Source organism: Eptesicus fuscus, chromosome 16, assembly GCF_027574615.1.
Source record: "Eptesicus fuscus isolate TK198812 chromosome 16, DD_ASM_mEF_20220401, whole genome shotgun sequence".
In the NCBI taxonomy this organism is placed as follows: Eukaryota; Metazoa; Chordata; class Mammalia; order Chiroptera; family Vespertilionidae; genus Eptesicus; species Eptesicus fuscus.
Genome location: NC_072488.1, coordinates 67,876,882 through 68,020,288, shown reverse-complemented (window position 1 = coordinate 68,020,288; position 143,407 = coordinate 67,876,882). Strand labels below are relative to the sequence as shown.

At 49.6% G+C, this 143,407-nt stretch overlaps 3 protein-coding genes, 1 non-coding gene and 1 pseudogene across 6 annotated transcripts in view; 2 read left to right on the top strand and 3 right to left on the bottom strand.

The window, feature by feature from the left end:
• TBC1D8 (TBC1 domain family member 8) overlaps positions 1 to 2,897 on the bottom strand; it is a 155,652-nt gene extending 152,755 nt beyond the window's left edge. Inside the window, exon 1 of the mRNA XM_054728001.1 lies at positions 2,696 to 2,897. Within this exon, the coding sequence (XP_054583976.1) occupies positions 2,696 to 2,822 (127 nt within the window). The 5' untranslated portion in view covers positions 2,823 to 2,897. The remainder of the gene's footprint in view (positions 1 to 2,695) is intronic.
• Positions 2,898 to 85,486: 82,589 nt separating this feature from the next.
• CNOT11 (CCR4-NOT transcription complex subunit 11) lies at positions 85,487 to 100,590 on the top strand. The gene is made up of 7 exons (XM_054727896.1): positions 85,487 to 85,994; positions 88,278 to 88,442; positions 92,730 to 92,882; positions 94,616 to 94,818; positions 96,491 to 96,693; positions 99,346 to 99,442; positions 99,524 to 100,590. The coding sequence occupies exons 1-7, from the start codon at positions 85,487 to 85,489 to the stop codon at positions 99,719 to 99,721; spliced, it is 1,527 nt and encodes a 508-aa protein (XP_054583871.1). The 3' UTR covers positions 99,722 to 100,590.
• LOC114227045 (U6 spliceosomal RNA) lies at positions 98,048 to 98,148 on the top strand (annotated as a pseudogene).
• A 2,100-nt stretch (positions 100,591 to 102,690) lies between the features above and the next one.
• Positions 102,691 to 142,822, bottom strand: RNF149 (ring finger protein 149). Of its 3 annotated transcripts, XM_054727827.1 has the most exons (9): positions 142,218 to 142,822; positions 127,384 to 127,634; positions 123,624 to 123,692; positions 119,451 to 119,533; positions 116,547 to 116,643; positions 113,744 to 113,921; positions 103,853 to 103,901; positions 102,980 to 103,080; positions 102,691 to 102,832 (listed from the first exon to the last, which is right to left on the bottom strand). In XM_054727827.1, exons 1-9 carry the CDS (start codon positions 142,675 to 142,677, stop codon positions 102,816 to 102,818), a joined length of 1,305 nt encoding a protein of 434 aa, XP_054583802.1. In that variant the 5' UTR covers positions 142,678 to 142,822; the 3' UTR covers positions 102,691 to 102,815. The 3 variants fall into 3 exon arrangements, with proteins under 3 accessions (XP_054583802.1, XP_054583804.1, XP_054583805.1); XM_054727829.1 differs by lacking the exon at positions 103,853 to 103,901 and having other exon boundaries at positions 142,218 to 142,821; XM_054727830.1 differs by lacking the exons at positions 102,691 to 102,832; positions 102,980 to 103,080; positions 103,853 to 103,901 and adding an exon at positions 105,344 to 106,281 and having other exon boundaries at positions 142,218 to 142,821.
• On the bottom strand, positions 103,704 to 103,810 carry LOC114227047 (small nucleolar RNA SNORD89). The gene has a single exon (XR_003613133.2). It is a non-coding gene; the product is annotated as a small nucleolar RNA SNORD89 (small nucleolar RNA).
• Positions 142,823 to 143,407: the final 585 nt, after the last annotated feature.

Below are 143,407 nucleotides of genomic sequence, written 5' to 3'. Positions count from 1 at the left end.
TTTTAAACCTTTAAAATGAATAGCTGAAAACGTGCCAAATTAGGATTCTGACATTTCAGAAAACGGCCACCAACATGGAGCTGCCCTCTGGGCCGTCAGCTCTGATTTACAGCCGTCGGCCCGCGCTGAGCCCGCGCAGGTGTGCCCGCCGCCTGCTGCCCGCAGCGGCTCCCTCACAGCCCAGGAGGTCCGAACCGAGCCCGGGGGCACCCTCACAGCCCAGGAGGTCCGAACCGAGCCCGGGGGCACCCTCACAGCCCAGGAGGTCCGAACCGAGCCCGGAGCGGCACCCTCACAGCCCAGGAGGTCCAAACCGAGCCCGGGGGCTCCCTCACAGCCCAGGAGGTCCAAACCGAGCCCGGGGGCTCCCTCACAGCCCAGGAGGTCCAAACCGAGCCCGGGGGGACCCTCACAGCCCAGGAGGTCCGAACCGAGCCCGGGGGCACCCTCACAGCCCAGGAGGTCCGAACCGAGCCCGGGGGCACCCTCACGGCCCAGGAGGTCCAAACCGAGCCCGGGGGCACCCTCACGGCCCAGGAGGTCCGAACCGAGCCCGGAGCGGCTCCCTCACGGCCCAGGAGGTCCGAACCGAGCCCGGAGCGGCTCCCTCACAGCCCAGGAGGTCCGAACCGAGCCCGGAGCGGCACCCTCACAGCCCAGGAGGTCCAAACCGAGCCCGGGGGCACCCTCACAGCCCAGGAGGTCCGAACCGAGCCCGGGGGCACCCTCACAGCCCAGGAGGTCCGAACCGAGCCCGGGGGCACTCTCACAGCCCAGGAGGTCCAAACCGAGCCCGGGGGCACCCTCACAGCCCAGGAGGTCCGAACCGAGCCCGGAGCGGCTCCCTCACAGCCCAGGAGGTCCGAACCGAGCCCGGAGCGGCTCCCTCACAGCCCAGGAGGTCCGAACCGAGCCCGGGGGGACCCTCACAGCCCAGGAGGTCCGAACCGAGCCCGGGGGGCTCCCTCACAGCCCAGGAGGTCCGAACGGAGCCCGGGGGCACCCTCACAGCCCAGGAGGTCCGAACCGAGCCCGGGGGCTCCCTCACAGCCCAGGAGGTCCGAACCGAGCCCGGGGGCACCCTCACAGCCCAGGAGGTCCGAACCGAGCCCGGGGGCACCCTCACAGCCCAGGAGGTCCGAACCGAGCCCGGGGGCTCCCTCACAGCCCAGGAGGTCCGAACCGAGCCCGGGGGCACCCTCACAGCCCAGGAGGTCCGAACCGAGCCCGGGGGCTCCCTCACAGCCCAGGAGGTCCGAACCGAGCCCGGGGGACGGGCGCGAGGCCTGCTGGGCTGTGGGGTGGCAAGAGCCAGGCTCTCCCGGGAGGCCGGCCTGACCTCTGGGGCACCTGACCTGAGGCTGTGCCCCGTCTGGACCTGCCTCTCCTGCTGGAGGAACCACCCGAAGCCCCCAAAGCAGCCCCAGCAGCACCCACAGTCATGTGCAGCGACCCCTCCATCTCAGACCCCAAGCCCGTCCCGCCCTCTGCGGACGGACACCCGGACAGGCCAGGCGCCAAACTAAGATGCGCCCTCGGGAGGGGGCGGAGGACGAAGCGATCCCCCTCGGCTGCCCCAGCCCCAGGGACCGCGGTGGAGGGCCAACAGGCCGCCGGCTCCGCCTCCTCCTGCAGCGCCCTCCCTCAGGGCCTGACCCGGCCCCGCAGCCCGCCCGCTCCCGGACAACAGGTCCGCACGAACCCTCCATCAGTCCTCACCTGCCCGCCGGGCTCCGGGGTCCGCCCTCCTCCCCGGCCCCCTGCCGCCCCCTGAGGGCCGGGGGGGCTGCCCTGGTTCTGCCCGGCAGCGCCTGCAGGCGGACGGGACCCCATTTCCCAGACTCCTCAGCGGGAGGGTGGCCCCGAATAAGCACGGGAGTCGACGAGGCGCCCAGGCCCCGCCGGCCCGCCCTCCCCGCACGCTCCGCCCCTCGGCACGGAAGGTGTGAAGGGAAGGCGGTCTGGGCTTCAGATTCCAAACCTGCACATCCCACTGCGGACACAACCGGAAAGGCCGATCCACGTTCCTCCGCCGGCCCCCCCGCCCCCCGAAAGGACAACGGGGGGTCGCCAGCGGGGAGGGGCGGAGCGGGGCGACTGGGAGGCTTGGCTGCGGGTGAACACGCACCGCGATGAAGCGCAGAGCGGTCCCCCGGAGGCAGCGTCACTGACCACGTCCCCCGGCGCGCTCAGTGGGTCTGTGAACTCGTGTTTCCACGAGTCTGGGTAAGTCTGGGGGACGCTTTGTTTGCATCAAGTTCTCATTCCTTGGGAAACTTACGGGGGGCGGACGCCGGCCTGCTCCGCGGGGGCACCGAGACCGGGAGCCTGGGATTGGCAACGCCTCGGACCCCCCTCCGGCGGAGCGGCCCGGCCCGCCCCGCGCCCCGCGGGTCCCCGGCCGCCACGCCACCTGCAGCCTCGGGCGCGCTCCGGTGGCGGGCGGGGCAGGTTCCCGGGGCGGCCCTGGCGCCTCCGGTCTCACCCAGCGGCGTTTTCCCGCGGTTCCCACGCCACGTCTGCCTCCAGGAGGTCTCGGGGCGGGCGGCGAAGGCACCTGCCTCGCCCGCAAGCCCCTTCGCCACAACCCGGTGTGTCCGGAATGGCAGCCCTCACACTGGCGGCTCGCAGGGAAAACGCGAGGAAGGAAAACAAGCCCACCGGTCCCGGCCCAGCGTTTCCCGAGAAGCCTTACCGGTGAGGCGGCCGCCCCCCTCGCCGTGCCCGCGGCGCCGCTGCAGGACGAAGTGGCAGCTGCTCCTCTGGGTCACCCACAGCCGCAGCGCGTTCTTCAGCGGCACCTCCTCGGGCCGGAGCCACATCGCAGCGCTCCGGCCGCCCGGCCCGGCTCACACCGCCCCGCGGCCGGCCGGCCCAGCTGCGGAGGAGGCTGCGCAACGCCAGCCGGGCCGCCCCGAGCGTCCGGGAGCGCGGCGGGCGCAGGTCGCCCCGCGCAGGCTCGGCCAGCCCCGCCCCGCGCCCGCCCACGGCCGCCCCACCCGCGCCTGCCCCGGGTGCTGAGTCCGGGCGCCTCCCGCGCACAGCTCCGGGGCGGAGGGAGGACAGGCACCCCACGGCCAGGCCCGCCCCTCCCCGCCCCTCCCCGCCCCTCCTAACTCCGCCCCCTCCCGGCAAACTCCGCCCCGCCCCTCCTAACTCCGCCCCCTTTCCGCCCCTCCTAACTCCGCCCCCTCCCGGCAAACTCCGCCCCGCCCCTCCTAACTCCGCCCCCTCCCGGCAAACTCCGCCCCGCCCCGCGCCAGCTGGGAAGCCGCGGGGATGCCCCGCTTCCTAAACCCGGGAGGAGGGAGGGAAAAGGCCTCTAGTACCCGCAGCTGCAGGCAGCCAGACCGAGGATGCGAGCCAGAACACCCAGGTGTGTTCGGAAAAACACAGCACTTACACAACAAGAAACATTTTTACAAATAGCCCAGAGGAGCATAAAATTTTACAAACAAATTTCCGATTTTTTAAATGCTTAGCTCACGTGGATGCTCTGGCAAAGGATCTGTGGGGGCTGCTGGAGGGGCAGTGATGAAGCAGGGCCCCAGGCAAGGATCCACCCAACTCAGCTCTGGACGCCCCTCCTGGACGCAGACCACACGATGGGTCTGAGGGGACAAATGTGAAACAGTCATGTCTGTACTGGGACTTGGAAAGCTGGCTGGGCAGCTCAGCTGGTTAGAGCAACCGTCCCAATACCACGGTGGTGGGCTTGATCCCTGTAAGGTAAACAGGAGCACAAATAGAATACTGGGCACTAATATAATTGTAAGAAATATTAATCATGCTCTGTTAACCGTGATGGTTTTGTTTTAATTAAAGAAGGCACATTCTAGCCAAAACCGGTTTGGCTCAATGGATAGAGCGTCGGTCTGCGGACTGAAAGGTCCCAGGTTCGATTCCGGTCAAGGGCATGTACCTTGGCTGCGGGCACATCCCTGGTGGGGGGTGTGCAGGAGGCAGCTGGTCGATGATTCTCTCATCGATGTTTCTAGCTCTCTATCCCTCTCCCTTCCTCTCTGTAAAAAATCAATAAAATATATAAAAAAATAATATAATAAAAAAATAAAGAAGGCACATTCTAACCTAGTTGGGAGTTACACCAAGACCTGGGAGCTCACCTAGAAATGCAGGCCGCCCTCCGGATCAGGGAGCTGCCTATTATCGTGGGCTGCCAGCCCTTTGAAGACCCCAGCCTTTGCCTGCCCCTGGGCCTTTACGAATCTCCAGACCTGTAAACTGCCCATCTGGCATACCTAGGGTCTACTTCCCCATGTAATCTTTGTCCTTCTACCACTATCAGCAGCTGGCTTACGGGGTGCAGAGCAGATCTGACCTGCTGCTCTCCCACGCTGCGGCAGAACTGGAATAACCCTCATAGGATCCACCCTGTCTCTGCTGAATTGGCTCAGGTAGTGACAGGCAGCTCCTGTTACAAGGGCACATACCAGAATCAACCGATGAATGCATAAACAAATCAATAAATAAAATTTTAAACATAATAAAGAAAAGCTGGAAAATGTGGGGTAGGTGATAGTAAGGAAAACACATATGGAATTTGGAATTAGAGTTTTAAAACTGAGTATTTCCTTAAAACTGGTATGAAAATAGACACAAGTAAGCTGCCCTTGAACTGGCTGGGGGAAGTGGGGAGACTCCAGGCCATCTCTTCGGGAGGCAGTTAATATAACGCCTGAGCAAAAGAGATGAGGCCAGCTAGTGTGCCAGGGCGAGTGAAATAGGGAAACTGAGACAGTTAAACAGCCAAGCAGTTGACAGCCATCTAACAAATCAGAAAACCTATCTTCCCCAACCAAGGATACATAAGAGTGAATGGTTTACAGTTATCCTCCCCAACCAGAGGATAAATAGCTTAAATCACCCTATTCAGGGACATAGATAAACACCATTGGTGGGAATGCAGACTGGTACAGCCACTGTGAAAAACACTATAAAGTTTTCTCAGAAAATTAAATAGGCCCTGGCCAGTGTGGCTCAGTGGATAGAGCGTCAGCCTGCAGACTGAAGGCTCCCGGGTTCGATTCCCGGTCAGGGCACAGGCCCGGGTTGTGGGCTCCATCCCCAGTGTGAAGCATGCAGGAGGCAGCCAATCAATGATTCTCTCTCATCATGGATGTTTCTATCTCTCTCTCCCTCTCCTTTCCTCTCTGAAATCAATAAAAATATATTTTTTCTTTTTTTAATAAAAATATATTTTTTAAAAATTAAATATGGCCGAAACCGGTTTGGCTCAGTGGATAGAGCGTCGGCCTGCGGACTCAAGGGTCCCAGGTTCGATTCCGGTCAAGGGCATATGCCTTGGTTGCGGGCACATCCCCAGTTAGGGGGTGTGCAAGAGGCAGCTGAATCGATGTTTCTCTCTCATCAATGTTTCTGACTCTCTATCCCTCTCTCTTCCTCTCTGTAAAAAATCAATAAAATATATTTAAAAAAAATTAAATATGGAACTGCCATTTGTCCCAGTGATCTCAGTTCTAGGAATATATCCTAAGAATCTGAAACACCAATCAGAAAGAATGTATGTACCCCTGTGTTCATAGCAGCGTTTTTTACAATAGCTAAGATATGGAAACTGCCCAAGTGCCCATCAGTAGATGAGTGGATAAAAAAGCTGTGGGACATTTACACCACGGAATACTGTGCAGCTGTAAAGAAGAGGGATCTCTTACCCTTTGAGACAGCATGGAGGGGCCTGGAGAGCATCATGCTAAGTGACATAAGCCAGTCAGAGAAAGATATATATTGCATGATCTCACTAATATGTGGAATCTAATGAACAAAATAAAGTGACTAACAAAATGGATCCAGAGACATAGAAGCATGCAAAAGACTGATGAATCTGAATCTCAGTGGGAAGGGGCGGGGGGAGAAGACATTAACCAAAGGATTTATATGCATAACCATGGGCACAGACAATAGTGAGGTGAAGGCCTCGGGAGGGGACCAGTGCGGGTGGAGTGGTCCATGGGAGTGGGGCGAGGGGGCATCGGTAATACTTTCAACAATAAAGACAATGTTTTAATAAGCCAATCAGTGGGGAGGGAGGTAGAGAGGGCAATGTGGGGGGGAGGGACATATATAATATGTTCAACAATAAAGATTTATTTCTTAAAAATCCAATCGATGCCATTTGTGCCAACCACACCTAAGGATGGATGAAGTCCGGGGAATAAGTCTCATTTTGTTTTTGTTTTTTGTTTTTTAATTTAATAAATCTTTATTGTTCAGATTATTACAATTGTTCCTCTTCCCATCCCCCTCCCCATAGCTCCCCTCCACCTGGTTCCCATCCCACCCTCTTCCCTTACCTCCCCCGCACTGTCCTCATCCATAGATGTACGATTTTTGTCCAGTCTCTTCCCGCACCCCACACACCCCTTTACCCCTGAGAATTGTCAGTCCACTCCCTTTCTATGCCCCTGATTCTATTATATTCACCAGTTTATTCTGTTTCTCAGATTTTTAATTCACTTGGTTTTCAGATTCACTTGTTGATAGATATGTATTTGTTGTTCATAATTTTTACCTTTACCTTTTTCATCTTCTTCCTCTTCTTGGAGAATACCTTTCAGCATTTCATATGATACTGGTTTGGTGTTGATGAACTCCTTTAGCTTTTTCTTATCTGTGAAGCTCTTTAGCTGACCTTCAATTCTGAAGGTCAGCTTGGCTGGATAGAGTACCCTTGGTTGTAGGTTCTTGCTATTCATTACTTTGAATATTTCTTGCCACTCCCATCTGGCCTGCATAGTTTCTGTTGAGAAATCAGCTGACAATCGTATGGGTGTTCCCTTGTAGGTAATTAACTGTTTTTCTCTTGCTGCTTTTAATATTCTCTCTTTGTCTTTTGCCCTTGGCATTTTAATTATGATGTGTCTTGGTGTGGTCCTCTTTGGATTCCTTTTGTTTGGGGTTCTGTGCGCTTCCTGGACTTGTAAGTCTATTTCTTTCACCAGGTGGGGGAAGTTTTCAGTCATTATTTCTTCAAATAGGTTTTCGGTATCTTGCTCACTCTCTTCTTCTGGTACCCCCATAATTCTGATGTTGGTTCGCTTGAAGTTGTCCCAGAGGCTTCTTACACTATCTTCAAATTTTTGCATTCTTTTTTTTTTTTTTTTTTTTTTTTTTTTTAGCTTTTCCAGTTGAGTGATTTTTGCTTCTTTGTATCTCAAATCTTTGACTTGAGTCTTTCAGTCCTCTAGTCTGCTGTTAGGTCTCTGTATAACATTTTTTATTTCAGTCAGTGTATGTTTAATTTCTAGTTGGTCCTTTTCCATATCCTCGAGGGTCTCTCTCGTATCCTCAAAGGTCTTGCTAAATTTATCGGCCATTTCTAGGAAATTCTTGAAAAACCTATAACTGTGGTTTTGAACTCTATCTCCAGTCATTTGTTTTCCTCCATTTCTTTGGTTTTTGATCTGTTTCTTTGTCTCCCCATTTTGGCTGCTTCCCTGAGTTGGTAGGGTGGCTTTGTGTGCTAGGTGTCCTATATGGGCCAGTGGCTCAGCCTCCCCAGTTACCTGAGGTGGACACTCTTGGTGCACCCCTTTGTGGGCTGTGTGCACAGCCTTGTTGTAGTTAAGTCTTGATTGTTGTTGGTATCAGTGGGAGGAGTTGACCTCCAGGGCAATTGGCTGTGAGGATCAGCTGTGTCTATGCCGGGAGACAGCCTTATTTGACTAAACTTGCAAAATGGTAAAATCCTCTGTGCTCAGCTTGGATGGGGCGGAGTTTCAGGGTGGAGCCTACAGCCTTGGCTTCCCGTCAGCCCCGCCCTGTGAGGTTCCTGGGTCTCAGTGTCCCTCGGTACTAGCTGCAAGCACCTCTGAGAGAAAGGCGCCCTGGAGTTTCGCCCACTGCCAAATAGTCTAGTCTCTCCCCCAATGAATCTGGATTCCCAGATTCTCGCCCGGACCTGGGGTTCAGTGCAGTTGGAACTGGGGTTCAGCGCAGTCTGGAGCTTTTATCTCCTTCCCGCTAGCGAATGCCAGCCAGGCACTCAGCCGCCCCGTCTTCTCCGGCTCTGTCCTCTCCGCATGCCCGCGCCCGTGTCTCCATACCTCAGGCTTTTACGGCTCCTCTGATTTTCCTTGTGGTTTTCTCTTTCCTTCTAGTTGTAGGATTTCCAGTCAGCCCGCTTTCCTGTGGTTCTGGATGATGTCCGTTTTGTCTTTTAGTTGTATTTTTGGGATTGTTGTGCGAGGCTGCAGTTTAGGTGTTTACCTATGTCGCCATCTTGGTTTCTCAAGTCCCATTTTGTTGCATCAGCATAAAGCTGATTGAACCTGCAACCCTCTCTCTCTCTCTCCTCCACCCCCGTGCGCCCTGGGCCTTTTCCCTCTCCCTTCCTTCCTCTCCCCCTTCCTTCCCCTCCTGCTTCCTTCCCCCAGACACCTGCCTTTGCCTCTCCTAAGCTCCAAGTCCCCACTTTTGCTTCCGTGACCTGTTTCCTGCACCTATGCAGCCCGCTGGCTCACCTCTGCCTGAAACTTTCTCTTATAATTTGCGTTCTGGGCTCTGAATTCTTTCTTTGCCGAACTCAAGAACCAAGGTCCAATTCCACCGCCAACACTGCCCGTAACCAGAGGAAGAGAACACCGGAGCTCCCTTGGCGGGACAAAGGGCTCCCTGACAGCGCGGCTCTGAGTGAGGACGGGACGAGGAGTGGACGGCAGGTCAGCCCCCGTCCCTCCCCCTCGGGCACCGGGAACCCAGGGAACCTCTTTGCTGGCCGCCCAGGGGGCTCGGACAGGCTCAGCCTAGAAACCAGATCTGACCCGGTGCGTGGGCAACCCCTGGGAGCCCCACGGGCAGCGGCTGGTCCGGGCCAGCGGGCACTGGCCACGCCTCCGGGTGACCCCGCGGAGGGAGCCGGCTCTCAGCAGGAGGACTGGGGTGCAGCAGTGCGGCCACCCACAGCGGGCAAGAGCACACGCCTGCGGGGACAGTGATGGCACACCCTCTCGGACACACTGCCCGCCCTGGGGTTGCAGGGGTGAAGGGGAGGTAGCCCTGCCCTGAACACCCAGGGCGGAACCACAGGCCCCAGTGTAGGGGCGTCGAGGTGGGGCCTGTGGGACGCATGGAATGGGCGTGCCCAGGAGGCCACGAGAGTCCCGGAGCAGCGGCTCCTCACTGGCTTTCAGAGGAATGCTCACCCAGGTGAGGAGGGAGGGCATGGGTGAGGGGCAGCGGCCAGGACATGGCGCTTTAGGGCACGCCCCTGGGGACAGAGAGCCCTACATCAAATCCTTCCTGCCGCTAGTGAGCTGTGCAACCTTGACCTTGGGCAAGATGGGCATCTCCAACCCGGGGCAAGCATAGCACCTTCCTGACAGGTGCCACCCAGCATTTGATGTGTTTGGGTGTAGCACTTGCTCACAGCACACGGTAAACGTCAGTCATTATCACTAAACTAGAGGCCCAGTGCACAAAATTAGTGCATGGGGGGGGGGGGGGGTTCCCCTCAGCCCAGCCTGCACCCTCTCCAATCTGGGACCCCTAGAGGGAAGTCCAACTGCCCGTTTAGGCCCAATCCAAGACTGCTGTCTCCCAACTGCTCAACTGATTCTGCCTGATTGCTCCTAACCGCTTCTGCCTGCCAGCCTGATCACCCCCAAACCACTCCCCTGCCAGCCTGATTGACGCCTAACTGCTCCCCGGCCAGCCTGTTAGCCCCTAACTGCCCTCCCCTGCAGGCCTGGTCACCTCCAACTGCCCTCCCCTGCTGGCCTGGTCACCCTTAACTGCCCTCCACTGCTGGCCTGGCCCCCCCAACTGCCCTCCCCTGCAGGCCTGGTCACCCCCAACTGCCCTCCCCTGCTGGCCCGGTCACCCTTAACTGTCCTTCTCTGCTGGCCTGCCCCCCCACAACTGCCCTCCCCTGCTGGCCCAGTCACCCTTAACTGTCCTCCTCTGCTGGCCTGGCCCCCCCCCCCAACTGTCCTCCCCTGCAGGCTTGGTCCCCGCCCCCCCAACTGCCCTCCCCTGCTGGCCTGGTCACCCCTAACTGCCCACAACTGCCCTCCTCTTCAGGCCATCTTGTGTCCACATGGGGCAGCCATCTTTGACCACATGGGGGCAGCCATCTTGTGTCTTGGAGTGATGGTCAATTTGCATATTACTCTTTTATTAGATAGGATGGACACAGGTTCCTGGAAGTGAAACAATCCACACACACATGTATTCAATGTTTTATGTTTTTGATCATCACCAGAGGATATGTTTCTTATTAATCTTTAGAGGAAGGGGTGGCAGTGGGAGAGAGAGAAACACCCATGTGAGAGAGAAACATTGATCAGTTGCTTCCCATACGTGAATATGCGCGCTGACTGGGCTGAACCCGCAACCTGGGCATATGCCCAACCCAACCAAACCCACCACCTTGGGACATGAGATGACACTCCGACCACCTGAGTCCCCGGCAGATTATTTAAAACAGTAATCTCTGGTGTTGGCCCGGGAACATCTTTCAAATGCCAATTGTTACAATTTCCTCTAGGATTACCCAAGCCTAGCTCTGGGCACACCTGTGCCGTCTCTTCTCTGCAGGCAATTCTGATGGACAGCAGGTACAGAATCCACATGCTGTTTCAATCACAACCTCAGGGAAAGGGCTTTTGAGCCGTTGAAAGAACCTTCATGAACTATAATTCCTGCAAGATGCAGGTTACACTACTCTTTCTCAGAGCCCAGGATTTGACCTAAAAATGTTTTCTGTGCACATTCAGCCACCATTGAACCAATAAAATAGGGTACCCTTCTCATTTGGTGCACAGTAATTGTTACTAACTAGAATAGATGGAGAGCCTTTCCCTTCCACTTCTTCACACCTATACTTTTTTTTTCCTGGTATTTTTTAAAATATATTTTATTGATTTTTTACAGAGAGGAAGAGAGAGGGATAGAGAGTTAGAAACATTGATGAGAGAGAATCATCGATCAGCTGCCTCCTGCACACCCCCTACTGGGGATATGCCCGCAACCAAGGTACATGCCCTTGACCGGAATCGAACCTGGGACCGTTCAGGCCGCAGGCCGACACTCTATCCACTGAGCCAAACCGGTTTCGGCCACACCTATACTTTTTAAATATATATATATTTTTTATTTCAGAGAGGAAGGGAGAGAGAGAGAGAAACATCAATCCACTGAGCCAAACCGGTTTCGGCCACACCTATACTTTTAAATATATATATTTTTTATTTCAGAGAGGAAGGGAGAGAGAGAATCATTGATCCACTGCCTCCTGCACACCCCGACTGGAGATCAAGCCCACAACTCGGGCATGTGCCCTGACTGGGAATCGGACTGTGACCTCCTAGTTCAAAAATTGATGCTCAACCACTGAGCCACGCCGGCCGGGCTAATCCACACTTGTTGATGTTAACAAGGACCCACCATAAATTTGGATAAAGTTAAGGCCCCAATTTGAAGAGTTTAACCTGACAAACAAAGGCAAATTCTGAGGCACGTCCTTATACTACTTCACAGCACCCAGGATGAAAAGAAAATCCTAAAGCCTCCCAAAGAGAAGAAACAGACCACAAAGTAAAGATTAGAAATCAGAGCAATAACTTCTCAACAGCAACACTACAAGCTGGAAGGCAGTGGGGCAGAACCGCCCAGCGTCTGACAGAGAACGGCTTTAGGCTAGGCAGTCTATACCCAGCCCAGCTAACCAGCACAGTTTGTTCATCACAGGAAGGTCTTCAGGTATTTAAATAATGCACGTGCCAAATACACGTCCTCAGGAAATAATGAAGAATGTGGAAAGGGAGTAAATTTAAAAAGTGGAGAAGTAGAAGACTCAACACGGGAGACTCAGCAGGAGCTCCAGCAAGGGCCCGGCAGTCCGGTGCAAGACGGACGTCTGAGGAAACAGGAGAGTTATGAGCCTGAGAGGCTGTCTGATTGGAAGAACCAGCAGAGACTGAGAAAGTTTGCACCAAATACATAGAAACAGCAAATTTTAAAGATGAGGAAACGTTTAACACAATGGAGACTAAGTTTTCCAAGGGGAGAAATGTAATCATATACAAATATGGCTTGGCTGTGAACATATTAGTTTAATCAAAATAACAACCACTGAATGTTTGTTTTAACTAAATATTGTATTATGACTACAGTGAGGGTAGTGTATGGTTTTGGGGAAGGGAAAGAGTAGAAAACCTGAATTCTCATGTTTCATAAGAGGAAGTCAATTGATAATTTGTTAAAAATCAAGAAATAGTGGTTGAGGATGTTATTTAGAAATAGGGAAGTAAATAGCAGAAGGAAGGGCAAAAGGGTTGAAAGAGGCTGTTTGTAAAGAGAGCAAAGAGGGGATGGGAAAGGGAGCTGTTGTTATAAATCTAAAAACAATATGTCTCCTAAAATTACGTACTTTGATATGTATGTATGTATATGTAAATATGTGTGTGTGTGTGTGTGTGTGTGTGTGTGTGTGTGTGTGTGTATATATATATATATATATATATATTTTTTTTTTTAAATCCTCACCCAAGGATATGTTTGTGTTGATTTTAGAGAAAGAGGACTTCAACGTACGAGTTGGGGTGGGAGGATGAGACACAAGTTCAGCTGTAGCATGTGGTAAAAACTCAAACTACAAATGATACCTGTTGAAAAAGACATGTTCCACCCACCCACCTCCAGTCCCAGGTCCCACATGCACAGCGTCACCCACATTTTACACCCTCCAGAGGCTGCAACCACGGGGTCACCCCTGCAAAGGGGAGCTGGACACCATGGTCAGGACCCAGGGGGAGGGAGGGGAACACAAGACACACAGACCAGCCTGACCTTTGCCCTAACCCGCCCGCCTCAGGAGGCATGGGGAAGAGAGGGGGACCCTGCTGCTTGCTGAGAGCAGAGCATGCCTTCTGGACACAACTCTAGACAAAGGAGAAAAATGGGGAGGAACCAGCATCCTACAGCACCCATACAAGGAAGGGGAAGAAAGAAACCCCCAAACAAACAAAAACCAAATGAAGTGGCCTGGAGATTTTAACCTAGTGGACAAAACAATATGTAGGCTACTATACGCACATTTTGAAAATTCCTTTAATTTGTATATCTGCATAAATATGTTTTAGTTTCTTAAATAACAGCTTTATAAGATACTAGAGGCCCAGTGCACCAATTCATGCACGGGTGGGGTCTGGCCGGCCCAGCCCCAATTGTTGCGGATTGGGGCTGGGACTGTAGGGAGAAGGAGATGGTGGGAGGTTGGCCAGCTGGCCCGCCCTGATTGGGGCCCGATCAGGGCTAGGCCAGCTGGGGGAAGGGATGTGGGCAATTGGCCGGCCAGCACCACTCCCAAATGGTGTGGTGGGTGCTGATCGGGGGGCCAGCGGCCTGGGGGAGGAGACATGGGTGGTTGGCTGGCCCGCCCTGCCCCTGATTGGCTGGTTCACTGGCCACAGTAGGCGTCATAGTGACTGGCCGTTATGGCCGTTATGGCCACTGGCTTCTTATATATATAGACTAGAGGCCCGTTGCAGGAAGATTCCTGCAAGAACAGGGCTTCTGGCGGGCTTCCCTCCCGCCACCGCCACCTCTCACGCCCCCCGCCCCCGCGCTTTCCCTGCCACCTCTGCCCCCCCACCCTGCGCTTTCCCTCCCACCACCACCGCTGCCCCACACTTTCCCTCCCGCTGCCACCTGGTGCTTTCCCTTCCCTCCCGCCGTCTCTGCCCCCCACCACACGATTTTCCTCCTGCCACCGCTGCCCCGTGCTTTCCCTTCCGCTGCTGCCCCGCACTTTCTGCCGCCCGCCACCCGCCCCGCCTGCGCTTTCCCTCCCACAGCCGCCTTGCTTTCTGCTTTCCCTCCCTCTTCCTTCTATGCTGTCTTTAGTCTTCACTCCTCCCTCCCTCCGCGTATGCAAATTAACCACCATCTTTGTTGGGTTAATTTGCATACTCGCTCTGATTGGCTGTGGGCGTAGCGAAGGTACGGTCAATTAGCATTTTTCTCTTTTATTAGTGTAGATACGTAACACATTATAAAATTCACTATTCTAAAGAATAGAACCCAGCCCTAACCAGGTGGCTCAGTTGGTTGAAGCGTTGTCCTGTACACCAAAAGATTCCCATCAGGGCACACACCTAGGTTGTGGGTTTGATCCCCAGTTGAGTCATGTATGGGAGGCAACCAATTGATCTCTCTCTCTCTCTCTCTCTCTCTCTCTCTCTCCTTTCTTTCTCTCTACAATAAATTCAAAAAATATCCTCAGGTGAGAATTAAAAAACAGAAAAGGATACAATCCCGTGGTTTTTAGCATATTTGCAGGTTGTACATCCTTTGCTACCATCTAAGTCCAGGACATTTTTGTCACATATTCCAAAAGAAACCTAGGACCCATAAGAGTCACTCCCAGCACCTGGCAGCCACCAATCTGCTGTCTGTAGATTTGTCTATTCTGGACATTTCATATAAATGGAATTACACAATATGTTGCCTTTAGTATCTGCTTCCTTTCACTTAGCATACCATTTTCAAGACTCATCCAAGTTGCAGCATGTATCAGTACTGAACTTCTTTTCATGGCTGAATAAAATTCCGTCCACGCACATGCCACATTCTGTGTGCCCACTTACCAGTTGATAGACATTTGGCTTGTTTCCAATTTTTAGCAATTATGAATAATGCTGCTGTGAACAGTCATTACACGTTTTTTCATGGACACATTTTCAGTTCTCTTGAATATAGACCTGGGTGTGAAGTTGCTGGGTCACATGAAAACTGTTTAACTTTTTGAGGAACTGCCAAACTGCTTTCCACGGCAGCTACCGGCAGTGTGCGAAGGCTCGATTTCTCCACGTCTTGCAGACATTTGCTATTGTCAGTGTGATTATAGCCATCCTAGCTGATGAGAGTGGTATCTCATTATGGTTTTCATTTTCATTTTCCTGGTGGCTAATGATGTCTAGCATCATTCCATTTGTATATCTTTTAAAGAAAACTGATTATTTAGACCATTGCTCATTTTTATTTATTTTTTTTTCTTTTTATACATTGCTCATTTTTAAATTGGCCTGTCTTTTTTATTTTTTAGTTGTAATAGTTCTTTGTATATTCTAGATACACATCTGCATTAATCTACTCGGGCTGCCGTGATAAAATACCACAGAACCGGGGCTTAAACAGCATGGACTTGTTTCCTCACAGCTCTGGGGTCTGGTAGGTCACGGCCAAGGTTCCGGCAGGCCTGGTTTCTGGTGAGGACTCTCTCCGTGACCTGTAGGCAGCGTTTTCACATGGTCTTTTCTCTGTGTCCACATCCCTGGTGCCTCTTCCCTCTACGTATAAGGACACCGATCATATTGGAGTATGGCCCACTCTAATGATCTCATTCAACCTTAATTATCTCGTTAACAGCCTTGCTTCAAATACAATCACACTGGGGGCTAGGGCTTCAAAATATGAATATTGGGACACACAGTTCAGTCCTTAACAAAGTCCCTTAGTGGATGTACGATTTGCAGCCATTGTCTCCACTGTGAATGTCTTTTCACATCTTGATGGTGTCCTTTGAAGCACAAAAGCTTTTTATTTTTATGAAGTCTAGCTTATTGTTATTTTTGCTTATACTTTTGGTGTCATATATAAGAACCATTGCCTAATCTAAACTCACAAAGATTTACCCCATCTATGCTTCTGTTAACAAAAAAAAAACCATTGAAACCTGTAAAGAATTTTGTGAGTTTATTTGAGCCAAATTGTCGACATATGCCGGGAAGCAGAACCTCAATGAATTGAGATAATGCTCCGGAGAATGCAGGGTTACATCTATATTTATACCTTGAAATCAAAGAAAAGGGACGTAGGTGAGTTACATGAAATCCATTGGTGACAGATTAGGGAGGTGGGACAAAGCAAAGCGGGGAAACCTCTGGGATTGGGTGAAAAGTGAAATGATGGACATGTGCTTCTCTTACAGAGATGGATACAGGATACTTTAACGTAATTAACAGTTGACAATTAACTTGATAACAATAACAATGAAGGAATGTCCCGGTGCCATTTGTTGTGCCCTGAGGGGTCCGGGCTGAAAAAGGAAGTTACAAGTTACCCAGACATCTCACAGACATCTCACAGATATGTTATCTTAGAGGCAAAAAGGCAAATGGGCTCAGGAAAGAAGATCTAAGTTGATCTTTGTCAGGGAAGATATCGGACTAGGACATGACTACCCACTATAACCTGTTTGTAGTTAAATATTTAATTTTCAAACCATCCTTTGTGGTTATTTCAGGTCTCTGAGTTTGCAAGACGGCCACGCAGGCCTCCCCTGAGCTTGTCAGGTTAGCATGTGGCTCCTTTCTTTCACACTTCTAAGAGTTTTATACTTTTAACTCTTAAAGTTGTGTCTTTGACCCATGCTGGAGGCAAAGACCAACAGTAGTTAGTTTATTAATGGGAAAAGTCCCACTAGAAGGCTAATGGACTTCGATATTCAGCAGGGCTGAAAATCAGCATAATATTGCCCTGTTGTTGGCCAAATGGCTCTAGGCAATCCCTTAATCTGATAACCCTTTTACTGTTTATCAAACTTTACTGTTTACCAAACTTTATCTTTAGGAATGCCTGTTTGCATTCCTAAAGGGAAAATGTGTATTCAAGTGAATAAAAAGTTGGCAGGTTCAGGGTTTCCCGTAGCTTCTCTGTTAGAGGAAAGTTTCCACCTAAATTCATATTTCTTGTCTAGTGTTTTCATTTGTGCATCAGCCCCTTCTTCAGATCCTGAACCCTAGCCATGTTGGTTGCGGCTTCACAGACCCATTTTGATTTAATTTTTGATAAGATGTGAGGTGGAGGTCCAACTTCATTCTTGTACACACACACACACATATATCCAGTTTTCCCAGCATCATTTGTTGAAAAGACTGTTCTTTCCCCCTTTAATTTTTTGCACACTTGATGAAAATCAATTGACCATAAAGGTCAGTGTATTTTTGAACTTTCAATTCTGTTTTATTGATTTTTGTGTTTATGCTATCCCAGTACTTCAGTCTTAATTGCTGCAACTCTGTAGTTAGTGTTGAAATCAGGAAATGTGAGTGCCCTAACTTTGTTCTTTTTCAAGATTGATTTTACTACTCTGGTCTCTGGCATTTCCACAGGAGTTTGAGATACGCTTGTCAATTTTGCCAAAACAAAGCAGCCAGCCGAGGTTGTGACGGGACTGCATTGAGTCAGGTCGTCACTCATCTTAACACGAAACCTTCCAATCCTTGAACATGCTCTTCCACTTACTTCAGTCTTTTTCAATCTTTGACAATATCTTAGTTTTCAGTGTACAAATCCTGCACTTCTTTCATTAAACCCATTGCTAAGTATTTTGTTGTCTATCCTAATGGAATTTGCATAAACATTTTTTTCTGGATAAACATGTTTTAATTCTTTATTGTTGAAAATATTACATATGTCTCCTTTCCCCCATTGACCTCTCCCAGCCCTCTCCCACCCCAGCACATGCCCTCACACCCCCCACTGTCTGTGTCCATTGGTTATGCTTATATGCATGCATACAGGTCCTTTGGTTGATCTCTTACCCCCCCTACCCCCCCCCCCCCCCTGCGCCTTTCTCTAGGTTTGACGGTCTGTTTGATACTTCTCTGTCTCTGGCTCTACCTTTTTTTTCTTAATTTCTTTATTGATTAAGGTGTCACATATTTGTCCTCATCCCCCCATTCCCATCCCACACCCCTCCCCACGGATGCCCCACCCCCCTGTGTCCTTAACCATTGGTTAGGCTCGTATGCATGCACACAAGTCCCTTGGTTGATCTCTCCCCCCTCCCCTCACCCTCCCCTATCCTCCCTCTGAGGCCCGATAGTCCAATCGATGCCTCCTTGTTTCTGGTTCTGTTCTTGTTCATCAGTCTATGTTGTTCATCATTTCCCCTAGATGAGCGAGATCATGTGTCCCTAGAGATCTTACCTTATAATAGAGAAACATGCAAATTGACCGCACCTCCGCTATGCCCATGATTGGGCCTGCCAGAGGCTGGGGGCGGGACTCCGGGTGGCCCATCCGGCCGTTGGGAAGACCAAGATGGCTACGCGCAATCCTGTAAGTTCTGGGGGTCTGCAGGGCGATGGCCACCAGGGGGGGCGTGTCCGGGCTGAGCCCGGCGCTCCCCGGGTGTCCGCGTAGTGATCGCCACCCGGGGGGGCGTGTCCGGGCCGAGCCGGCGCTCCCCGGGTGTCCGCATGGTGATCGCCACGGGGGGGGGGGGGGGGGGGGGGGGGGCGTGTCCGGGCCGAGCCCGGCGCTCCGCGGGTGTCCCAGGGGCGATTGCCACCCGGGGGGCGTGTCCAGGCCGAGCCCGGCGCTCCGCGGGTGTCCGCATGGCGATCGCCACCCGGGGGGGCGTGTCCGGGCCGAGCCCGGCGCTCCGCGGGTGTCCGCATGGCGATCGCCACCCGGGGGGGCGTGTCCGGGCCGAGCCCGGCGCTCCGCGGGTGTCCACGTTGACAAAAGCTTTCCACATCTCTGTTTATTCTTTTGAATCCATAAAACGACCTTAAAAAAAGCATCCGGGCCACCTAAGAAAGAATGCACTTTCTGGCCAGAGCACGCAGGATTCTTTTGCCCAACAGGTTAAAGGGAGCAGAGCTGGCACAGTGGGAATGGCCCTGGTGCCCTATGAGGAGACCGGGGGAATGGGGTTGCCGAAATTCCATAAGCCTCTTGCCACCTTCTCCTTTGCAAACCACACCATCCAGATCCACCAGGACTGGAGGCAACTGGGAATCACAGCCGTGATTTGGGACATGGTGAGCAAATCTTGAGGGGCCTCTGAAAACATCTGCAACTGATTATAAGACTGGTCTTTATTTAAAAAGAAATAAAAGAACAGCTTTGTTGAGATATAACCCATATACTGTACATGTCACCTAAAGTGTACAATGAACTGGTTTTTTAAAGTAAATTCAGAGTGGTACAACCATCACCATGCTCAATTTTTAAATATCTTCATGACCCATCCCCTCCAAAAAAAACTTCTACCCACTGGAATCACTTTCCTGATCATCTTCCCCAAAATAGATTGCACTTTAAAGGTGGGTAAAGGAAAGTTGAGGGAAGTTAAAACACTGCACAAAGGATATTGTAAGATGACAAAGCCCAAAGTGAAGATCATGTGTTTTCTTTAAAATATATATATATTTTTAAAATTTCAGAAAGGGAGAGGGAGAGAGAGATAGAAACATCAATGATAAGAATCACTGATCAGCCGAAACCGGTTTGGCTCAGTGGATAAAGCGTCGGTCTGTGGACTGGAAGGTCCCAGGTTTGATTCCGGTTAAGGGCATGTACATTGGTTGCTGGCACATACCCCGGTGGGGGGTGTGCAGGAAGCAGCTGGTCGATGTTTCTCTCTCATCGATGTTTCTAGCTCTCTATCCCTCTCCCTTCCTCTCTGTGAAAAATCAATAAAATATATTAAAAAAAAAAAAAAAAGAATCACTGATCAGCTGCCGCCCACAGGCCCCTTACTGGGGATTGAGCCCAAAACCCAGGCATGTGTGCCCCTGATCAGAATCAAACCTGGACTCTTCAGTCCACAGGCCGATGCTCTCTCCATTAAGCCAAACTGACCAGGGCCATGTGTTTTCTTCAAGTTCTGCGTGGTTGTAATGGTCCCCAAATCTATACTAATAAAAGGGTAATATGCTAATTAGAGTGGTTGTCTTCCGGACATCTTTCCAGACAAAGCCGCAGTGGCTACAAAGGCCAAGGCTCAGGCAGCCATAACCAGCTGCAGTGGCAGCAGCATTGGGGTTATGGGGGTGGTGCCTCCAGAGAGAGGCCAGACGGGGGGCCAAGGCACAGGCAGTTTGGGGTGATCAGGCTGATAGGGGAGGGCAAGGTAGGGGCAATCAGGCTGGCAGGAGATCAAGGTAGGGGCGAGCAGGCAGGCAGGCAGTGGGGTTAGGGACAATCAGGCAGGCAGGCAGGTGAGTGGTTAGGAGCCAGCGGTTCCGGATTGTGAGAGGGATGTTCGACTGCTGGAAGTTGGACATCCCCTGAGGGGTCCCAGATTGAAGAGGGTGCAGATAGGGCTGAGGGGCACACCCCCCCTACCCCCTCCTCCCACCAGTGCACGAATTTCGTGCACCGGGCCCCTAGTATACTTATAAGAACTGAATATGAGACGAGCAATAATAGTTATGCTGACAGGCAAATGAATCAGTCTGTAGTGAGTTTCTTTCTGGACCAACAGTTCTTTTGAGACCCAATTTCAATGTCCACCAGTTCCTTATGTGTACATGTCGGCACTGACTTTTCATCTCTGGATGGTGGACAAATGGTGGTAATGCAGGTCCGACTCCCTCTGGTTTGGTCTCGGCCGGACCCAGGGGCACGGCCTCACCCGGACTCAGGGGCGCGTGGCCTCACCCGGACCCGGGACCCAGCATCACCCAGACCCGGGATCCAGCCTCACCCAGACCCAGGGGCACATGGCCTCACCCGAACCCAGGGCGCGCGGCCTCACCTGGACCCGGGGACACATGGCCTCACCCGGACCCGGGGGCGTGCGGCCTCACCCGGGCCCAGGACCCAGCCTCACCCGGACCCAGGGGCACATGGCCTCTCCCGGACCCAGGGGTGCACGGCCTCACCCAGACCCTGGACCCAGCCTCACCCAGACCCAGGGGCGTGCAGCCTCACCTGGATCCGGGGGCATGCGGCCTCACCTGGATCCAGCCTCACCCGGACCCAGGGGCATGCGGCCTCACCCAGATCCAGGGGTGCATGGCCTCGCCTGGACCCAGGGGTGCACGGCCTCACCCGGACCCGGGACCCAGCGGGGCTTCGTCTTCTTGATCCCAATTCCCGTCGGTCAATTCCTTCTCAGCAATTCCTCCGGCCATTTTCTCAAAGCTCCGGGGCGGCTGCCGCGGAACTCGCTGGGCGGCGGGCTCGGCGAAGCTCCGGTGCTCCCAGTGCATGGTGGCGGGCTGGTCCGAGGTCGCCGCGACGGCGCTCGGGTCTGCAGCGGCGGCCAGTCACCAGGCGTGCGCACCTGGCCGCTTCCGGGGTGCAGAGATTCTTGAAGGACTCGGAGGTCAGCAAGCGCAGAGTCTCCCACCCCATGTCCCCAAGGGGCTCGTCTGTCCGTGCTCGGCAGCGAGCGGAGCCGTCCCCTCAGCCGGAGACCACCGGGGGAACTGCGCCGAGCACGTTCCAGGCTGCCATTGTGTCGCCTGAGCCGTAGTTCTTAAAGTGTGATCTTTGGCTCACCGGCATCAGCATCATCCCGCGTCCCCCTCTCTTTTATTCTAGTTGTAGAGCATCTGCTCAGCCAGCCCTCCAGTGGTTCTGGATGGTGTCTGCTCTGTTTTCCAGTTGTAGTTTCAAAATTGTTGTGGTAGGCAACGATCAGGCTTCCGCCCTATGCCGCCATCTTGGTCCTCTCCTCTACTTTTGATCATCAGTTTATTTGGTTCATTAGATTCCACAAATGAGTGAGATCATGTGATACTTATCTTTCTCTGACTTGCTTATTTCACTTAGCATAATGCTCTCCAGGTCCATCCATGCTGTTTCAAATGATAAAAGTTCCTTCTTAGCTATTGTAAATTGTGCTGCTATGAACATAGGGGTGCATATCTCCTTTCTGACTGGTGTTTCTGATTTCTTGGGATATATTCCTAGGAGTGGGATTACTGGGTCAAATGGGAGTTCCACTTTTTAATTTTTTGAGGAAGCTCCATACTGTTCTCCACAGTGGCTGCACCAGTCTGCATTCCCACCAGCAGTGCACGAGGGTTCCTTTTTCTCCGCATCCTTGCCAGCACTTGCCATTTGTTGATTTGTTGATGATAACCATTCTGACAGCTGTGAGATGGTACCTCATTATCGTTTTGATTTGGATAAACATTTTTTAAATGGAGTTGTACTGCTGAAGGTTTGTGGGAAATAGTTTTTTTGCTTGTTTGTGTGGTATTTTGGTGTTTTTTTTTTGTTTGTTTTTTAGAGAAAAGGAAAGGGAAAAGAAGGGAAAGAGAGAGAGAAGAGAAAAGAGAGAGAGAGAGAGAGAGAGAGAGAGAGAGAGAGAGAGGCAGAGAAACATTGATGTGAGAGTGAAACATTGATCTGCCTCCTGCACACCCCACACAGGGGATCAAGCTTACAACCCGGGCATGTGCTCTGACTGGGAATCAAGCCAGCAACCCTTTGGAGCATGAGATGATGCCCAACCAACTGAGCCACACTGGCCAACAGTTTTAAAGAAAAAACAGTTTCCTTATATTGGTGATCATTAAAACTTCTCTACAAAATCTCCTCTTAGCTTTTCATCATTTAGCTCTCACTTTCCTTTCCTTTCCGCCCATTTCATGGCCTGAATATGCTCACCTAGACATGGGGGGACATGCTCACTGGGACACGGGTGGACATGCTCACTCAGACACGGGTGGACCTGCTCACTGGGACATGGGTGGACATGCTCACTTAGACACGGGTGGACATGCTCACTGGGACACGGGTGGACATGCTCACTGGGACATGGGTGGACATGCTCACTTAGACACGGGTGGACATGCTCACTGGGACACAGATGGACATGCTCACTGGGACACGGGTGGACATGCTCACTGGGACACGGGTGGACATGCTCACTGGGACACGGGTGGACATGCTCACTGGGACATGGGTGGACATGCTCACTTAGACACGGGTGGACATGCTCACTGGGACACAGATGGACATGCTCACTGGGACACAGATGGACATGCTCACTGGGACACGGGTGGACATGCTCACTGGGACACGGGTGGACCTGCTCACTGGGACATGGGTGGACATGCTCACTGGGACACGGGTGGACATGCTCACTGGGACACGGGTGGACATGCTCACTGGGACATGGGTGCACAGCCCTGCCAGCCTCTCTAAGGGGAACTGAAGAAAGGGAAGCAGGTGCAGAAGCAAGCGGACTGACCGTTTCTTTCCTCTAACGGCCGGCACCGAGGCCTTTCCCCTCAGCACTTGCACACAAACCACCTCTGATGCTCATGCTTCTCCTTGGAAAGAAACAAATCGTCAGAGAACAGGTGCCTGAATGGAGAGATGCTCGCAGAGGGGGGGCTGTCGGGCCCGCATCGCACGGGTCTCCTGGTGGCGGCTCGCCCAGGCCGGGCTGCCTCAGGCACCGGAGAGAAGCCCTGGGAGGGGCCAGTCATGGCTTCACCTCCCAGGTCGGTGCCTCAGACCGTGTCCCGACAGCTCGCTCCATGCCGTCCCCGCTTCTGGAGCTCGAATGGATTTCCTGGGCTCGAGGGGTGGGGGCCGAAGAGCAGTCTCCCGGGGGTTGGCTGCTGAGGAAGCCTGAGGGTCTCCTCCTGAGCACGATGCCCTCCAGGTCAGGTCTCCGGAGCACTGCCTGACACAGAAAGGGAGGACTCCCCGACAGGCGCCCGCCCCTGTGCCTGAGACGGCCCTGAGCCTGGTTTCCCCTCGCGTGTCCGATCACGCTGGGGCGCAGAAGACGGGCGATGGCTGATTTAAGTCCTCAGGTCCAGCCGCCTCGTCCTCATAGTTCACCGCATCAGCCAACGCCGAGTGCACCATCTCCTTCCTGAGCCCGCCCCCCGCTGGTCACAGAGCCACAGGGGCCTCCCAAGAGGAAAGGCGAGAACAGTTAGATGCCCACACCCGGCCGGCGGTTCCCAGGGCGGGCTGGCCGCTGGGAAGCGCGTGGCTGTGTGAGGCCTTTGTCATGGGGTCCAGGTGTGTGGTGCTGTCAACGCAGCCCCTTCTTGCTTACACTCTAACCCAGAGGCCGCAGCCGCCTAAAGAGCGTGCAGTTTGGAAATGACATCTGGTGGACCCCATGCCTGCCCAACGGTGTCACTGTCCCGCTCAGAATGCGCCCGCAGCGGCCGAGACAGCTCCGGGAAGCGGCCAGCGGGCTGATGGGCGCGGGGACACGGGGCCCTGACCCCTCGGATGCGATGCTGCAAGGTCCTCCCCGCAGCGCGGCCGGCCGTGCGCACCAGCCAAAGCTCCCTGTCGGCGTGTTCGTTGTTCTCCTCACCCCGAGGCCGGGCTTTGCCTCTGACAATCGTGAGAGCTTTTCCGCGTCGTTGAGGGGAGAGCTATTTCCCGAGTGTCCTTGGCTTCAGTGGCCACCAGCGCAGTGACCCCAGGACCCTCACAGGAATGGCGGGTTGACAGCACAGCCACAGCTTCCTGCTTCACCCATTGGGACCAACTTCCTGTGGCCACAGCCTCCTGGCTCACTGCTCTCCGTTCCTGGGAGGCGCAGGAGGGGCAGTCCTGGGGTGAAAGGGAGTTCTGAGGGTCCTGGACATTGGGGGGCGAGGGGAGAAGCTGAACTCTGGGACCTCGTGTTTAGTGTTTCCTTTAAATGTCCTGTTTTGATTGAAGCCATCATTATACCCACCAGGGCAGAGGCTGCTGACTGTCCGTCAAACCCAGTCCTCCCTTCCTCGGAGCCCGCGGCCGGAGCACAGCTCTCCGCTCCCTTCTAGCCGGGAGCAGGAGCGGGAGGGAGACCAAGTGGCCCCGTGGAAGCGAGAAGGATGGGGCACCTCGGGCCTGGGGTGAGGCCTCCGTGCTCTCTTCTTCCCGCCCTTCCCCTCCTTCTTGCCGGGAGCGGGAGGGAGACAGGGCAGGACTGTCCCAGCCCAGCATGGGGACCAGAGCCCGCAGGACCTGCCCGCCTGCCGGAGCCCGCGTCGCCGCAGCTCAGCCCGTTCTGTACCCAAGTCACTGGCATCCTCCTGGGCACTGTATTTCCCTTCCTTCCTCTCTCTCTCTCTCTCTCTCTCTCTCTCTCTCTCTGAGTTTCTTTTCCTGAGTTCAATCCTTTCTCTCCCCAGTGCCGCCCCCCCCCCCCCCCCACAGCTACCCCTGCAGGTGTGACCATCCGTTACTGAGGGACCATCTCCAAGCTCCCGGGCGCCTGGCTCCCTCTGCCTGCCACCCCCCCCCCCCGCCCCAGCTGCCTGCCCCTGCCCTCGGAGCTCCGACCCCGGGTCCTCCTCACTCCATCACACAGCCGGGGCCACGGACACATGTGAGGGATGCCTCCGTGCAGCGGGAAGTACCCCCTCAGGCCACCTCACTCCCCCCACCCCCACCCCCACCCCCGTCAGTTCCCTTGGTCCCTCACAGGCCCTGAGGACCAGAGGAAGGCACCTGCTTCACGCCGCCCGGCTGAAGCCTGGGTGTCCTGGGGGGTCCCCTGCCGGTCCCCCGCCCCGTTCAGTCCCCCCCGCTAAGCAGGCAGAGCCTGGGTGCAGATGGGTCTTCACCTCTGCCTCCAGCTGTGCAGTCAAAGCCCCGAGCTCAGGGGGCCTGCCAGGGGGCCTCGGTCCCTCTCTCCTCACAGCCAGGCAGCCCTGCCCCCCCCCGCCTCCCCCTGCAGGACCCCCACCTGGAGCAGGGCCCCCCCCACCTCCCCCTGCAGGACCCCCACCTGGAGCAGGGCCCCCCCGCCTCCCCCTGCAGGACCCCCACCTGGAGCAGGGCCCCCCCACCTCCCCCTGCAGGACCCCCACTGGAGCAGGGCCCCCCCCCACCTCCCCCTGCAGGACCCCCAGCTGTCTTTCTGCTACAGCAGATGGTCCCTCTTCCCTCCCTTGCTCAGCGCCTGTCCCTCTGCTACCCAGGGACTCAGAGGCTCAGCTTCCCCCTGAAAGAGGAGACAGAGGGCCGGAGACCCGGACACAGGCTTTATTAGAGGAGAAGGACCCTGCCCGGCTGCCTCCCAAAGGAAGAGAGCACATGTGCCAGGGGGAAGGCGCCTTTTGAGGGGAGGAAAGGGAAGGGACGGGGCTTAGGGCACTCAGCACGCGCCGATTGGTGGTTTCATGTCAGGCACATGATTAGGCACCTAGGGACTTAGGAATCGGGGGCTTAGGGTATTTGGCAGGTGCTGATTGGTGGCTCAATGTACAGTCCATATAAGGTGCCTGGTTAGGTGCCCAGGAATGTCCAGGCCACAGGTGCAGATTACGTCATACTCTGTCCATCAGTTGGGGGAAGGGAGGATCTATCACCCCCCACAGCCCTGCCAACGGAGGCCACGGGCCAGGCTGTGGCGACCACCCCTCTGCTCTGACACTGGAACAGTGTGAGACGGGCCTGGAGCCACACCCCGTGTCCGTGTCCGTGGAGGGGACATCCCCACAGTTTCCACGATGAATCACGTGTCTCTGAGCCCTGGCTTTCCAGCTGCACCCGGGCTTCTTAGAGGAAGCACACAACCTGCACACTTGGTGCCCGAGACAAAAATCAGGTCCCCTTTGGGAGGGTCACAGGGAAATGGGTGAGCGTTCAGCTGGGCAGCTCTTATTCCTGAGCCCCCATAGGTCTGGGGTGAGGGGGGGAGAACCAGGACAAACCTGGGCACTGGAGGCTCCAACTCCGGGGAAGCTGGGAAAGAGGCCGCCTGAACAGACGGAGAGCGGGGAAGCAGCGTGCTGCTGATCTGCAGCCTCAGAGGGTCTGCGTTTTACTGGCCACCCATGCGTTATAATGGCTCTAAGCACACGGACATCCGTGTGGCGGTCAGAGGCAAAGGGAAGTTAGAAATAAGATGTAGCGATAACAAAAGTCTGGTATCAGTCAGAAAACTAGTTCATATCCAGAGGCTGGGGAAGCAGATGCCTGCCTGGGAGCGCGCTCGGCCGGAGGAGCACGGGCCGGGGCTTGCGAGCATGGAGAGGCTTGGCTTTAAACAACACCCCTGCTCTGTCCCAGCGGGGTGAGTGCTCAGTCATCTGAGCTGGTCCCGGCAGACTCTGCTGTGGGTACCCTCGGCTGGGGCATAGTTTGGCGTCCTTTCAAACTGTCATCCTTTAAATATTTTTCAACATTTTCCTAGTGGTGGCAGAAAGAACAGATTGTCTACTGATAAAGACTATACCTTTATACACACACACACACACACACACACACACACACACACACACACACACACACTGAGTGGCCAGGTTTTATGATCTCTGAACGCATAATAATCTAACCACTCAGTGAATATCCTATATAATAAAAAGCTTATATGCAAATTGTCCCCTCGACCAGGAGTTCGACCAGCAGGCAGGCTGGCCAACCACCCATGTACCCTCCCCCTGACCAGGCTGTCCGGACCATGCATGAATTCATGCACTGGGCCTCTCTTATATATATATATATATATATATATATATATATATATATATATATATATATATATATATATATATTTAAAGTCTAGTGCTGAGTCATATCTAAACCCCGGTCGCCATTTTCTCCTGAGAGATAGCTCCTCCCTCCAGTCTCCAGGCAACCACCCAGACCACACCTTGAGTAATACAAGGAATCTGAATACTCCTTGAGGACATAGGACAGGCTTAAAGAGTAATCTTTAGCCCCAGCAACCGGAAACTGACAAACATAACAGTACAGACAAATGTAATCATAAGCCAACCAAAGGAAGACAATCCACTTTTTTTCACTTTTATTTTCATTATCTATTTTTTCTTTCTTTCTTTTTCTTTCTTCTTTCTTTCTTTCTTTCTTTCTTTCTTTCTTTCTTCTTTTCTTCTTTGTTTTCCTGTTTTGGTTTGTTGCTTTCTTAAATTTCTGTTCACATTATTTTTCATCACTATTTTTTATTTGCTATTTTTAATTGTTTATACCATTTTTGAAATCAATTTTTTGTAAATTTATTATTTTTTCTTCTCATTCTCTTTTGTCTCATCCACTTATTCCATTTTTACTTCCTCAATACTAAATTGAGGTCCTCCCCATATCCATCCAATTCTTAAATCTTATTTTCACTATATAAGCTCAGCCTCTACAGATTCTGCCACAATCCTCTTATTCCTTTGTCTTTTATCCCATATATTTTTCACTCTCCACCATAGCATTTGTGCTCTCTTTTCTCTGCCCTATCTCTCTTTTCTCAGGGGGTCACTTACATTGAGGTTATTGGTGTCGTGAGTACGTTTGTGCTTAGTTCCCTCGGTGTTGTGTCTTGTTGAGGTGAATTTTATCTGGTCAGGCCAAGGGGCTTGAGAGCAGCCACATAACCAGACACCTGGAGAGAAACTCCATCCACGAAAGGCTCAACAACACCCCAGACCCAATTACAGAGGCAGGAAGAACACGGCAGTAAGAGAAAGAGCATGAGTGAGTGAGGGAGTGAAAGAGGAGCGTGTGGTCAGGAGGGGTATCTGTGTGTGAGTGAGTGAGTGAGGCACAGTTAGATCCCACAGGACCTTCAGGGGCAGGCTAATAAGGCTCTCCTAACTAGGCAGCTTCTGCTACCATTGCAAACAGTACCGTAAGGCCAGCTTGTCCTAAGGGGCCTAGCCTTTTTGAAGGTGAGAGCTGCTGTAACCGGGTTCCCAACCTCAACTCCAACCAGAGTGCCCTCAGATAACACCTGGGCCTCTACAGCCACCCCTGCCAGGGACACACTACCTAGGCTGTGATCCCACAGTCAACGAGGCTCCAGCTGCCCAGGGCGCAGGCTCCTGTGAGTTCGGAAGCAGGTTCCCCTCTGACCGGCCCAACGCTTTAGCTCAGGGCACTGCAACCATGTGAACAGCAGACACGTGAGCAGCCTGCTCCTGTCCAAGGAGCAGCAGACCCATGAGCAACCCATCACAGGCCTAATAGCAGCAGTTTCACATGGCCTGCCCCTGTCCAAGGAGCAGCAGCTGTGGAAGCAGCCAGTTCCACAGCAACCTCATAATTAGCCCACTCCCATCCAAGGTACAGCAGCTATATGAGCAGCCTCCACCACCAGCCAGAGGAGGCACCACTGCTGTGAACAGCACCCACCAGAGGAACTGCTGCCAACTGAGAAGCAGCTGCTATCATAACCGCCCAAGAAGCAACTGCAGCCAGAGAAGCTACTGCCACCCAAGGAGTAGCCCCTGCACAGCTCGACATCTAGATCAGTTGGGGAGACCAAAAATGGGTAAACAAAGATACCCCCAAAGGAAAGAAAAGGAGGAAATGCCAGAAAAGCATCTAAGTGAAACAGAGACATGCAATATGTCAGAAAAAGAATTCAGAATAAGGGTCATAGAGTTCATAAATGGGATGGAAGAAAAAATTAACACCTTATGCAAGAGTCAAGAAGAAATGGATGAAAAAAAATCAACAACTTATGTAAGAATCAAGAAGAAATGAAGAGTGATATAGCTGCAATAAAAAACACCATGGAAAGTATCAACAGTAGACTAGGAGAAGCAGAGGACCGAATTAGTGAACTAGAGGACAGGGAAGCAAAACACAGCCAAACTGAATTGCAATTGGAGAAAAAAATTAAAAGACAGGAGGAGAGCCTAAGGGAGCTATGGGACAACATAAAACGAAGCAACATACGAATGATAGGGGTGCCAGAACAACAGGAAGAAGAACAAGAGTTAGAAGAACTATTTGAAGAAATAATGTCAGAAAACTTCCCTGATGTGGCAAAGAAAAAAGTCACACAAGCTCAGAGAGTCGCAAAAAGGATGAACACAAAAAGTCCCACACCAAGACACATCATAATTACGATGGCAAATATTCAGGACAAAGAGAGAATCTTAAAGGCTGCAAGAGAGAGACAGAAAGTTACAAACAAGGGAACTCCCATTATATTATCAACAGAAACACATCAGGCCAGAAAAGATGGAAGGAAATTTACAAAGTGATGCAAACCAAGGGTCTGAATCCAAGAATACTCTATCCAGCAAGGTTATCATTCAAAATTGAAGGGAAAATAAGGAACTTCACAGACAAACAATGCTAAGGGAGTTTATCACTACCAAGCCAGCAATGCAAGAAATGCTAAAGGGACTGGTGTAAAAAGAAGAGATAAAAAGGTAAGAAGGAACACAGTCTCAAAAAATAAAAATGGCTACAAAGAAGTACCTTTCAATAATAACTTTAAATGTAAACAGACTAAATGCTCCAATCAAAAGATATCGAGTGACTGAATGGGTAAAAAAAAACCACGACGCATATATATACTGTCTACAAGAGACCCACCTCAGAAAAAAGGACTCATATAGATTGAAAGTGAAGGGATGGAAAAACATCTTTCAGGCAAATGGACATGAAAAAAAAGCTGGGGTAGCAATACTTATTTCTGACAAAATAGACTTCAAAGTAAAGTCTATAACAAAAGATAAGGAAGGCCACTTTATAATAATAAAGGGAGTGATACAACAAGAGGATATAACCCTGGTAAACATATATACACCCAATTCAGGAGCACCCAGATACATACAAAACACTCCTGGAAGATATCAAGGGAGAGATCGACAAAAATACAATCATAGTAGGAGACTTTAATACACCACTGACATCATTGGATAAATCCTCTAGACAAAAAATCAGCAAAGAAACAGCAATTCTAAATGACTCACTAGATCAGATGGACCTAATTGACATCTTCAGAGCATTTCACCCCAAAGCCAAGGAATATACATTCTTCTCAAGTGCACATGGGAAATTTTCAAAAATAGACCACATATTGGGTCACAAGCAAAGTCTCTCCAAATTCAAAAAGATTGAAATCATATCAAGCACTTTATCAGACCACAATGGCATAATATTAGAAATAAACTACAATAAAAACATTCCAAATAATTCAAACACTTGGAAGCTGAAGAGCATGCTATTAAACAATGATTGGGTTACCAATGAGATCAAAGAAGAAATTTAAAACATCCTGGAGACTAATGACAATAAAAACACAACAATGCAAATACTATGGGACACAATGAAAGCAGTCCTGAGAGGAAAATTTATAGCTCTACAGGCCTACCTCAAAAAACAAGAAAAAATGTTAATAAATCATCTAACTCAAGAACTCAAAGAATTAGAAAGAGAGCAACAAGAAAAGCCCACAGTGAGCAGAAGGAAGGAAATAATAAAAATCAAAGCAGAAATGAATGACATAGAGAAAAAAAAATACAAAAGATCAATAAAACCAAGACCTGGTTCTTTGAAAGGATAAACAAGATTGATGAACCTCTAGCCAGGCTCACCAAGAAGCAAAGAGAGAGGACCCAAATAAACAAAATCACAAATTAAAGAGGTGAAATAACAACGGACCCCACAGATACAAAGGATTGTTAAAAAATACTATGAATAACTCTATTCCAACAAACTAGACGACCTGGAGGAAATGGACACATTCCTAGAAAAATACAACCTTCCAAAACTCAATCAGGAAAAATCTAAAAATCTCAATAGGCTGATTAACTATGGAAGAAATTGAAGCAGTCATCAAAAAGCTTCCGGCAAACAAAAGCCCGGGACCAAATGGCTTCACAGAGGAGTTCTACCAAACATTCAAGGAAGAACTAAAACCTATCTCCTCAGACTATTCCAGAAAATTCAAGAGGAAAGAACACTTCCAAGCTCCTTCTATGAAGCCAGCATCACCCTAATACCAAAACCAGATAAAGACAACACAATGAAAGAGAATTACAGGCCAATATCCCTCATGAACATAGATGCCAAAATCCTCAACAAAATCTTAGCAAATCGGATCCCGCAGTACATCAGAAAGATCATACACCATGACCAAGTAGGATTTATCCCGGGGATGCAAGGATGGTACAATATTCGCAAATCAATAAACGTGATACATCATATAAACAAATTGGGAGATAAAAAACACAGAGTCATATCAATTGATGCAGAAAAAGCATTTGACAAAATCCAACACCCTTTCTTGATAAAAACTCTCAGCAAGGTGCGAATAGAAGGATGATACCTCAACATCATAAAAGCCATATATGACAAACCCACAGCCAACATCACACTCAATGGGCAAAAACTAAAACCATTTCCCCTAAGAACAGGCATAAGTCAGGGATGCCCACTCTCACCATGCCTGTTCAACATAGTGCTGGAAATAGTAGCCATTGCAATCAGACAAGAAGAAGAAATAAAAGGCATCCAAACCTTAAAAGAAGAAGTAAAACTCTCCTTATTCACAGATGACATAATACTATACATAGAAAACCCTAAAGACTCCATAAAAAAACTACTAGACTTAATAAATGAATTCGGCGATGTTGCAGGATACAAAATTAATGCCAAGAAATCTATGACATTTCTATACACCAATAGTGAACTTACAGAAAGAGAGACTAAAAAAGCAATCCCATTTACCATCGCACCAAAAAAATTAAGATACCTAGGAATAAACTTAACTAAGGAGGTAAAAGATCTGTACTCGGAAAACTACAGGACACTGAAAAAAGAGATAGAGGAAGACATAAACAGATGGAAGAGCATACCGTGTTCATGGACTGGTAGAATCAACATCATCAAAATGTCCATACTACCCAAAGCAATCTATAGGTTCAATGCACTCCCCATTAAAATACCAACGGCATATTTCACAGACCTAGAACGGATTCTCCAAAAATTCAGCTGGAATTAAAAAAAGACCCCGAATAGCTGAGCTATCCTGAGAAAAAAGAACAAAGCAGGTGGGATCTCAATACCAGATTTCAAGCTGTATTACAAAGCCACTGTTCTCAAAACTGCCTGGTACTGGCACAAGAACAGACATATAGATCAATGGAATAGAATAGAGAACCCAGATATCGACCTAAACCACTATGCTCAATTAATATTTGACAAAGGAGGCAAGAACATACAATGGATTCAAGACAGTCCCTTCAAAAACAAAACAAAACAAAAAAACAAACAAACAAACAAAAACAAGACAGTCTCTTCAATAAATGGTGTTGGGAAAATTGGACAGATACATGCAAAAAAATGAAACTAGACCACCAACTTACACCATACACAAAAATAAACTCAAAATGGATCATGGACTTAACCTTTTGCGCTCAGATGTCGAGTGTGACTCGACACGGTTAGCATTAGAATAAAGGAATTGAGAAAAAAGCAAGTGAGTGCAAAGGGTTAAACATAAGACGGGAAACCATAAAAATACTAGAGGAATCTATAGGCAGAAAAATCTCAGACATATGCCGAAAGAGCTTCTTCACTCATACTGCTCCTAGGGCACTGGAAACTGAAGAGAAAATAAACAAATGGGACTACATCAAAATAAAAAGCTTTTGTACAGCAAAGGTAACCATCAATGAAACAACAAGAAAGCCCACTGCATGGGAGAACATATTTGCCAATGATATCAACAATAAGGGTTTAATCTCCAACATTTACAGGGAACTCTTGCAGCTTAAAAAAAAGAAGATAAAAGGAGGAGAACCAAGATGGCGGAAAGTTAAACAAATAAAATGCGCCGCGCACAACAATTTCAAAAATACAACTAAAAGACAAAGCGTCTACCACCCAGAACCACAGGAGAGCTGGCTGAATGGTAGATTTACAACTAAGAAGGAAAGAGAAAGAACAAACGCAGAAGGGCTGAGGTACGAAGGCAAGTGAATCGGGCTGGTGGAGGGTGAAGGGACGTGCGGCTTTTTTTCCAACCCTAAGGGAGATAAGCTCCCCATCACTCTGAAATCCAGTTTCTGGGGACGCACGGGAGACCCAGACACCTACGGGAGAAGCTGCACTCTCGGCCATTGTGTCGGAAAGTGAGAGTGACTCTCTTGCAGAGGTGCGCCCAGCAATCAGTGTTTACTGCGCTGGAGCACAGGACGCAGGGACTTGGAAACGCGGAAAGGCAGAAAAGGCAGAAAAACAGACTTGCAGCCATTGCAGTTTGCCACACCCTAGCCTAGTGACGCAGTGAGACCCCGCCCCGCCCTGAGACCTGCCCAGCCCTGAGACTTGCCCCGCACATTCTACAAACCCGCCCAGGCTCCAAATAGCAGCTTTTGCATATAAATGGCCTGCCCTGTGGCAGCTTAACCAAATAAACTGCAGTTCCAGTCAGACTGCTCCAAAACCACTCAAGCAAGAGGAGAAAACTGCAGTTTTTGCTGTAACTCTTGCTGAGTGGCCTCAGACAGTAGCTGACCTGCACCCCATTGGAGACCCAGAAACGAGGGCATGTGGAGACCCAGTGGTCGGTGTGAGACGACACCAGATTTCAACCACTCGCATAAGGGACACATTCAAGAGGCAGACTCAGTGAGCGCCAAAGCCCTACTGGAACAAGTCCCGGCCCATAAACGTGTCTCCTGCACAGCAACTCTTCCTTTGTGGATACAGCGGGTCCTCACAGCCAATTGGCCTGGAGGAAGATTCCTCCCAGTGAAACCAACAACAATCAAGACTTAACTACACAAAGGAGGACCAAGATGGAGGCATAGGGCCTGATTGTTGCCTACCACAACAATTTTGAAACTACAACAGGAAAACAGAGCAGACGCCATCCAGAACCACCAGAGGGCTGGCTGAACAGATGCTCTACAACTAGAATAAAAGAGAGGGGGATGCAGGATGATGCTGATGCCGGTGAGCCAAAGATCACACTTTAAGAACTATGGCTCCTGCGACACAATGGCGGCCTGGAATGTGCTCGGCGCAGTTCCCCCGGCGGTCTCCGGCTGAGGGGACGGCTCCGCTCGCTGCCGAGCACGGACAGACGAGCCCCTGGAGGACATGGGGTGGGAAACTCTGCGCTTGCTGACCTCCGAATCCTTTGAGAATCTCAGTGCCCCGGAAGCGGCCAGGTGCGCATGCCCGGCGACCGGCCACCGCTGCAGACCCGAGCGTCAACGCAGCGACCTGGGACCAGCCCGCCGCTGCGCACCGGGCACACCGGAGCTTTGCCGAGCCCACCGCCCAGCGAGTTCCACTGCAGCCGCCCCGGAGCTTTGAGAAAATGGCCGGAGGAATTGCTGAGAAGGAATTGACCGATGAGAGTTGGGATCAGGAAGATGAGGCCCCGCTGGGTCCTGGATCCAGGAGCGCTTGCCCGGCGACCAGTCACCGCTGCAGACCCAAGTGCTGCTGCAACGACCTCGGACCAGCCTGCCGCCGCGCACCGGGCGCACTGGAGCTTCACCGAGCCCACCACCCAGCGAGTTCCGCGGCAGCCGCCCCGGCGCTTTGAGAAAATGGCCAAAGGAATTGGTGAGAGGGAATTGACCGACAGGAATTGGGTTCAAGAAGCCGAAGCCCCGCTGGGTCCCGGGTCGGGGTGAGGCCGCGCGCCCCTGGGTCTGGGCGAAGCTGGGACCTGGTTCAGGGTGAGGCTGAGTCCAGGGTCCGGGTGAGTCTGCGCACCCCTGGGTCCGGGCGAGGCCACGCACCCCTGGATCCGGGTGAGGCCGCAACCCCCTGGGTCCGGGTGAGGCCGCAACCCCCTGGGTCCGGGTGAGGCTGGGTCCCGGTTCCAGGTGAGGCTGCACACCCCTGGGTCTGGGTGAGGCTGGGTCCCAGGTCCGGGTGAGGCCGTGCGCCCTGGATCCGGGTGAGGCTGGGTCCCGGGTCCGGGTGAGGCCACGCCCCTGGGTCCGGGTGAGGCTGCGCACCCCTGGGTCTGGGGGAGGCCGCGTGCCCCTGGGTCAGGGTGAGTCTGGAGCCCGGGTCCGGGTGAGGCCGCGCGCCCATGGGTCCGGGTGAGGCCACGCGCCCCGGGGCCTGGGTGATGCTGGGTCCCAGGTCCAGTTGAGGCCGCGTGCCCCTGAGTCCAGGCGAGACCAAACCAGAGGGAGTCAGACCTGCATTACCACCATTTGTCCACCATCCAGAGCTGAGGGGTCAGTGCTGACATGTACACATAAGGAACTGTTTGACATTGAAATTGGGACTCAAATGAACTGTTGGTCCAGAAAGAAACTCACTACAGACTGATTCATTTGCCTGTCAGCATAACTATTATTGCTCGTCTCACATTCGGTTCTTATAAGTATATTTCTAGTAACACATGATCTCACTCATATAGGGGAAATGATGAACAACATAGACTGATGAACAAGAACAGACCCAGAAACAAGGAGGCATCGATCGGACTGTCGGGCCTCAGAGGGAGGGTAGGGGAAGGTGGGGATAGGGGGGAGAGAGCAACCAAGGGACTTGTGTGCATGCATATGAGCCTAACCAGTGGTTAAGGACAACAAGGGGTTGGGGCATCCGTGGGGAGGGGTGTGGGATGGGAATGGGGGGATGAGGACAAATATGTGACACCTTAATCAATAAAGAAATTTAAAAAAAAGAAGATAAACAACCCAATCAAAAAATGGGCAACTGATCTAAATAGACACTTTTCGAAAGGAGACAGAAGGAAGGCCAAGAGACATATGCAAACCTGCTTAAAGTCACTAATCATCTGAGAGATGCAAATCAAAATGACAATGCAGTACCATCTCACACCTGTTAGAATGGCTATTATCAACAAGTCAACAAATGACAAGTGTTGGCGAGGGTGTGGAGAAAAAGGAACCCTCGTGCACTGCTGGTGGGACTGCAGACTGGTGCAGCCACTGTGGAGAACAGTATGGAGTTTCCTAAACTAAAAATGGAACTCCCATTTGACCCAGTGATCCCACTTCTTGGAATATATCCCAAGAAACTAGAAACATCAGTCAGAAAGGATATATGCACTCATATGCTCATAGCAGCACAATTCACCATAGCTAAGATTTGGAAACAGCCTAAATGCCCATCAGCAGATGAGTGGAATAAAAACTGTGATACATCTACACAATGGAATACTACACTGCAGTAAAATAGGAGCTCTTACCATTTGCAGCAACATCGATGGAGATGGAGAACATTATGCTTAGTGAAATAAGCCAGGCAGAGAAAGATAAATATCACATGATCTCACTCATTTGTGGAATATAATGAACAACATAAACTGATGGGGGGAAAAGTAGATCCAGAGACAGAGAAACATCAATCAGAACATCAAACCTCAGAGAAGAAATTGTGAGGTAACCAGAAACCCAAGAATGCCTGAGAACGCCTTTCTAGCCATGCTAGCAATCATCAGATGTACAGTAAGATTGCCTGGGGCAAATGGGGAAGTATTTTGGACTCATGCTCCTGACCCTTCATGTGTAAGACCCCTTACGTGGGCTGATCCCCCACCTAATATAGTTACCAATAATACTAAACACCTTGGTCATCCAGGAGGACCATAGGTGGGGCAAGAAAGTACAATTACACAGGGGTCTCCACCCAGCTTCCCTTTTGTATGACACAAAATCAAAACACTGCCCATTTGTGTGTAAAATTAAAGAGGTTTCTGGCTTGTGTGGACATGAAAGAAAGGGTGTCACTATTATCACTCCTTGCCCCTGGGAGAGGTGCAGAAAATGTATCTAAGACCTTGTCTGTACAAAAAGAAATGAACAGCCAGTTTGAAATGGAATTGCCATGGCCTAGAGCAAAGAATATCCTTACATGATATTATTCTACAATGTCATTACAATTTTTCCCAGATTTGTGTTACCCCCATTACTTATAATAGTACCTCGCACCCTTGGGGATCAATAAAAAATCATCTTTTTGGTGCTTGGAGACAAAGGTAACACATCTCTTGATATTTTAGAATTACAACAGCATTATACACAATTATCCCAAACAAACTTACAAACTAATTCTTTGAATGTCTGGCAGCAATTTAAAAAGGACATGAAAGGATTTAATCCCTTCCACTGTGTAGAGGGCCCCCTGGGAAGGCACCTGAGCATTCTATATTGGTCCCTCTTGCCCTTTTGGCCAAGAGGGACCCTCTTCTCACAATCCAATTGCCCACAGCAGTTGCCTGAGCTTTCTGTTCATGTTGAGGTTGAAGCCTCGTGATGACTGGTACCATGGATCTGTCTCTCGCCCAATGGGGCGAGCTGGGCCCTCCCTGGAGAAGAAACCCGGTTCCCCAAGATATGTGATCAGTGCTGGGGCCCCGCCAGCATGCAAGGTGATCCCAAGGCAGGTGCTGGGCGTGGAGGCCACGGGGGCATAAGGTACCAAGGAGACAGAACTGAACCTCACATCACCCTGCTTGGCCCCGGAGGATGGCTGGTTAGCCAGAGATGGGTAAGATTCCTCAGGGAAGGAACAACCTAAGATAGGCACAGTCTCAGTGGGGCCATCAGGAGAGAACTTGGGGGTCAACAGAGGTGGGGCACAGACCCTCACCCCCCCAACTTTGCAGGGGCCTGAACCCTCACCCCTTCTGAGGGAAGTCTCCTGCCCCCATGGCTGCTTAACTTTCCATGCCCAGCTGAAATTTCAACCCGGGTAACAGACAGAGACTTGGCCTACAGCAGCTGCCCTCTCATTGCAACAAGACTTGTTTGAGATGTCTTGTACCCATGGTGTGGGGAAGTGGGTTTTTTTTTTTTTTCATTTTTTTTAAAATATATTTTATTGATTTTTCACAGAGAGGAAGAGAGAGGGACAGAGAGCCAGAAACATCGATGAGAGAGAGACATCGATCAGCTGCCTCCTGCACACCCCCCACTGGGGACGCGCCCGCAACCAAGGTACATGCCCTCGACCGGAATCGAACCCGGGACCCTTGAGTCCGAAGGCCGACGCTCTATCCACTGAGCCAAACCGGCCTCGGCGGAAGTGGGTTTTTGATATCTAAACCCAGCCTAGCACCAGGAATGCTCAGGGTCTACTCAAGAAGGCAAATAATCCTTTCCACTAATATTTACAGGGTAAAATAAGATTGTTGTTAGAGTAATAAATTTGACAGTAAAATAGTAATCAAGTTTTCAGGCTAATTTAAATTGGCTAATTGAAATAAGTGAATATTCTAGAAAAATTAATTGTACTGGACAAAAAGCAGTTCCTAAAGTGTTAACTAAAATTTTTATTGGTAGTTCATCTCATGATAAAATTATGTAACATGTAATTAACCTAAAGCAGTCATATTATAGTGCAAAAAATTAAAATTTAAAAGCTATCAAGACTACATTATAAAATTTTCCAAAGCCTCCTAATATTTAAATCTAAAAAGGGGGGATAGTAGAAGAATATCATGTAAGGAAAAATATCCTGTAAGTAAATTACATCTAGAAAATTTGTACTTTAGAAAATTAATTGTAATGCTAACAGCAAGACACCCATGAAAAACACACATGGTGTCAATACAAGCCAGAGGAAAATCATTTGGGCAAAAAATGAAAAAGGATCCCAAGTCAAATTTATAGAAATACTAGAGACCCGGTGCACAAAATTCATGCACGGGAGGGGGGGGGTGTCCCTCAGCCCAACCTGCACCCTCTCCAATCTGGGACCCCTTGGGAGATGTCCGACTGCCTGTTTGGGCCCGATCCAACAAACAGGCAGTCGGACATCCCTTTCACAATCTAGGACTGCTGGCTCCCAACTACTCGCCTGCCTGCCTTCCTGATTGCCCCTAACCGCTTCTGCCTGACAGCCTGATCACCCCCTAACCACTCCCCTGCCAGCCTGATCGATGCCTAACTGCTCCCCTGCCAGCCCGATTGTCCCCAACTGCCCTCCCCTGACACCCCGGTCACCCCCAAATGCCCTCCCTTGCATATTCCCTCTTTATTAGATAGGGTTTTTTCTTTAGCATATTGGACAGTCCTAACTGGTTTGGCTCAGTGGATGGAGCATTGGCCTGAAGACTCAGGGTCCCAGATTCGATTCCGGTCAAGGGCATGTACCTTGGTTGGGGGCACATACCCAGCGGGGAGTGTGCAGGAGGCAGCTGATAGATGTTTCTCTCTCATTGATGTTTCTAACTCTCTATCCCTTTCCCTTCCTCTCTGTAAAAAAATCAATAAAATATATATTATAAAAAAAGAAACATTTAAGATTCCTCCATATCTGCCTGGCTGGTGTGACTCAATGGTTGAGACCCCAGGCTGCCACCACTGGAAGGGGTTTGGACCCTGGCCAGGCTGAGACCCTAGCCCAGGCTGCCGCCTCTGGCCGGGTGATCGCACAGTGGGGATGCCCGGCTCTGCTGGCATGAGGCCCCAGCCCAGGCGGCCTCCAGGGACAGGGGATCACATGGCTTTGGTGCGAGGCCCTGCAAGTGTGAGACCCCAGCCCAAGCTGCCGCCACTGGCCAGGATCGTGCTGGGCACTGGCACCTCCCAGCCGGATACCCCGGGCTGCCGCCACTGGAAAGGGATCGCTGCGTGGGGGGCAGGCGCCTCCCAGCTAGACACCCTGGACTGCCGCTGCTGGGCGGACTTGGGGACTCCGGCAGGGCTAAGAGGACTGGGCGCCGCCATCTTGTGGCTATGGGCACTGCCATTTTGTTGCGGAGTGATGGTTAATTTGCATAATACTTTTTTATTAGATAGGATTCCTTTATTAACTTTTGATCGAGAATATATTTGTATATTTTCAGAAAACAACTCTGAGACCACGTGGATTTCTGCAACAGAGAGGAATTGACAGGAATGCTCCAGCCATGAAGACAGAAGAGAAGCAGTCCTGAGATGGAAGATGCTGACCATGCCTTGCCATACTAGCAGTCAGCAGATATGCATCACTGCAGGTTGCCCAGGAGCAAACCAGAGAGGGTCGGACCTGCATTACCACCATTTGTCCACCATCCAGAACTGAAATATCATTGCTGACATGTACACATAAGCAACTGTTTGACATTGAAATTGGGACTCAAAAGAACTGTTGGCCCAGAAAGAAACTCACTACAGACTGATTCATTTGCCTCTCAGCATAACCATTATTGCTTGTCTCATTTTCAGTTCTTATAAGTGTATTTCTAATAGCACATGATCTCACTCATCTAGGGGAAATGATGATCAACATAGACTGATGAACAAGAACAGACCCAGAAACAAGGAGGCATGGATCAGACTGTCGGGCCTCAGAGGGAGGGTAGGGGAAGGTGGGGATAAAGAGGAGAGATCAACCAAAGGACTTGTGTACAAGCATATGAGCCTAACCAGCGGTTGAGGACAACAGGGGGGGGGGGGCATGTGTGGGGAGGGGAGTGGGATGGGAATGGGGGGATGAGGACAAATATGTGATACCTTAATCAATAAAGAAATTTAAACAACAACAACAAAAGGTGTGGAACAGCCCGGCCAGTGTGGCTCAGTGGTTGAGCATCAACCTATGAACCAGGAGGTTATGGGCTTGATCCCCAGTGCTGGGCATGCAGGAGGCAGCCGATCAATGATTCTTTCTCATCATTGAGGTTTCTATCTCTCTCTGTCTCTCTGAAATCAATAAAAATATATTTAATAAAAATAAAAGGTGTGGGACACATATACAATGGAATATTACTCCTTTGCTGTTTGCTCAATGGTTAGAGCATCTGCCTGCAGACTGAAAGGTCGAGGGTTCAATTCCTGGTCGAGGGCATGTACCTGGGTTGCAAGTTTGATCCCTGGTCCTGGTCAGGCCCTGGGCACAAGTGGGAGGCAACCAATGGATGTGGCTCTCTCACATCAATGTTTCTCTCTCTCTCTCTCCCTCCGTCCCCTCCACTCTCTCCAAGGATCAATGGAAAAAGTATCCTCAGGTAAGGATTAGCAAAAAACACACACTATAGTTTCTCAAATTACTTAAACAAGAAACTATTACAAACAAGGAAGTGAACACGGCTTTGAACTGTACCTGTGAATGGCCAGGAAAGGGACGGCCATCTCAGGAGCATCGGAGTGACCACCCGGTGAGCGACCGTCCACATCACCTCCGAGCACAGCTGGGCGTCTGGGGCCTCCTGCCTCCAGGCCACGGCCCCTGGGACCTGCGGCCACCATAGCCAGCAGGACCCCTGGACCCAGCTATCACCCCACCCCCTTGGCCAGAAGTCTCATTCTTAGGTGCACGTGGCCTCACTGTGCACGTGGGAAGGTTGGGACGCATGTGGCCCGGACGCGTGTGGAAGCCCTGCTGCAGGTTCCACGCCCTCAGAGCAGCAGCCAGCGGCCGCAGGTGAGGCGCCGGTGCGCGGCCTGCACCCAGGGAGGCCTGTGTGGGTCAGAGACAGGCGTGTGTGTGGAGGGGCACTGCAAAGGTGCCAAACACCACCCCCCTTTCCATTTCCTCGGGACAGACTATGGTGGGAGCCAGTGAGTCATGACCAGGCTGCTGCCCTGGGCACCAGCTGGGTGGGCGGGGCTGTGGCTGGGTGGGCGGGGCTGTGACTGGGTGGGCGGGGCTGTGACTGGGTGGGCGGGGCTGTGGTGGGGCGGGATTGTGACTGTGTGGGGGGGCTGTGGCTGGGTGGGGCGGGCTGTGGCTGGGTGGGGCGGGCTGTGGCTGGGTGGGGCGGGCTGTGGCTGGGTGGGGTGGGCTGTGGCTGGGTGGGCGGGGTTGTGGTGGGGCGGGGTTGTGGCTGGGTGGGGCGGGGCTGTGGCTGGGTGGGGTGGGCTGTGGCTGGGTGGGCAGGGCTGTGGTGGGGCGGGGCTGTGGCTGGGTGGGGCGGGCTGTGACTGGGTGGGGCGGGCTGTGACTGGGTGGGATGGGCTGTGGCTGGGTGGGGCGGGGCTGTGGCTGGGTGGGGCGGGGCGGGGTTGTGGCTGGGTGGGGGGGGCTGTGGCTGGGTGGGCGGGGCTGTGGTGGGGCGGGGCGGGCAGTGGCTGGGTGGGGCGGGGCGGGGTTGTGGCTGGGTGAGGCGGGGTGGAGTTGTGGTTGGGTGGGGCGGGCTGTTGCTGGGTGGGTGAGGTTGTGGTGGGTGGGCAGGATTGTGGTGGGGCGGGGCTGTGGCTGGGTGGGCGGGGCTGTAGCTGGGTGGGCGGGGCTGTGGCTGGGTGGGGCGGGGTTGTGGCTGGGTGGGGCGGGCTGTGGCTGGGTGAGGCGGGGCTGTGGCTGGGTGGGACGGGCTGTGGCTGGGTGGGGCGGGCTGTGGCTGGTGGGGCGGGGCTGTGGCTGGGTGGGGCGGGCTGTGGCTGGGTGAGGCGGGGCTGTTCCTGGGTGGGTGGGGCTGGGGCTGGTGGGACAGGCCCGGGTCACTTGCAGCTGGCTCCGCGGTGCCAACCAGCCTGTGGCCTCTCTCTCCCTCTCTCCTTCCCTCCTTCCCTCCTTCCCTCCCTCTCTCTCGCCCTCCCTCTTTCCCTCCTTCTCTCCCTCTCTCTCTCCCTCCCTCTCTTCTCTTCTCTTCTCCTCTCTCCTCTCCTCTCCTCTCATCTCCTCTCCTCTCCTCTCCTCCCCTCCCCTCCCCTCTCCTCTTCTCTCTCTCTCTCCTGGGTGTGGTCACAACGTGGAGAGAAGGCCCAGGGCGATGCTGTGGCAAATGCTTCATCTCCTCCCAGCGTGAAGCCTTGGTGTGGTTGGAGCATCGGGACATAAATAGCCTGAAAGACGCTTTAATAATTTACACCAGAAGTCAATACCTGCCGTGGAGCACTTAGGCCGATATTCCGCTTCCTGGGAGGCGGGTGGGGGCTGGTTTGGGATGAGGTAATGGAGCCTACACCCGTCTGCCCTCTGTGAGCCTGTGCGCCGCCCCCGCCCCGTGGTGAGGCCTGGAAGCAGTGCTGCCGGCCGGTGCTGGTTGGCCTTCCTGGCACCTGTCCTCTGCGGCCTCCATCCAGCTCCGCCTCTGGCTTCCGGTGCCGGGCGGCCGCTCCATGGAAGGCGGGGAACAGGGTCGCCAGCCCCCTGGGCAGGCACACGCCCGCGTGGAGTGTGAGCAAGCCACGCACACACGCTGACATTGCTACTTCATTCTTACTGGAGGCCCGATGCACGGAATTCCTGCAAGAGCAGGCCTCCTCCCCCCGCCCCCGCCCCCCCCTCCCCTCCTGCTGCAGGACCAGCTTCCCTCTGGCACCCAGGACCTGGGCTTCTTCCTCCAGAGGTCGTCCGGAAGGACGTCCAGGCTAATTAGCATATCACACGTTTATTGTTATAGACGTCACTGTGACCGCAGCCCTAAGGGAGGAGGGAGTGTCAGGCGGGGGGTGGCTATTGAGCTGCTCAGTATGAGGAGGACAGGAAAACGCGGAGGAACAGACGGCCCGTGAGGAGAGAGGGTGCCGCCAGGCGCTTTCCTTCTCTGCGAATGCTGGCAGGGAGCCCTGTTCCTCGCAGATGGCTGCGTCCTTGCCTGCGGCGAAGCAGTCTCTTCCCAGGCGTCTCCCAGGCACGGCACAGGCGGACCAGGGGCCTCAGATCTGACTGGGCTCCCCAGGGGAGCCGTCCGTGTGTGAGAGCGCCACCCCGTCCCGGCTCCTGCACGCCCCACTGGGCACCCAGCCCGCCACAGGCCGGGCCCTGACGGGGATGCGGCCAGCGGCCTTTCGGAGCACAGACAGCCACTCCCGCCAGGGCCAGCCGTGTGTTAAACCCCAGACTGCTGAAACCCCCAAATAATGTGGACAAATGCTACGGAGAGGAAAGGGAAAGGTTCCACAGCACCACACCAGGAAACATCAGAACAGTCTGCTACAGCATCTCTCACCCAAAGTTCCACTGGCCGGGTGGTCACTAGCGCCTCGTTAAAGAACGTTTTCCGTTACAGCTGGCATACGATGCTGTATTAGTTTCAGGTACACCGCACAGGGACGAGACATTTACGTGACCTGGCAGTGGCCACGCCGGTCAGCCTGTGCCCCCGACACCGTGCACATATTGTGACATTGCTGGCAGCACCCCCGGGCCGTGCTCCAGCCCGGGACGGTCTTTGCCGCTGGCATTTGTACTTCTCAGCCCTTCACCTTTCACCCAGCTCCCATCGGCCACCGTCAAAGTGTTCTCTGTATCTATGAGTTTGTTTTTGTTTTGTTTGTTCATTTACTTTGTTTTTTAGATTCTACATATAAGTGAGATTATATTTGCCTTTGACTGTCTGACTTATTTCATTTAACACAATACCACTTAGGTGCATCCGCTGTCACAAGTGGCAAGATTTCATTCTTTTTTATGTCTAGGTAATATTCCATTGTATATATGTGCCACATCTTCTTTACCCATTTGCCTAGTGATGGACACTTAGGTTGCTTCCATACCTTGTCTATCCTATATAATAAAAGTGTAATATGCAAATCGACCGAACGGCAGAATGACCAGTCGCTATGACGTGCACTGACCACCAGGAGGCAGACACTCAACATAGGAGCTGCTGCCTGGTGGTCAGTACACTCCCACATGGGGAGCAGCACTCAGCCAGAAGCCGGGCTCACAGCTGGCAAGCTCCCGCCTCTGCTGAAGGCAGCCGGTAAGGAGTGAGGGGTCCTGGACTGTGAGAGGCATGTCTGACTGCCATAGGGGGATTGGGCCTAAGCCACAGGTGCACATCCCCCAAGGGGACCCGGACCGCAAGAAGGCACAGGGCAGGCTGAGGGGACCCTCCTCCCCAGTGCACAAATCTCGTGCAAATAATGCTGCAATGAACATAGGGGTGCATATATCTTTTTGAATTAGTGTTTTGTTTTCTTTGGATAAATACCCAGAAGTGGAATTGCTGGATCATTTGGTAGCTCTATTTTTAATTTTTTGAGGAGCTTCCACACTATTTTCCATAGTGGCTGCACCAATTCACAATCTCATATCTCCTCTCATCCAGACCTCCCTCCCTCTCTCCCCCTCGTCCTGCACACTCCTTGCTCCCCCCTCCCCAGGCCTTTTGGCGCCTCTGCCCATCTGGGTCCCCTTGCAAACCACGTTCAGGAAAACCTAGCTCTCACCTCAGGCTGCAGCACAGGAAGGCGGAATAGGAGCTAATGTTTTCCTAGTCACAGTAAATTTATCTGAAATCATTTTGACATTAAGCACATTTGCTAAGATTTATTTTTCTCCTTTCTAGTAACAAAGTAGCAAGAAAGGAAGATCTGTCTGAGTAGGAAAATGAATTTACTCACTGTTTCTCTCCCATAAGGCCTCAGCCTAGAGATAACTCTCAAAATGTCTAAAGTGAAATTTAGTTTTGCCTTTGTTTGATGCTAAGTAGCTTAGTAAGGAAATATAGAGTTGAATTTTATGTAAGACTAGAGGCCCAGGGCACGGGTGGGGTCCCTTGGCCTGGCCTGTGGGGATTGGGCCAAAACCGGCTCTCTGACATCCCCCAAGGGGTCTCAGATTGTGAGATGGTGGTTCTGGGGTGACTCACCCTGGAATCAGCTCCTTCCCTTCTGGTTCTGGGTGCATCACCCAAGAACCACAGCTGCCAAGTCACGGCAGCTCCTGCGTTGAGCGTCTGCCCCTGGTGGTCCTTGTGTGTCATAGCTACCGGTTAGGCTTTTATATATACTAATATATAGATACTTTTTAAAGCACCCTGTTTAATTTAAAATGCAACTAGTAATGGTGGGTATTTTTCATTTAGCAGCTTGAGTTGCTGAGAGACGATTCTCCCCGGTCGGATGGAGCAGGGCCCTGGCTGCCTGGTTTGGATGTCCTGTGAGGAGCCTGGGCACCATGAGCGGCCAGCGGGCAGGAGGGGGCCTCAGGGTTCCTCCCTGAACAAGGTCAGACATGCTTGCTGCCCACGGGAAAGGATGGGCTCACGGCTGGTCCGGCTCCTGCAGTGTACCCGCTGGGGCGGGCTCCCTGGAAGCGGGCCGGGGGCCGCTGGCTGCGCTGGTGCTGGAGGGATGTGCGCCCCCCCACGGCAGCTGTGAGGCGCAGGCGGGCTGCGGGTGCCTCTCCCAGGGAAAGCCAGCAGGTCACCGCCCCCGCTCAGGGGCTGGGTCTCCCCGGGCGCCCAGGCAGGGACGCTGAGCCCCGGCCACCGTGGCCGGCGGAGCTGCTGCCGGGACTTCCATGGGATTTAACACGGTTCGGCTGTTCACTCCATTTTGAAGGCCAGTGGGCTGGTCTTTATCTAGTGCGTTTTTCTGTTAAAAGGAATCCTGTGGCCAAAACCGGTTTGGCTCAATGGATAGAGCGTTGGCCTGCGGACTGAAGGGTTCCAGGTTCGATTCCGGTCAAGGGCATGTACATTGGCTGTGGGCACATCCCTGGTGGGGGGTGTGCAGGAGGCAGCTGATCGATGTTTCTCTCTCATCGATGTTTCTAGCTCTCTATCCCTCTCCCTTCCTCTCTGTAAAAATTAAATAAAATATATTAAAAAAAAAAAGGAATCCTGTGACTTAAACGTTTCTGCCAGAAGGCAGTAACCCCAGGTGAGTCCGGTGGGGACCTCCATCCCCCCCCCCCGCCCCCACAGCAGGTGGAGCCGCCAGTGGCCCGAGGCCTGGAGCTGAGCCTGCTCTGCCCCCTCCTGGCATTTCCCACGGGAAGGTGAGAACTAGGCAAAGGCTGGGGACAGAGAGACGTGAAGGACATTTTTGGAAAAAATTAAACTAGTAGACATGCCACTTAGGAAACTTTGAGACACGGAGTTCATTAAGGACACCCCTAAGTCCCGCCCAGGCCCCTCCGCCGTCTGCTGGGAGCGCCGCCAGGCCTTCCCGCCGCAGGGCTGGGGCCGAGCGCAGGAGGCTGTGAAGGGCCAAGGAGCCGGGCGGCAGGGGGCGTCATGCGTGGCCGTGCGGACAGACAGGGCCCCCCCACGGCGTCATGTGTGTCCGTGCGGACAGACAGGGCCCCCCCACGGCGTCATGTGTGTCCGTGCGGACAGGCAGGCCCCCCCCCACGGCGTCATGTGTGTCCGTGCGGACAGACAGGGCCCCCCCACGGCGTCATGCGTGTCTGTGCGGACAGACAGGGGCACCCCACGGCGTCATGCGTGTATGTGCAGACAGACAGGGGCACCCCCATGGCGTCATGTGTGTCCGTGCGGACAGACAGGGGCACCCCCACGGCGTCATGCATGTCCGTGCGGACAGACAGGGGCACCCCCACGGCGTCATGCGTGTCCGTGCGGACAGGCAGGGCCCCCCACGGCGTCATGCGTGTCCGTGCGGACAGGCAGGGCCCCCCACGGCGTCATGCGTGGCCGTGCGGACAGGCAGGCCCCCCCCACGGCGTCATGCGTGGCCGTGCGGACAGGCAGGCCCCCCCCACGGCGTCATGCGTGTCCGTGCGGACAGACAGGGCCCCCCCACGGCGTCATGTGTGTCCGTGCGGACAGACAGGGCCCCCCCACGGCGTCATGTGTGTCCGTGCGGACAGGCAGGCCCCCCCCCACGGCGTCATGTGTGTCCGTGCGGACAGACAGGGGCACCCCCACGGCGTCATGTGTGTCCGTGCGGACAGGCAGGGCCCCCCCACGGCGTCATGCGTGTCCGTGTGGACAGGCAGGGCCCCCCCACGGCGTCATGCGTGTCTGTGCGGACAGACAGGGGCACCCCACGGCGTCATGTGTGTCCGTGCGGACAGACAGGGGCACCCCACGGCGTCATGCGTGTCCGTGCGGACAGGCAGGGCCCCCCCACGGCGTCATGCGTGTCCGTGCGGACAGACAGGGGCACCCCCACGGCATCATGCGTGGCCGTGCGGACAGGCAGGGGCACCCCACGGCGTCATGCGTGTCCGTGCGGACAGGCAGGGGCACCCCACGGCGTCATGCGTGTCCGTGCGGACAGACAGGGCACCCCCACGGCATCATGCGTGTCCGTGCGGACAGACAGGGGCACCCCCACGGCGTCATGCGTGTCTGTGCGGACAGACAGGCCCCCCCCACGGCGTCATGCGTGTCCGTGCGGACAGACAGGGCCCCCCCACGGCGTCATGTGTGTCCGTGCGGACAGACAGGGGCACCCCCACGGCGTCATGCGTGTCCGTGCGGACAGACAGGGGCACCCCCACGGCGTCATGCGTGTCCGTGCGGACAGACAGGGGCACCCCCACGGCGTCATGCGTGGCCGGGCGGACAGGCAGGCCCCCCCCCCACGGCGTCATGTGTGGCCGTGCGGACAGACAGGGGCACCCCCATGGCGTCATGCGTGTCCGTGCGGACAGACAGGCCCCCCCCACGGCGTCATGTGTGGCCGTGCGGACAGGCAGGGCCCCCCCCCCCACGGCATCATGTGTGTCTGTGCAGACAGGCAGGGGCACCCCCACGGCGTCATGCGTGTCCGTGCGGACAGACAGGGGCCCCCCCCACGGCATCATGCGTGGCCGTGCGGACAGGCAGGGGCACCCCACGGCGTCATGCGTGTCCGTGCGGACAGGCAGGGGCACCCCACGGCGTCATGCGTGTCCGTGCGGACAGACAGGGCACCCCCACGGCATCATGCGTGTCCGTGCGGACAGACAGGGGCCCCCCCCCACGGCATCATGTGTGTCCGTGCGGACAGACAGGGGCACCCCCACGGCGTCATGCGTGTCTGTGCGGACAGACAGGGCCCCCCCACGGCGTCATGCGTGTCTGTGCGGACAGACAGGGGCACCCCACGGCGTCATGCGTGTCTGTGCAGACAGGCAGGGGCACCCCACGGCGTCATGCGTGTCCGTGCGGACAGACAGGGCCCCCCCACGGCGTCATGCGTGTCTGTGCAGACAGGCAGGGGCACCCCACGGCGTCATGCGTGTCCGTGCGGACAGACAGGGGCACCCCACGGCGTCATGTGTGTCCGTGCGGACAGACAGGGCACCCCCACGGCGTCATGCGTGTCTGTGCAGACAGACAGGGGCACCCCACGGCGTCATGCGTGTCCGTGCGGACAGGCAGGGGCACCCCACGGCGTCATGCGTGTCCGTGCGGACAGACAGGGCCCCCCCACGGCGTCATGTGTGTCCGTGCGGACAGGCAGGCCCCCCCCCACGGCGTCATGTGTGTCCGTGCGGACAGACTGGGCCCCCCCACGGCGTCATGCGTGTCTGTGCGGACAGACAGGGGCACCCCACGGCGTCATGTGTGTCCGTGCGGACAGACAGGGCACCCCCACGGCGTCATGCGTGTCCGTGCGGACAGACAGGGCACCCCCACGGCGTCATGTGTGTCCGTGCGGACAGACAGGGGCACCCCCACGGCGTCATGCATGTCCGTGCGGACAGACAGGGGCACCCCCACGGCGTCATGCGTGTCCGTGCGGACAGACAGGGGCACCCCCACGGCGTCATGCGTGTCCGTGCGGACAGACAGGGGCACCCCCATGGCGTCATGTGTGTCCGTGCGGACAGACAGGGGCACCCCACGGCGTCATGCGTGTCCGTGCGGACAGGCAGGGGCACCCCCACGGCGTCATGCGTGTCCGTGCGGACAGACAGGGCACCCCCACGGCGTCATGCGTGTCCGTGCGGACAGACAGGGGCACCCCCACGGCGTCATGCGTGTCCGTGCGGACAGGCAGGGGCACCCCACGGCGTCATGCGTGTCCGTTCGGACAGACAGGGCACCCCCACGGCGTCATGCGTGTCCGTGCGGACAGACAGGGGCACCCCCACGGCGTCATGTGTGTCCGTGCGGACAGACAGGGGCACCCCCACGGCGTCATGCGTGTCCGTGCGGACAGGCAGGGCCCCCCCCACGGCGTCATGCGTGGCCGTGCGGACAGACAGGGCACCCCCACGGCATCATGCGTGTCCGTGCGGACAGGCAGGGCCCCCCCACGGCGTCATGCGTGGCCGTGCGGACAGGCAGGGCCCCCCCACGGCCGGAGCCCGCCGGGGAAGGCGGATTCCCAAAGAGGCGGCCCACACCTAAACCAGCAAACCGGAGACTGAACATGGGTGAAGCGTATGTGTGGCGTGTGAGTTCTTTCTCAATAAAGCTGTTATAATAATAAAATAAGGATTTTAAATATTTTTAAAGGATTTCAGACCAAGTCAGATTAGTAAAAAGAGAAGACAGGTTCTCTTAAAACCCAGATATAAGAAAAGAGATGACGGGCAGGAAGGCAGGGAGGGAGAGTGTGTGAGAGAGTGAGGAGCGGAGAGCAGTGTGTGGGCCTGAGTGGGTGTGTGTGAGAGAAGTAGGGACAGTGAGACCCTGCAGGTCCTCCACGGGGCCGCCAGTCCGGGCAGTCTTAGACGGCAGCACCCGCGGCCGCCGCAAACGCTCCGGGAGACACGGGCAGCACAGAGACCCCGCCACCTTGAAAACCAAACTGCTTGAGACTAGGATCCCAGCGTCGCACCACCCAGTCTGGTCTCGATAGCAAACCGGTACCAGACAGCCGCTCTGGTAGAAGACCTGCCACCACACCTGCAGCCCCAGGGACACCAAGACCCCAGGCACCCGGCTGCAGATTTCTGTGAGTCACAGAGCCAGTCCCCCTCCCGCACCACCCCTACAGCAGCGGATAGGAACTGCCAGACCCCGGCCGCATGGTAGGGCTTTCTGCGTGCGCGCGCACGCACACACACACACACACACACACACACACACACACACGGCAGTGGCAGCTCTACCTGACTTTAAGCCTTGGTGTCGGACACGGGAAGTTTGTTTCCCACGAGCAGGCTCCGCACCAAGGCAGTGCGTGTCCTTAGGGAGACTGTTTTCTGTGACCCACACCACGCAGGGCAGGGAGACAGTGCTGAATTCGAGCCGAGGTACGCAGTCTTGGGGAGATTGTTTTCCACAAACAAATCCCGCACCACGCGGGGAGACAGCGCTGAATTTGAGCCTGGGTGCATGGACCCGGGGAGTTTGTTTCCCGCAGCGCACACCCACAGGACCAGACCCCACACCCACACTGAGTGGCAGTGCCACCTGACTTTGACTCAGGGCAAGCGCACACAAAAAGCTGTTTACCACAGGGCAGGAGTGGACCTCCTGCCTACACAGTGCGACGGTGCAACCCGGTCTCCTGAGCAGACCGGGGACCCTGAATCTCCACACAAGAGGCAGCAATGAGCACCAGTGACTAGACTCTGTTTCTCATTGCATGCGCCTGGGATCCCTGATTCCCAAGATATTCACACTAAGAACCAGTGACTCCAATTCTTGGTGCATGCGCATGCAGGGACCCTGATTCTCAGTGCAAGGTAGCACCAAGCAACAGACTCTGATATTCGATTCTCGGCATGGACACAGGGAGCATCTGACTCCTGACACGCACTAGGGGACTTTGATTTTTGGCACACGCCAGTGGGTTCTCTGTTTCAACATGGTGCAGGCAGGGCCCCAGATTCTAGGTGCACACACGTGGCCATACTAAATGCCTGTGACTCTGACCCGGGGCAAATGTGGCTCCCACAATCCCATAGCAGCCACACGTTGTGGTGTCAGAGCTCTTCAGTGACACTTGGGGGGTGCAAAACTCCCACTGCACGTGGCCCAGGCCCCCGCAACTTGACATTTGAACCCTCTGGTAAAAGTCAGGATGGGGAGACAATGAAATAATCCCCAGAGGAAAGAAAAGGAGGAATCGCCAAGAAAGGAAATAAGTGAAACAGAAGCATGCAACATGACAGAAAAAGAATTCAGAGTAATGGTCATACAGTTCATACACCAGATGGACAAGAAAATCAACAACCTATGCAAAAATCAAGAAGAAATGAAAAATGATATAGTGACAATCAAAAACACCATGGAAGGCTTCAACAGTAGACTGGAAGAAGCAGAAGACTGAATTAGTGAATTAGAAGATAAAGTACAAAAACAAGCCCAATCTGAACAGCAACTAGAGAAAAAATTAAAAAGCAGGAGGAGAGCCTAAGGGAGCTTTGGGACAATCCAAAACAAAATAACATATGTATAATAGGGCTGCCAGAAGGACAAGATGAGCAGCAAGGATTAGAAAATGTATTTGAAGAAATAATTACAGAAAACTTCCCTGATATGGGGAAGAAAAAAGTTACACAAGTACAGAGATTCCCAAGCAAGATGAATCCCAAAAGACCCACACCAAGACACGCCATAATTACAATGGCAAATGTTAACGACAAAGAGAGAATCATAAAAGCTGCAAGAGAGAGACAGAGAGTTACCTACAAAGGATCCCCCATCAGATTATCAAATGATTTCTCAACAGAAACACATCAAGCTAGAAGGGAATGGAAGGAGATATACAACGTGATGCAAAGCAAGGGTCTGAATCCAAGAATACTCTATCCAGCAAGACTATCAATCAATCAAAATTGAAGGGAAAATCAGGAGCTTCACAGACAAAAAAAAAAAAAAAGGCTAAGGGAGTTTATCACTACCAAGCCAGCAATCCAAGAAATGCCAAATGGAATGCTGTAAAAAGAAGAAATAAAAAGGTAAGAAGGAACACAGTCTCAAAAAATAAAAATGGCTACAAACAAGTACCTTTCAATAATAACTTTAAACGTAAATGGACTAAATGCTCCAATCAAAAGACATTGAGTGGCTGAATGGATAAAAAAACATGACCCATACATATGCTGTCTACAAGAGACCCACCTCAAAACAAGAGACTCACACAGACTGAAAGTGAAGGGATGGAAAAATATCTTCCAGGCAAATGGAAATGAAAAAAAAGCTGGGGTAGCAGTACTTATATCTGACAAAATAGACCTCAGAGTGAAGGCCATAACAAGAGATAAGGAAGGCCACTTCATAACACTAACAGGATCAATACAACAAGAGGGTATAACCCTGATAAACATATATGCACCCAATGCAGGAGTACCCAGATACATAAAAAAACTCCTGGAAGATATCAAGGGAGAGATTGACAACAATACAATCATAGTAGGGTACTTTAATACACCACTGACATCACTGGATAAATCCTCTAGACAAAAATCAGCAAAGACACAGCAATCCTAAATGACTCACTAGATCAGATGGACTTAACTGACATCTTCAGAACATTTCACCCCAAAGCCACAGAATATACGTTCTTCTCAAGTGTACATGGGACATTTTCAAAAATAGACCACATATTGGGTCACAAGCAAAGTCTCTCCAAATTCAAAAAGATAGAAATCATATCAAGCATCTTCTCAGACCACAATGGCATAATATTAGAAATAAACTACAATTAAAACAATCCAAAAAATTCAAACACTTGGAAGCTGAAGAGCATTTTATTAAATATTGATTGGGTTACCAATGAGATCAAAGAAGAAATTAAAAACATCCTGGAAACTAATGACAATAAAAACACAACAATCCAAAACCTATGGGACACAATGAAAGCAGTCCTGAGAGGGAAGTTTATAGCTCTACAGGCCTACCTCAAAAAACAAGAAAAAATGGTAGTAAATCATCTAACTCTACAACCCAAAGAATTAGAAAGAGAGCAACAAGAAAAGCCCAGATGCCCTAACCGGTTTGGCTCAGTGGATAGAGTGTCGGCCTGCGGACTCAAGAGTCCCAGGTTCAATTCTGGTCAAGGGCATGTACCTTGGTTGCAGGCATATCCCCAGTAGGGAGTGTGCAGGAGGCAGCTGATTGATGATTCTCTCTCATCAATGTTTCTAACTCTCTAGCCCTCTCTCTTCCTCTCTGTAAAAATCAATAAAATATATTTAAAAAAAGAAAGAAAGAAAAGCCCAGAGTGAGCAGAAGGAAGGAGATAATAAAGACTAGAGCAGAAATAAATGACATACAGACCAAAAAAAACAAACAAACAAAAACAAAAAACAATACAAAAGATCAATGAAACCAAGAGCTGGTTCTTTGAAAGGATAAACAAGATTGATGAACCTCTAGCCAGACTCACCAAGAAGCAAAGAGAGAGGACGCAAATAAACAAAATCAGAAATGAAAGAGGTGAAATAACAACGGACCCCACAGAAATACAAAGGATTGTTAAAAAATACTATGAATAACTCTATTCCAACAAACTAGACGACCTGGAGGAAATGGACACATTCCTAGAAAAATACAACCTTCCAAAACTCAATCAGGAAAAATCTAAAAATCTCAATAGGCTGATAACTATGGAAGAAATTGAAGCAGTCATCAAAAAGCTTCCAGCAAACAAAAGCCTGGGACCAAATGGCTTCACAGAGGAGTTCTACCAAACATTCAAGGAAGAACTAAAACCTATCTCCTCAGACTATTCCAGAAAATTCAAGAGGAAGGAACACTTCCAAGCTCCTTCTATGAAGCCAGCATCACCCTAATACCAAAACCAGATAAAGACAACACAATGAAAGAGAATTAAAGGCCAATATCCCTCATGAACATAGATGCCAAAATCCTCAACAAAATCCTAGCAAATCGGATCCAGCAGTACATCAGAAAGATCATACACCATGACCAAGTAGGATTTATCCCAGGAATGCAAGGATGGTACAATATCTGCAAATCAATAAACGTGATACATCACATAAACAAATTAAAAGATAAAAACCATATAGTCATATCAATTGATGCAGAAAAAGCATTTGACAAAATCCAACACCCCTTCTTGATAAAAACTCTCAGCAAGGTGCGAATAGAAGGATCATACCTCAACATCATAAAAGCCATATATGACAAACCCACAGCCAACATCACACTCAATGGACAAAAACTAAAAACATTTCCCCTAAGAACAGGAACAAGACAGGGATGCCCACTCTCACCACTCCTGTTTGACATAGTACTGGAAGTATTAGCCATTGCAATGAGACAAGAAGTAGAAATAAAAGGCACCCAAACCTTAAAAGAAGAAGTAAAACTCTCCTTATTCGCAGATGACATAATACTATACATAGAAAACCCTAAAGACTCCATAAAAAAACTACTAGACTTAATAAATGAATTTGGCAATGTAGCAGGATACAAAATTAATGCCAAGAAATCTATGGCATTTCTATACACCAACAGTGAACTTATAGAAAGAGAGACTAAAAAAGCGAATTTACCATCGCACCAAAAAAATTAAGATACCTAGGAATAAACTTAACTAAGGAGGTAAAAGACCTATACACGGAAAACTACAGGGCACTGAAAAAAGAGATAGAGGAAGACATAAACAGATGGAAGAGCATACCATGTTCATAGATTGGTAGAATCAACATCATTAAAATGTCCATACTACACAAAGCAATCTATAGATTCAATGCACTCCCCATTAAAATACCAACTGCATATTTCACAGACCTAGAACAGACTCTCCAAAAATTCAGCTGGAATTTTAAAAAGACCCCGAACAGTTGCAGCTATCCTGAGAAAGAAGAACAAAGCAGGTGGGATCTCAATACCAGATTTCAAGCTGTATTACAAAGCCACTGTTCTCAAAACAGCCTGGTACTGGCACAAGAACAGACATGTAGATCAATGGAATAGAACAGAGAACCCAGATATCGACCCAAACCACTATGCTCAATTAATATTTGACAAAGGAGGCATGAACATACAGTGGAGTCAAGACAGTCTCTTCAATAAATGGTATTGGGAAAATTGGACAGATACATGCAAAAAAATGAAACTAGATCACCAACTTACACCATACACAAAAATAAACTCAAAATGGATACAGGACTTAAACCTAAGATGGGAAACCATAAAAATACTAGAGGAATCCTCAGGCAGCAAAATCTCAGACAAGGCAATGGAAACTAAAGAGAAAATAAACAAATGGGACTACCTCAAAATAAAAAGCTTCTGCACAGCAAGAGAAACCATCAACAAAACAACAAGAAAGCCCACTGCATGGGAGAACATATTTTCCAATGTCATCACTGATAAGGGTTTAATCTCCAACATTTACAGGGAACTCTTGCAGCTTAACAAAAGGAAGATAAACAACCCAATCAAAAAATGGGCAACGGACCTAAATAGAAACTTTTAGAAAGAAGACAGAAGGAAGGCCCAGAGACACATGAAAACATGGTCAAAGTCACGAATCATCCGAGAGATGCAAATCAAAACAACAATGAGGTACCATCTCACACCTGTCAGAATGGCTATCATCAACAAATCAACAAACGACAAGTGCTGGTGAGGATGCGGAGAAAAAGGAACCCTCGTGCACTGCTGGTGGGAATGCAGACTGGTGCAGCCACTGTGGAGAACAGTATGGCGTTTCCTCAAAAAACTAAAAATAGAACTCCCATTTGACCCAGTGATTCCACTTCTAGGAATATATGCCAAGAAACTAGAAACACCAATCAGAAAGGACATATGCACCCCTATGTTCATAGCAGCACAATTCACCATAGCCAAGATCTGGAAACAGCCTAAGTGCCCATCACAGATGAGTGGATTAAAAAACTGTGGTATATCTACACAATGGAATACTACGCTGTGCTTAAAAAGATGGAATTCCTACCATTTGCAACAACATGGATGGAACTGGAGAGCATTATACTAAGTGAAATAAGCTAGTCACAGAAAGATAAATATCACATGATCTCACTCATCTATGGAATATAATGAACAACATAAACTGATGAACAAAAACAGATCCAGAGACAGGGAAGCATCTATCAGACTATCAAACCCAGAGGGAAGGTAGGGGAGGGTGGGGGTAAGGGGAAGAGATCAACCAAAAGACTTGTATGCATGCATATAAGCCTAACCAATGGACACAGACACCAGGGGAGGGGGGGTGGCATGAGTGGGGGCGGGGTTGGGAAGGTAATGGGGAGATGAGGACAAATATGTAATACCTTAATCAATAAACAAATTAGCCCTAACCGGTTTGGCTCTATGTATAGAGTGTCTGCCTTCGGACTGAAGGGTCCCAGGTTCGATTCCAGTCGAGGGCATGTACCTTGGTTGCGGGCACATCCCCAGTCGGGGGTGTGCAGGAGGCAGCTGATCGATGTTTCTAACTCTCTATCCTCTCCCTTCTTCTCTGTAAACAATCAATAAAATATATTTTAAAAATAAATAAAGAAAAATAAAATAAAGAAAATTTAAAAAGTTCTTTTCCTGGAAAAAAAAATAAAACCCAGATATAAGCTTAGATTTTTTGGTATAGCTATGGCTCCTATAGAGGAATTCTAGGCATATTTGAGCATACTCATAGATGTTGGCTTTTTATTTTTTTTAAATATGTTTTTATTGATTTCAGAGAGGGGAAGGGAGAGGGGAGAGAGAGAAACATCAATCAGCTGCTCCTGCATGCCTCCTACTGGGGACTGATCCTGAGAACAGGGCATGTGCCTTGACTGGGAATCGAACCAGTGGCCTCCTGGTGCATGGGACTATGCTCCACCCACTGAGCAACACTGGCCAGCCAGGTTTAGGCTTTTTAGAGCAGGAAACCTGGGGGGAGGGGGGGGGCAGGGAGAAAATAAACATATTCAGGGGGTTACAATTATATTGTATTTTTTATTTTATTAGCCTGAGTGACAGACATATAGGTGCTTATTATGGTAATGTCTAGAATTATTTCTTTAATAATTAGAAATTATTATTTCTTTAAGTCATTAGAAATAGCCAAAATTAATTCAGAAAAATAATTTCATCTACTATAGATTTGTATTTGCTTCATCAGATCAAGGTTGGTGTTTATATTGAAAGTAATTATATAACTGTTAATTTCAGTTCAGTTTTGTTTTTGCTTAATTTTAGAATAAAAGGAAGTGAAATAATGGGTCCATCCTTAGCTGAGAGACTGGGCCTCAGCCTTGGCTGGTGGTGTTTGAAGAGTTTCTACTGCCATCTAGTGGTAACGACAGTACAATCTTTGGGTGTAGCTGCTCCGACAGCCTAGGAAATACCCAGGTTTAAAAAAATACTGACATCTGGGCTCCACCCCAGAGATGCTGACTAATTTGGGTGTGGCCTGGGCATCTGGAGTTTTTAGAAAGCTCCTCAAGTTATCCTAACGCAAAGCCTAGATTGAGAACCACTGACCTAAAACGAATGAGAGAAACATTCAACTTCTACAGTGGTTCTAAAATGACAAATCATTTATTTTTTCCTTCATTCACTCAGAAAATATTTATTGAGCCCATATTATATGCCAGGCACTCTCCTAGGTCCTAGGAGAGTAAAGTAATTAGACACTCAAGATCCATATGTCCTGCCCTAGCTGGTTTGGCTCAGTGGATAGAGCATCAGTCTTCAGACTGAAGGGTTCCAAGTTCGATTCCAGCACATGCCTGGGTTGTGGACTTGATCCCCGGTGGGGGACGTGCAGAAGGCAGCCAATCAATGATTCTCTCTCATCGTTGATGTTTCTGTTTCTCTCTCCTTCTCCCTTCCTCTCTGAAATCAATTAATATATATATATAATTTTTTTTAAAGATCCATACATCCCTATGGAATGTATATTCTATTAAAAGAAGAAAGACGTGAATCAATAAATAAAAACCAAGACCCGATCAGGCAGTGATGAGTCTCTGCAGAGACTTCAGAGAGGGCGCTGGTGTGCGCTGCTGTCCGCAAGGCCAGAGGAGCCTGGGGAAGCTCAGGGTGAGAGCCGGCCTGCTGGCAGAGCGGCGTGCACACAGGCCGGCTGGACGAGCTTGCCCGCCGACGGAGGAGGAGCGAGACCCAGGCGAGGGAGCTCAGTGACACGCGTAGGTCCGGGTTTACCTTTGTAAGCCAGGGAGAGGGGTGAGGGTTTTATTCCAACTCCACCAAGAAGCCACAGGGCTTTTAAGCAATGTAGCGAATGACCTGAAATGCTGGGAATGCGAGTCCTGGCCGGTGAGGCTCCGCTGGTTGGGCATCATCCCCTGCCAGTTTGATTCCCAGAACGGGAGGCGGCCGCAGTTCAGCTCGGCATCCATGTTTCTCCCCCCCCCCCCCTTCCTTCCTCTCTCTCTCAAATCAATTTTAAAAATTATTTAAAATAAATAAAATGCTAGCAACATACTTCACATGTCTTAAAATTGAGGTTTTTTCCCCATTAGATATTTCTCAAGGATGTCGTATTCAAGATTATTTCTGTAAGTAAGTTAGATACCTGTTAATGAGAGTCATGAAGAACTCTGAACAGCAATGCCATTTTAAGATGAAATTTAACAAAGACAGAATACTCAGGGATTTTTTGTTTTTGTTTTTTTTTTTTAAATATATTTTATTGATTTTTTACAGAGAGGAAGAGAGAGGGATAGAGAGTTAGAAACATCGATCAGCTGCCTCTTGCACACCTCCTACTGGGGATGTGCCCGCAACCAAGGTACATGCTCTTGACCGGAATCGAACCTGGGACCCTTCAGTCCGCAGGCCGACGCTCTATCCACTGAGCCAAACCGGTCAGGGCAGAATACTCAGTTTTAATAAGCAATTAGCATGTATCTCACAGTTATGGCTTATTGCGTGGAAAGGATGCAGATTAAGCTCCACAGAAGAAAGAGCCGCAGGCCGTGCCAGGGACACCGTGCAAGGGGGGGGGGGACGCCGTGCTGGGGATGCTGTGCCGGGGACGCCGTGCCGGGGGACACTGTGCCGGGGACACCGTGCCGGGGGACACCGTGCCGGGGGACACTGTGCCGGGGGACTCTGTGCCGGGGACACCGTGCCGGGGACTCTGTGCCGGGGACACCGTGCCGGGGGACACTGTGCCGGGGACACCGTGCCGGGGACTCTGTGCCGGGGACACCGTGCCGGGGACTCTGTGCCGGGGACTCTGTGCCGGGGACACCGTGCCGGGGACTCTGTGCCGGGGACACCGTGCCGGGGACACTGTGCCGGGGACACCGTGCCGGGGGACTCTGTGCCGGGGACTCTGTGCCGGGGACTCTGTGCCGGGGACACCGTGCCGGGGACTCTGTGCCGGGGACACCGTGCCGGGGACACCGTGCCGGGGGACTCTGTGCCCGGGGACTCTGTGCCGGGGGACACTGTGCCGGGGACACCGTGCCGGGGGACACCGTGCCGGGGACTCCGTGCCGGGGACACCGTGCCGGGGACTCTGTGCCGGGGACACTGTGCCGGGGGACACCGTGCCGGGGACAACGTGCCGGGGACTCTGTGCCGGGGACACTGTGCCGGGGACAACGTGCCGGGGACACTGTGCCGGGGACTCTGTGCCGGGGACACCATGCCGGGGACTCTGTGCCGGGGACTCTGTGCCGGGGACTCTGTGCCGGGGACACCGTGCCGGGGACACCGTGCCGGGGGACACTGTGCCGGGGACTCTGTGCTGGGGACTCTGTGCCGGGGACACTGTGCCGGGGACACCGTGCCGGGGACACTGTGCCGGGGACACTGTGCCGGGGGACACTGTGCCGGGGACTCTGTGCCGGGGGACACTGTGCCGGGGACACCGTGCCGGGGACTCTGTGCCGGGGACACCGTGCCGGGGGACTCTGTGCCCGGGGACTCTGTGCCGGGGACTCTGTGCCGGGGGACACTGTGCCGGGGACACTGTGCCGGGGACTCTGTGCCGGGGGACTCTGTGCCGGGGGACACTGTGCCGGGGACTCTGTGCCGGGGACACTGTGCCGGGGACACTGTGCCGGGGACACCGTGCCGGGGACACCGTGCCGGGGACTCTGTGCCGGGGACACTGTGCCGGGGACACTGTGCCGGGGACACCGTGCCGGGGGACACTGTGCCGGGGACTCTGTGCCGGGGACACCGTGCCGGGGACACTGGGAGAACAGGCAGGAGGAGGAGGAAGATGTGTAATGTTGGGGCCATTGCTGCACATTCGTCCATGACAATACAGCAGACGGACCAACACTGAGGCCCCAAGGCATCGGCAGCTTTAGTGACGCGTGAGCTGGAGCCTGGGACCGAGGGTCCTTTCTCTGATGCACTAGAGCAATGGTGTCCACTTCACCCCTTTGATTAGGAGCTACAGTGATGGGATGTCACATCGTCCCATGTCTTATCCAAGGGCTAATTGGAACCGCATTGACCAAACAGCAAGTTAGTCTTCTAGACACTGCAGAGCAGGAAAGTCAATGGATGTCAGCCGAGTTTGAAGAAAAGAGTTTAAATAAAGAAAATGGGGGAATTGTGAGAATAAACAAGTCATCTTTTCTGTCAAAGAACAGTTTAGACAGACGCCATTTTGGACTGCATGACTTGGCAGCCGCCATGTTGGCCACATGGCTTGCAGCTCCCCTTGGGGCCACCATCTTGCAACAGCGAAGGCCCACCCCTCCCTTTGCATTAGCCAATCGTGAGAGACTGCACCTGAGCTCCAATCAAGAGCAAGGGACATGCCATGCGCCTCAGGGGTTATAAAGCTGAGCAGACCGCCTGCTCGGTGTGCATGCGCTTCCAGACCATGTGTGCACACCTTTCTACATAGAAGTAAAGATGTTGCCTGGCTCCCGAGTATGTTTTGTGTTCTACCAGGACCCATGGCTTGGGGGGCTCGCCTTATTTCTAACACAGCAAACTACAACTTGTTAAGTTTTGGTGTTGTATCAGAGAATAGACAGTTTTGTAAAAAGTTCATTATCTAATATCAAAGTAAAGCTGGATTGTTTGCATATACATGAACCAAAGCAACATATTCCAACAGATTAAATACAGAAGCAGATATGAGAATTGAGTTATTTTTCATGAAGCCAGCCATTAAAAGCACTTGTAAAAATGGAATGCCACTCTTCTCATGAAATGTGTTTTGATTGGGAATATATGGCCATTTTGGTTTGTTTGTTTTTAATAGATTTTATTGATTTTTACAGAGAGGAAGGGAGAGGGACAGAGAGTTAGAAACATCAATGAGAGAAACATCAATCGGCTGCCTCCTGCACATGCCCTACTGGGGATGTGCCCGCAACCAAGGTACAAGCCCTTGACAGGAATCGAACCCGGGACCCTTGAGTCCGCAGGCCGACGCTATATTCACTGAGCCAAACTGGTCAGGGCTATCTGGCCATTTTCATTGTTGTTTTGTTTTTAAAGAATTCAAAGCCAAGTCCTAGCTGGTTTGGCTTAGTGGATAGAGTGTTGACCTATGGACTGAAGGGTCCTGGGTTCAATTCTGGGCAGGGGCACTTGCCCAGGTTGCAAGCTCAATCTGCAGTGGGGGATGTGCAGGAGGCCGCCGATCAGTGATTTTCTCTCATCATTGATGTTTCTATCTTTCTCTCTCCCTTCCTCTCTGAAATCAATAAAAATATATTTTAAAACTTAAAAAAAAAAAGAATTCAAAGCCAAGAATGATGGGCACTTGGGCTGTTTCCAGATCTTAGCTATTGTAAACTGTGCTGCTACAAACATAGGGATGCATATATTCTTTCTGACTGGTGTTTCAGGTTTCTTAGGATATATTCCTAGAAGTGGAGTCATTGGGTCAAATGGCAGTTGCATATTTAATTTTTTGATGGAACTTCATACTGTTTTCCATAGTGGCAGCCTCAGTCTGCATTCCCACCAGACTGGGGTGGTGCACTAGGGTTCCCTTTTCTCCACATCCTCACCAACACTTGTCATTTGTTGATTTGTTGATGATAGCAATCCTGACAGGTGTCATTTTAATTTGCATATCTTTGATGATCAGTGACATTGAACATTTTTCCTTGGCCATCTGTATGTCCTTTTTGGAGAAGTGTCTATTTAGGGCTTTTGCCCATTTTTAAATTGGATTGTTAGTCTACATTTTGTTAAGTTGTATGAGTTCCTTATATATTTTGGATATTAACCCCTTATCAGATGTATCATTGCCAAATCTGTTCTCCCATACAATGGGCTCCCTTTACATTTTGTTGATAGTTTATTTTGATGTGCAGAAGCCCTTTATTTTGATGCAGTCCCATTTGTTTATTTTCCCCTTAGTTTCCTTTGCCCTAGGGCAGTGGTCGGCAAACTCATTGGTCAACTGAGCCAAATATCAACAGTATAACAATTGAAATTTCTTTTGAGAGCCAAAATTTTTAAACTTAAACTTCTTCTAATGCCACTTTTTCAAAATAGACTCGCCCAGGCCGTGGTATTTTGTGGAAGAGCCACACTCAAGGGGCCAAAGAGCTGCATGTGGCTCGCGAGCTGCGGTTTGCCCACCACTGCCCTAGGAGATGTATCCGTAAACATATTGCTACGACAAATGTCTGAGATTTTGCTGCCTATGGGTTCTTCTAGGATTTTTATGGTTTCATGACTTACATTTAAGCCTTTTATCCATTTTGAGTTTATTTTTGTGTATGATGTAAGTTGGTGGTCTAGTTTCATTTTTTTGCATGTATCTGTCCAATTTCCCAGCACCATTTATTGAAAAGACCGTCTCTGCCCTAATCAGTTTGGTTCAGTGGATAGAGAGGCCTGCGGACTGAAGGGTCCCAGGTTCGATTCCGGTCAAGTGCATGTATCTTGGCTGCGGGCACATCCCCAGTAGGATGTGTGCAGGAGGCAGCTGATCGATGTTTCTAACTCTCTGTTCCTCTCCCTTCCTCTCTGTAAAAAAATCAATAAAATATATTTTTTTAAAAAAGAAAAGACTGTCTCTGCTCCAGTGTATGCTCTTGCCTTCTTTGTCAAATATTAATTGAGTGTAATGGCTTGGGTCGATTTCTCGGGTTTCTATTCTATCACATTGGTCTATATGTCTGTTCTTGTGCCAGTACCAGACTGTTTTGAATATGGTGGCTTTGTAGTACAACTTGATATCTGGTATTGTGATCCTCCAACTTTGTTCTTTTTTCTCAAGATTGCTGCAACTATTCAGGGTATTTTTCCTGTTCCAAATAAATTTTTGGAGTATTTGTTATAGATTTGTGAAATATGCTGTTGGTATTTTAATGGAGATTGCATTGACTCTGTAGATTGCCTTGTGTAGTATGGACACTTTAATGAGGTTAATTCTACCAATTCATGAACATGGTATATTCTTCCACTTGTTTACATCTTTTTCTATCTCTTTTTTCAATGTCCTGTAGTTTTCTGGGCACAAGTCTTTTACTTCCTTGGTTAAGTTTATTTCTAATTATCTTAATTTTCTTGTTGCAATGGTAAATAGGATTATTGTTTAGTTTCTCTTTCTGGGAATCTCATATAATGAAGAGGTTATATGTAAATTGACCATCACACCCTTGCTCAAGATGGCAGCTCCCATGTGGTCACAAGATGGCCATCCCCATATGGTCACAAGATGGCCGCCCCATGTGGGCGATCAAGTCAGCAGGGGAAGGCAGTTGGGGGTGACTGGGCCTGCAGGGGAGGGCAGTTGGGGGTGACTGGGCCTGCAGGGATGGGTGGGCAGTTGGGGGTGACCAGGCCTGCAGGGCAGGGCAGTTCAGGGGGACCGGGCCTGCAGGGGAGGGCAGTTGCGGGGGACCAGCCCTGCAGGGGAGGGCAGTTAGGGGGGACTGGGCCTGCAGGGGAGGGCAGTTAGGGGGTACCGGGCCTGCAGGGGAGGGCATTTGGGGGTACCAGACCTGCATGGGAGGGCAGTGGGGGCAATCGAGCTTGCAGGGGAGGGTGGGCAGTTGTGGGGGGCTGGGCCAGCAGGGGAGGGCAATTCAGGGGGACCAGGACTGAAGGGGAGGGCATTTGGAGGTGACCAGACCAGCAGGGGAGGGCAGTGTGGGCGATCAGGCCGGCAGGGGACCAGTTAGGCATCAATCAGGCTGGCAGGCAGAAGTGGTTAGGGGCAATCAGGCAGGCAGGCAGGCAGGCAAGCAGTTGGGAGTTAGCAGTCCGGGATTGTGAGAGGGACATCCCCCAAGGTGTCCCAGACTGGAGACGGTGCAGGCTGGGCTGAGGAACACCCCCCCCCTCCGTGCACAAATTTCATGCACCGGGCCTCTAGTTCCTAATAAAAGGCTAATTATGCAAATAGACTGAACAGTGGAACAACCAAAGAACCAGTCGCTATGATGGGCACTGACCACCAGGGGTGCGTATGGAGCATGGCAGTGTCGGCAGCAGGCGGCAGAGCACGGAGCACGGCAGTGTTGGCAGCAGGTGGGATGATGGAGCAGGTGAGCGGGGGTGCAGGCCAAGGCGGGGCGCCGGTCATTGTCATCGGGGTGAGTCTCTGGTGGTTAATGAAAATTCTTTGCTCTTGCGCACTGCAGTCCCACCCAGTGCTTGCACCTGCCCCGATCGCCCCTGAGGGATTCTCCACCTCCCCCTACTCCTGAGGGGTGATTGGGGCTGGCAGCTGCCTCTCACACCCACTGCTGTAGATGGCCCCACTCACACCCGCTGCCGGCAATAGAGCCACCACTGGCTCCCGCTGCCGTGCCGGAGCCGCTGCTCACACCTGCTGCTGGCGGCCAGAGCCAGTCCTGATCACTAAGCACCATCAGTGGTGTGAGTGGCAGCTGCCAGCCCCGATCACCCCTAAGGGCTTCTCTACCTCCCCCTGCTCCTGAGGGGCGATCGGGCAGCAGCTGCCGCTCACACCTGCTGATGGCACCAGATCCACTCGCACCCGCTGCTGGCACCAGCCCCAATCGCTCCTTGTCATCAGCAGATGCGAGCGGGGCCAGTGCTGTCAGGGCATGGCAGCAGGAGCAGTGTTAGTGGAGCTGCCAGTAGACAGGGGACTGAGGCCGTTTCAGGAGGGGCCGGGTTGGGGCATGGAGGATGGGCCAAGACCTACCCCTGTGCCCACAGCAGCCTCGCGGCCCACAGTTCCTTTCAAGGTGCATGAACTCATGCACTGGGCCCCTAGTTGGTGTATAAAAATGGCATTGATTTTTGAGTGTTGATTTTGTATCCAGCTACATTGCCAAATTCATTTTTTTAAATTTCTTTATTGATTATAGTATTACATATGTGTCCTTATTCACCCATTACTCCCAACCCCCCTCCCCCCATTCATGCCCTTACCCCTCTGTTGTCTGTGTCCATTGATTAGGCTTATATCCAAATTCATTTATTAAGACTAGTAGCTTTTTGGTGGAGTCTTTAGGGTTTTCTATGTACACTATGCCATCTGAGAATAATGAGTTTTACTTCCTCCTTTCCAATTTGGATGCCTTTTGTTTCTTTTTCTTGTCTGATCGTTGTGGCTAGAACTTCCAGTACTATGTTGAATAGGAGTGGTGAAAGCAGACATCCCTGTCTTGTACCTGTTCTCGGGGGAAATGGTTTTAGTTCTTGCCCATTGAGTATGATGCTCACTGTAGCTTTGTCATATATGGCCTTATCATGTTGAGATATGGTCCCTCTATTTCCACTTTGCTGAGTTTTTATAAAAAACCAGAGGCCTGGTGCACAAAATTTGTGCACTTGGGGGTGGGGGGCCCTCAGCCAGGCCTGCACCCTCTTGCAGTCCGGGAGCCCTCAGGGGATGTCCAACTGCCGACTTGGGCCCGCTCCCCACAGGGAAGCTGTTAGTTGGACATTCTCAGCGCTGCTGCAGAGGTGGGAGAGGCTCCCGCCACCGCTACTGCACTCACCAGCTGTGAGCCCAACTTCTGGCTGAGCAGCGCTCCCCCTGTGGGAGCGTACTGACCACCAGAAGGCAGCTCCTGTGTTGAGCATCTGCCCCCTGGTGGTCAGTGTGCGTCATAGCAACTGGTTGTTCTGCCATTTGGTCTATTTGCATATTAGCCTTTTATTATATAGGATGGGTATTGGATTTCATCAAATGCTTTTTCTGCGTCTATTGATATGATCATGTGATTTTTGTCTTTCAATTTGTTCATGTGATGTATCATGTTTATTGATATGCAAACATTATACCAGCTTTGAATCCCTGGAATAAATCCCACTTGGTCATGGTGTATGATGTTTTTAATATATTGCTGGATCTGATTTGCTGTTATTTTGTTGGGGATTTTAGCATCTATGTTCATCAGGGATATTGGCCTGTAATTCTTTTTCTTTGTAGTGTCTTTACTTGGTTTTGGAATTAAGATAATGCTGGCCTCATAAAAAGAGTCTGGAAGTGTTCCTTCTCTTGGATTTTTTTGAATCATTTGAGGAGTATAGGTGTTCATTCTTCTTTGAATGTTTGGTAAAACTCCCCTGTGAAGCCATCCAGACCTGGGCTTTTGTTTGCTGGGTTATTATTATTATTACTGCTTCTATTTCATCAATTGTTATTAAAGCCTATGTATGTTTTCTGATTCCTCCTGATTCAGATTTGGGAGATTATATTTTTCTAGGAATCTGTCCATTTCATTCACATTGTCCAGCTTGTTGTCATATAGTTGTTCATAGTATTTTCTTACAATCCTTTGTATTTCTGTGGAGTCAGTGGTTACTTCTCCACTTTTATGATTTTATTTGGGTCCTCTCTCTTGTTTCTTGATGAGTATGGCTAATGGTTCATCAATCTATCTTTTCAAAGAACCAGCTCTTGGTTTCATTGACTTTTTTTTTTTTTTTTGTCTCTAGGTCATTAATTTCTGCTATTATTTTTATTATTTCCTTCCTTCTACTTACTCTGGGCTTTTCTGTTTGTTCTAATTCTTTAAGTTGTAGGGTTAAATAGTTTATTATTAATGTTTCTTGTTTTTTTAAGGTATGCCTATAGTGCTATGAACTTCCCTTTAGGACTGCTTTTGCTATGTCCCAGAGATTTTGGGTTGTTGTGTGTCCATTTTCATTTGTTTCCAGGAATTTATTTATTTATTTCTTGATCTCACTGGTAACCCATTCATTATTTAACAACATGTTATTTAGCCTCCATGTGTTTGAATGTTTTGGGGTGTTTTTAGTGTAGTTGATTTTTTACTTCATTCCACTGTGATCTGAGAAGATGCTTGATATGATTTCAATCTTCTTGAACTTGTAGAAACTTGTTTTGTGTCCTAACATGTGGTCTATCTTTGAGAGTGATCCATGTGCATGTGAGAAGAATGTATATTCTGCTGCATTGGGGTGAAATGTTCTATAAATGTCTATTAAATCCTTCTGATCCAGTGTGTGCTTTAGAGTCACTGTTACCTTGTTAATTTTTTTGTCTGGAAGTTCTATCCAGTGAAGTCAGCGGAGTGTTAAAGTCCCCTATGATGACAGTATTGTCATTCTCTCCCTGAAAGTCCTCCAGAGGTTTTTTTTTTTAAATATATATCTTTAGGTGCTCCTGTGTTGGGTGCATATATGTTTATGAGGGTTATATCCTCTTGTTAAATCAATCCCTTTAGTATTATATTATGCCATGCCAGCACAGTCAAGGGTTTGGTGAGCCTGAGAAGGGGCGGTGAAGGATTAAAGAAGACAGACAAAGAGAATACAGCTGGGGCTCGGTAGATCTCTCATGCCTGGATGAGGACACAGAAAGATCCAGCCAGCAAGCTGAGGCTGTATTTTACAGTCAGAGAAGAACAAGGTAGTGGTCAACATGGTTACAATGTTCTTGTGAGTTTTTCTTGTTTTGGCAGCACTTGCTGCACCTCCCATGACCCATTAGCTACTTAGGAAGGAGTTAGGGAGGGCTACATGGTCAGGCTTAATTATGCTAGGAGAGCTCTTCCCTCCAGGCTGGGACTTGTTTGTGGCCCTGCCACAGGTCAATCCAAGGCTTAACCCTATAGCTACTCCCTATATCTCCCCCTTCTTTTGTTTTTAAGCTATTATAAAATTAAAATTTAAACATCAAGAACAAAGCTCTGACTACTAAAACAATAACAAAACAATGCCAATGCAAAAAACAAATTAAATAACAAAACAATGCCAATGAAACACAGCAATAAGAGAGAAATCAAACTACAGACATGTTAACATTTTCAGCTATAAAATGAAAGTTTCTTTTGCTGCTGGTGTATAGTTACTCAGAGTCCTCAGACTTGGCTGCGCAAGACTTTACAGAATACTGGCAGCTAACCAATGCTGGCATAGCCAGAAACATGGTTGAGGGAGTAGCTTCCACTTCCTGCTTTTCTGCCATCTGCTGGGCCTCAGTTGTTAGCTTCTTCAGCTGACCCCATGTTGGCACCTCGGTCCCTTAGCCTTCGTTTTCTTCTTCCGCTCTGCTGTCATCGGGGCAACTCTCAGTCTTTTGAATGAAGGGACAAGGAGTTTCTCTGGGTCCATTGTGGTGACATATGTAACTCTCTGGCACCCAACTGGCTGTGATGCTCCTTCTGGAAAGATATAAAACACAACCTCTTCCCACATCATTACTGGACCTGGTAAAACTCTTGTCTGGTTTGTGCATCCTTCTACCAGGCTAACTCAGTGGAGGCTACTGCACTGGAGGTCCGATGCCTTTCAGCCGTTGTACAACTCTGCATCATAATTCAAAGAATTTAACACAGAACATCCTTCTCCCCTCGTTTTCTTTGTTTTTACAACTGCTTTTTAAGAGTAGGATTGGCTCTTTCCGCTATTGCCTGACCTTGAATTTGTGCTATTTTTGTTTCTGCTAAGACCTGAATTATAGTATTAATTGTTTGTGCCATTACTTTAGTTTCTCCAGTACAGTCCTGATCTATCACCCCAGGCAGAACTCGAAACCCTTTCAATGTTAAACTGCTCCTCCCTAATATTAGTCCCATCATGCCCGCAGGAAGGGGACCATGCACTCCCGTGGCAATGGCCTGAGGCCCCATCTCCGGGGTTAGTACATATGGGGAGGTGGGACTGAGGGCCAATCCTGTGCTTCCCGGGGTGGCACGGTAGAGGTTTCGAACAGTTGGCTTTGGGATCAAGCCAGCTGGAAAGGCTGCAGTAGGGTCAAGGATAAGGCCCCTACTGTTTGGTGGGGCCAGGGCTGGCCCTGTCTGAAGTTTCCCTGCCCGGGGGGCATTGGATTATCATCATCAGTCTTGGAGCAGCATTCATTTGCCCAATTCTTTCCTCTCCTGCATCTTGGACATAGTCCAGGCTGCTTGTCCCCACTCCCCATAGCCTTTTGACTTCCTTTTCTAGCATTACAGTCTTTAGCAAAATGCCCTGGTTTACCACAGTTAAAACATCCTCCTTTCTTTTTCTGCTGACCATCGAGTAACATCTCCTTTAATGCGGCAGCTAATACCACTCCCTGGACGTAGGTTGGTCCAATGTCAGCACAAACACGAATAAAATACTTTCATAATAAGTAGTCTCCAGGTGAGAGACAAGCCTTTGTGACAATATTAAACCTCTGTTAACCTTCCACTGCCTGTCTTAGTTCCCCTGCCACAGTCATCCATTCCCTTTTGGGAGTGGGCTCTAGGCATCCCCGAATCAGGGACCACAGACTTAAAGTAGAGGTAAGAATTTTCCCTGGACCTTCAGCTATATAAATCCAACAAATTGAGAAGCTGTTGATACCTCACAGAACAGCCCCATGCTTGGAGCATAGCTTTACATATAAGTTCTTTTCCTTTGATCCCGAATTTCCTATGTTTTACGCCTAGCTATTACTAAACTGCGCTCCTTACCTTCCTTTTTGCTTTCTGCACATGCTTCACTGGAATGTCCTTTCACCTTGCAATTGTAGTTCCCCCGTACTCATGCCCCACGTTGGGTGCCACATGTGCCTTGCAAGCACAGCCAAGGGTTTGGTGAGCCTGAGAAGGGGCGGTGAAGGATTAAAGAAGACAGACAAAGAGAATACAGCTGGGGCTCGGTAGATCTCTCATGCCTGGATGAGGACACAGAAAGATCCAGCCAGCAAGCTGAGGCTTTATTTTACAGTCAGAGGTAAACAAGGTAGTGGTCAACATGGTTACAATGTTCTTGTGAGTTTCTCTTGTTTTGGCAGCACTTGCTGCACCTCCCACGGCCCATGAGCTACTTAGGAGTTAGGGAGGGCTACACGGTCAGGCTTAATTATGCTAGGAGAGCTCTGCCCTCCAGGCTGGGACTTGTTTGTGGCCCTGCCACAGGTCAGCCTGAAGCTTAACACTATAGTTGCTTCTTATATTATGTAGTGATCTTTGTTGTCTCTTGTGATGGCCTTCATTTTGAAGTCTGTTTTTTTGGATATTGAGTATTGCTACTCCAGCCTTTTTTCCTTTGCATTTGCACGAAAAAAAATGTTCTAACCCTTCACTCTCATCCTCTGTGAGTTTTTTGTTCTTAGGTGGGTCTTTTGTAGACAGCATATAGTTTTTGTATCCATTCAGCTATGCTATGCCTCGTGATTGTGCATTTAATCCATTTATAATTAAGGTTATTATTGATAGGTACTTATTTATTGCAATTTTAATTCTGCACGTCTCACTTTCTCAATTTCTTCTTCTCATTGCAGCATTTCTTGCAGTGCTGGCTTGGTGGTGATAAACTCCTTTAGCCTTTTTTTCTTTTCTTTTGTCTGTTAGGAACGTTTTCTGCCATTATTTCTTCAAACATATTATCTATCCCTTGTTCTCTTTCTTCCCCTTCTGGCACACCTACTATGCAAATATTGTTTCATGTTGTTCCAGAGCTCCCTTAAGCTGTCCTAATTTTTGTTTTTTTCTTTTTGGTTCTCTGATTTTTTTTTTCTACTCTTTCTTCTAATTCACTGATCCTATCCTCAGCTTCCCCTAATCTGTTTACGCTTTTGAATGTGTTTTTTATTAGTGCTATGTCATTCTTTATTTTTGACTGTTCTTTTCATAGTTGCTATATCCTTTCTCATTTTGCTGAGCACTTTTACCACTATTATTGTAAACTCTATCCTATATAATAAAAGACTAATATGCAAATAGACCGAATGGTGGAACAACCGAAGAACCAAATAACTGGTCCCTATGACGTGTGCTGACCACCAGGAGGCATGCGTGGAACATAGCGGCATCAGCAGCAGGTGGTAGAGCACGGAACATGGCGGGCATTGGCCGCGGTGGGATGGTAGAGTAGGTGAGCGGGGGCACAGACCAAGGCAGAGTGCCATTTGCTGTCATCAGGGCAAGCCTCTGGTGGTTACTAAAAATTATTTCTCCCTCACACCACGGTCCTGCCCAGTGCTCGCACCTGCTACTGGCGCCAGCCCTGCTCGCACTCTCTGCTGGCGCCGGCCCCAATTGCTCTGTGCCATCAGCAGATGTGAGCGGGGCTGGCACTGTCAATGCGTGAGTGAGGCAGTGGCAGGAGCAGGGCTGCTGGCAGACAGCGGACAGGGGGCTGCGGTGGGAGGAGCCAGGCTGGGGTAGAGGATGGGTCGAGACCCACCCCTGTGCCCACAGCAGCCTCACAGCCCCCAGTTCCTTTCAAGGTGCATGAATTCATGCACTGGGCTCCTGGTATCAGATAAATTTCTTACCTCCATTTCATTTGTCTGTAAAAGAATAAAAAGAATTCAAAGCTAAGACTCAAATACAAGCAAAAAGTTATTTAGAAAGTCAAGGGTAGAAGACGTGATCTGTGAAAGAGGTGAACCAGCTGCCTGTGTGGGTCCAGGAAACAAGTTACAGAGGCCAAAGGCCCCAGCAGCTTCAGAGAATGTGCCTGGGAGAGGGGTGGGGAAAGGCGAGAGAGATGGCCTCGCCTCATTATTTTTAGTGAGTAAAAATTTTAGCATTTTATCAGTTTTTATTTTTATTTATTTTTAATTTCTTTATTGATTATCACACCCACCCCCACCCCTCCCACTCATGCCCTCACCCCCCTGTAGTCTGTGTCCTTTGGTTGATCTCTTCCCCTTACCCCCACCCTCCCCTCCCTTCCCTCTCAGGTTTGACAGTCTGATCGATGCTTCTCTGACTCTGGATCTGTTTTTGTTCATCAGTTTATGTTGTTCATTATATTCCATAAATGAGTGAGATCATGTGATATTTATCTCTCTCTGCCTGGCTTATTTCACTTAGCATAATGCTCTCCAGTTCCATCCATGCCATTGCAAATGGTAAGAATCCCTTCTTTTTTATGGCAGCATAGTATTCCATTGTGTAGATGTACCACAGTTTATTAATCCACTCATCTGCTGACGGGCACCTAGGCTGTTTCCAAATCTTAGCTATTGTGAATTGTGCTGCTATGAACATAGGGGTGCATATATCCTTTCTAGTCTGTTTCTAGTTTCTTGGGATATATTCCTAGAAGTGGGATCACTGGGTCAAATGGAAGTTCCATTTTTAGTTTTTTGAGGAAGTTTTAATTTTAATGTGATAAATCTTGATAGATACAAGCCTATAAACAAGCGCTCTTTGGGGCTCTCAATGAGAACTGCTCGTCTGTGGCAGGAAGAGCTGGCAGGGCGAGGACCATGAGGCGGATCTGGGAGACAGAGAGCTGCGTGGGCTGCCAGCCCAGGGCCTGGATGGCGTGATCTTAGGTACCAGAGAGCCGGCATGTTGTGGCCGGACCCTGTTCACCGTGCTCTGAAGTTGGTACCGTATACCTGGTTTCACTGTGCTCTGCTTCACCGATGTGTGTTTTACACACTGAACGCAGGACCCGCTGCGACCTGCTTTACTGTGGTCTGAACCAAGCCCGCAGTGTCTCCAGGCCAGTCACTTACACACGAGGAAACCGAGACTCAGCCCTCAGCTCACAGTTGGCCGGTGAGTGGGACTCGGACCCAGCCAGCGCCTTCGGTCTCGTGTTCGTAACTGTGACATCATGCTGCTCTGGACACAAGCAGTTTCCTGGTCTTTCCTAATGAACGGAGATGGTTCATGGAAGTCCTGCCTATTTATTGCCCTGCAAATACCAAAGCGCCTGCACCACAGCTCATACTGAGCTGGCTGGGTCGTTCCGAATGAATTCCGGCACAAAGAAATGAAGACAGGGCAGAGGGCAAGCTATCTTCCACAGGGAAATGGAAACTACCACCACTTGGGTCTTTGTGTACCCTTTTGAGCTTATAAGGTGCTATACACACACACACACACACACACACACACACACACACGGGTGTTTTCCATTTCGTTACTGCTGTTAACAAAGTAAAGCACGCTCCCATTCTCTTCAGCAGGAGTGAAAGGGGTGTTCAAAGAACATTCATGGTTTTGGTCTTTTTCATTGGAAGGCTTTTAAAATGCTTAAAATTAGTTTCAGTTAAGTGTCATGTTGAAGTAACTTAAAGTCTAAAATAAAAGTTGTTTGAAGGTGAACAATAAAGCCAGTTTTATGCTTAAAAATCCACAAAGATAGATTAATTCTATTAAAAAACACAATTCTTTTTCCTTTTTCTCAAGATAGGTGAGGGAGCTTTCCTGTGGATATTGCTGTTACCCAGAAAAGGAAACAGGGTTACCAGGGTCAGCAACTCACAAACGGGGAAACTCGGCTCCGCTTCAGTAGCCTGAAGGCTTCTCGGGGCAGGGACCAGGCCTCCTCCATGCTGTGCCCAGCGGGTGCACCAGGGCATGCCCATATGTCTGCAGGCGATGCTGATGCACCCACGTCGCAGGCCAGGTGAGCCTGCCTGAGCCTGTGCCCACTTCCCTGCTCACTCCTCCTGACAGGCTGTCAGGTCATCTGAATGCCCTCACTTGAGAAGAAGCCCCAAATGAGAGATGACTACATGCAGAATAGAGAGGGAATTGCGGGAGAATCAGAGATGTGAAGAGCTTTCTGATATTCACATACTCACAGGCGGTGACTATGCATCTCTGGACAGAAAACCAAGTGTTCCCACCGGAGCCGCCTCCTTCCTCTTTTCTGCCTCTCTGTTTGTCTGAGTCACTTGAGAGGGACAGGAAGCAAACCAGCCTCCGGAGCGGCTGGCACCTGGCAGACGGAGCGGCTTTGCCTGTGTTGCAGAGCTCCCCTGCACTCAGCTAGCTATTAACGAGAAGAGACACTACAGGCATGACCTCTGGGCAGCTACCCCCTCCCCAGGGTGTGGCACAACAAAGGGAAGTACGCCCAGGAAAGCGGGTGACATAGGGAAGGAGCTTGCTGTCAATCACACCGGGAACACAGGACATCGGCCAGAATGGGCGTGGCCACTGCAAGGGCAGAAGAGTTGGGATATTTACGCCCCTCCACAAAGAAGATGGCTCTCTGTGCTCTTACTGCTCGTGGGGCTCCCCAGCACCGCCCAGGTGGCCCGTGGCCATGTGGACCCGTCACAATGGACTAATGGACTGCAGCCAGCCTGGTGCCCCACCACAGAATGGGAACGCGCACCCTGTCCTTGCTTCTAGCTGTCCTGAAACTCCAGCTGCATCTTCCATGACTGGACTAAGGGAGATGGAACTTTAGAAACCCAGGGATGTAATTCCACGCAAATAAAAAGCATTCCTTCTCCCATTGAGTCTTCCCACCTCTCTGCCCCCCGGCAACCCTGATCTCTGGAAAAACCATTGATCTATTTTTTTATTTCTAAGATGTTGCTATTTTCAAAAGGTTATAAAAATGGAACACAAGTGACTTTTTTATATTGACTTTTATTTTCACCAAGCATAGTTCCCTTGAGATCCACCCAAGTTGATCCATCTAATAGTTCATTCATTTTTTTTTTTTTTTAGTTTTAATATATTTTATTGATTTTTTACAGAGAGGAAGGGAGAGGGATAGAGAGCTAGAAACATCGATGAGAGAGAAACATCGACCAGCTGCCTCCTGCACACCCCCCATGGGGGATGTGCCCGCAACCAATGTACATGCCCTTGACCGGAATCGAACCTGGGACCTTTCAGTCCGCAGGCCGACGCTCTATCCACTGAGCCAAACCGGTTTCGGCAGTTCATTCATTTTTAATTGCTGAGTAGTATCCCATGCATTGATTTGCCATATAATGTCAAATGGTTGGTAAATAACATTTACAATGACTGCATATTCTTTTTAAAAAAATATATTTTGCCCTAGCAGGTTTGGCTCAGTGGATAGAGCGTCGGCCTGTGGACCAGAGGGTCCCAGGTTCGATTCCAGTCAAGGGCACAAGCCCGGGGTTGCAGGCTCGATCCCCAGTAGTGGGTGTGCAGGAAGCAGCCAATCAATGATTCTCATCATTGATGTCTCTCTCTCTCTCTCTCTCCCTTCCTCTCTAAAATCAATAAAAATACATCTACTGGGGATCGAGTCTGCAACCCAGGCACATGCCTTGACCAGGAATTGAACTGTGACCTCCTGGTTCATAGGTTGACACTCAACCACTGAGCCACGCCAGCTGGGTGACTGCATAATATTCTTGCTGGCAGATATCCTGTAGCTATTCCCTTATTGTTGGACATTTAGGTGTTGCTGATGAACACATGTTACTGAATTTCTCATCCAAAAGAGGTTTCTTTTTTTTATTTTTTAAATATATTTTTATTGACTTCAGAGAGGGAGAGAGAGAGAGAGTAACATCAATGATGAGAATCATTGATTGGCTGCCTCCTGCACACCCCATACTGGGGATCGAGCCTGCAACCCTGGGCACGTGCCCTTGACTGGAATCGAACCTGGGACCCTCTGGTTCGAAGGCTGATGCTCTATCCACTGAGCCAAACCGGCTAGGGCCAAAAGAGGTTTTCTAATTCTGACAGACTTTCACAGTGGAATTATTTAGAAAAAGTATATTAATGGTTTTTAGAATCCACATTATTTTTCTAAAAGGTATACATATATATACATACACCGAGTGGCCAGATTATTATGATCTCTGAACACATAATAATCCTATATAATAAAAGGCCAACATGCAAATTATCCCCTCGACCAGGAGTTCGACTAGCAGGAAGCCCGACAACCGCCCACGTCCCCTCCCCCTAGCCAGGCTGGCCGGACCCCAACCATGCACGAATTCATGCACCGGGCCTTTAATTTTATATATAAAATGTATATATAAAACACACACACACACACACACACACTGAGTGGCCAGATTATTATGTGTTCAGAGATGTACACCCAAAATGTAAACACTTTACACTTTAACACCTGATAGCTCAATTTTGAAAATGAAATGTATTTTAATAAACACTGCCTTTATAATTATTCCAAGTGTGTGTATATATATATTTTGGGACACCCTATGTAGTCCCACAAGCCATTTAGAGATTAAGATTAACCCTTTGCACTGGCTTGCTTTTTTCTCGATTCCTTTATTCTAATGCTAACCGTGTCGAGTCACACTCGACATCCGAGTGCAAAAGGTTAAAGGTTCTACTAAATTACAAAATTAATAAATGTGCAGCCCTGGCTGGTTTGGCTCAGTGGATAGAGTGTCAGTCTGCAGACTGAAAGGTCCTGGGTTCGATTCTGGTCAAGGGCACATGCCTGGGTTGTGGGCTCGATCCCCAGTGGGGGGTGTGCAGGAGGCAGTCAATCAATGACTCATCATTGATGTTTCTCTCTCTCTCTCTCTGAAATCAATGAGAATATCTGTAATAATAAAAGGGTAATAAGCTAATTAGACCAGACGTCCTTCCCGACGAAGCCGGGGCCAGAGGGAAGCCCAGGTCCCAGGTGCCTGCCAGCAGCCGGAGGGAAGCAAGCCCGGGTCCTGGGTGCTAGAGGGAAGCCAGTGCCGGCAGCTGGGGAAAGGAAGGCCTACTCTTGCACGAGTTTCATGCAGCAGGCCTCTAGTATAAAAACAAAAAGATAAATGTGCAACTTGATTTCTGAAAGAGCCAACTCAGTATTCCCAGGAGAAGTTAATGAGCCTGTGAGGTCAGAGTCGTGTTTGGTAAGTGTGATCAAAATTATCTTGTTCTTGTGCTGCCCACCACGGCCAACATGACTGGAGCCAAGTGTGACACCACGTGTGGCAGCGGCAGCCAGGACGCCGGTGCATGCTTGCTTTATTTGTTAACCCTCACCCGAGGATATTTCCCCACTGAGTTTCAGAGAGAGTGGAAGGGAGGTGGAGAGACAGAGAGAGAGAGACACATCGATGTGAGAGACACATCGATTGGTTACTTCCTGCACATGCCCCAACCAGAGCTGGGAATCGAGCCTGCAACCGAGGTACGTGCCCTTTTCCAGAATCAAACCCTGGACCCTCCAGCCCATGGCCGGACACTGTCTCCACTGAGTCACACCAGCTAGGGCTGTGCATGCTTTAATCTGGGCCTTCCTTGGGTTGCTCTTGACCACCTCAGAAGGCTGCCCTGGAAGAAAAGAAGGAAAAGTGTGAGCATCACACGTTCAGATCCGAGTAGACAAGTGATTGACACGGATGTGCATACCACGGATGTGCTGAGCCACAGAAGTCCCCACAGCGGGGAGCTCCATCTTGAGGACTGACCCACAGTTTAAATTAAATCAGCTGATTTGCAGCAGCATCATTACATCCTAAACAGCTAACAGCACGAGGAAACACTGAATCCCCAAGGGGGCTCATCCACAGAGTACCAAGATCTCTGAAATACTGACATTCCTTCTAGTATTAACAATTGAAAATTTTAGGCCAAAGATGCTACTGTCATCATGTGTTCAGTGTCATGAGCAACCCAACCCTTACCACAGGACACATGGATAGCTCTAGTCCAGGGAACTGCAACAGGGTCTCCCCCACGTGCCTGGAGCCAGCTGGGGAAAACTGACCAACTCTACAGAAACCACATTCCAGAGCTCGACCCGAGAGAACCTTGTAAGCTCAAGTCAGGGCTGCCAGCCAGCAGAGTAGAGAGGACCAAAGGACTGTTTGCAAAGGTAACAAGAAAGCAGATATTCTGACTACTGGAGAGATGACTACCTATGGGACTGAAAATTAGAACCATCCTTCAGAATTAGCATTACTATGTTCGCTTATCTGCACCTGGGGAAAACCTTCCTTCGTTGATGTAACTGTTCTCCTTCCCGGTCTCATAAGTGACCCTGGCCTTCTCCTCCTAATCTCCTACTTGAAACATCATTCGGGTTTCTGCCCGAACCAGTGCTTCCCAAATAGCTCTGCTTCTGATCTCAAATACATGCTGCTGCCTCTCTTTGCCTTCTACTTTTAGGTTATTAAAATAAGGGCAGAGATGAGGTGGGGGGTGAACCACCAAGACACATGTTCATGAGCTTAGGGCTTCTACTGGGTTGAACAGCATCTCTCCAAAATTCATGTCCACTTGGAACTTCAGAATGTGACCTTATTTGGAAATGGGGTCTTTTCAGGTATAATTAGTTAAGATGAGGTCACCCCGGATTAGAGTGGGCCCCAAATCCACTGACTGGTGTCCTCATGGCAAGGCCCTGGAAGAAAGCTCTGTGATGCAGCGACAGGGACTGGAACGTGCAGCTGTGAGCCTTGGGCCAGCAGAGTCGCTGCCTCCAGCAGAGGCCGGGGACCAGCGGCACTCTCTCAGGGCTGCAGAGGGGCAGGGCTTCCTGCCACCTTCACTGAGACCACTGCTCCCAGACCATGAGAGAACACATTTCTGTTGGGTTAAGACACCCAGTTTGCTGGGTTTGATTAGGGAACACACAGGAAGCTCTGGATAGCTTAAGTTTGAACATGCTTCTACAGAAAAAGAAGTATTGTTTATTAAAAAACAAAATTCACCTGAGTAAATTTGAAGGTCTAATTGGCTTTCTTAAGTGATTACTGAATTGGGCAGCATCCCATGTAGCAGACAGAAGGGAATTCTCAGCGGCCATACAAAATGGAAGGTTTTTACAGGAAGCAAAGTGGGGCAAGGCAACTATTAATAAAAGAAAATAAAAGTTTATTTTGGGGCAGGACATAATTTTTTGGGGCAGGAATGGGAAAGGTGTATATTATGCAGATTGCCTCTTCTTTTCATGGGGGATGGAGGATTGAGTGACACATTACCTTACTGGTGCTTGACCAGAAAATTCCAACTGGTTAATTAAAATTACTGGGAGAGGTTGAAATAACAATTACGTCAGGTATTAAATCCAGGTTTGGTATCATGGGCTTTTAGCATGAGTGACACTATTTTGAGACTGTAGTTTTTAATCAGTTCTTCTGGGGGTAACACGATGTACAAATACTTTGTAATATCTCAAACAAACAGTAACACCATGCAAGCTCAGGAATGTGATCTGGAAACATTAGCTGACAAGACCCCTGACACCTTTCCTCCAAAGACAGGTGAGCTTGCCTGAAACAATCTTTTTTTTTTTTTACTACTAACTTTTTTGTCCCATTGAGTTTCCTAGAAAAACCTTCCGTTTTTACAGGCCCTTGGAGCAACCTCTCTTATTGTTTACTAGAGGCCCAGTGCATGGATCTGGGACCCTTTGGGGGATGTTGGACTGCCGGTTTTGGCCCAATCCCCTCTGAGGAACCCCACCAGTGAAAGAATCCGTGCACCGGGCCTCTAGAATGCATATAAGATCTTTGGTTAATCTCTTCCTGCCCTTCCATCTCCCCCCTGCCCCCGAGATTCATCAGTCTGTTCCATGTTTCCATGCCTGTGCTTTGAGCGTCTGCCTCCTGGTGGTCAGTGCCTGTCATAGCTACTGGTTGATTGGTTGCTTAGACTTTTACATATATACTAGAGGCCCGGTGCACGAAATTCGTGCACGGAGGGGGGTTGTCCCTCAGCCCAGCCTGTACCCTCTCCAATCGGACATCCCTCTCACAATCCAGGACGGCTGGCTCCCAACTGCTTGCCTGCCTGCCTTCCTGATTGCCCCTAATCGCTTCTGCCTGCCAGCCTGATCACCCCCTAACCACTCCGCTGCCAACCTGTTTGCCCCCAACTTCCCTCCTCTGCTGGCCTGGTCACCCCTAACTGCCCTCTCCTACAGGGTTGATCACCTCCAACTGCCCTCCCTTGCAAGCCTGGTCCCTCTCAACTGCCCTCCCTTGCAGGCAGGGTGCCTCCCAACTGCCCTCTCCTGCTGGCCATCTTGTATCCACATGGGGGCAGGATCTTTGACCACATGGAGGCAGCTATATTGTGTGTTGCAGTGATGATCAATCTGCATATTACTCTTTTATTAGATAGGATAGAGGCCTGGTACAGGGGTGGGGACCAGCTGATTTGCCCTGAAGGGTGTCCCTGATCAGGGTGGGGTTCCCTTGGGGCGTGGGGCGGCCTGAGCGAGGGGCCTGTGGTGGTTTGCAGGCCGGCCACGCCCCCTGGCAACCCAAGTGGAGGCTCTGGTATCTGGAATTTATTCTCCTACAATTGAAACTTTGTAGCCTGGAGCGGAGCCAAGCCTGGGGCTCCCTCCACGGCCAGCAGCCATTTCTGTTGGGGTTATAATTGAAACTTTGTAGCCTTAAGCGGGTGGGCCCGGCCAGGGTGTGCAGAAAGCTTTGCTTCCCCTGTTGCCGGCGGCAACCCTGGCCTGTTCTCTCAAGCTCCATTCTGCCCCATTTCTGTTTGAATTTGTTTACCTTCTATAATTGAAACTTTGTAGCTTGAGTGGAGGCTTAGGCCTGGCAAGGACAGGTGGAAAGCTTGGCTTCCTCTGTTACCTAGGAAACCTTGCTCTCTGTGGCTGTAGCCATCTTGGTTGGGTTAATATGCATACTTGCTCTGATTGGATGGCGGGCATGGCTTGTGGGTGTGTCGGAGGCATGGTCAATTTGCATATCTGTCTATTATTAGGTAGGACTGGAGGCCTGATACACTAGAAGATTCGTGCAAGAATGGGCCTTCCTTCCCTGGCTGTCGGCACCGCCTTTGCTCTGGCCGGAGCTACCTTTCTGCCTTCCCATGCTGCCCAGAGGCCCTGAGTGGCTGGAGTGGTGCGGAACGCCTGCATCCTGCCCTGCCCTTGGCCGCTTGGCGCCTGTGTATGCAAATTAACCCACCATCTTTGTTGGGTTAATTTGAATACTTACTTCTGATTGGCTGGTGGGCGTCGCAAAGGTATGGTCAATTAACATGTTACTCTTTTATTAGGTAGATAGACTAGAGGCCAAGTTCACGAAATTCGTGCATGGGTAGGGTCCCTAGTGGCTGCCGGCCAGGGCCTCCCTTTCCCTGGCTGCCTGCCGCCCCGCTCTTGTCGGGGCCCATTGGGGCTGGCAGCGCCTCCACTGCCAGTGCCGCCATGTTTCGTGTTCCCTCCTGGTGGTCACTGCACATCTAACTTCTGGTCAGTCGAATTCCTGCCTGTAGGGACAATTTGCATATTAGCCTTTTATTATATAGGACAACAGGCCCAGTGCACGAAATTTGTGCACTGGGGAGGGGGGGGGTCCCCTCAGCCCAGCCTGCTCCCTCTCACAGTCTGAGAGCCCCGAGGGGATGTCCTACTGATGGCTTAGGCCTGCTCCCCACGGCCTCCCTCTGTGGGCTGATCAGGGGAAGGCGCCACTCCCATCACCCCGCTGCTGCAGCCACTGTCAGTCACCCAGCCACCAAGGTGTTTTCATCAACACGGACTCCAGTCCCTTCTCCACGAAAAAATGACGACTTTCTTTAGGCGTTTTCAAGATGTGTCTTTCATAGGGTATGACATTTCTTTCTTTCTTTCTTTTTTATCCTCACCTGAGGATATGTTTCCATTGATTTTTAGAGAGCTAGGAAGAGAGAGGGAAAGACAGAGAGAAACATCAATGTGAGAGGGACACTTCAATTGATTGCCTCCTGCATGAGCCCTGACCTGGGCCCTGACAAAGGAAGAGCCTGCAACCTAGGTACATGCTCTTGATCAGAATTGAACCTGGACCCTGTGGTCCACAGGCCAAGGTTCTATCCACTGACCCGAACTGGCTAGGGCAGAATATGACATTTCTTAGCCCCTCCAGCAGTGGACCTTTGTTTTCCTCCAGGAGTGAGGTGGAAAAACCCTAGATCACCTTCTTGGATTCTTATAACCCAAGTTACCAAGAACGCTGCGAGTGGCATACCAGGAGCCTAGCCAATGAGCCGTCGGAAAAGGTGTTTCCTCTGCAGCTCATGCGCAGAGGTGTGTGTGCTGGGGCCGGGTGGTGGCTGCAGCTTGGGTAAGCCTTCCTGCCTCTCTGCTCTGGGGCCAAGCCATCCATGGCTTGCCTCACAGCGCAAGCAGTCCCCTCCCATCCATCTGCACATGCAACCTCCTCCTGAGCCAGTCGTGACTATTATGGTGTCCCAGCTACTTTGCTTATTACCTCTTTATATATATATACTAGAGACCCGTTGCATGACAATTCATGCACTGGAGGGGGTGGTCCCTCAGCCCAGCCTGCACCCTCTCACAGTCCAGGAGCTCTCAGGGGCAGGAGGTGAACCCGGTGATCAGGGAAGGCGACACCCCATCACACCTCTGCTGCTGCCACTGCTGGCAGCGCAAGCCTCGGCTGGCTCTGGTTACCTGAGCCTCGGGCGGCCCTGGGAAGCCGCCATCTGAGGCTTGCCTGTGCCTCGGGCCGGCACCGGGAGGAGGCTGAGGGGTCTGGGGAACTCCGGAGGCAGGTGTGTTGAGTGGCCGGGCCCGCCTGGGGACAGGCCGGCCTTACCGCGTGCCTGCAACTCTGGCAGGCTGAGGAGACTGGGCACTGCCATCTTGTGGCTGTGGGCACCACAGTCTTTGAAGGCATGACAGTAATTAGCATATTCCCTCCTTATTGGCTGTGGGTGCCGCCATCTTTGCAATGGCATGAGGGTCAATTAGCATATTCCCTCTTTATTAGATAGGACAGAAGATTAGATGGGATACTGCCCAATTTATTAATCCTTCAAAAAAGCCAATTAGGCCCTAGCCAGTTTGGCTCAGTGGATAGAGTGTCAGTCTTCGGACTGAAGGGTCCCAGGTTTGATTCTGGTCAAGGGCATATGCCTGGGTTTCAGGCTCGGTCCCCAGTGGAGGTCATGCAGGAGGCAGTCAATCAACGAGTCCCTCTCATCATTGATGTTTCTCTCTCTTCCTCTCTGAAATCAATAAAAATTTATTAAAAAAAAAAAGCTAATTAGATCTTCAAATTCACTGTGTTGAATTTTTTAACAGCTGCTTTAGGAATGCTAATTGGCAGGATCTTTCTGAAGGGTATCTATCAAGTAACTGAAGAAGCCTTAAAAATATGCATACCTCATGACCCAGCAATTTCCACCGTTTCAATTTTACTTTAGAAGGTGGCACTTAAGTTGGTAATTACTGAGCACTGTTGAGTGCAGACTGGATTTCCAAAACTGGCCTGGTGGAAATGAATCACTGGTGAGTGAAATGCCTGCAGGCTTCTGAGGGTCCAGGAAGGAACTGGGCAAGTCTGGGAAATGCCACTGGCATTTCTCAGCTGAGTGCACACGAGAGTCACTTGCAGTGGTGTTTTTGCTTTTTTTCTGCAATTCCTGAGTTAACAGTCATCATCTCTGGGGTTGGGACCAGGCACTGAGACACCTCAGGGCTTTCAACGTGCAACCAAGACCCAGAATCAGCATCCTAGAGCAGGCTAAGTAAAGAGTTGCAAAAAAAAAAAAAAAATTGCAAAACAATTTTGTAAATGAGTATTTATTGAAAAAACTTCTCTGAAATCTTGTTAAAATGACCATGTACAAAAGCTCTCATGCAATCTGATTCCATTTCTGCAAAACGGAGTATAAGACTGGAAATTAACTTCGGTTGAGTAACATAGCTCATGTACTAAAGGGGCCACGAAACCTGACCAGCTGGCGGGGGGCGGGGAGGGGGACCTGCATGGCGGCCTTACCAACTCAGAGACTGGTGTGAAATTAAAACCCTTAAACTATTTTTCCCTAACAGAGGCCAATCTTCACCTGAACTGAGCCTGTCTGTCGTTTACGCATCTAGGATAACATACCTGATAACATGCCTTTGCAGTAACTAACTTCTCTTTTTACATCATAGGCGCCCACCAGAGCAGAGACCACAAATCCTCTGTCGCGATGTTACCTGCTGGCTGTTGCCACCCTGCACCCACCTAAGTAAAAGCCCGTGTCTATCACTTCACTGCTTATCCAGGCCGAGGTGCCCCCGCTTTGCCTTCTCCCGCCTCCCTAATCTATCAGCAATGGGTTTTATGCAGCCAATCTTACGTCTTCTAACTGTAATGTAAAAAAAAGGTTCAAAAGTGCCATTTTCCTGAGCGTGTTCTCAATCCCTTGAGGTTTTGCTTCCCAGCAATGGTCAGTTTAGCTGAAATAAACTCATAAAACCCGTGATTCTCTCTCTGAAACCAATAAAATCATTAAAAAGGTTTGAACGTTTCTTTCCTTGACAACTTACTGCGACTCTGCGGGGCGGGAACTGCCCGGGGAGCTCGCTCACGCGGCCGTCAGGCCGGATGTGTTGGGGGGCCGGGGGGAAGGTGACGCAAGGCCCCGACCCACTTCCGGTCCCGCCGACGCCATTTCCGGATCCTCCCGTCCTGCTCCTCCCCCTCTACGTGGTGGCGGTTTGGCTTCCCGGCTCGGCGTGCGACGCTGTCGTGAGGGCGCGCTTTACGGCCGGGCGCGGAGCCAGCGCCGAGCCACTCCTCGGGGAGCGGTGCGGGTGGGAGCGGTGCGGCGGGCGAGGTGGATGCGTGGCGGCGGGGCGGGCGCGGCGACTGGCCGGCTCTCCACAGCCGCGGAACTGAGCGGGGCTCGCGAGGCGGCGGCGGCGTCCAGGGGCGGCCCGGGGGGCTCGGGCGGCGGCAGGGGCTCGGCGAGCGGGCCCGGGCCGGGCGGCGGCGGCGGCGGGCCCGCGGGCAGGATGAGCCTGAGCCCCAAGGAGCTGTCGAGCCTGCTGAGCATCATCTCGGAGGAGGCGGGCGGCGGCAGCACGTTCGAGGGCCTGTCCACCGCCTTCCACCACTACTTCAGCAAGGCGGACCACTTCCGCCTGGGCTCGGTGCTGGTGCTGCTGCTGCAGCAGCCCGACCTGCTCCCCAGCGCGGCGCAGCGGCTCACGGCGCTCTACCTGCTCTGGGAGATGTACCGCACCGAGCCGCTCGCCGCCAACCCCTTCGCCGCCAGCTTCGCGCACCTGCTCAACCCCGCGCCGCCCGCCCGCGGCGGCCAGGAGCCCGACCGGCCTCCGCTCTCAGGTGGGCGGCCGCCGCCGGGTGCGGGAGGGGCTGCGGGGTCGCCCCGCGCCTCGGGGCCTTCGCCGCGGGCCAGGACCCCTGCCTTGCTCGCCGCCCTCCCAGCCCCGGCGCGCAGTGTGGCGGCGGGTCCTGCCGCCCAGGGGGCTCCTGTCCGCGGCCGGGCCCCGTCTGGCGGCGCAGTGTGGCGCTCGACGGGCGTAGTTTCTCAGAAATCCGCCCGAGGGGCGTGACGCGTCTAGGGCCAGCTGGGTCTGCCCCTGGCTCAGCCTCCGACGAGTGAACGGGGCCCTGGCTCAGAACCCGAGGCCGTGGCTGGCGAGAACACGTTAAATGGCGTTTGGAAACTGCAGCCAGCTCCGTTGGCGGTTAGGAGCCCTTGGATAATGCGATGGGAGCAGAGGGTCGTCTCGGGTTCAAGGCCAGGTCAGGAGACGCATGATTGCTGGCGTTTTAGAAGATGCCCGGTAACATCTCTTGTGCGTGTGCAACATCTGTGAGGTCACATCGAGGGGTCGAGGGGAGACCACCTCTTTTTTTTTAAAACTGTTGTTGCTTTATGCGATTCGCAGCCAGCAGAGGAGAAAGGCACAGGGGGGGCGAGGGTCCCTGGGAGACAGCCAAGGACCAGTGTGTAGGGGGAGCACTTGGTCTTAACTCCAACGGCAAAGGTCAGTCCGTAGGAAGGTGCTGATGCGGGGAGTCGGGGTTAAGGTTTGAGATGGCCCAGCGGGCTCCGCGTGCAGCTCGCCTGCGGCCCTGCCCGCGCCCGGAGGAGAGCTGGCTGTTCCCTGCTCCGCGCTGACCCGAAGGGGAGCCTGCGGTGGGTGAGAGGCCTCAGACCTGGCTTTCAGGGGGTTTGAGAACGCCCGAGAGTGGATGCAGCATGTGTGTGCGTGTTGTCCCCCCGCCCCGCAAGGGGCCCGTAGAGGAGGAAACCGGGACAGGTTGGGATTTGGGTCACAAGGCCCTTTGAATTCCTCAGACAGGTTAGACAAAGGCGTCATGATTTATATGATGGCATTCTCAAATCTGAGGAGTCTAAACCTAAACCTAGACTGGATTTTATTGCAAACACAGTTTTCCCAGGGAAGGAATCCTTGGGTTGCTTATTTTCTCTCTATACCTGAGCTTTTTTATCTGAAAATGCAGACAGTTCCTAGCTGGTAGAATTGTTATGAGGAATAAAAGTGTCTTGGTAAGTGCTACCCACTATCAGAACTACTTTTATTAAGTTAGCTAGGGATGGTGCGTAAATGCACAGCCGGGAATGTCAGTGCCTAGGCGTAAGGGCCGGGACACCCAGGGTGAGCCTCTCATGGGTGTATATTGTAAACTTCAGAGGCGGAGCCAGGGGTGAGAATGTTTGTGGAAGTAAATAAGAAGGCTTCCCTATAATCCAGAAAGTCGTAGGCTGGCTGGGGAGACGTAACCCTAGTCCACAGTGTGGTAGGGCTGTGCCAGATGCCATCTCCAGAATGCTGGGGAGCACAGGGATAGCTGCCTGCGGTGGGAGGGAGGGAGGGAGGGGCGGGGCCCTGTAGGTCTCAAAGAATGTGGGGTATTGGGTGTCTTGAAATCTGGAATCAGAAGCGGAGAGATTTTATGCAGCTGCAGCGTTAAGTAGTGTAACAGGTTAAGTAGTGTTCCTAGAAATCTAACTAAAAGGTAAGGGGGAGTGTGGACTGTGGGTCCTGGGTCAGCAGCGTCAGGACCGGGAGCTTGGGAAACCAGGAAGGCTGCCCTGTATGTGGTCCAGGCAGGAGGAGGGAGAGGGACCGGTGAGTGGGGACGGGTCTGGAGTGTCGCTTTGGTGGGATGGAGGGGCTCGGTGCGCAGGTGAACATGGGCGTCAGCACGGGACCTTGTAGCTGCGCTGTGGACTGAGGCAGGGAGGGAAGGCATTGGCCTTGCTGGCCACTGCTTCCTTGTCTCTAACCTCCACACAGTTGCTGGTAGCAGAGAGGAAAAGCAGTTTGGAATGTTGTAGTTTTAAATTTGTTTTCGCTTGCCGTACGTAAGCTTTGGCCTTTGCAGGAATTGAGGCATGTTAAAAACAAAATTCTTAATAATTATAGAAATCTTAAGTTTCATTGATATTGCCACAAATCAAATGACATTTAATTATATTTTCATAAATGTATATATTTGAGTAACAAACTTCAAATAATTTTGTCTTTAAACATACATAAGTTGAGATGGCAAGTAGCAAATGCTAATTTTACCAGATTCATGTTAATTTGTTAAAATAACCACTGGAGAAATGGTTCTGCATCTTTGTTTCAGGATTTTTACCTCCTATCACTCCGCCAGAGAAGTTTTTTCTTTCCCAGCTAATGCTGGCACCCCCCAGGGAACTCTTCAAAAAGACACCGAGACAGATTGCACTGATGGACGTCGGGAACATGGGCCAGTCCGTGGACATCAGCGGGCTTCAGCTGGCCCTGGCTGGTGAGGAGGGATTGGTGATTTGGGCATTTCTGTGTATTGTATTAGGACTTTTTTCTCAGTTACTCTCCTTCACATGCAGGTCTGTGGCTGTGCTAACAGATTAGCATTTTCCATGAGAAACGTCGCTCCAGTCCTTTGGCTGGGGTGGTGGTGGGGAGGGAGGGGAGGCCCTGCAGTCTCAAGGAACTGGGAGTATTGGACGTCTTGAAACCTGGACTCAGAAGCGGAGAGATTTTGTGCAGCTGGAGGGTAGGATACATGGGGAATTCAAGAGACGAGAATAGAAAAACCCTTCCTAATCTGTGTTCATTTTGAGTTTTCACTTGAATGGATTGCTTTTTCAATTTAAGAAGAACCACCAAATAAAACTTAGTCTGTTAAAAACATAAAAAAGATGTTCCTCATGTCAATTCTGCTCAACTGAGATCACACATTCAATGCAATCCCTATAAAAGTTATGTTTTGCAGAAATAGAAAAACCCATCATAAAATTCCATGTGGAATCTCAAGGGATGCTGAGGAGCCAAAACGGTGTTCTCTGGGCACCACTGTTGGAAATCATGTGACCATGTCTGGGAGGACTTACTCCTGGCACTTCTGTTCTGTGTCATGGCTTGTGTGTCTGTGTGTATTCCGGTGCCACACTTTCGGGTATAGTGGCTTCATAATGAGTTTTAAGAATAGGAAGTGCGAGACCTCCATTTTGTTCTTGTTTCAAGATTGTTTGGGCAAATGCATGGGCGCTCTGGAAACAGAAGTGTGTTGTGATGGAAAATAGGGCAGTCGGAGTGAAGGGAAGAGGCACCTGCTTGCCTGCTCTACACAGAAGTACAGAGCTTGGGTCTCACCGCTGAGAGTGATTCATGAGGGAAACTAATATGTAGGCAGATTTGTGAGCCCTTGACCTTGTGACTAAATGAGCCACGTATTAATTAACTCTGACAGTGCCCCCAGGCTTAGACTAAATGCACCTGTGACATTTGGCTGCTTTCATAAGGTGACACCTGCCCGTAAACTGCTTTTTCCTTGCAGCATTCTGACCTCACTTCTTAACTACTGGGTATTAACAGTATAATAATGGTTATTTTTTGAAATCCAGAAAAAGCTTTTCAAGACTTTTAAGATTGAAGGTACACAGAAGTGCTTATTATTCTCTAGTGCCAGATTCAACCTATTAACAGAAATAAGATGATTATTTCCAGAAGCAAAGGTAGTAGGAAAACAGGGTACAGAGGTGATAGACAGTTTCAGTGCCTTACCTTCAGAAGTGATACATGTCTTGAGGATGCTAGCTTTGTATTCAATAATGTGAGAACCAAATCTCACCCCTCCACTTGTGATGACGTGAGTCAGCCTGTGAGAAGTGTTAAGGTGTGTCAAGCTCAGAAAGGAATACAGGACTAGGATTGAGAAGCTAGGCCGAGTGGCTGGCGAAGCCTGCTGCTCCCTGTCCCCTACCACATTTAAGATGTCGTAAGCCATTCGTTTCCCACGTGGGGGAAGGCAAAAGGCAGGTCCACCTATCTCACTGGAACTAGCGACACATCCTCTTCGCAGAGGCCTGAAACTCGGCTCTCTCAGCGGATCCATGGACCAGAGGTGTGAGAGAGTGTGTGTGTGTGTGTGTGTGTGTGTGTGTGTGTGTGTGTATGTGCGTATGTGCGTGCGCGCGTGCGCATCCATCCAGAAATGGAATTGCTGTATCATATGGTAGCTCTATTTTTAACTTTTTGAGGAATCTCCATACTGTTTTGTGGGAACCCCTTTCACGGCCCGTGTGGTTCCGGATCGGGTTCGGGTTCGGGTTCTGAAGAAGGCCGCACAATTTGGGGATATTGGGGGCCAGGCTGGAGCTAAGAGAGGACTCCACCCCGCCCGGCCTTGCTGTCCCTTTTATTGAGACTGTGGGATACACCCATAGCCCTTAGGCAGGAAACTCCAGTAACAAATTTACATCAGACAGCAGGTGGAGGCTGCTTCAGCTAACAATGCCTCAACTGCACAGTGAGTGATTCGCTCTGAGCTTTCAGAGCATTTAAGGTTGGCCAGCCTTCCGGGTTTCCTGTCCACATCTTTCTGTTAGTGAGACAGTGATCGGTTTCGGCACTGTTTTCTATGGTAGCCGCACCAGTTTACATTTCCTCTAACAGTACAGGAAGGTTCCCTTTTCTCTATATCCTTGTCAGCATTTATCATCGCAACTTCTTTTTAATATATATTTTGAAATTTAAGAATTAAAATAAATATTTTTATTGATGTCAGAGAGGATGGGAGAGGGAGAGAGAGATAGAAACATCAGTGATGAGAGAGAATCATTGATCTGCTGCCTCCTGCACGCCCCACACTGGAGATTGAGCCCACAACCTGGGCATGTGCCCTGATGGGAAATTGAACTGGGACCTCCTGGTTCATAGGTCGAAGCTCAACCACTGAGACACACCAGCCAAGCTTTTTTTTTTTTTTTTTATTTTCTTTTTTAGAGAGAGAGAGAGAATAAAACATTGGTTTGTTGTTCCACTTATTCATGCATTCCTTGGTTGCTTCTTGTATATGCCCTGACCGGGGATCAAACACAAACCTTGGCATGTTGGGATGACGCTCTAACCAGCTGAGCTACCTAACCAGGTTTCGTGTTTTTGCCGACAGCCGTTCTGACGTGTGTGGCGATACCTCATTGTGGTTTGGATTTGTGTTTCTTTGATGATTAGTGACATTGAGCATCTTTTCATGGCCACCTGTCCTTTTTGGGAAAATGGGTCTTCAGACCATTTGCCCATTGTTTTGGATTTGTTTTGTTTTGTTAATCCTCACCAGAGAATATTTTTTCCATTGATTTTTAGAGAGAGTGGAGGGGAGGAATGGGTGGGGAGGGAGGGAAGGAGAGAGAGAGAGAGAGAGAAAAACAGAAAGAGCCCGGTTGTCCTGGCTCAGTGGTTGAGCATTGACCTATGAACCAGGATGAGGGCACATGCCTGGGTTGCGGGCTGGATCCCCAGTGGTGCATGCAGGAGGCAGCCAATCAATGATTCTCTCATCACTGATGTTTCTGTCTCTCTCTCCCTCCTTTCCTCTCTGAAATAAATAAAAATATATTTTAAAAAAGAAAGAAAGAGAAACATCGATGTGAGAAAAACACATCGATTGGTTGCCTCATGCACCCACCCGGACTGGGGTCGGGGAAGCAAACCTACACCCCAGTGCATGTCCTGGCCTGGGGGCCGTGATGCCCTGACCGAGCCACACCCATTGGCCAGGACGCCCACTTTTTAATGGGGTTGTTTTTTGATGACGAGTTGTAAGTATATATTCCATGTGGTGGAATACAAGTTCTTCATCTGCTCTGCAGCTGATGGGCGTACTGATGCTGTGAACATGGTGGACACATGGCGCACACATGCCGGTTTCTGCTGGCTGAGACTGACCCGGTAGTGGGAAGTTGCTTTTCGAGCCGCTGTGCCAGTTTTCATGCCCATTAGCAGTGTGCCAGTCACCCAGCAGCCTCCTCTGCATTCGCTAATGTCAGGCTGGTTCGTCTCGGCCAGTCTGGTGGGTGTGTAGTAACACCTGTGTTTTAACTGACTTCTGCCTGGTTCCTCATGGGATTGGGGATTCTTTTCAGATGTTCATTGGCCATTCAGCATTTATGGTTTTCGTTTGTTTTTGTTATTTCTAGTCCTCACCTGAGGACATGTTTTTATGGAATTTCAAGAGAGAGGAAGGGAGAGGGAGGGAGAGAAACATGGATTGGTTGCCTCCCTCACCCCCCGAAGAGGGATTGAACCCGCAGCCTTGGTGCCTGGGACAGTGTTCCACCCAACGGAGCCACACCAGCCAGTCCAGGCTTTTTAAAAGTAAAATGCTTGTTGAAGTCATTAGCCCTGTTTTCCCATTTAAAAAAATTGATTTGTGCCCTGACCGGTTTGGCTCAGTGGATAGAGCATCGGCCTGTGGACTGAAGGGTCCCAGGTTCGATGCTGGTCAAGGGCATGTACCTTGGTTGCGGGCACATCCCCAGTAGGGGGCCTGCAGGAGGCAGCTGATCGATGTTTCTCTCTCATCGATATTTCTAACTCTCTATCCCTCTCCCTTCCTCTCTGTAAAAAAAAAAAATCAATAAATAAAATATATTTAAAAAATTGATTTGTAGGAGTTTTGAAGAAAAATACACATATTCTGAATCTGGCCCTTTGCTTATGTGTTGCAGGTAGCTTTCTGCAGTTAGTAGCCTGTCTGTTCATTCTTGAGGCGCCCTCAATTTTAAAATGTCCCCTTTTTTGACCTTTTCAGAACGCCAATCTGAATTGCCGACCCAAAGTAAGGCCAGCTTCCCTAGTATTCTCAGTGACCCCGACCCGGACTCCTCTAATTCTGGATTTGACAGCTCCGTGGCCTCTCAGATCACGGAAGCTTTAGTCAGTGGACCGAAGCCGCCTATTGAAAGTAGGTACATGTTTTATGCTCCCGGTTTTATTTTATCGTCGTCCTGAGTTGCTTTTCTAAAACATTGTTGGTTTCATTGCTGCTTAAACTAGAATCTAATGAGAAACTTCTTAGTGTAGTGTCTAGAGCACAGCGGAGACGCTTGGTGAAAGTTCTCTTCTGTAATAGAATCACATACCAAATATTTATACATACCTGTCATCAGCGTATGTGAAGATATAAATTCTCTTGATTTTACTGAAATGAGACTATTTTGTAGCTTATTGTCATTATACCTCTTTATTAATTTTATCACTATCATTAATTTCTCCATTGTAAAGTTCCTGATCTTATAGTTCTTAATTCAAACAGAACACCGATTGAACGGAAGTATTCGAGTGGCATCTTGGTTGAGGGGAGTCTGTGTGGTTTTACTGGGGAAGGCCTGCTTTCTGCTGAGGGGTCCGGACAGGTTCTTCCCATCGCAGTGTCCCCATGCGTCCGAAGCTCACACTGACCGTGCCGTTTGCAGGAAGTCGCTGGCGTCAGTGGGCGATACTGAAGTCTCAGCTGGTCCCAGGTGGGCCTGAAGCCCACGCACCTGGCGTGTAGCTCACACAGGCCAGGCCCAGCGTTGACGCGTGGGCCACGCGAGGCAGGTGGCGGCAGACCTGCAGACGTGCTCCCAGTGTCGGGAAGCGCGGGTTCTGTTGGGAAGAGCGGCAGGTGCTCGTTCTGCGTGGGAATGAAGAGCTGGTGAGACTGTTCCTTCTTGGCCGGAAGACAGACCTTCTCAGTCAGCGCGAGTGACTCAGACCTCCGCGGCCGGGTCCGCGGCGGCACGGCCTGGCGGGGGGAGGGCCGGGGCGGCCTTGGTGCAGCAGAAGCCCAGCGGCGTTCTTAGCGGGTTTCTAACTTGGAGAGCAGTCGCGTTTATGACGTAGTTGAAGTGTTGAGTCACTTTATTTTCCTGTTGTACTTTTACTGTTTTATGAAAATTAATATGGTATTGGTGAATTTATGGAAGATTCATTTGAAAATGTCAAGTCAGCCATACATTTAAAAATATATATATATTTTTACTGATTTCGGAGAGGAAGGGAGATGGGGAGAGAGATAGAAACATCCATGTTGAGAGAGAATCATTGATCAGTTGCCTCCCACTGGAGATTGAGCCAGCAGCCCTGGCATGTGCCCTGACCAGGAATCGAACAGTGACCTCCTGGTTCAAAGGTCAGTGTTCAGCCACTGAGCCTCCTTGTTCGTAGGTCGACACTCAACCACTGGGCGGCCATACATTTCCCCTGACATTGCATCTCCATATGATTGCCACTTCGAGGTCGTAAGGTGCAGAGGCTGAACTAGTACACATCATCGTGGTCTCGGGATAGGACAGGATGAGTGAGATCAAGTAGGGTTTCAGTTTTCCCACCAAGAAACTTCCATCAGGAGGGGAGGTCGTGTCCTTTCGCCGTGGAGTGGTAACCGTGCTCAAAGGAAGGTTGTCCGCTCTTCTCCAAAAATACAGCGATTGGGTCTCTGGCATAATAACGTGTGTGCTCCCTTTCTTCTCTGTCACCAGTAAACCCTGACCTACCTCCCTTCTGCTCTGGCTCTGAAGCCACAGTTTTATCGTGCTGTTCTCACGAAAGGGTGTTGGTGTCCTTCATTAAGTGAAACGCGTGTGCGGTGCATACACGTGTGTGCAGTGTGAGCTCGCTGAGAGAAGCAGTCACGCTACTTCTCGCTTACAGGCCATTTCCGGCCGGAGTTTATTCGTCCGCCACCTCCACTCCACATCTGTGAGGATGAGCTGGCCTGGCTGAACCCGACAGAGCCCGACCATTCCATTCAGTGGGATAAGTCCATGTGCGTTAAGAATAGCACAGGTGTAGAGATCAAGCGAATAATGGCCAAAGCCTTCAAAAGCCCCTTATCTTCTCCTCAACAAACACAGGTAAACCTTTTCTCTAATCCGTCAAGCGCTGGTTTTTGTTTTCTCGTTGGTGATCAGTGACCCCTAGGGTGACCCTGCTCACAGGAGCCAGCAGTGGGGAGTGTTGGGGTCTCCGAAGCTCTGCTCGGCCGCCCACTGGTGGGGCAGGAAGCTGATGAGAACCATGTACTGAAGTGTGTTTAGGGTCAGTGTGACTCTGGGGGTGGGGGAGGGGTTTGTTTTTGGGGACAGTCCATGTGGCTCCTGAGAGCGAGCGGATTTCTCAGCCTGTCAGGGAGGAGGAAGGGAGTGAGGTGGGGTAACGCGCCCATCACCCCGCTGGTGGTAGTGGTTTGAGGCCCACGGTGGGCCCTGCGGCCCTTGAGGGAAAGGCAGGGACTCCGATCAGGTCGCACATCCACATGGGAACCTGCCGGGAAGGGGACGGACACCTCCAGTGCAGGTCCCACCAGACCCTCCGCTCCGAGGCAGGGCCGCGGCTGGAGGCTCACTGGGCTTCGAGGCCGTCCATCCGGGCACAGCCCACTCCGGTCCACACAGGCACACGGGGCCCAATAGAGACATAGCTTTACAGTAACAGTCATCGATTAGTGGGCTGGAAAGTTGTCTTTAATTACAAAGTGTGCTTGTGACTTGAACCATAAATACTGCTAGCGGGTGGATTGCAAGAATGCTCCCCCTCTCCCCATCCTGCTCCCCCTCTCCCCAGCCTGCTCCCCCCTCTCCCCAGCCTGCTCTCCCCTCTCCCCAGCCTGCTCCCTCTCTGAGCTTCCTTTTCCCACTTGGAGTGGGGCTGTGCAGTTGTTTTAGATGTCCCTCAATTCTCTATGGTCTGGGTTTTTTAGGGGAACTGGTTGGTAAATTATTATTATTATTATTATTTTAAAATATATTTTATTGATTTTAGAGAGGAAGGGAGAGGGAGAGAGAGATGGAAACATCAATGATGAGAGAGAATCATTGATTGGCTGCCTCCTGCATGCACCCCACTGGGGATTGAGCCCGCAACCCAGGCATGTGCCCTTGGCCGGAATCGAACCTGGGACCCTTCAGTCCACAGGCCAACGCTCTATCCACTGAGCAAACCAGCGAGGGCTGGTAAGTTATTTTTGACAGAAAAAGATACACACAAAGGACTTAAGGACGCTGTTGTTACAATCCAGACAAATATTTCATTCAATCGGACAATATTGATTCTGGCTTAATGCCCAGGAGTCGTCACTGGCACATTTGTACACTGTCTTAATTTACCCCTGGCCGCTGGCTCCGTTGGTTGGAGTGGCATCCCGTACATCAACAGGTCCGGGGGTTTGATTCCCGTCAGGGCACATTCCTATGTTTCTGGTTTGATCCCTGGTCAGGGCACGCATAGGAGGCAACCAATTGATGTTTCTCTCTCTCTCTCTCTCAAAATCAATAAAACATATCCTCAGGTGAGGAAAAAGTAATAACAATAATAGAGGTGTTTATGTTTTAAAATAGTTATAATTCAAATGCAAATTGAAAAGTATCAAGTCATTATGATCATGGATTTCAGGGAAGAAATTTATGAAATTGGTTCAACGCAGGTAATTTTGTAGCTGTAAATAAAATATGTGTTTTTGTAGACAGCAAAGAGAATGCCTACTTTGACTCAAGAACCTCTCTTTTTTTAAAAAAATACAACACTTAGCTCCTTGGTGAGTTGGAAAAAGATCCCAAACTTGTTTATCATATTGGCCTCACGCCAGCCAAGCTTCCTGACCTGGTGGAGAACAACCCTCTCGTCGCCATAGAGATGCTGCTGAAGCTGATGCAGTCCAGCCAGATCACCGAGTACTTCTCCGTCCTGGTCAATATGGATATGTCTTTACATTCCATGGAAGTGGTGAACCGGTAAGTCCCTGCGCATGGTCCGATGGGGCATTAGAGACCGGATTACGTGGCCAGCAGGGAAAACTACCACGAAGTTGTTTTCTGGTCTTAGCCTGAGAAAACCCAGTAAATAATAATCTGAGCCTCAGTGTTCACTGCATGTGAACCTAGCCTCCCCAGGAAAGAACCCAGAGGGTAGGATTTCAAATATTTAGCATTAATCCTATATAATAAAAGGCTAATATGCAAATCAACTGAACGACTAGTTGCTCTGTTGTGCACTGACCACCAGGGGGCAGATGCTCAATGCAGGAGCTGCCCCCTGGTGGTCAGTGCGCTCCCACAGCGGTGGCAGGAGCTTCTCCCGCCTCGGCGCTGGCAGTTGGACGTCCTCTGAGGGCTCCCTGACTGCCAGAGGGTGCAGGCTGGGCTGAGGCCGTGCCCCTCCCCCCCAAGTGCATGAATTCCGTGCACTGGGCGGGCCTCTAGTAGACATATAATTGCTGTAATTTATTTCTCCCTGTTGTTGTGTATTCTTCACCTCCACACAAATACAGATGTTGCGTTGGCTTTGGTTAGTGACAAGCCATGGGAAAGGGGGTCAGAGCTGCGAGGGTCCTGAGAAAGGCGTCCTGGGAGGCCTTGCACTGTCCTCCCGCCCAACCCTCCTTACTCCTTTGTCCTTGACGGTCAGAAAAGTACAATGCCTTCCCTTCCTGACGTTTTATACCGTTTTCCTTAAGTATTTGTTTTAGGTAAGTTAGGATTTAATAGGTTGGGGGCTGGCTCAGGAGCCCGCTTGTGCAGCTGTTTCATAGGGTGGCCACATGTCCAGGTGTCTTGGGTGGTCCCTGTTAGCCTTTCTCGGCCGCCTTTCACGTGGAGCCGTGTTGGGTGCTCAGCTACATTTACATGGTCCTCCTGCTCTGTGGGAGCCCATTCCAAGTGCGTGCCAACGGAACTTCAACGAGAGCACATTTTTTGAATGCCTGCTTCTGAGTTGGGGATTATTTTTAACCTATTTGAAGTTGTACTAAAGAACATGTCCTGTGCTCACTTTGGCAGCACATCCTGTATAATAAAAGGCTAATATGCAAATTAACCAAACGGTGGAACGACCGGTCGCTATGGCATGCACTGACCAGTAGGGGGCAGATGCTCAATGCAGGAGCTGCCCCCTGGTGGTCAGTGCGCTCCCACAGGGGGAGCACCACTCAGCCAGAAGCCCTGAGCTGGGCACACGACTGGTGAGCACAGTGGCGGTGGTGGGAGCCTCTCCCGCCTCCATGGCAGTAGGACATCCCCTGAGGGCTCCTGGACTGTGAGAGGGTGCGGGCCAGACTGAGGGACCCTCTCCCCCCCAAGTGCACGAATTTTGTGCACCGGGCCTCTAGTGTACTATAATTGGAGTGATACAGACTAGCATGGCCCCTGTGCAAGGAGGACATGCAAATTTGTGAAGCATTCCATATTTGAAAAAAAATTAACTTTTAAGATAATCAACTAGTGAAAAAAGTGTAACTGAAGCCAGGTGACCCCAAGTACAGGGGCGGGAAAAGCAGTGTGGGGTTTTAGCTGTCCTCGCACAACTGGCGAGCTGCGCATTTAAAGCACGCTGCTTCGGCCTTGAGGCCTTCCGTTAGAGTCCTCTATTTGGGGCTGAATTCGGTCAAGTCCATGGGGTTGACCGAGCCGAAGGTTCATTCTTCCCCTCGCCACGTTCTTGTGGAAGTTACTGCCAGACATTTGGCATCGAGTCCAAGAAGCACTCCGTGATCTCAAGAACAAGACCTGCGCTTTGTGCCCCTGACCAATCATCGTGAGTCACCCTGAGTGTGAAACAGCTGTGGCCGCAGCAGCCTCGGGCGGAGTTTCCTCAGAGCCCTAGTTCCTCAGCGCCCAGTGGATAAAGTTCTAGATTTAGGAACGTTTTGTTTCTTACCGAAATGCATATGTATAATTAGCATGCATACCTTGTTTTAATTTTCCCATAAACATTCCATGGAGTCCTTTTAAAAATACCAGCTTCCCCCTTTGAGACTCTGAGCTGATCTCCTGTACCGTGCCTCTGTTAGCCTGCAGCCCGGCGCCCTGCCCCCAGGAGGTCCGAAGGGGTCGGTCTTGAGCGCCCTGTGAGCCCCTGGCTCCAAGCTTACTCCGACCACTGACACCTACTTAAGTGTCAACTCAAGTCATTCATCTTTTTAAGACTTTTCCCCAACACTTGTCACTTACATTATTACTCTTTTTGCAGGTGCCTCATTTTAGCACTTAAATTATATTGTACAGTTTAGCTACTAAACTTAACACCTCCCTCACACACACTGCTTTGCATAGTACTTATATGTGATCGGGGTTTAGTAAATGAATGGAATCATTGTCAAGGTTATTAGAGCTTGGAAGAAATAACTGAATTGATTCAGCCAAAACAGACATGGTGCTCACAGAATTGGTTGCTTAATGAGTGATTGCAAAGTGACACTTAGAAAATGCAAGTGTTATTTATTAACAGATGGGCATGGCTCTTAGGGTTATTTACATAAGTATATTTAAAACTAGGTAAATAGGTCATCAGAGATTTACACTAAATGACCAAAGGAAACGTATTTTATGGTTAACAATATTCTTGGATGTTAGCATATAAAACAACGCTACTTTTCTACTCTGAAACAGACTGACTACAGCTGTTGACCTGCCTCCTGAGTTCATCCACCTTTATATATCCAATTGCATCTCTACTTGTGAACAGATTAAGGATAAGTATATGCAGGTAACTAATAGGAATTTTAGTAAATTTTATAAATAACCTGCCAAGCAAATGGGCACACTAAATTTTTCTTTTCTTTTTCAGAATCGTTTGGTGCGTCTTGTGTGTGTCTTTCTCCAATCCTTGATCCGGAACAAAATCATTAACGTGCAGGACTTGTTTATAGAAGTGCAGGCATTCTGCATCGAGTTCAGTAGGATCCGAGAAGCTGCCGGCCTTTTCCGGTTGTTGAAGACATTGGACACGGGGGACACGCCTTCCGAGACCAAAATGTCGAAGTAGTAGTCATCCGCACCACCCGTGTGCGGCTGGGCTGTGATGTCAGTTTTACCTGCTATACCCCTGAGTGGGTTGTTTGTTGTAATACATAAAAAACAACACTTTAGCTACTCAAAGCAAAGTTTTACTTTCCTGGGTGACTTTTTCCTTCAGAAGAATTTTTGATAAGAACTTGGAAAAATGTCTTTAGGTGTCTTACAGAAGGAATGGTTATCCAAAAGAAAGATTATTGCAAAAAAGTAGGTGAGGTCCTTAGCACTAAAAAGCAAGGTGTTTTTGTTAAAACAAATGGAGGCTGCTGATTAAGTCAGGAATCCAGCTTTCCTCAGGTTCCGATGTTAAACGTGTTTAATGAGAGAAAATGAAGGCTAAGACTTGGTTGTACTGACCTTGAGGTGAAATCAGTTGAATGTTTTTGGGTCAAGTGGCAAACAGAAGGTTGATCCTTGAACCCATTACAAAGGTAACTCTTTAACTTCTCATTAAGCAGAGTTTGAACCAAGGACATACTTGTAACTTCATCCTTGTTTTGAGGACTTAACAGATATAACAAGAATAAAGTCAGTTCCTGGGCCTCTATAGACATGGGAACCCTTAGGAACCTCGGTCAGGGTTACAATAGCTGGTAGTTTTCCGTTTTGTTTTTTTTCTCGAGATGTTCTTTAGTTCTGTCATTAGTTTAGGATCGGAATTTCTGAGGAGAAACATCGTCTGTGCTTTGGGAAGGAATCTCCCGAGGAATCGCCCTGTGAGCTGCTTGCCGAGTGGGCTCTGCCCTCTGCTGGGGGTGCAGGGAGGGCGTCGTGTGGGCTCAGATCCGCGTTAACTGGACAGCAGTGCCTTATATTAAAGTTGTTTTTTATAAACTCTGATTGGAATGCATTTTTTCTTGATTGTAAAAAATTATTCATGTACCAAGGTATTTTCAGAGCACATGCTGTTAAACCTTGTTTCTTAAACGTCTCTCATCTCAAACAATTCAGTTCTCAATGGAAAAATGTCTGTTGTGGAACCAAACTTTGGTTTGTGACTGCTGAGCTGTGAATATTTTTGTGTTTTGTTGCTGGTGAAATGGAAGATTAGCACAATTTTAAAACATAAAGAGGCATCAAGAGTGCTAATGTTGCTAAGGCTGTGAAAGCAGCAGTGAGCACAGGCCGTTGGAGAGGCAGGAAAACGTGACTTGGGTAAAGGAACAGCAGTTAGCCCCCGGCAGCATTTCCAGGCAGTGACGTGTGAACAAGCGAAGGTGCCGCAGGCTGCCCTGAAAGACACCCCTGGGACCCGTGCTGGAAGTGGTTCCTTTAAGCTTAGTAGGAGGTGGTTTGATCAATGTAAGCGAAGTGTTTGTTTATAGATTAAACAGTGCATTAGACATGTGCTGTGCATGAGAAAGGTTAACACGGAATCATTTAGGGGCCTGGAACGGATTAATTCCATTTACATTATTTCTAATGGGAAAAATGATTAAGTTTTGGAACAAATCACTTCTAGAACAGCCTTCTGAACAAATTAAGTCTGAGCCTGAGGTTCCACTGTATTTAACGGAAACTAGAGGCCTGGTGCGTGAAATTCGTGCATAGAGGGTGTGTGTGGGGGACGGTCCCCCTCAGCCCAGCCTGCGTCATCTTGCAATCTGAGACCCCTTGGGGGATGGGGGGCCTAAACCGGCAGTCGGGCATCCCTCTCACAACCCAGGACGCTGCCTGCACCAGTGACCATACTTTTCACACAGGTGAAAGGCATCTTGCTGTTGTATGGGCAGCTCCATTTTTTTGCCCTGATTATAAAACATACATAACATGATCCTTCTGAGGCAGTGGTGTCATTTCCCCCATCTTACGGGTGGAAAACTGAAGCAGAGAGAAGGTAAGTAAGTGGCTTGTCACACAGGTATCAGAAGTGTTCGAGTCAGGGCTGACCACAAAATGTGCAAGCCAGAGTCCATGCATGTCATCGCTGCATCATCCTGTTTTTTCAGTGTTAGAGTAGCCTTGCCAGGTTTTAATTTTTAATCCTTTGCACTCGCTTTTTTCTCGATTCCTTTATTCTACTCGGGATTTAATTTTTTAAATACCCCACATTTTACAAAGCATGGCAGTAGAATAAAAAAACGAGTTTCTTTTCATACAAATTTATTTAATGTAAGAAAAGCCCAAATAGAGGAGGAAGGAGGGAGGGAAGGGATGATGCTAACCATGTTGAGTCACACTCGACATCCGAGTGCAAAAGGTTAAATCTAAGAGACTGTTCCCAGTCTATAGGGTAAGGTCCCTGCAGGGCGATCGCCTCACAGGGTGATGAGGGGAGGGGCCCTGCCCCGATTACCACCGCCAGTCGCCTCCCTCTCAGAGGCATTGAGCGTCTGCCCCCTGGCGGTCAGTGCACATCATAACAGCCGGTCATTCTACCATTTGGTTGGTTTGTGTATTAGGGTTTTATTATATAGGATAATCTCTCCAACAGGAATTATTTTCCAGTGCAATCTTCAGCAAAAGTTCAAGAAAATCAAGCCTAGTGATCTGAAGTACAAGTTTCAATCTTTAATACTCCTAGGCTTATAATTTGATCTCAGGTATATCCTCATGAAAGGAAGGGACTTATAAATATACTAGAGGCCCAATGCACAAAATTCGTGCAAGAGTAGGCTTTCCTTCCCCCAGCTGCCGGCACCGGCTTCCCTCTGGCACCCAGGACCCAGGCTTCCCTCGCAGCTCTGGCTTCATCCAGAAGGTCGTCTGGAAGGACGTCTGGTCTAATTAGCACATTACGCTTTTATTATTACAGATTTGCTTAAACTAAGGACCCAAGCTGTGACAGGAGCACCTTCAGACATCTGATTCCTCTCCCTAAACGCGGGCATCGCGGTTTTGCGTATTAGCATCGGGGAAACAGAAGTTCATGATTCGAACACTTTAAACGGCAGTTTCCACCACTGCCCGCGAGGAGCGCGGCCCCAGGCCCGACTGATGTCCTTTTTTTTTTTTTTTTTTTTTTTGTATAATCAACTTTTAAGTGCACTCGGACAGATTCAATTTAACTTATTTTAAAAACCCCAACATCTTGAATTCTCTGGATTTCCTAGTTCCAATTGCTTTCATGTCTTCAAGTCACCTGTTAAAAAGAAGACAACACTGAGTAACAGGGCAAAATAAGTTACTTCAAAAAGAATACTGGGACCCTAAATTATAACTATTTGAAATACACTTCTCTAACAGTAATTATTCACGGAAGCAATGACTAAGAAATGGTACCACTCACTGATCTTAAGAGCACACACGGTCATGGAGTTCGAAGCAGCATGCACTGTCCTACCCATTCTGGGATGATCCTCCTTCCGGTGGGGAGGGCGGGTCGCACACCTACAGGGCGGGGCAAACGGGTTTACAGTTGAGTATGCAAAAGTTTATTCTTGTATTGTTTGTTACTGTATTACTTTCCATGTGAACAACTGTACATCCATTTGTGACCCACTCCGTATTTTAAGTATTTTGAGTGATATCCCTTTTAAGGGTCTGGAAACCAATGCATGGAAGAACTTTATACGTATCCATTCAAGTTCAAGACCTAAGACACTTGGCGGATTTCACATTCTGTCTGGTCGGTCGGTCTGCAGTCACTGCGGAACGCGGGCACTGCCCTGGGCTGAGCAGGGGTGCCAGGCCCTCGGCCACACGCACAAGCTGCGGCTCGGCCGCGCACCGGCTGGCTGTCTCCCATTAATTTTAAATGGACGCCAATGCCATCCTCAACTCACAGCTCCATACTCGGTAGTAAGCCCGATTCTAGCTGTAAGGTGACATTGTAGACGTTCCACTTAACCACACCAGTGTTTCTGAAAGTGAAATCCTTGTTGTTAAAACTTCAGGAATTCAGTAGAAGGGTGAGGGCGGTTCTCTCACTGGTTCTGTTTCCCCGATGCTAATACGCCGGGTCCTGCCGAGACCGGCTCTGCCCCTGGCCCCGCCCGAGGCCCCGGCCCGTTCCTGAGGTCAGACGGAGCTCGCTTCAGGAGTTTTGTCATCGTGGCCGCAGAGAGCAAACTGCTGGCGGGGCACTGCAATTCGGCCTTTCCTGTCATCACTCCTCGTAACGGGCTGGCCCGCCCCGGGACTCCCCGCGGAGGAGCCTCACCTGCCGCGCTCCCGCTCCCGCAGCTCGGGGGCCGGTGCCGTCCAGGCTCCTGCGGGGTTCCAAAGGGAACACTTGGCTCATGGTTTGCAAACGCCCAGTTAGGAAATGGTCACCCCGACATCACCACCCACCGACCTGACAGTACACCCTGCCTTCAGGTCAGCCCCACGTTCCCAGCACTCTTTCTAACCCACCCCGAGGACATGTTTTCATTGATTTTTAGAGAAAAACATCGAAGCCCCCACCCCCGGGGAATGGAATCCGCAACCGTTTGGTGTGCCGGTCCGCGCTCCAACCGACCGGGCTGCCTGGCCACGGCCAGTCTATCAGCTTGATGTTTCAGCCAAAATTCTGCTAGTTCCTGACTCTGTTCAGTTATTAAAACACCTACCAAAGCACCCTCTTTCCTTCTGAAGTCCTGGAGAGTTCACCTTTTTTCCTGCCATTAAAGATCTCTTCTAGTTATAATTTAGTGTTCAAACTTGAATTAAGGAAAATTGTGTCTGACACCTGATTATGAAGTCATAGCATTCTTTTAAAAGTCAGCCTCACTGACTACTGGGAAACATTGTTAAATCATTTCTCCCTAGTATGTTTCTTTCTTTTTAAAAAAAATATATTTTATTGACTTTTTACCGAGAGGAAGGGAGAGGGATAGTTAGGAACATCGATGAGAAACATCAATCAGCTGCCTCCTGCACCCCCCACGTCCCTCCCCGGATGTGCCTGCAACCAAGGCTCATGCCCTTGACCGGAATCGAACCTGGGACCCTTCAGTCCGCAGGCTGATGCTCCATCCACTGAGCCAATTTTTAAAAAAAATTTAAAAATGATTTTTAGAGAGAAAGGGAGGGGGAGAGAACCATTGATGGGAGAGTGAAACATCGATCAGCCTCCTCCTGCACGCCCCCCACCAAGGAGCAGGATGAAGCCTGCATCCTGGGAAGGTACCCGACCAGGAGCCGAACCAGGACCCCTTGGTGCACGGACCATGCTCAACCAACGGAGCCACACCAACCCGGGTTCCAGAAAGAAAGCTGCTTCGAATACGAAGAAGCAAACCATCTACTTGGTATAGAACCAGGGCACTTCCCTAACCATAATGAACCAGAGAGGCAGATGTTAAAGGTAACGACTATTACAGAGACTTACTTTGAGGCTGTCTGTTTAGATGAGCTCAAATGAGACACATTTTCTATGTTAGTAGCTTCTGAAGCTGAATCTGGCCAAAGTCTACTTTAGTAAAACTGTTCTCTCACCAAGTGCTTAAATTCACTATGAGTGGTAAATAGTTTGAAGAAAATAAGGTATCTATAAAACTCAGATTTAGATAGATATAAGAATAAATTCTTTTAAATTTTTTAAAATATATTTTCTTACTAAACATTTTTTACCCACACAAAATAACTCTCCCTTATCTTCAACTTCCACCTCCAACCAGTGACAGGAGAGCAGGGTGTGTGTGTATTTAATCACTTTATGAAACTTAAGTCTCCAAATGCTTTTTATTTGCTGCTCCTTTCACCTGCAAGTAAGAACAGCAAACAAAGTAAAAAGGGTAGCTGATTCAGCAAGGGCATGGTTATTAGTCTGCTTTAAAATTAATTAGGAAACTGGTTGTTTATTTTGTTACAACAATAAGAAATTCTCCACTTTCCACCCTTACAATTTTAAATATCAGATTGTTGTTGGAACCGATATATTGTAATTCATCATTTACAAAGAAAACTGGTCGCTGCCTAATCGCTTTTCCACACAGGCAACGGGGAACCCAATATTCACAGAAATACAGATTCTGAGCATTTTTAATTGTTGAAAAAAAAAATGAGCAAACTTCCCATCAAAGTGTCACAAGAAATTGGGTAATACAACAATGAAAAAGTGAAATCTCTCTATATAATACCAAGGTGTAGATCCCTCTCATTTCATTTACAAGTATAATGTTCTAAAAATGCCTTTCTTCCAGGGAAAACTGATGTGGTAGATTTATGGGATTTAATTACACAATTCCACTCCAACTCGTCTAAATTCAGCGTGCTGAGTCTAAAACCACCCTTGTGAGACGGAATGAGCCTCACTCACGCAGGAGCTCACATAGGAGCTCGCCGAGTGTTCAGAAACACTTCCTCCCACCTCCTCATAAACAATCTGAAACATGCACTTATTGTAAATGATACACTCCAGCAGATAAATATATGAACAGTAATCAAAAAGTCTCTGTAAGAATAAAATATTTAGCCCTTTATATATCAAATCAGACCAGGAAAGGCAAAATAATTCATCAAAAGGCACATTATTTTCAAATATAGAAACTATGTGCTAAAGTAAAAAAAATAAAATGTCCTTTAGCTCAGAGCTCCAGCCGGGCCGCGGTCAGTGGCCGAGCGAGGAGACAGGTCCTCCGCCCTGAGGGTCGCTCCTGCCCGTCTCTGCAACAAATAACAAAGGCCAACATCAGTCAAGGCACATTCTGAACTTGAATTAAAAACAGTTACTCGTTTAGAGACTGATTCAAACAAATTACAGAGAGTGTAAAATACCATGTGTAAAACGGCACCCGTTCCAGACAGGAAGTCTATAAAGGCCCTCCCCCCGCAGCGAGGCCTGCGGTCAGCGCGGGGCTACAGTCGGACGCAGCCTGAGCGGGGCGTTTTCTAAAGGAAATCAAGTGGCTTTGGGGAAGACGAGGATGCCCCGCCGATGAAACCAGCGAGCATCAGCCGGGCAATAGATGTTGGCCCAATGAGGTGGACACTATACATGCCATCACCCCAGTCTACAGACGCGGAAGGGAAGCTCAGAGGGAGCGCCGTGGAAGAGGATCTGGTATTCAAACCCTGCGGGCTGACGTGACGAGGACAAGGAGTACAAAGGAATGCAGCACACAAGGGTCTCACAGAGGGGACGCCTCCTTGGACACGGGGGACAGACGCTGTGACTCACTGCAGGACAGCTCAGTGCAGGTCGCCAGGACGAAGGAGCACTAACCAACCAGGAAACGACCTCCCCAGGGTGTGAGCCCTGGTCATTCTGTCACCCAGCGTCTTCCCACACCTTCATTTCTGTTGTTTGAAACCACCTTCATTTTCAGAGGGCATCTGGGGAAGATGCTGACAAACTAAAGCACTGCAAGTAACGAGAATGAAGAGAACCCGGGAGGCTCTCGAGGGCGGGTAGTCAGGGTAAAGCGTCCGCTAAGTATCCAGGGGTGACCAAGTATTAGAGAAGCAATCCTCCCCGCCCCCCGAGACTGCCGCAGTGACAGCGGCCACCAGCAGTGGGCGCAGACACTGCGTGCCCAAGGCAGGAGCGCGGAGAAGGGAAAGGGGGTGTCGGCCCAGCAGGAGGCCACAGCTGGTTAGAAGAATGCCCCAACAGATGAAGCCCCCACTTCCGCCTCCTCTGAACAGTCTTCCTTTCCGCCACAAGCAGCCTTCCCTCCTCTGGCACCGACTTAACACTTACGCTCCGATGTCTATCCTCGCCTCACAGATCCTAAACATATGGAAAAACGGATTCACTGTACTTCCTCTTCTAGGATGGCAGATTTAAAACCAGAGCAGCCATGACTTATAGAATAACTCAAACAGTAAAAATTCTGATGGGACTTACTTTTACTTGGCAAAATGATTTTAAGATTAATCTAAAAATGTAGAGCAGCCTCAGCTGGTCTGGCTCAGTGGATGGAGCATGGGCTTGGACTGAAGGTTCCTGGGTTCGATTCTGGTCAAGGGCCCATGCCCAGGTTGCGGACTCGATCCCCAGTGTGGGGCGTGCAGGAGGCAGCCAATTAATGATTCTTTCTCATCACCAATGTTTCTATCTCTCCCTCTCCCTTCCTCCCTGAAATCAATAAAAATTTGTTTAAAAAAATATTAAACAGGCCAGGAAAAAATTTTTCATTGCAGCACAATTTATTTAAAAATCACTTGGTATTCATTAAGACTAGAACAAACACTATCATTCAAACACTTTCCAGTTTACCTTCTCAAATTAAAGTCTAAACACGGGTAGATATTCGAAGTCTTTTACATTTTACAAAGGTGTGAATCGAGTAAATACTTCCCTTTCAAAGTTCCTTATGACTTTGGATGCTGGGCCTCTCCCTCCCCAGAGCAGCCCTCCTTCCCTCCGCCCTCTTCTTCCCCAGCAGGCAGGCATCTCCTGAACTCCAAGGACCCCAGGAGACCTGGACCAGTGAAGGGCTGAGCAAGGACAGCTCATCCCAGACCCAGCCCCTAACCCTGTCCCAAGGCCCCTGTTCTCTGACTTCCCAGGGAGCGGCCAGCAGCCCGCCAGGCCCCTGCTGCTGCTCTCCTGTCCCACTGTCTCAGCGGTAACCAGCGTATTCTCACATCCCCTGAATAAAAAGAAGAATATAGATGCTAACATTAAAAGGCTTGGGATTTGATAAGCAAAATACATCATTTACTTGCAATATTGATTATCAATACTGCCTAGACTAGGAAAATTGAAAGCTTTACTTTCTTTTCTTTTTAAATCTTCACCGAGGATATTTTTCCATTGATTCTTAGAGAGTGGAAGAGAGAGGGAAAGACAGAGTGAAATAGTGATGAGAGAGAAACACACTGACTGGTTGCTTCCTGCACGAGCCCCGAACAGGGCCTGGCTGGGGAGGAGCCTGCCACCCAGGCACCCGCTCTTGACTGGAGTCAAATCCCTGGACCCTTCACCCCCAGGCTGACGTTCTATCCACTGAGCCAAATCGCAAAGGGCTCCAGTCTTACTTCCTGCTTTTATAACATACCATTGTGTGTAATATTATGCCTGAAGATGAACATGAGAACAAACGTTGTAAATTTTATATATGAATATATATTTACCATTTATATTTTTATTACAAAGTAATTTTCCCAATAAATTGCAATAGTATAAAAAGTCTTTTTACTTTAAATAAAGTAATGAAAGTACTGTTTACTTAAATGTTCCAACAAATGAAATACTTTTACAACGCAATTTTTTTAAAAAGTCAAATTTTCTTCCTGATGTTTATTAGACTAGAGGCCCCGTGCACAGATGCGTGCACATTGAAAGGAAATTAATTAGAAGGTGGCCGGCGGGGTGGGACTGGGCGAGACGGGCCTGACATGCCCTGGGGCCAGCCTCCCGAGGTCCCTCCCTGGCTGGCTGCACCGGGGGTGGTGCCACTGCTCAAAGGGCACCAGCGGTCACCACAGGTTGGCAGTAAACCAGATTCGGGGCGGACAGTGCCCCAGCAACAACATAACCCACGGCTGAAGGTGGAATCACGCAGCCCTGCGAGGAATCGGGCTCCCTCCTCTCTGGTTCCAGGGTGCGTCACCTTAGAACCGCCGCTGCCAAGTCACTGTAGCTCGGCAGCTCCGGTGTTAAGTGTCTGATCCCTGGTGGTCAGTGCATGTCATACCTACCAGCCGGTCAGATGGTCGCTCAGCCTTTTATATATATACTAGAGGCCCGGTGCACGAAATTTGTGCATGAGGGGGGGGTGTCCCTCAGCCCAGCCTGCACCCTCTCAATCTGGGACCCCTCGAGGGATGTCCGACCGCCCGTTTAGGCCCGAACCCGTCAGGCCTAGATGGGCGGTCGGACATCCCTCTCACAATCCAGAACTGCTGGCTCCCAACTGCTCGCCTGCCTGCCTTCCTGATTGCCCCTAATTGCTTCTGCCTACCAGCCTGATCACGCCCTAACCACTCCCCTGCCAGCCTGATGCCTAACTGCTCCCCTGCCAGCCTGTTTGCCCCTAACTGCCATCCCCTGCCGACCTGGTCACCCCTAACTGCCCTCCCCTGCAGGCCTGGGTCCCTCCCAATTGCCCTTTCCTGCCGGCCTGGTCGCCCTCAACTTCCCTTCTCTGCCGTCTTGGTCACCCCTAACTGCTCTCCCCTGCAGGCTTGATTGCCCCCAACTGCCCTCCCTTGCAGGCCTAGTCCCTCCCAACTGCCCTCCCCTGCTGGCCATCTTGTGGCGGCCATCTTGTGTCCACATGGGGGCAGCCATCTTGTGTGTTGGAGTGATGGTCAATCTGCATATTATTCTTTTATTAGATAGGATAGAGGCCTCGTACATGGGTGGGGGCCAGCTGGTTTGCCCTGAAGGGTGTCCCGGATCAGGGTGGGGGTTCCCTTGGGGCGTGGGGCGGCCTGGGCGAGGGGCCTTTGGTGGTTTGCAGGCCAGACACGCCCCCTGGCGACCCAAGCGGAGGCCCTGGTATCTGGGATTTATTTATCTTCTACAATTGAAACTTTGTAGCCTGGAGCAGAGCCAAACCTCCTGCTGGCTCCGTGGCTGCCGCCATTTCTGTTTGGATTTATTTATCTTCTATTATTGAAACTTTGTAGCTTTGAGTGGAGGCCTAGGCAGGCAAGGGCAGGCGGATAGCTTGGCTTCCTCCATTGCCAGCAAAACCCAAGCCTCCCTCCTGCTCTCTGTGGCCGTAGCCATCTTGGCTGGGTTTATTTGCATATTTGCTCCTGATTGGCCGGTGGGTGTGGCTTTGGGTATAGCGGAGTGACGGTTAATTTGCACATTACTCTTTTATTATATAGGATATGGATACACACACACACACACACACACACACACATACACATACATACACACACACACTAGAGGCCCATTGCACAAAGATTTGTGCAATAGGCTTTCCTTCCCCTGGCTGCCGGCACCAGTTTTCCTCTGGGACCCAGGCCTTTGCTCTGGCTGCAGTGGAGAAGTCTAGCCTCTTCAGTCTTCACTTGGTGACTGTGTATGCAAATTAACCCACCATCTTTGTTGGGTTAATTTGCATACTAACGCCTGATTGGCTGGTGGGCATGACAGAGGTACAGCAATTTGCATATTTTCTTTTATTAGTGTAGGTCAGTGATGGCGAACCTATGACACGCGTGTCAGCACTGACACGCATAGCCATTTCTGATGACACGCGGCCGCTGAGGTGGCCGCATGCCGAGGATGAAACATTTGCGAAATAATGTTTTTTCCTCAAAGTGACACACTACCCGAGTTATGCTCAGTTTTTTGGCGAAATTTGACACACCGAGCTCAAAAGGTTGCCCATCACTGGTGTAGGTAAACCCAATCCACAGAATGCAATGCACATAGTAAAACTTCATTAAGTGGAACCAAGGAAGATCAATGTGACGGGTAGAATGCTGTAACTTTATTTAACCTATCAAAAGAGTAAGAGGCACTGCTTGGCACAGAATCACACAAATGCTCCCGTGTTCATTCAAAGCACCATGAAGCTCACTTCTACTCCAGTTACACTGTCAGTAAGCAAGCGATATTCTTAAAGGGCTAGGCTTCTGTCTCTGTTCCCCTAAAACTTTTAAAAACTTCTATTTAACTTTTGTTTTTAAACGTTGTGAAGCAGTGACGTTCTAATTAATGAATTTTACTACATTTGGGAATTCATATTTTAGACACTGCTTTGACATCAAAATAATATGAATTCAATACAAAAATCAGGTTTCCACCCAGAGGTCAGACTTTTTTCCTGAGAACTGTGTCAATTAGTTAATGCAAATTAAAATCTGATTTTCCAACACTAACTTACATGTTTTATGCCTCTTTTATACCAATCTCTGCTGTTTGAATATGCTCATGGAAATACAAAATAATTTTATCTTCTCCGAACAAAGTGCCTGGCCTATATGGCTCAGTGGTTGAGCATCGACCTATGAACCAGGAGGTCAAGGCTCAATTCCCAGTCAAGGGCACACGCCCGGCTTGTGGGCTCAACCTCCAGTAGGGGGCATGCAGGAGGCAACTAATCAATGATTCTCAGCATTGATGTTTCTATCTTTCCCTCCTCCTTCCTCTCTGAAATTAATAAAAACATTTTTAAAAAGGAAATGACTCAAAATAACCATATGGCTTTATGACGATAAATTATTCCATTATTATATCCTTTAGGGATTATTCCCTCCAACAGTATGGACTCTAAAACGGTGACTTTTCTAGATAAAAATAGCGTGAGTTCCTAAGCTACCATGAAAACCGTTATTCTGAAGTCACAGGACTAAAAATGCCCTTTTGAAAATGCTACCTAACCTTTAAAGTCAAATATACTCAAACCAGTAACATTATAGGAAGGTCATCAATGCAAATGAAATCAGTAAAAACTACGACCATGATCTAAGACTTGAGAGAACTATGCTAGTTACTGTTACCTTCTAGTAGCACTTACCTAACACAATACAGACCCGGGCCAACGACAGGGAGAAACTACACATGGCAAACAAAGCAAGCATCACAGTACGTTTCACATCATCCTGAGGACTACAGGAAAAGTTATGTTGTAATTGAAAATATACTTTGACCAAAAGAAAAACTGTCCTATACTCTGTGAGTCACCCCATATTGCCACAGGGAGGTTCAAGGGCAGACAGTTACAGCACTGAAGCTGCCAGTCCGGTCAGTCTCAAGAGGCTGGAGGGCGAGTGCCCCCCTTGGAAGAGAAATCTGGCAAGAAAAAAGCTTATTCCTTTTCTTCTCCAAATGTGGTTAAATAAAGCAGACAGCCTCAAAGTCACGGAACTTACTTCAAGTACTTACTCTGCTTACAAGTTTTATTTACACAGTAACTGTTAATGGTGGCATTTAGTGAATTCCTTGTATTTATTTTGTGTACGTATTTATACTTTAAAGATAAAGAAAGTGTATAATACTAAAATGAGAAAAAGAAATACAGTCACATAGGTCCAATTCAGGAGGCAGGTACCCAGAAGGAAGACTAACGTCAGCCAGGCCGTTCCCTCCATGCGATCACTACCAGGACTCAGTCCTGCCAGCAAGGCCCCAACAGGAAGGAAACAGTTATCAGAGTCAACATTAACCTTAAAACATTCAGAAAAGGCCAGGAATTTAAAAAAAAGAATAAAGATGAAGGAATTTGCATTGCCTTGCAAATATCAAAACATTTTGTTCATAAATAATTGCTATTCACTAAACAATATTAGGATAACTGGTTAAACATTTGGGGGAAAATGTTAGCTCGATCTCCCCTTAAATTATGTGGATTAAATATTAAATGTAAAGTACAAAACCACAAATATTAGATATAATTTTAAATTTTGTATCTAAGAAAAATACCTCAGAAAGTCAAAGTATACAGAAATTGGGGGAAGGGAGTGATATTTAATACATATGACAAAGACCAAAGTGCTTAGAATCAGTATGAAAGATTAGTTTCTCTATAGAAAAATAAGCTAAGAATGAAAGGGACAACTCATAAAAGAAACAGATGACTGACAAATGTGAGGAGGAGGTATGCTCATGAGTAATAAAAAAATGCAACTCCGCCCTGGACGGTGTGCTCGGCCGGCAGGGTGCCGTCCCGGGCACGGAAAGGTTGCTAGTTCGAGCCTGTGCAGGAGGCAGCCAATCAGTATTTTGCTCTCACGCTGATGTTTCTCTCCCTTCCCCTTCCTCCCTTCCCTTCCTCTCTCTCTAAAAATCAATTAAAAAATATTTTTTAAAAATGCAATTCACTCTGTTTTATCAATCAGAATGACAGAAAACAAATCAGACAAGCGGTATGAAGATGTTATGTACTGACAAAAGCCACACACAGGGTGTGACTTGAAGAAATTACTCAAGTAAATCCAAAATGCAAGACTATGCATCTGTACAAAGTTATATATCTACTCATACAAAAACATAGTCAGACGCTAAGAAAAAAACAGGTAACCTAGTAGCACATAAATGACATTCTCCCCATCTTCAAATACACAAAAAACCTTCAAAAATATATATCAAAATGTTAAAATAGTATTTCCAGGCGTGAGATGATGGTTTTCATTTTTCTTTGTTTTTCTGCATTTCATGTTATTTCTTCTTTTTCAGCGCCCAACGTCAGCTTGTTTTAATCTGCGAGCTACTCACCGAGTAAGGCTGTGCTTTCCCCCGCGTCGTCTTTCGGGTGCCCGCGGCACTGCAGCGCGGGGTCACTGGTGGAGGGCGGCGGGGAGGGGCTCCCGGCACTCCTGTCTTCGCTGCCAACAGTGACACCCACACTCGCGGCCTCAGCAGCGGGCACCTCCGGGGCACCCTCAGGCTCTCCCTTGGAGATAGAACAAAAGGAAATGTCTTTTCTAAGTCAAACGATCAAAGCTGACTGATCATCTTTTGTTCATAACTCAGTTATCGGATTTTGTTCATAAATGTTTACTTATACACAGAATATAGCAAAAAGCACACGATATCTACTTTATCTAGCATCATCCGACAGTGAATTACTTCCCAAAAAGCAGCTTCCCAAGATCTGGCCACTTTCATCCTAACCACCCTTTTCCCCTGATACAAGCAACGCCTCCTTTTTCATCACTGTTGCCAGGAAGGGAAGCTTGGTTACACACACTCTCCTGGTCTGGAACAGAGGACACAGAGGACGGGGACCAGCCGGCTGCCTGCTGCGGCCACACCCCTCCCTGCAGCTGTTCACAGAGCCCTGGACGGGGTGCACACGGGACTGGGGTTCATTTAAAAACACCGGCTGTCCATTTGCCTCTAACGCCCCCTCCTCCCATTTGCTGCTTTAAAGAAAGTGAAATAACGGAAGTGAGGACCAAGACTCTAGAATGATTCCTACATTTAAGTCTCAACTTGGGGGCCATCCGGAAGCCTTGTCTGACTGAGGCCAGAGTCGCAGCTGTGCTGTGATTGGATGAAACTGCTGGGTAAGTGGCAACGAAGGGAGGGTGACGGCGGGTTTCTGTGAGCCCTGGCTGAGACCGTCACCTTGTGCTTTGAGTGACAACCCTGCACCCCCTCCCCCTCCACTCCCGTCTGGGCTCTCAGGGCCGAGGGCCTGCTGGCCTGCAGCTCCACCTGTGTTCTCGAACCCACCTCCCGAGTACCCCAGGGCACATGGCTGCACTCAGTAGTGGAAACCCCAGAACATGACTCCTGATACCTCACGCCAAACCCTGCTGACGGCCTTACTGTCCAGACCCGCTCAGCCCATTCTGACCATTTCCCAGGCATTTCTCTAAGTGCCTGCAAAACTCTGCTCCGCCAGCTCAAACCCCGCATGTTCACAGCCTGCAACATACTCCTGGTCCGCAAACCCTAACACCCAGCGGTGCCCTCAGAGAAGGCTCCCGCCCCTCCCCCTGCACTCGGCGGTGGTCCCGCTCCCCGGGGCTCCGGGGACCTTTGTCCTGCTGGGTCTGGGTCATGCCCTCGCCCCAGCAGTCCACAGAGAGGGGAAGCGCTGTGTCTTATTCATCCCTGTCTCCCCGGGGCCCAGATGAGGTCCAGCCCCTAGACCGCTGCCCTCTGATAAAGGCTGGCCGAGTCAACGCCAACAGTGGCGCCGGCTGCTCACCAAAGACCACCTGTGGTCTGCGTGACGGACAGTGGCCGCGCTAGGCCGCGGACATTCCTTGGAAACAACAACCAGTTACAGCTGCTACAGAGAGCGTGTCGTGACCACCCAACGCTGGAGGGGCCGACGACCTAAGGAAATGGCATACTTGTCAAAAGATTTGAAAAGGTAAAGGCAAGACAAGTTAACGACTTAGTCTGATTTAAAGTTACTACAGGCTCTGTCCTTCAGAAAGAAAGTGAGCTTCCTGGGGACACGGAGTCTAGCTTTCCGACATTAACATTCTAAGAAAGCAACCCAACCTGATGTAAAATGAAGAATCCCGACTTTTAATATATGAATTTCCAAAACCAAAACTCATGAGGATTAAAGTCTCAATACTGCCCTGGCTGGTTTGGCTCAGTGGATGGAGCATCTGCCTGCGGACTGAAGGGTCCCGGGTTCGATTCCGGTCAAGGACACATGCCTGGGTTGCGGGCTCAATCCCCAGTGTGGGGCGTGCAGGAGGCAGCTGGTCAGTCGATGATTCTCTCTCATCATTGATTTTTCCATCTCTCCCTCACCCTTCCTCTCTGAAATCAATAAAAATATCTCAAAACTAATGACTGTCAAATCACGAATATTTGGAACACTGATTTGATTATATAAAGACTCTAAAAACAATGAAAATAGGACAAGCCAGAAAAACCTGTTTCCTTCCCTCCATTTGCCCCCTTTTGGATAGGACAGTAGTTGAGAGCGTGGACCCTGGCTCCGAGGAAACTTGCCTCTGAAAGCCGACTCCCATGAACCAGCTGTGTCCTGGGCGAGCTACTTGCATCTCCGAAAGCTGAGTTTCCAAGGAGCAAACAGACCCGGCGCACTTGTCCTGGAAGCCGCAAGGCCACTGCGGCGTGCCCCCAGCGGACCTGCACTTCCTCTGCCCGAGGCCTGCTCTCGGCGGGGGCCTGGGACCCGCCCACGGCCTCCTGAGGGGGCAGTCAGTGCGGCCACTCCCTGACAGGACTCTCTGGCCCGGCCTCGCCTCGGCCTCCTCCCCGCAGGACGTGCGCCTGAGCCTGAGCCACGGGCGCCTGCGCTCCCCCCGCGGGACCTTTCCCGCCGCGGTCACCGGGGACCGGCCAGCGCACACGCTGCAGTGCGTGTCCCAAACACACCGCTTCCAGCGTTCCCGCTCTCTGAGGCAACAGCGTATTCTTCTACAATCACAAATTAGGCCCCTCCTTTTCTTTGGAATACCCTAAGGATTCATTTTTAACAAAAAGGAAAATTTCCTCAGAGAAGGAGTCCTGGTCAGTAAGGACACGCACCCTCAGGAAGCAGGGGGCAAAGACTGAACAGAAACAAAAGGCAACAAACCCAGAGTCCCAGGGCTTTGATGACGTCGAGCTTACACATCGGACACGTGTGGTGATCAGAGAGCCAGGGGTCAATGCACACTCGATGAAAAATATGCCTGAAAAAGTAAGTCGTGTTAATGTTTTACAAGCAACACTTACATCTTATCAAGGAAACAACACATTCTAACACCTTATCTTCTCATTACAATTAAATAACATCCCACCCAACCAGCATGGCTCAGGGGTTGAGCATCGACCTACGAACCAGGAGGTCACGATTCCATTCCCAGTCAGGGCACAGGCCTGGGTTGTGGGCTCAATCCCAGTAGGGGGCGTGCAGGATGCAGCCAATCAATGATCCTTTCTCATCATTGATCTTTCTCCCTCCCTGTCCCTTCCTCTCTGAGATCAATAAAAATATATTTTTAAAATAACACAAAAACACTCTAGTCTATTCACTTACCCTAAGTTCTTACCTAGTCTATTTTCCATGTTAAACAGAATCTTACAGAGAAACTTCCCTTTTATGCCACAGAAAATATCATGGTTTACTTTCACATTATGCTAGGTTGTATTTTTGTGTGTTTTTGAAGCCCTTTGGAAACAAACGTGGCATAAGTAAACCAACATTAAACTAACAGTAAACTAATACAAAACTGATAGCATCTTATATCTGTCTATAAAATGACTCAAATGGAAATACAGCAAAATATTAACAAATCATCTTTGGGTTGTAGTCTTTTTTTATATATATATATATTTTATTGATTTTTTTAGAGAGAGGAAGAGAGAGGGATAGAGAGTTAGAAACATCGATGAGAGAGAAACATCGATCAGCTGCCTCTTGCACACCCCCTACTGGGGATGTGCCCGCAACCAAGGTACATACATGCCCTTGACCGGAATCGAACCCGGGACCCTTGAGTCCACAGGCCAACGCTCTATCCACTGAACCAAACCGGTTTCGGCTGGGTTGTAGTCTTAAAAAACATTTTCTGTAACAAACACATCACTTTCAGAATGAAAACAAATCGCATGCACATGTTTTCTTTTACTGACTAGTCTTAGTTGGCGCTTATGTGGTGAGGTGAGGAGGTCAGAGCACAGTGCTGGATCAGACAGGCTGGGCCCGAACACCACGCTGTGACCTGACGCTGTGCCTCCGCACCTGTCCCGCACCCCCTGCTCCGGCACCAGGGCCCACACGTGTGTGCCTGCAGCAGAGCGGGCACACAGACAGGAGCTGGGCACTGCAGAGCCTGCTGGTGCGGTTAGAACAGCAGCCCGCACGCACCCTCCAGTCCAGCCTCTCTCCTGACTTCTGCATCCTCAATTTGAAACTGACTCACCCAAAGGAATTATTTTTACAAAAACTTGAAAAAACACATTGGAAAAGCCATTCAATAAAGCACCAGAGAAAATGGAGGAAAAAGTCAAAACCCCAAGAATCTCAGAAAGAGACGAGATGTGTGCAGGTCACGTTTGCCTATGGGGGTCGGGCAGAAACTCCAGCTCCACTGTCAGGAGGTACCTGCTGCTACACAGAACAGAACTCAGCTCAGCTTGCTTCTCTGTGAAGACTTGTCCTAAACCAGCCTAGAGGTAAAAAACCTTTCTATTTCAATATCTTCCTCGCCCTCGCCAGTATGGCTCAGTGGATAGAGCACCGACTGTCTGATTCTGGCCGAGGCACATGTCTCCGGTAGGGGGCGTGCAGGAGGCAGCCAACCGATGACTCTGTCTCATCACTGCTGTTTCTCTCTCTCCCTCTCCCTTTCTCTCTGAAACAATACAAATATATTTACAAATTATTTTAAATTTTCTAGAGGACATGGGCAACATATAATACTGACTCCAATTCATTAAGTACCCATCGCACCAACCCGCTGTAAATGCCTATAGATTTAAGTTATACATCTTTATTGAGGAAACTTTTGTTATTCTGATATTTATTCACTTCTTCTACAATTATTAAAAACTTAATGCACTATAAAATACTTGTTTATATATTAAAATACTTTGCAAACATAAAGCAAATGTAATCATGGGTTACAGTTCATCATGGGAAATGCTTCAATAATTAATAAATAATAACAAGAATAAACTCTGTGTTTCTCGTACTCACACTGTAAGAACTCCTCCTGACTGCTTCTAATAGCTGTGAACTATAATTAAAACTGGTCACACTAGAACATACAAATTTTGCACAGCCTTCTGCTAACAAAGCAATTTTTAAAAAGAGGTATCGAATATCCCATCATTAAAAAGGAAACATAACTTTCTGTTGCTAAAAACAATCCAGCCCTAATGTACGTAGAGTAAGGGGGACATTTACCGTGTGCAACCCCCAGAGGGACCCCAGCCCAGGGTGCAGGCGACAGCAAAGCGCCGCCTCCCTCCTCCCGCCACCCCAGCCCGGCCCAGCCCCAGCCGGGGCCTCGCCTGCCTGTGGGGCTGCACTCCCTCTCCTTACACAGCACCCGGAAAGAGCCGATCCATGACAAAGACACAGCAGGGGTCTCCCAGGTCTCCCCCAGACTCCTGAGCCAAGCATTTGATCGCTACAGGACACAGGGAACCTACAGGACACAGGGAACCGTCTTTGCTAGAGGAGGAGGCCACGAGCATCGCGACAGCGAGGTCTTCATGTCCCAGGGCAGTGATGGCGAACCTAGGACACGCTGTCAGCACTGACACGCGTAGCCATGTCTGATGACACGCGGCCCCATGCCGAGGATGAAACATTTGCGAAATAATGTTTTTTCCTCAAAGTGACACACTACCCGAGTTATGCTCAGTTTTTTGGCGAAGTCTGACACACCGAGCTCAAAAGGTTGCCCATCACTGGCCTAGACACACGAGACTCCTGCGGCCCGGAAGCCGGATTCATTTAAGCTGTGAATCAGGAGGTAAAAGAACATACTTGCACGGCAGGATTCTGATAACATCCTTCACCTTAAAATTCTCAATGCACACGGCACAGTTCTCAGCGTCGACGTCGAGTCCCTGTGGAAAGGGGAGGAGTTACTAACCCGGGCCCAGCAGCAGGTGCTGGGACAGCCCCCTGCCCCCTGCCCCCTGCGTAACTGGGGTGGAGCCCAGTTCAGTGTTACTTGGGCACAGCCTGAAACGGAACAAACCGTTTCTACTTGGCACTTCCTTCTTACCACCATCAAGAGCATATTTAAAGAATTTGGCTGAAAAGATAAAAAAGTCACTGTCCATCTAATCAGACACAAACAGCGTTTATATACTAGGCTAGTGTTCATTTTTTAAAGTGTTCATGTTTTAAGGGCTTTAAAATGCAAATACCGGCTTTACTATGACAAAGCTAAGTATCGCCGGGAAGTCTATGAGGAGGGAGAACTTCCAGCAGGCTGCTCGCTTTCTGGGAGCACCAGAAGGAGAACTAGAGCTCGGTCACGAGAGGTTGCTAAGCAGTCAACCTCAAGAGAGGCGGACACATGGCTGTCTCGGAGATGCCTCCGCTGTGACGACAGAATCACACGCTGAAACATCACCATTTTCTCACCTATCAAGCTGACAAAGGTAAAAGAAACAAAAATGCAGGGGAGAAGCTGTCCTTTGACAGTTTCCACTTCTAAGAATCCATGGGTCAACCTCACTACCCGACACTTTCCCGGCCCCTCGGGGTCTACCCACCGGGCCTCATCCCACCAACCACAGCAGGTGGGGCCGGACGACCCTCTGACCCAGAAAGACCAAGGAGACGCTTATTCCCAAGCTTTTGGGACGAGGATTCAGGAATCACCCATCAGTCATGTGGCTGCGACTTTGGCAAGTTAACTGTATGGAATTCAGTTAGACCGTAATTATATTAAAATACATTCAGCCATGTGTATCACTTGTTAACAAATAAGCAATAAAACTGATTTTATATGTAGATATGGTTATCAAAGACTGTATTAAAATGACCTTTATAGCAACACTTAAATTATGTTACAACTAAAGTAAATATCACTCACTATTTATCATATGCCATGCAAGATGATGAAATCATTTTTAAACATCACCATTTTCTGTAATGACTTAAAAACGTATACATGACTGTGAATGAGTCCACGAGAAAAGAGAGTTGGAAAACAAACACTGGTCTCTAGAACTGGACAGGATGCAGAGTTAAGAAGACCCTGGCCAGGCAGCTCAGTGGGTTAGAGTGTTGTCCAGTACGCTAAGTTGGGGTTTGATCCCCAGTCAGGGGTCAGGCACATACAAGAAGCAACCAATGAATGAATAAATAAGTGGAACAACAAATCAGTGTTTCCTCTCTCCCTCTCCCTCTCCCTCTCCCCTAGGCCTGGCCGCTGGCCAGGGCCTTCCTTTGTTCCACGCCACCCCGCCCCCCGTGGTTAGCACTCGTCAAAACGAGCGAGCGGCCGAAACCGGTTTGGCTCAGTGGATAGAGCGTCGGCCTGCGGACTCAAGGGTCCCAGGTTCGATTCCGGTCAAGGGCATGTACATTGGTTGCGGGCACATCCCCAGTAGGGGGTGTGCAGGAGGCAGCTGATCGATGTTTCTCTCTCATCGATGTTTCTAGCTCTCTATCCCTCTCCCTTCCTCTCTGTAAGAAATCAATAAAATATATTAAAAAAACAAACAAACAAAAAAAATGAGCGAGCGGTTGCATTCTCGAGGGGATAATCTGCATATTAGTCTTTTATTACACAGAATGTGTGTGTACATATACTCTGAGTGGCCAGATTATAATGATCTCTGAACACATAATAATCTGGCCACTCTGTGTGCGTGTGCGTGTGCGTGTGTGTGTGTGTGTGTGTGTGTGTATTAGAGGCCCAGTGCATGAATTTGTGCATGGGTGTGGTCCTGCCAGCTTGGCCAGGGGGAGGGGACATGGGCGGTTGGCTGGCCTGCCTGCTGGTTGAACTCCTGGTTGAGGGGACAATTTGCATATTAGCCTTTTATTATATAGGATATACACTGAGTGGCCAGATTATTATGCGTTCAGAGATCATAATAATCTGGCCACTCAGTGTATATGTGTGTGTGTATGTGGGTATATATATATATATATATAAATCTATTTAACAACATTTTTGCATACAAGTTTAAAACATAAAATTGTCAAAAAAATTCATTTGTATATCTCATGGGCCACTTATATGGATCCTCTTTTCTAAACCACTATTTTGACAACTTTCAAAAACCAGTCCATGGAAGTATATTTTCCAAAATGTTCTGTATAGAAACAGGATACTATCAATTTACTTATGTTCTCAAAGTCTCAACTCAGTAAATTATACATATTAACCCTTTGCACTCGCTTGCTTTTTTCTCGATTCCTTTATTCTAATGCTAACCGTGTCGAGTCACACTGACATCCGAGTGCAGAAGGTTAATCTGTCTTCTCACGGAAGGGTGAGAAATCCTGCCACGGAGAGGGAAGACCTGGTGCGGGAGGCACGGAGACGGCGTGCCCGTCACAGGCCTTCACCACTGGAGACTCTCTCCCCAAGGGCCTTGCTTTATAAACTGGAGGCCAACCTTAACCTTTAAGAAGGGAAATGTTTTTTAACTTTTTCTGTTCAGTACATCTGTAAGAGCCCATGCATAAACTATTCAAACTCAACTGCTACTACAATGTGAAGGCTTTAGGCAAGGAATGGCAGCCAACAATACAATTCCAGGAATTCTATATAATAAAAGCCTAATATGCTAAGTGTCCAGTCATCCATTCAACCAATCAAAGTGTAATATGCTAATGGTATGCTAAGGCCGCTCAACTGCTCGCTATGACGTGCACTGACCACAAGGGGCAGTCAACTGGTCGACCGGTCGCTATGACGTGCACTGATGCAGGAGCTGCCCCCTGGTGGTCAGTGCGCTCCCACAGGGGGAGGGCCGCCCAGCCACAAGCCAGGTTCACGGCTGGCGAGCGCAGCAGCGGTGGTGGGAGCCTCTCCTGCCTCCGCGGCAGTGCTGAGGATGTCTGACTGACGGCTTAGGCCCGCTCCCACCTAAGCTGTCAGTCGGACACCCCTGAGGGCTCCCAGACTTCGAGAGGGCACAGGCCGGGCTGAGGGACACCCCCCACTGGGTGCACGAATTTCATGCACCAGGTCTCTAGTATCTTAATGTGAAAGACATCACATAAACCATTAATATCAGATTCCAAAGTTTTCAAACCAAAGGTCTATAATTTAATGTGTTATTTCTATTCTGATTCTTTAAGTAGGTCCGAGGAAGAAATAAATACAAGTACAGTTTGTTTGTTTTTTAAGGCGAGACTAGAGGGTGAAATAGATTGAGTCTCAACTTAGTGAGATAAAATGAAGATCAAAACTGAACAAACCTACAGCTATGTCAACATAGCTATCAACATTTCATGGCACAAAAAACAGACTATAAAAGAATGAACACTGTTGTGTTAGCAAATGTTTTCCTTTTAAGGAATCTACCCTCCAAAATGTGAGGTTCTAGATCCAGGATCCGTCCAATCCTAAAAATGGTTAAACTGTGGTATGATTCTGTCCTGCTGAGTCTCAGGTTGGCCACGTAAATATGTTTCTTTTGTAAAAAAGTACTTTTACAAACATCATTTCTCCCCTTCTTCACATATCCAAGGTATTTGAGAGAATAAACAGTCCCAGATTCAAAAAAGATAAATTTAAATTTCCAAGGGTCTGTGGTAGGGACTTTAGCTTCTTTATCTTCTTTAGCGTCATCTAAGTCTGACCACCAGGTAGAGGTTTTGCGATGATGGACATACTAGCATTGCCCAGGGTGGTAGCTACCAGCCACTGTGGCTAATGGAGCATTGGAATGTAGCTAGTGCGGCGAAAGAACTGAATTTTAGGTTTAATTTAATCCAAGTAGCTGTGTATGGCTAGTGGCTACCCTAGGTCTGAAAAGCTCATCACATATGCAACCGAATTATTTCTGACAACCTTGCTCTAAAATGAACACATATAAAATGAGTTAGTATTCACTCAACTAATTAAAACTTCATGCGCTCGACACTGTGAATATAGCAGACTGGAAAGGCTTACTTAGACACAGACAGACATATAGTCTAGTCTAAACAAAAAACAGAAAGCACAAACCACAAAAATATTACCTTTTCTCCATGCTTTATAGTATGAAGTGGGAGCTGGCCAATAACTTTCTTGGTTTCTTTTCTATGGCTCTTAAGTAGGAAAAAAATTATTATTATTGAAAATTTATGTAAAATCATTATTTTAAAAAAAACTCATCCTATCTAATAATAGACAAATATGCAAATTGACCATACCTCCGACACACCCACAAGCCATGCCCACAAGCCACGCCCACCATCCAATCAGAGCAAGTATGCAAATTAACCCAAACCAAGATGGCTACAGCCACAGAGAGCAAGGTTTCCTAGGTAACAGAGGAAGCCAAGCTTTCCGCCTGCCCTTGCCAGGCCTAAGCCTCCACTCAAGCTACAAAGTTTCAATTATGGAAGGTAAACAAATTCAAACAAATGGCGGCAGGATGGAGCTTGAGAGAGCAGGCCAGGGTTGCCGCCAGCAACAGGGGAAGCAAAGCTTTCCACACACCCTGGCCAGGCCCACCCACTTAAGGCAACAAAGCTTCAATTATAACCCCAACACAAATGGCTGCGGGCCTCGGAGGGAGCCCCAGGCTTGGCTCTGCTCCAGGCTACAAAGTTTTAATTGTAGAAGGAAAATATATTCCAGATACCAGGGCCTCCGCTTGCATTGCCAGGGGGCGTGGCCGGCCTGCAAACCACCACAGGCCCCTCGCTCAGGCCACCCCACACCCCAAGGGTACCCCACCCTGATCAGGGACACCCTTCAGGGCAAACCAGCTGGCCCCCACCCCTGTACCAGGCCTCTATCCTATCTAATAAGAGTAATATGCAGATTGATCATCACTGCAACACACAATATAACTGCCCCCATGTGGTCAAAGATCCTGTCCCCATGTGGACACAGGATGGCCACCACAAGATGGCCAGCAGGAGAGGGCAGTTGGGAGGCACCCGGCCTGCAAGGAAGGGCAGTTGAGAAGGACCAGGCCTGCAAGGGAGGGCAGTTGAGAGGGACCAAGCCTGCAAAGGAGGGCAGTTGGAGGTGAGTGGTTAGGGGTGATCAGGCTGGCAGGCAGAAGCGGTTAGGGGCAATCAGGAAGGCAGGCAGGCAAGCAGTTGGGAGCCAGCAGTCCTGGATTGTGAGAGGGATGTCCGACTGCCCGGATGTCCGACTAAACGGGCAGTCGGACATCCCTTGAGGGGTCCCAGATTGGAAAGGATACAGGCTGGGCTGAGGGACAACCCCCCTCCGTGCACGAATTTCGTGCACCGGGCCTCTAGTAAAATATAAGGAAGCTTATAGAAGAAATTCATTTAAAAAGCCAAGTTAAATGACTACAATGAAATAACTTTAAAATTACCATTTGTCTTAATGTATAGAATAAGCACATATAATTTAAGAGCTTTTTGATCAAGAATACTTATTTTCACTTAGCATAACACCCTCCAGATCCAGCTATGCTGCTGTACATGAGCCAGTCACGGAAAGACAAATACCATGTGATTTCCTTACATGTGGAATCTAAAGGACAACACAAGCAAACACACACACGGAAACAGACTCAGAGACACAGAGAACAGACTGAGGGTTGCCAGATGGAAGGGGGGTTGGGGGACTGGGCGAAAAAGGTGACAGGATTGAGAAGTACCGACTGGTAGTTACAGACTAGTCATGGGGATGCAAAGTGTAGCACAGGAAATATAACTAACGAATGACCTGGTGCACGGATTTGTGCACATTGAAAGGAAATTAATTAGAAGGTGGCCAGTGGGGCGGGACTGGGCCAGACACGCCCTGGAGCCAACCTCCCATGGACTCTCCCTGGCCGGCCGCCCCTGGGGTGGTGACGTGGCTTGAAGGGCATCTGCGGAGTGAGAGGGGTCCCCGGCCTGGCCTGCGAGGATCGGGCCGAAACTGGCTCTCCGACATCCCCCGAGGGGTCCCGGAATGCGAGAGGGCACTCTTCAAAGTTGTAGTCATACAGGGTGTGGAACGCAAACACAAGTGTGCAGTAAACCAGATTCAGGGCTGACAGTGCCCCAGCAACAACATAACCCCCGGCCAACGGTGGAATCGCACGGCCCCATGAGGAATTGGGCTCCCTCCTCTCTGGCTTCGGGGTGTGTCACCTGAGAACCACTGCTGCCAAGTCACTGCAGCTCGGCAGCTCCTGCATTGAGTGTCTGCCCCCGTGGTCAGTGTGCAATATAGCTACTGGTCAGACGAACACTTAGCATATTAGCCTTTTATATATATATATACTAGAGGCCCAGTGCATGAAATTCATGCACGGGGGGGGGGGGGGGGTGGTGGTGTCCCTCAGCCCAGCCTGCACCCTCTCCAATCTGGGGCCCCTCAAGGGATGTCCGACTTCCCTCTCACAATCAAGGACTGCTGGCTCCCAACTGCTCGCTTGCCTGCCTTCCTGATTGCCCCTAACTGCTTCTTCCTGCCAGCCTGATCATGCCCTAACCACTTCCCTGCCAGCCTGATTGATGCCCAACTGCTCCCCTGCCAGCCTGTTTGCCCCTAACTGCCCTCCACTGCAGGCCTGGTTCCCCCCCAACTGCTCTCCCCTGCAGGCCTGGGTCCCTTCCAACTGCCCTTCCCTGCAGGCCTGGTCACCCCCAACTTCCCTCCTCTGCTGGCTTGGTCACCCCTAACTGCCCTCCCCTGCAGGCTTGATTGCCCCCAACTGCCCTCCCTTGCAGGCCTGGTCCCTCCCAACTGCCCTCCCCTGCTGGCCATCTTGTGGTGGCCATCTTGTGTCCACATGGGGGCAGCCATCTTATGTGTTGGAGTGATGGTCAATCTACATATTACCCTTTTATTAGATAGATAACTATGAATAGTGCCAGGTGAGTGCTAGAAATATGGGGGGGGGGGGGCACTTTATAAAGTGTATGTTTGTCTAAGCTGTACAAAACAATACTGAATGTAAACTGCAATGGGGGGGAGATACTATTTTCAATTCCATGCCTAACAAGAACCCAATCCCAATTCTTACCTATAATAATAAAAGGGTAATATGCTAATTAGACTGGATGTCTTCTGGACGTCATTCTGGACGTCTTTTCTGACGAAGCCTGGGTCCTGGGTGCCTGTGGGTGGCCTGAGGGAAGCCAGCCTGGGTCCCGGGTGCCTGCCGGCAGCCAGAGGAGGGAAGCCCTGGTCCCGGGTGCCGGAGGGAAGGAAGGCCTTCTCTTGCACGGATTTTCATGCATCTGGCCTCTAGTGTTTAAATATTGGCTACAAAGTAGTAAGCTAAGGATGGGGCTACCTCCTATTAACTTTCCTAAAAGGAAAGGGGCTTCCTAGCCAACAGGCAGAAGATGACTCAGAAATGCCCCTCTAATGCCTCCAGGTCAGGAAGGGTGACTTTTCCAGACAACAGAGACCAGAGACCAGAGTGTGAAACCCGGTGTTGGAGCTCTGACTCTGCAGCTGCTCCACAGGAGACAGGGAGCCCCCTCTGGTCCTCCCCGGCGTAGGGCCCAGAGTTCTCTTGTTGAACAGAACCAGGTCCCCTCTACCTCATGCCCCTTTGTCATTCCATTATGTTTGCAAAACATGCAAAAAGTGACCTGGCTTTAAAGATATCTGATTCCCCACAGAACAGAAAATCTTAATATATTCTAATTTAAAAGTTATTTGCAGAAAAAGCATCATATCCATACTTAACTATTATGAGTGAAAATGAAATTAAGAATAGGGTCCAATACAACTTCAAGCAATATATATGGAAAATATCTACAAACTATCTTTTAAAAAGCAAAGTTAAAAAGGATTATCCATAATTACCTGGCTTCCAAACTGTGAGCCAGTATAAAGGAAACGCTGTATATAGTAAAATATTAGCCACGCTAATGAGATGATCATCATGGTGATGAAGGCGATGGCCACGAACACCACTGACTGGCCACTGATGAACTCCTGGACATGGCGGGTCCCAACCCCTATGGTCATTTTGACTTGAATTTCTTTTTGTACTAGATCCAAAATTTCTTTTCCTTTCGAGTAGCTAACCATAATGACCACTATATTTCCTGTTCCTGTAAAAAAGAACAAAGAAATCAATATAGAGAATGCAAAATAAGATAGAAAAAGTTAAGAGAAACTTAAGAATACCATGACTCATCCATGCATATACATCCAAAAACTTTGATAAGACGGGTAATTTTTAAGGAAAACATAGTGGCCCCATAAGAGAAAATAGAGTGATTACATGAGAAGTAGAATACATCAGTAAGAACTGCCTCCCCAAAGAACAAGAGCCCCACTCAGGTTCGTGGGTGAATTCTGCCACCAATCCTCTTAAGGATGAGCAACACCAATGACATTTAAATTGTTCCACAGCTGATTTAAAAAATACATTTTAAAATTAGTTCTAAGACAATAGAACCAAACTTGGTAATAAAAAACAAGCAAAAGAACCACACAGCCCAATCTCACGTATGAATATTACTATCTCATGCCTAAAGCATGTGCACTACACTAAGGGAGGCAAGCTGAGGATGTCTCCTGTGACCACTGTTATTTAACACTAGAGGCCCGGTTCATGAAATTTGTGCATTGGGAGGGGGATGGGGGGGGCGGGGCGGGGGGGGGGGGGGGAGAAGGATCCCCTCAGCCCGGCCTGCACCCTCTCGCAATCCAGGACCCCTCGGAGGGTGTCCGGCAGTTGGACATCGCTCTCACAATCTGGGACTGCTGGCTCCTAACCGCTTGCCTGCCTGCCTCATAGCCCCTAACCACTCACCTGCCTGCCTGATCGCCCCTAACCACTCTGCCTGACTGATCAGTCCTAACCACTCTGCCTGCCTGCCTGATCACCCCTAACCGCCTCTGCCTTGGCCCCTGCCGCCACAGTTTCGTTCAGAATTATTATACATCGATCTGACAGACAATGAACAGATAATAAGACAAGAAAATAAGAGAAACAGCAAAGGAGTGAAATAATCAAGTTCATGAACATCTCTGTAAGTTAATGCAAGAACAATAAAATGTCACTTAAGGGAAAAATAATCAAGAATGATAAGGCAGCTGAAACAGGTTTGGCTCAGTGGATAGAGCATCGGCCTGCGGACTCAAGGGTCCCAGGTTCGATTCCGGTCAAGGGCATGTACCTTGGTTGTGGGCACATCCCCAGTGGGGTGTGCAAGAGGCAGCTGATCGATGTTTCCCTCTCATCGATGTTTCTAACTCTCTATCCCTCTCTCTTCCTCTCTGTAAAAAATCAATAAAATATATTTTTTAAAAAAAAGAATGATAAGGCAAACTTTTAAACAGTGTTTTACAAGTCTTTATATTTAAAGTTATTAAAATAGTGTGATAGTAACATATGAGATAACAAGAATGGGGCAGAATAAAAAGTCCAGAATTTAGACCACAAAACATAAAAGAAATTAGGAAATGATAAAGGTGGAATTTCAGCCCTGTCCAGTTTGGCTCGGTGGATAGAGCATAGGCCTGTGGACTGAAGGGTTCCTGGTTCGATTCTGGTCAAGGGCACATGCCTGGGTTGCGAGCTCGATCCCCAGTGTGGGGTGTGTAGGAAGCAGCCAATTATTATTTTTATTTTTTAAGTATGGGGCAATTGGGTATCACTTGAAGAAAAAAAGCTATTATCCCTTCCTCACAACTTAGGCCAAAAGAAATTCTAAAGATTTAGAAGCAAAGATTTAAATATATTTAAACAGTAAATATAAAAGAGCTAGAAGAAACATGGGAATTTAAATATATACGATATTAAAGAAAAACCTTTCCAAGTATGAAAAACCACCTCAAATTTTCTTAAAAGAAAAAAAAAGGGGATCTGACTAACCATATATAAAAATGAAAAAGTTCTACATGTCTAAGGAGCAAAATCAAGGAATCAAGATTAAAAGAGCAAATGGGCAACTGTGGAAAAATACATGAAACATAACAAAAACAAAACTAATTTCCTATAAGAAAAAGAACAATAGAGAAACAAGGGAAATGAAGTCAATGTGCAGAAAGGAAAATACAAATGGGTTTTATTTCTTTAAATAGCAGCTTTAGCAAGATATAATTCTCACGCCACAAAATTCACCCTTTTTAATGGGTCCGATCCAGTGATTTTAAGTATATTTACGAAAGGATGAAAGCATCACTGTCTAATTCCATACCATTTTTATCACCTCAAAAAGAAACTGTACAGTTTTTCTCCAGTAAGTGGGTTTTAGACATATGAAACGTTGTGGGATAGATAAAAACACTTTACCCGTAACACTGCCAAAGATGAGCGTGTGTGACACACTGTACGGACAAGAGAGCGCACAAGTCTGCACCCTCACACACCGAGGTTAGCGAATTACTGCAGCCGGGTGGAGGGCAATGGAATCAACACGTTTTCTAAACACACGTCTCTTGACCCATTGGTTCCACATCCAAGAACTCAATGGCACAGATATACACACCTATGTACACGTGAGGTACCTATAAAGCTATTGAATGCCAGTGTTTTTTCTATCACAATCTAAACATCCATCAGTAAGAAAGCCGCTTATAATGACAGTGTCTGTACACAGGTGGAGGCAGCAGCTCTGTCAATACTGATAGCACTCAAGCTACACAGATGAGAGAAACGCATCATGTCACACGGTGTGGACCAGAGATCTACACGGCTGTACCAGTCTAGGGGGCCGAAAGGTTGGCGACCGCTGGTCTAGACCACCTCTGGGAGGCGGGCCCAGAGACTGCAGCCTCTCTGAGAGGAGTTGGCAAAGGAAGAATTCTGTACTGTGTGCACATGTTACTACCCAAAACTTAATTTAAAAATCCATATATAATGTTTTCCGGCATTACACTGAAACCACACTGTAACACCATTTTATCTTAAGAGAGAAATTTAATCCGTAGCAAATCCACTGTGACCCTCGCCATGGAGTTCAATTACTGAAACACCAGAGGGCACCGTTCTCAGTGGCTCCTGTCTGGAAGCTGATCCTGTGACCTGGGCCGAAAGCATCACTTTGAAAGAACTGACGTTGTCTCAGCGCTCCCACAACCACTGGGCATTTCCACCTTCGGGAAAACAGACACCTGGTAGCTAAGAAAGGCACGTATAGAAACAACTATGCTGGCTCCACCACTCGTAACCACAGGGCACTTCACAAGCCGAAAGCCCTTTATAGAAAGCTCCTCTCTGCGGAAGTTTCAGGAACATACTAATGCAGGAAGCCCAGCCTCAGTTCACAACCTTCACACAGAACAAAACTGTCTCTGCCATGCTGACAGCCACACTCACACCGGCACCGCTGCGGCGTTCTCGTGACAGCGCAGAGAAGCTCTGGAGCACTTCCCGTTCACATCTCACTCAAGCGGAAAGAGGCCACGCGATCATCTTACAGAGGAGGCTCGGAAATCGTGAGAGCTGCTCAGTGTCGTCAGCACCCGGAAAGGCCGGGTCTGGAAAAATCAGCACCTGTACCGTCATGGGGGACACAGGCTTCCGAGCCACAGCCTGGGTTCAACCTCATTCTGCTACTCCTGTCCGGGTCAGGAGAATGCAGCTTCTCTGAGAATATGTCTTCAGCTACAAAACAGAGAGGAGGATTTTCTATTTTGAACTGTCACCTGTTTAATAAGGAAGTGGAAAACCGAGCTGCAGAAATGAGGTGATTGTTTCACCTGGGGAGACAGGCATTTCAGTTACATCGTGGAGGACCGGGAAGGTTACAAGCAAAGGAAATTGTGAAACCACCCAGGCTGTGAAGCCAACATAAAAACATACTTGGGATGGTAACTGGTCCGGTTTGGGTGACCGAAGGCATTACTCTCATTATCCTAGTGCCTCACTGCCGGGAACCAATTCCAGCGTGTCATAATTACAAGTTTCACCGAAAGGTTGTGAAGCTTGGGGAGCTCAACAAGGGTGAGTCAAATGTTGGAACGGCTGAAAGGCACTTCCCCCAAACCTGAATAGGACTGTCTGCTGCCAGACAGCTCAGGGCATTTTATTACCTCCTGTTGGCCAAACAGCTGGACAGCTGTAGGCTATTCCCCGAACTGACAATGCTTCTAAACCAGTGATGGCGAACCTATGACACGCGTGTCAGCACTGACACGCGTAGCCATTTCTGATGACACGTGGCCGCCTCAGCGGCCGCAGGCCGAGGATGAAACATTTGCGAGATAATGTTTTTTCCTCAAAGTGACACACTACCCGAGTTATGCTCAGTTTTTTGGCGAAGTTTGACACACCGAGACCTTACCCTTTGAAGTGTATGTCTCCACCTTGCCTTAGGACAAATTGTGTTAATAAATAGCACAGGGTCCTTAGACAAGGGGTAGTCTTCTAGCTCCTTTAGCTGAAGATCCTCTGACCCACAATGCCTTTCAAAATTATCTTTCGTCCTTGGGCTCCTTCTTAATCTACATGCAGCTCCTTTCTCCAGATTGCTGAGCCCTTTGTAAGGCTGGGACAAGAACCCTGGCACTTCACATAGAAGCTGGCACATAGTAAGTGTTTAGTAACTGTTTGTTGAATAAACAAACAAACGAATGAATGAGAGGTGAAAAAGGAACTGAGAGGAGAGAGGTTCTTCAACACCTAAAATCAAGTGGGAGAGGGGTGAGGCAACGCACGCTCATCATGAGAAAGGTCCCCTGAACTGAAAACACTTGTCATAGCAACTTGAAATTTTCACCTAGGAAATTAATCTTAGTTTAGGGAGTTAAAAGAAATAATTTAAAAAGTATTCTGTGCCTAGGACGAAGGCTAACCTGTTTGCTGTGTATACTGTAATTACATCAGCAAGACTACTTCTGAGATCTACTTTAAATTAGTAAAACTCAGAATGAAGACTCATCCTGCCCCGTGATGTGCTTTTCGGGGACATTTCTGGATGAACAGGAGGCAGGGCAGCTGAGTAAAAATGCACTTGCTGGGTCGCTGCCTGCACAACCCACGGGCGCTGGCCCTGCCCTGCTCTCGGAGCACCTCACGCCCAGGGGCCTCAGCGGCTAGGACAGCACACCACAGCTCACTCCCAAACCGAACAGCTGGCTTCTTCACAGAAGGCACACCCACCTAAAGACCCGGGACAGGTGAGGAAAAGCCCTTAGAATCACTTTTCTTCCTTAGGCTTGACCATTGCTATCAATCACACTGGACTAAGAAAGTCATCTTGTGCAACTCTCCCCCACCCCTGCCCCCAAATCTACACACATCAACATCAGACAGGAGAACTGGAGGCAGTTTGCTTTATTTTTGTCTTACACTTTAGCACAAGGTCTTTGCACAGAGTACACAATAAAAAACCTACTTGAAAATAATAATAAATATCAAATAAAGTATTCTTTAGCAAGCCAAATTATCCACAAAACTCTTCTATGCCCAAAATAAAATTGGATGTATTGCTATTTCCTTTAAAATTTCTGTGTTCCTCCTATACCTTGTCAAAAATGTAAAAAAAAAAAATTATAAAGAAAAAAAAATCTGGTTTGCAGTCAATAGCTTCAAAATTCTAGAGGGTTACCTTTGAGTCTAGCGTACCATTTCTCCTCCCAAGGAAACTACTTAAAAAGTAGATCTCAACATTCTGTTGAAAGAGATGAGAACTATTGAAATATTTAAAGTGGTAGATTAGATTTCTGTTCTAGAAAACTAATTCAGGCAGCAAGGAATACATTTTAAAGCTCTAGCAAGAAAACCCCATGAACGTTCAGGTTTTCTTTTTCCAAAAACTTAAACTTCTATATCCTCTCCACCTTTTCCCCTTAACCTGGAGACTTCAGGTTAAGATTCAGCATCAGCTCCACCTAAGGCCTTTCAGCACCATCTACCCCTTTGAGTATGCCATGCGTCCAGCCTCTTAGGTATGCTTCTTTTTATATACCTATTATAATTCTTTATAGTCTCTTTCCCTCACTAAACCAGTACCACCTGTTCTCATTTACTAGTTTTGTAGCCCAGCATCAAACAGTGATGGCCCAGAGAAGGGTTTCTGAATGAATCAATCTAAAAAATGGATTATCTTCTGGTATTATAGTTGAAATGACCCAATAAGGGGAAATAGTACACTAAATATAAATGTAAATGTCTCTGAAATTTGAAGCTATTTTACATTTTTATGGTTGGATCAGAGTGAAGAGGACCCCAAAACAAATGCAGTTCTCTTCCTGGAATGTTAAATTATGTTTTCAATAATTTGGCTTGCTTAAAAATATTTTGTTTTTAGTGAATATATTACTTAACAATCTTGCTGAGAACTCTGTAATTTTCCTAAATGCATTACTTTATTTCAATCATTCAGCCTTTTGCCACCCCTACCTCACACCACACATCCCCAGAGACACTTTCTCTATCATCTTAACTTGTCCTCCAAAACTTAATCTTTCTTCGAACTGTCCTAGTTAATTAATTCCACCTTCTAGGAAGCTGTCAGCTGTCATTTCTGTCTTGTTATAGCACCAAAATACATACTAAATTCAAAGCTAAATCTTTAGATCGTTTGTGGGAGTGAGCATTAAAGATCATCAAGAATTTATCAGTCTAGGCTGAGACAGTATTTGAATCCTCCCAAAATCACAACAAAATTACAACAGAACTGCAGAACCGCCAACACTCAGAGCCACCTGAAATCTAGGTGAACAGAATTCCTACAACTAAGGATTTAAAGCAGCAGCCACACTGACACTGGTAGGAAGGGAAGAGATGCAGAATGAGAGAGGCTGGTACCACACCTATGTATAGCCGATAAAATCAGGAGGATGTCTCAGGTACAGTTGTCCCCCCTACCCCCCGGGGTGAAGTGTCCCAGCCCCACACTAGGTCCCCCCAGCCCAAGGTTTCAACGCCAGGAAGAGAAGTTCCCATAACTCTGGGCTGTAAAAACCTGCAGCGATTGTGGCTAAGTGAGACAGAGGCTGCTGGAGTCCCAGGCAGTTCCTCTTAACCCTTTGCACTCACTTGCTTTTTTCTCGATTCCTTTATTCTACTCGGGATTTAATTTTTTAAATACCCCAGATTTTACAAAGCGCGGTAGTAGAATAAAAAACTGGAGTTTCTTTTCATACAAACTTATTTATTTGGATTTTTTAATATTTCAAATTATTGATACATTCAAAGAGTATAAAAAGAGCTGTTACCGATGCTAACCGTGTCGAGTCACACTCGACATCCGAGTGCAAAAGGTTAAAGGGCCGGCACACGGACTTACTAGGACTCACTCCCTCTGAGCTTCAGCACTGGGGCAGCAGCTCAAAAGGTATCAGGAAATACAGGGAGAAACTAAATTGTCCAGCACCAGAGTGCGAACTGGAGGAGCGGCTTAATTCCCGACAGAAGTGCTGGCAGAGGCCATTGTTCTTTCGATGAGCCTCCCCCCGACAGAGCTGGCAGGTGGGCACCATAACGGAGCCTCCATCAACTTAGCTAAAGCTATTGCCCCACCATGGCGATTCCCTGAAGCACCGCCCATCCAACTTGTGGGTCCACCCAATCTACTTTCATTGGCTTTTCCAAACAAATGGCCTGTCTTGGCTCGTGCTCAGACTTTCTTAAAATCTCTCAAACAAGCAGCATCTGGCCTTGGTGTGCCTCATACCTCTCACTAAATTGCCCCAGACCTGGCACTAGTGGCGGCTGGCCTTAGTTTGTAGCTTGGCCTCTCCTGGGCACCTCCAAGTCCAGCACAAGTAGCAGCCATCTGCAGACTGCTTTGCAGGTCCTGATGGGTGGCTCTAAGCAGGGCAAAGGTGGCAGCTGAGCTTGGCCTGTACCTCCTTGGAGGTCTGATATTCAGACCACATTGAAGTACCACCAACCACCTCCACAAGCACCACATTCTAGGGGCAGACTTAGCGGGCACGAGAGCCCTGCTAAGTCCTACTCTGTGGGGCCAGCTCCTGCACAGCTGATCCCCCATGGTGGTCACAGGCAGTCCTGGCAGCCAACTGGCCTGGGAGTAAATCCCTCCCCCATTGACGTGCCAACAGCAATCAAGGCTCAACTACAACAGGAAGGTGTACACAGCCCACACAGGGGTGCACCTAGAGTGCCCAGCTTGATGACTGGGGAGACTGTGCCACTGGACTCTACTACTGGACGCCGACTACATAAGACCACTCTATCAACCCTGGGAGACAGCAGCTCTACCTGACACGTGGATACAAACAGGGAGGCTGCCAAAATGAGGGTACAAAGACACATGTTCTAAATAAAAGAACAGCACAAAACTCCAGAAGAACTAAACAAAATGGAGACAAGCAATATGCCAGATGCAGAGTTCAAAACACTTGTTTTAAGGATGCTCAATGAACTTAGGGAAAAAGTAGACGAACTTAAAACTTCAATAAAGAGATAGGAAACATAAAAACGGAACTAGAAACACACACACACAAAAAAAAACCTAGTCAGAAATGAAGACTACATGAACTGAAACGAAGAATACATTACAGGAAATCAACAGTACAACAGCTGAAGCAGAGGATCAAATTAGATATTTGGAAGGCAAGGAAGCAGAAAACACTCAATCAGAACAGAAAAAAAGAATCCAAAAAATGAGAATAAAAAACACAAAAGAATAGTATAAGGAGCCTCTGGGACAACTTCAGGCATACCAACATTCACAAAATGGTGACGCAAGAAGGAGAAAAGAGCAAGAAATTAAGAACCTACTTGAAAAAATGTTGGGTCCTAACTGGTTTGGCTCAGTGGACAGAGCGTCAGCCTGTCGACTGAAGGGTCCCAGGTTCGATTCCAGTCAAGGGCATGTGCCTTGGTTGCAGGCACATCCCCAGTAGGGGGTGTACAGGAGGCAGCTGATGGATGTTTCTCTCTCATCAATGTTTCTAACTCTCTATCCTCTCCCTTCCTCTGTAAAAAAATCAAAAAATATATATTAAAAAACATAATGTTGGAAAACTTTCCTAATCTGGTGAAGGAAATAAACATGTAGGTCCAAGAAGTTCAGAGTCCAAAACAAGACGAAACCAAAGAAGCCCACACCAACACAATAATTAAAATGCCAAAGGTTAAAGACAAAGAGATAATCTTAAAAGCAGCGAGAGAAAAGCAGTTAGTTATCTCCAAGAAAGCTCCCATAAGACTGTCAGGTGACTTCTCAACAGAAACTTTGCAGGCCAGAAGGAACTGATTTAAAGTGATGTAAAGCAAGGACCTACAACCAAGATTTCTCTATCCAGCAAAGCTATAATTTAGAACTGAAGAACATATAAAGAGCTTCCCAGACAAGAAAAAGCTTAAGGAGTTCATCACCACGAAACCAGCTTTACATGAAATGTTAGAGAGTCTCCTTGAAGAAGAAAAAGAATAAAATGGCAACAAACACGTATCTATCAACACTTGAATCTAAAAAACAAAATAGAGGAACAAACAGACCAGAAACAGACTCAGAGATACAGAGAACATTTTGACAGTTGCCAGGGAGGAGATTTGGAGGATGGATGTAAAGATAAAAGGATTAAGAAGTACAAATTGGTAGTATCAGAATAGTCATGGAGATGTAAAGTACAGCATTGGGAATATAGTCAATAATATTCTAATAGCCGAAACCGGTTTGGCTCAGTGGATAGAGCGTCGGTCTGCGGACTGAAGGGTCCCAGGTTCGATTCCGGTCAAGGGCATGTACATTGGTTGCGGGCACATCCCCGGTGGGGGGTGTGCAGGAGGCAGCTGGTCGATGTTTCTCTCTCATCGATGTTTCTAGCTCTCTATCCCTCTCCCTTCCTCTCTGTAAAAAAATAATATTCTAATAACTATGTATGGTGTCATCTGGGTATGAAATTTATCAGGATGATCACTTAGTAAGTTATATAATGATCACTTAGTAAGTTATATAATGTCTAATCACTGGGTTGTACACCTGGGATGAATATATTATTGTATGTCAAAACTGTAACTGAAAAATAAGAATTACATAAAATAAAAAAAAGTGTTATTCATAAAAGACTACTGTGCTCTGCAAACACAAAATGCACATCTCTCTTAAGGTCAGAGACTTCTTTTTTAAACCCTCACTCGAGGATATAGTTATTGATTTGAGAGAGAGAAGAAGGAGGGAGGGAGAGAGAAACATCAATGTAGAAAGTGAAACATTGATAGGTTGCCTCCCATACATGCCCCAATTAGGGATTGAACCCACAACCTAGGTATATGCCTTGACCTGGAATCAAACCTGCAACCTTTTTGGTGTATGGGATGATGTTACAATCAACTGAGCTAGCAAGTTGGGGGAAGGTCAAAGACTTCTTACACATCTTTGTCATCTCCCTCCACCCCTACTATGGCCTCTTCCCCAAACACAGCTCACAGCTCTAAGCCCTGCCATACTTGGCACTTAGTAAACAACTATCAACAGAATGAAAGCACCAATCCTAAAAGGCCATACCAAGATTTCAGCTAAAGAATCATTCAACTTATTAACCGACAGTAACTACACTAAGGCCAATCCTATAAAATAAAGAGGTAATATGCAAATTGACCATCACTCTAACACACAAGATGGCCGCCTCCATGTGGACACAAGATGGCTGCCACAAGATGGCCAGTAGGGGAGGGCAGTTGGCGGCGACCAGGCCTGTAGGGGAGGGCAGTTGGGGGCAACCAGGCTGGCAGGGGAGGGCAGTTAGAGGTAATTGGGCTGGCAGGGGAGGGCAGTCAGGGGCAATAGGGCAGTTAGGGGCAACCAGGCCAGCAAGGGAGCGAAGTTAGGGGTGACCGGCCAGCAGGGAAGGGCAGTTGGGGGCAACCACGCCTGCAGGCAAGGACAGTTAGGGGCGACCAGGTCTGCAGGGGAGGGCAGTTGGGGGCGACTGGGCCAGCAGGGGAGGGCAGTTAGGGGTGACCAGGTCAGCAGGGGAGGGCAGTTAGGGGCAATTGGGCCGGCAGGGGAGGGCAGTTGGGAGCGACCAGGCCTGCAGGGGAAGGCAGTTAGGGGTGACCAGCCCGGCAAGGGAAGGCAGTTAGGGGTGACCAGCCCGGCAAGGGAAGGCAGTTAGGGGTGACCAGGCCGGCAGGGGAGGGGAGTTAGACGTCGATCAGGTTGGCAGGGGAGTGGTTAGGGGTGATCAGGCTGGCAGGCAGGCAGGCGAGCAGCTGGGAGCCAGCAGTCCTGGATTGTGAGACTGCCCATTTAGGAGTCCCAGATTGGAAAGGGTGCAGGCTGGGCAGAGGGACACGACCTCCCCTGTGCATGAATTTCATGCACCAGGCCTCTAGTCTATAATAAAAGCGTAATATGCTAATTAGACCGAACAGCTGAATATTGAACGACTGTCTAGATGACCTTCCGGACAACCATCCGGGACCACGCTATGACACTCAATGGCACAAGGCCAGCCAAGGTAGGTGAGTGCAATTGGTCGGCGGCCCGGCCATCACCCCATGATCGCCCTGCAGAGGGAGGCCCAGGCCACTGGCCCATGGGGCGAACAATCGGGGAGCTGCATGATCGCCCGCAGAGGGAGGCCCAGGCCACCAACAGGCAGGCTGCGGTGGGTGGGATCTCCCTCTGCAAGGGAAGCCGGTGCCGGCAGGCAGCTGGGGGAAGGACGGCCTACTCTTGCATGAATTTTGTGCATTGGGCCTCTAGTACTGTATAAAAGCTTTCATTTCAATTATTTGACTTGTATCAATTTTTACTGATCATGTTCAAACTGACTTCTAGCCATCTTTGCAATATCTTCATTGTTGCTTATTGCTCTCACTAGGCACAAACTCCTCAAAGCTGGTATATGTCTTATGTATTTCTGTCTCTGAGAAGACACAATACTGGGCTCAGTACCTGTTTGCTAAAGGGCATCCACTCTGGGTATTAGTGTAACACTTCTTACAGCTGTTCTGACAGATAATTATCTTAAAGTCATGATTTATTTTAGAGCCACACTATAATACCGATATAAACCCAAAATGTCTTATACTGAATTCTAGTAGAATCAAGCAACATGTTTAGAAAAACTGGAGAAATTCTCCCTGAGACTCTCATGATTCAATTTGAGAAGCGGCCATCTCCACCGATTTTGTCTAACACCAGGGTTACACAGGAGCACTGAGTAAAAGCCCAAGGTTTTTACTGGCTCTAGCCTCATTCTGACAGAATGCTAGAAGCTTAAGTCTGCACTGCCTTCACGGTTGTGTGTAACATTTCAGATTTAAGTTTGTCACAACTGGTTCTTCTGACTTAATCACATTCATTCTATTTGAATTCTATCCCATTCTGATACATCCGACCCTTAGCCCCAGCTGGATCAAGTTCTGTGAGGGCCCTTCTTGTACAGTCCCCGCTACATTGGCCCTGATGTTTCCACTTGGACCAGCCCGACAGGCTAACTGGATTCTCTACTTCCGGTTTTTCTGGTGTCTAACCCATTAGTCATACTGCTCCCAAACTGGCCATCCCCCTTTCAGTCAGTGGTGCAAAAAGATGGATGATTTAGTCATCCCCGCTCCTCATTCCGCGCCCCCCCCCCCCCTTGGCAATATCTGGAGACATGCTGTCACAACTCGGGGGAGAGGCCAGGGGCGCTGCTAACCATCCTGTAATGCACAGGACAGTCCCTCCCACAACAAAGAATGATCTGACCTCACGTCACCTTGTTGCTTTGGGCCAGTCATTTACATCCTTTGAATGTTAGTTTCCTCATTGGCAAATGGGGCTAAAATACCACCGTCAAGGGCTGTCAGGAGGGTTACGTGCTGCTGCAGACCAGCGGTCGCCAACCGCTGGCACGGAGAACACTGAGCGCTGTGCCTAAGCACTGGGTACGTCCACACATTAAAAAAACTGCTGTTCCTTTCTTCCTTTTTCTCAAACAGAATTATTCTCACAGCAACAAGGCTAGAATGGACACTGATAGTGGGAACAAATGCTTACAAGGAGAAGAGTTAAAATAAGAAGGGTTTTCCTGGGCCTGGATAAACTGTATGTCAATAATACAAGCAAGGTTGCTGAACCATGGTTAGGACCAGTCCTGTAAGTCTGGAAAGATGTTAGTGTCATTATAAAAAAGTGCAGATTTAAGTCCCGCCAGTGTGGCTCAGTGGCTGAGCGTTGACCTGTGAACCAGGAGGTCATGGTTCGGTTCCTGGTCAGGGCACATGCCCAGGTTGCGGGCTTGATCCCCAGTGTGGGGTGTGTAAAGGCAGCCGATTGATGATTCTCTCTCATCACTGATGTCTCTCTCCCTCCCTCTTCCTTACTCTCTGAAACCAATGAAAACATATTTTTAAAACAATGCAGATTTAGGAAACTGCAGGCTGATGAGCCTGCCATTGGAAAGAAAATGGCCATATTAAAATCTGTAGACTGAGAAGGGACTGAAAGGATCCTGACACAACTGCCTAATTCGGGAAACACTCTGGATTGGATGGATCTGGAATGCTATGTGCAATCTGATGGGCAGGACTTTTCATGAGGCTTGGGTACAATGACAATTGGGTAGATTTGTAATCATTGGAATAACTGCCCAATACTCTAAATGGACGTCTCCATTTCCTCTCCAAATCCACTTCCTTTCTGTTGCAACTGAGGAATTTTGCCTTTACTATCTGAGGTCAAGCCCTCCACCAGTGTCCTGGACACCATTTCTCCAAGACCCTCCTCTGCCAGATTCCTCTTCCCTACCCCATCTCTAGCAGACCATCCCTTCCCACTTCCAAAACGCCTCACCCCCGCCACCGCCCTCCCTGGCCCACAGTTTCTGCCCCTGTCCCAGCTCCTCCCACACCCTTTCAGGCAACCTGTGTCCGCTTCCTCACCTCTCAGCTGACTTCCGTTCCTATCACTCGGCTAAAGTAGGGCAAATCCAAAGACACTTTCCTGTCTTCACTTTATTGTCAGGTTCTGAACTTGCATTCAGAAAGCCAAAATAGAATGAAAAAGTTGCAGAAGTAGCAGAAACTTGAAAAGATTTTAACAACAGTAAGTCCAGAATGAGTCATGATCTTGCAAAAACAGAAAAACAGTTCCGCTGCGTACTGGTCAAAAGGCACTCGGACCCAGTTCTGAAGGTATCTTACAAGACACTTTTAAACGATCGCTGCTTCTTGAAGATGCAACCTGTTGCCCTGGGGAATGAGTGTAAGTAGGAGGGCTCACCTGGCAAAAAGCAAGATCTTTTCTGGAATCAACACGGCATTAAAAATTTCATCTAAACTCAAGGCTAAACGAATCTGATTGGCAGTCAAGCCAGTGTCATAACCTTACATTCAGTAAGTGAGACAACATACCCAAACTTAAATCCAGGCTTTCTGGCTCAGAGGTAAGTCCGGTTTTCCGGCTCAGGTGAGAATGCTCAGACATGTTTTCAGAAAGTCAAGAAACCGGTGCTGCCAAGCACCCTGTACTCGGGGGAGGGACAGCCAGGCCTGCAGTGCCCGGGGGAGTGAGGTTCCTGCCCCACCCGACTGGAAAGGGACCCACGATGAGCCATCACGAGACTGCCAGGTTAGAATCACACTCCTCCCCCTGTGGATTTTAATTTCTCCCGCCCCCACCACGGCCCGCGGAGAAGGGCCCAGGGCGACGCTGTCATCTGTGGTGGGCTGGCGTCCCTCCTAACAGCACCCCAGGGGGGTCGCCAGCAAATCCAGGGCTTCCGGAGTCTGGGACCGCCCCCGCCCCTGCCCGCGCGCCCAGCCCGCTCACCCGCGTGCGACATGGGCCCGGTGAGGTTCCCGTGGCGCTCCTCGTTATAGATCACCACGGCCGAGGCGTTGCTCCGCGCCGCCACCAGCACCTTGTCCTTGAAGGTGCAGCCCCCACGCGCCACCAGGGCGACCCAGGGCGCGGCTCCGCGGCCGCCAGGCGCGGGCACCACGAAGCGTGTGTCGGGCGCGCAACCCTCGGGGTCGCCGTCCCCAGCGCGGGGGACGCCCACCAGGCCCAGCGCGCCCTCCTTGGGGGAGCTGTCGCCGAAGCGGCCGCTCTCCGAGACGCTGCACACGGTCCGGTTCGTCTGCCGGTCCACGTACTGGAGGCTCACCACGGCCGAGTACCACTCGAGCGCCTGGCCCCCGGCCCCCGGCGCGCACAGGGCCAGCGCCAGCAGCGCCGGCAGCGCCAGCGCACCGCGGGCCGCGCCGCCGGCCTCGGGCCGCCGCGCCATGGAGCCGCCACCAGCGAGGAGGAGCGGCCGGGCGGGGCTCCCCGGGGCCTGCGGGAGCGCCGGCGTCGGAGGAAGCTGAGGAGCGAGGCCGAGCGTCCGCCGCCGGCGGGAGAGCGCGAACGGTGGGCGGGCGGAGCGCACGCGCACCCGGGGTAGAGCAGGGGTGGGTGGGACGGCGGAGGGGCGGGGCCACAGGAGGAGCCGGGGCCAGGGGACTGTGGGCGGGGCTGGGGCTGGGGGCGGGGCTGGGTCAGTGGGCGGGCGGAGCGCACGCGCACCCGGGGTAGAGCAGGGGTGGGTGGGACGGCGGAGGGGCGGGGCCACAGGAGGAGCCGGGGCCAGGGGGCTGGGGGCGGGGCTGGGGCTGGGGGCGGGGCTGGGGCAGTGGGCGGGGCTGGGGCAGTGGGCGGGGCGGGGCGGCGTAGGGAGGGGCAATGGGCTGCGGGAGCCCCGGGTGACTCGCGGTCGCGCGGGCCCGGAGCCGGAGGAGCCCGCGGGCGAGGAGCTCGCGCCGCCGCCCACGCCCTCGCTGGCGCCCAGGCGGCGGGGCCACCGGCCAGCCTTGTGCAAGGGGGACCCCCGGTGCCCCGGAAGCCACGGGCAAGTGACCGCCGAGAAACGGGAAGCTTCCCCGCGAGGCGTGGGAGCGGGATTGTGTAAAACTACTCAGCGGATGTTCATGACGAATTTTTTTAGAAGCATTTAATTTTTAGTTTTTTGTATTGCTTCC

Bases quoted from the DNA above. Each gene is read 5' to 3' on its own strand.
- CNOT11 (XM_054727896.1), top strand. From the start codon at position 85,487: ATGCGTGGCGGCGGGGCGGGCGCGGCGACTGGCCGGCTCTCCACAGCC. The intron at 94,819-96,490 runs GTAAACCTTTTC...TACAACACTTAG, and splicing joins CTTCTCCTCAACAAACACAG to CTCCTTGGTGAGTTGGAAAA. The intron at 99,443-99,523 runs GTAACTAATAGG...TTTCTTTTTCAG, and splicing joins TTAAGGATAAGTATATGCAG to AATCGTTTGGTGCGTCTTGT.
- RNF149 (XM_054727827.1), bottom strand. From the start codon at position 142,677: ATGGCGCGGCGGCCCGAGGCCGGCGGCGCGGCCCGCGGTGCGCTGGCG. The intron at 123,693-127,383 runs GTAATTATGGAT...TTCCTACTTAAG, and splicing joins GCTCACAGTTTGGAAGCCAG to AGCCATAGAAAAGAAACCAA. The intron at 119,534-123,623 runs GTAATATTTTTG...CCCTTTCCACAG, and splicing joins CTATAAAGCATGGAGAAAAG to GGACTCGACGTCGACGCTGA.